At 42.2% G+C, this 142,612-nt stretch overlaps 9 protein-coding genes, 4 long non-coding RNA genes and 5 other non-coding genes across 32 annotated transcripts in view; 4 read left to right on the forward strand and 14 right to left on the reverse strand.

The window, feature by feature from the left end:
- The first annotated feature begins 3,892 nt into the window (after nt 1–3,892).
- Nucleotides 3,893–8,809, forward strand: badb (BCL2 associated agonist of cell death b). Its single transcript, XM_034557222.1, has 4 exons — nt 3,893–4,072; nt 4,869–5,021; nt 5,642–5,853; nt 5,964–8,809. Exons 2-4 carry the CDS (start codon nt 4,877–4,879, stop codon nt 6,099–6,101), a joined length of 495 nt encoding a protein of 164 aa, XP_034413113.1. The 5' UTR covers nt 3,893–4,072; nt 4,869–4,876; the 3' UTR covers nt 6,102–8,809.
- Nucleotides 8,810–8,864: 55 nt separating this feature from the next.
- On the reverse strand, nt 8,865–12,667 carry LOC117747963 (uncharacterized oxidoreductase YtbE-like). 2 transcript variants are annotated; one of them, XM_034557509.1, is made up of 6 exons: nt 12,245–12,667; nt 11,543–11,825; nt 11,086–11,231; nt 10,814–10,953; nt 10,115–10,273; nt 8,865–9,651 (listed from the first exon to the last, which is right to left on the reverse strand). In XM_034557509.1, exons 2-6 carry the CDS (start codon nt 11,791–11,793, stop codon nt 9,472–9,474), a joined length of 876 nt encoding a protein of 291 aa, XP_034413400.1. In that variant the 5' UTR covers nt 11,794–11,825; nt 12,245–12,667; the 3' UTR covers nt 8,865–9,471. The 2 variants fall into 2 exon arrangements, with proteins under 2 accessions (XP_034413400.1, XP_034413401.1); XM_034557510.1 differs by having other exon boundaries at nt 12,240–12,667.
- Nucleotides 12,668–12,786: 119 nt separating this feature from the next.
- LOC117747964 (glyoxal reductase-like) lies at nt 12,787–15,524 on the reverse strand. The gene is made up of 5 exons (XM_034557511.1): nt 15,123–15,524; nt 14,700–14,845; nt 14,318–14,457; nt 13,591–13,749; nt 12,787–13,477 (listed from the first exon to the last, which is right to left on the reverse strand). Exons 1-5 carry the CDS (start codon nt 15,419–15,421, stop codon nt 13,298–13,300), a joined length of 924 nt encoding a protein of 307 aa, XP_034413402.1. The 5' UTR covers nt 15,422–15,524; the 3' UTR covers nt 12,787–13,297.
- Nucleotides 15,525–15,638: 114 nt separating this feature from the next.
- On the forward strand, nt 15,639–23,127 carry LOC117748001 (membrane-anchored junction protein). Of its 13 annotated transcripts, XM_034557576.1 has the most exons (10): nt 15,639–15,776; nt 15,931–16,038; nt 17,131–17,176; nt 17,289–17,364; nt 17,449–17,559; nt 17,968–18,002; nt 18,244–18,380; nt 19,822–19,888; nt 21,145–21,332; nt 22,434–23,127. In XM_034557576.1, exons 2-10 carry the CDS (start codon nt 15,938–15,940, stop codon nt 22,471–22,473), a joined length of 801 nt encoding a protein of 266 aa, XP_034413467.1. In that variant the 5' UTR covers nt 15,639–15,776; nt 15,931–15,937; the 3' UTR covers nt 22,474–23,127. The 13 variants fall into 13 exon arrangements, 10 of the variants coding, with proteins under 10 accessions (XP_034413467.1, XP_034413463.1, XP_034413464.1 ...); XM_034557572.1 differs by lacking the exon at nt 22,434–23,127 and having other exon boundaries at nt 18,241–18,380; nt 20,014–21,263; XR_004611517.1 differs by lacking the exons at nt 15,639–15,776; nt 22,434–23,127 and adding an exon at nt 20,014–20,457 and having other exon boundaries at nt 15,790–16,038; nt 18,241–18,380; nt 21,145–21,251.
- A 5,337-nt stretch (nt 23,128–28,464) lies between these two features.
- gpha2 (glycoprotein hormone subunit alpha 2) lies at nt 28,465–30,846 on the forward strand. Its single transcript, XM_034557790.1, has 4 exons — nt 28,465–28,555; nt 29,270–29,425; nt 29,546–29,730; nt 29,831–30,846. Exons 1-4 carry the CDS (start codon nt 28,465–28,467, stop codon nt 29,933–29,935), a joined length of 537 nt encoding a protein of 178 aa, XP_034413681.1. The 3' UTR covers nt 29,936–30,846.
- A 1,085-nt stretch (nt 30,847–31,931) lies between these two features.
- On the reverse strand, nt 31,932–34,084 carry LOC117747694 (glycoprotein hormone beta-5-like). The gene is made up of 3 exons (XM_034557090.1): nt 34,037–34,084; nt 32,876–33,083; nt 31,932–32,120 (listed from the first exon to the last, which is right to left on the reverse strand). The coding sequence occupies exons 2-3, from the start codon at nt 33,080–33,082 to the stop codon at nt 31,932–31,934; spliced, it is 396 nt and encodes a 131-aa protein (XP_034412981.1). The 5' UTR covers nt 33,083; nt 34,037–34,084.
- A 4,374-nt stretch (nt 34,085–38,458) lies between these two features.
- ppp2r5b (protein phosphatase 2, regulatory subunit B', beta) lies at nt 38,459–66,652 on the reverse strand. Its single transcript, XM_034557089.1, has 13 exons — nt 66,460–66,652; nt 51,897–52,093; nt 50,884–50,985; nt 49,949–50,041; nt 49,318–49,448; nt 48,045–48,104; nt 45,458–45,566; nt 42,125–42,178; nt 41,445–41,495; nt 41,160–41,279; nt 40,758–40,885; nt 40,538–40,639; nt 38,459–40,056 (listed from the first exon to the last, which is right to left on the reverse strand). The coding sequence occupies exons 1-13, from the start codon at nt 66,650–66,652 to the stop codon at nt 39,819–39,821; spliced, it is 1,578 nt and encodes a 525-aa protein (XP_034412980.1). The 3' UTR covers nt 38,459–39,818.
- Nucleotides 66,653–71,350: 4,698 nt separating this feature from the next.
- Nucleotides 71,351–77,471, reverse strand: batf2 (basic leucine zipper ATF-like transcription factor 2). Its single transcript, XM_034557386.1, has 3 exons — nt 77,184–77,471; nt 75,589–75,708; nt 71,351–73,876 (listed from the first exon to the last, which is right to left on the reverse strand). Exons 1-3 carry the CDS (start codon nt 77,403–77,405, stop codon nt 72,866–72,868), a joined length of 1,353 nt encoding a protein of 450 aa, XP_034413277.1. The 5' UTR covers nt 77,406–77,471; the 3' UTR covers nt 71,351–72,865.
- A 1,765-nt stretch (nt 77,472–79,236) lies between these two features.
- On the forward strand, nt 79,237–81,045 carry arl2 (ADP-ribosylation factor-like 2). Its single transcript, XM_034557387.1, has 5 exons — nt 79,237–79,446; nt 79,733–79,843; nt 80,165–80,327; nt 80,437–80,517; nt 80,632–81,045. Exons 1-5 carry the CDS (start codon nt 79,382–79,384, stop codon nt 80,764–80,766), a joined length of 555 nt encoding a protein of 184 aa, XP_034413278.1. The 5' UTR covers nt 79,237–79,381; the 3' UTR covers nt 80,767–81,045.
- Nucleotides 81,046–81,715: 670 nt separating this feature from the next.
- On the reverse strand, nt 81,716–81,787 carry LOC117748241. The gene has a single exon (XR_004611566.1). It is a non-coding gene; the product is annotated as a small nucleolar RNA SNORD31 (small nucleolar RNA).
- Nucleotides 81,788–82,596: 809 nt separating this feature from the next.
- LOC117748242 lies at nt 82,597–82,670 on the reverse strand. Its single transcript, XR_004611567.1, has one exon. It is a non-coding gene; the product is annotated as a small nucleolar RNA SNORD31 (small nucleolar RNA).
- A 563-nt stretch (nt 82,671–83,233) lies between these two features.
- LOC117748243 lies at nt 83,234–83,359 on the reverse strand. Its single transcript, XR_004611568.1, has one exon. It is a non-coding gene; the product is annotated as a small nucleolar RNA SNORD22 (small nucleolar RNA).
- A 196-nt stretch (nt 83,360–83,555) lies between these two features.
- On the reverse strand, nt 83,556–83,625 carry LOC117748229. Its single transcript, XR_004611554.1, has one exon. It is a non-coding gene; the product is annotated as a small nucleolar RNA SNORD30 (small nucleolar RNA).
- Nucleotides 83,626–83,876: 251 nt separating this feature from the next.
- Nucleotides 83,877–83,938, reverse strand: LOC117748221. The gene has a single exon (XR_004611547.1). It is a non-coding gene; the product is annotated as a small nucleolar RNA SNORD29 (small nucleolar RNA).
- A 6,576-nt stretch (nt 83,939–90,514) lies between these two features.
- LOC117747895 lies at nt 90,515–94,453 on the reverse strand. Its single transcript, XR_004611496.1, has 3 exons — nt 94,381–94,453; nt 91,593–91,768; nt 90,515–90,562 (listed from the first exon to the last, which is right to left on the reverse strand). It is a non-coding gene; the product is annotated as an uncharacterized LOC117747895 (long non-coding RNA).
- Nucleotides 94,454–106,879: 12,426 nt separating this feature from the next.
- LOC117747900 lies at nt 106,880–110,841 on the reverse strand. Of its 2 annotated transcripts, XR_004611499.1 has the most exons (3): nt 110,733–110,841; nt 107,945–108,120; nt 106,880–106,917 (listed from the first exon to the last, which is right to left on the reverse strand). It is a non-coding gene; the product is annotated as an uncharacterized LOC117747900 (long non-coding RNA). The 2 variants fall into 2 exon arrangements; XR_004611498.1 differs by lacking the exon at nt 106,880–106,917 and having other exon boundaries at nt 107,410–108,120.
- A 12,171-nt stretch (nt 110,842–123,012) lies between these two features.
- Nucleotides 123,013–126,987, reverse strand: LOC117747884. The gene is made up of 3 exons (XR_004611492.1): nt 126,879–126,987; nt 124,091–124,266; nt 123,013–123,060 (listed from the first exon to the last, which is right to left on the reverse strand). It is a non-coding gene; the product is annotated as an uncharacterized LOC117747884 (long non-coding RNA).
- Nucleotides 126,988–139,094: 12,107 nt separating this feature from the next.
- Nucleotides 139,095–142,612, reverse strand: part of LOC117747881 — a 3,975-nt gene continuing 457 nt past the window's right edge. Inside the window, exons 2-3 of the long non-coding RNA XR_004611491.1 lie at nt 140,173–140,348; nt 139,095–139,142 (exon numbers count right to left, since the gene is read on the reverse strand). This is a non-coding gene — a long non-coding RNA (uncharacterized LOC117747881). The remainder of the gene's footprint in view (nt 139,143–140,172; nt 140,349–142,612) is intronic.

A 142,612-nucleotide genomic window follows, 5' to 3' on the forward strand; every position in this document is an offset into this window, starting at 1 on the left:
GCAGATGTTAATTACAGTCTTTAACCTTCAGCCAAGCCAGGACTTGGAAGACAGACTATTTCAAATATAGGCCTTCGGTTGCTTCTTGTGGGGAAGAGTGTACTTTCAACTTTATAATGTTACATGTGTCTGTGGTTTAACAATTTGGGAAGCATGCGTACTCGTCCTCTTGTCAGTAGTTTGAGACCACTCTCAAGATTGAAATGCAAAAACACCAACATTATGGTTGTGCAGGTGGTTATGAGGCAAACTAGCAGTGACTTCCCTGTAACGCCTAGGATAGATCAAGCCGTTTCCCGTCTTTATGCTAAGCTAGGCTAACCGCCGCTAACAGTAGCTTCATATCTAGCACCCAGACAGTGAGACAGGCGTGATATTGGCCAACAGCACATTTCACAAAACTGCCAAACTATTTCTTTAACATTTGGAGATATCCAAGAGACGAGAGCTTCTTAACACATCTCAGTTTGCACTTGGGAACGGAACGTTTCCTCAACCCGATGACGGATTTCTCACTCGTCGAAAGAGGAGAAATATTTCCACGGCAGTCCTCGATCAAATGTCTCGTTGAGCTCAGCCTTTTTTCTTTTCTTTTTTTTTATCCACTGGGGACAAAGTCTGCAACCCATTTCCAGTCCCAAACTTTAGTTTAAGAAGAGCCGGGAGACAAGGCGGCAAGCTGCACCAGGGTGGAACTAGAAAGCTGCCATATGTCGGTCCTGTGATCACAGAGTGACTTAGTTATACAGCGAGGGAGCGGCCCGGAGATAATGAGCATGTTCTGACAGAAACCACGAAAGGGCTCGAGGTGAATGAGTGGGCCGGAGGGGAGCCTTCACTCTGATGTAGGTTAAGATTGCTCTTTCCCTGTTCCTGTCTCTTACACATGTGCCATTCCTTTAATTTGTGTCTATTACACTCTTCTTTATTCTATAGTAGGCTTCCAAAACTCTCACATTTACTGCCACCACTTCTGCTCTCCTATAACCTTAATTCCCTCTCCGCACTCTCAGACACCTCTCTCATGTCTTGGTCTGTCCTTCCTTGTGATCCTTCATCTGTTGCTCTTGCAGTTACTTTCCTCCCTCCATGTCTGGCACACACTGTCTGTGTTTGGGGTCTGCTTCTCATCTTTTTTTAGGAATTGTAAATTACCCTTTTTTTTACCATCTTTCTTTTCTTCTCTCCAAGATCTCCCACTTCAGATAATTCAAAACCTGCTCTGCATCTTGCTCGGCTCCAACATAGACTGAACTGAGGCCTGCCGAGAGGGGAGCATGCTTAAAAGGACAGTGATTGAAGCAGCAGCGGGAGACAGGCAGGCAGGCAGGCAGACATGCAGGCAGACAGACAGAAAGACAGGCAGGCAGGCAGGCAGACAGACAGACAACCATGCAGGCAGCCAGGCAGGCAGACAGACAGACAGGCAGACAGGCAGACAGACAGACAGACAGGCAGACAGACAGAGAGGCAGGCAGCCAGTGTCATTAAATGCAATACATTTGAAGGCCTGTTTTGCGAGCCGCTTGGAAGCGCTGCTGCGTTTGCTCTCAAACTGCCACACACACACACACACACACACACACTGAGTGGTGGTTTAGAGACAGTGTGGGAGTGCACACGCCTCCGTTTCTCAAAATAACCGCCAGATGAGGGGCAGGGAGGCAGGGCGAGGTTGGTACACCAAGATATAAATGGATGCTAATTGTATGGCTCGTTCAGATTACACTGAAATCCAGCAGACTTAAACACAAACACACACAGACACACACACACACGCACTCTTTCCGGGTATGTGTGTTAAAAAGGATCCTGCTTGTGAGAGAAACTGTGTAAGAACAGTCTTTCTCACTCACACACTCTTATGGATGGCAGCTTTATGGCGTTAAAATGCTACAAACGTAAGTGTGCACATGGCTTTGCTCACACACACACACACACACACACACACGGCACATACAGATTAAAATGGATAATAATTATATGGTCCTCAAATGGCCCTCCCGAGTCCAACCAAAGAAAGAACTCCCATGTATTATTTCTATAATCCCTCCAAAAATAGAGTTCAAAAGAGGCGAGTCTCAACAGCCATTTTCTGGAGCTGCTCTATCCTCGCCCAGAAAGCTGACTGTGCGGACTCTCGCCTGTTTGTCGAAGCTTAGAAACTCACATTAGTTCTATTTGGATACACTGAATTAGAAGAAGATGCATCACATCCCCTCGGATCCCGTCACAGTTTCCACAGAGATAGTTTACTCCTCCTACTCAAGTGTCACTTACTGACTTTGCAAAATAGACTCATTTAGTTCCTAATCTCACAAGAGGCTCCGAATGCATGAGAGGGGAGTGAGAGGAATGATGTCGAGGAGGAGAGGAGGAATAGAGGAAGCAGATATAAATGGGAGATAATTACATGGTTGACTCTTCTGCGTTGATGTGAGGAAAGTGCCAGAGGGCACAGTGCCACACCATTGTGACGGTTTTTGTTCAAACCTTAGGAGACGGAGGGCTTGTTTTTCACATAAGCAGCACTGTCAAAAGCATTACTTCTGCAGTGCCAGCTTTTCAGGAAATGAGAAAACTGTATTTCCCACTCATGAAACATTTCCCACATGTTGCAAAAGATGTTATTACACCAATCAGGGGAAATGTAGCACGAGCATATGTGGTGTTTTTCTTTCTCGCAGGAAACCACATGACCTGTGATAGGAGATGAAGCAGTGTCACGATAGAAGAAGACAGATCGGTGAGCTTGAGAAAAGATCAGTTTGTAGGCTTGCGTCGCCACCTGCTGCTCATTCAGGTTATGACAACAAGCTGATCAGGTTCTTCTCCTGAAGAGAGGGGGAAAGAACACCAGATGCAACGGGATGACCTTCCACCTCTCTGCTATCAGTTTAGTTTATGCCTAATACGTCCTACTACAAATATAGATCGATTAAAATTACTTTAGAGGATGATTATTGTTGTCATGTTCAGTATGAGGCAGTACAATCTGCGTCACACTTGCATGTACTGGCTCTTGCCTCACCCTCTCCTTATCATCCTCAACATCTGACGAAAGCAAATCTCACATAACTGTTGTGTAACATGGGTTCTGCCCTACCTGTCTTTTTCCTTTCACCTTTAGCCTCACTTCTTTATGATGTCTGTCTCCTTATCAGAGAGAAAGCAAATGAGAGTCCCAAGGAAGGCACACATGTCTGTTGGTCCATATAAAAGTCCATTAAAGTGTTTTGTCAACTTCGCTTTCTGAGGTCAAGTAGGCTTTAACTCAATCTGTTGAGGAAAGGCTTTGTAATATGATCACACACAATTACAGTACAATTACAACTCAAGAGATACTTATAGTCTACTTGAGTATTTCCATTGTATGCTACGTTCTACTTCACTATATTTAATAGGCAAATGTTGTACTAACTGTATCTTTTTTTATTCTTATCTTTATTTAAAAGGGACCATGTACAGTTAAAACATAAACGTCACCATTTGATGCACTGTACCAGATTGTAGCTACAGCTCATTTGCAGTACAGTATATACTAAGTAGGTAATATTAGCTCCACCTCGACCAGCTATCATCAACATGTTGTTTACATATTCATACATCAGTAATTACATTGCAATGATACAATAAATGATATACCGCTTGTGTTACATATTAAGTCTAAGTAATTACTTGTATTTGTAATAGAGTAGCCTATTACAAAAATGGTCGTGTATTGTTACTTTTATTTAAGTCTCGGATCTGAATACCAACACTGACACGTGTGAACATAGGTGGATATATAAATAATAACGTCCAGGTGAAATCCCGGTGCGCCTCTACACCGAGCGCTCCGGTAAACCGGGAGCACAAACAAAGCCCCAGCCCAGTCCTAGCTCGCAACAGTGACGTCAGCGCGCCGCGGCGGTGCAGTGACGCCCGGCCATTGGGTGAGCGAGGAGCGAGACGGTATTGTACGGGGGGGAAAAAGGACAAGACGCCGATAACAAAAACAACAGCTGCGGGCCACATGAGGCCGACTAAGGATACACTCGCACTGTTCGGGCTCTAGCTACAAAGACTTCGGGTAAGGAAACATGTCCGTGCTTCTGTTTCTACACACCGCTTTAGCTCATTTAGCCTCTCAGCGGCTTCCGCCCTGAAGGAAGTTTCTTTTGTCCTCTTCAGTCAACAACAACAAAACAAGCGAGTCAGCGCGTGGACCCCTCGGGGGAAGAAGGTGGAACGGCTTGTTTTAATAAACCGTGGAACAGCGAGTCGGTATAGGCGTTAAAATGTGGCTCCGCGTTGTCGAAAGCAGTCGGTTATCTCCCGGGTTGTCGTGCCGGTAATACCTTTGGACCGGGCTCGTACCGGGGACGGCGGAGCGGACAGATAGGCTGCTGGGTGTGTTAGACCGGGCAGCAGCATCAGTGGTACAATGGGTTATGATGCCATTTTATGAGTCCTGAATAATTAGCCAATGTGCTGCTTGACAGTAAAATGGGAGCTGTACAAAGAGCTGTCTTTGTACTTTGCTCTTTTGTAATCTTTATTATAATAGGGATGAATGTTGTTTTTAGTCATTTTAGAGCAATACGGAGATGTGATTCCAGTTATCAGACGGGTCAAGTTCAGGGCAACACGAACATTAGCCAGCTGTGGTCTTAATAACATCGTATTCATATATTCTTGGAGATAAGTCCTTCAGCATGAAATAAAGCAGAACAAATTACTGATTGACTAAATAAATCTTAGTCGATTTAAGTACAAAAAAACAACAGTTGACTGGTCTACTCATATGCATTGTTATGCAATATACATAACTCTTTTTGTTTGAATGCATCCCTGTTTCTAATTGTTCCTGAATCTCACTTCTTCAGATGTCCTGATGGCTGCACACTTCACTATTTCTGACAGTGAGTCAGAGCCATCGGAGGAGGTAGAGGAAGGAGAAAATAACCAATTATCCTCTATGGTAGAGCAGCAGCTTCGTCAACGCCACTCCCTCACCCTACCTCAGCTCAGATTGCCAGGTAGGAATAAAAAAAAAAAAAGGTGGAGCTTTTTAAAACTAGGAATTCAAAAAAAAAAAAAAAACACACGCACACAGAGCAGGACATTTTGTCAGCATACCACAACCGTATGGTGAAATTCACCAGGGCAGTAATGTGTAGTTCAAACCTAAACCCACGACTGCTCTTCTGCTTATTTATGATTGTTGCAGTTATTGTAGTAAAAGAAAGCAATAAAGTGATCTGTTCCAATCTACTTTTCTGCAACAGCTGCTGCAATGCCGATCCTGTTCTTGAGCAAAGAAAGGGAGAAAAAAATATATTTGATGTCGGTGCATCAAACCACTCATCACAACATCACTGTCTGTTTATCCTCCTATTGTGTACTTCCATTTCTTGGCTTTGTCTCTTGTCTCTTTGGCCTAATTTTGAAGACATTATAATGTAGAATAGGTCGAACTCTATTCAAAGGAGGGAAGGGAGAAGTTATTTTTATTTTACCCCTCCTAGTTTGACACATTTGAACACGGTGATGAATATACCTCGGTTGTTATGTTATTTCCTTATTGCTCCCCCGTATGTTGATCTGTTCCCGCTCCTGTGAGGCATTACGAACCCCTCTCATCTTTTGTCTCCCTTAGCGACCGGTCGAATCAGGCTGAACTCAGAGTCCCACGCTTCCACCGTCTCCAGAGACGAGGAGCTCTGGACCGACGAGGCCGGTACGCCCACCGACGGAGCTCCGTTCAGAGTACGGTCCAAGTCGGCTCCCCCCGCTTTGTGGGCAGCAAAGAAATACGGCCGGCAGCTCCGAAGGATGAGCGACGAGTTCGACATCCTGCTCGACAAAGGGGTGAGAACGAGGGGTCAGAGGATGGAAGGACGGTCTACGTTTTTTTGTTTTTCTGACTAAAACCAATAGAGTCTATTTCTAACTTAATACCGCGTCTCTATCCCACGCAGGAAATGAGGAGGGTGAAGAGTGCCGGGACGGCCAAACAGATGCACCACTCTAAAAGCTGGTGGAGCTACCTCTTTAGTCACCAGGAGATAGAGGGAGAGAACAACCACCATGAAAACCACACTCACCGCACTGAATAGGCACCGGGAGGGTGGTGGTGGTGGGGGGTGGTGGGGAGGGGATAAGAGTGACGCAGGGTTTTGGAGGAATCGCCGGGAATGAGAGGAAAGCAGCGGGGGAGCCAAGACAACAATTGTGACGAGAACAAAAACGACCTGCATAGAGAACGGACGGATGGAAGGTTGGTGACTACAAAAAGAGGAAAAAAATCCAAAACACGAAAGGCATGGCTACGTGCCATTTTTATACGTCGCTGGTAACTACAATAAAATAAACTTGGTTGTTGGTTGTGATGGTAACAGCCCACTGTGAAATGCATAGACTGTTGGCTGTCTGAACCCCAAAGAGTGGATACCATGATGGGCCGAGAGAGGATCTCTCGAACGCAACGAAAAGATATAAGTGGATTTGAGCGGTGACCACTTCCCACTTCAGTTGTCCCTCCCATCGACACTATGCGATGTACTGTAGATGGAGCGACGCATGCACTGAAATCAAAACGCCGGACTTTTAGCGGCCACCTTGAACGCTGTTAGAATTTCCTTCCTTCGCCGTCGTCGTTGTCTCGAGGAAATCGGCAACGGCGATGTGTTACTGATTCTTGTTTTGCTTTGCTCCACATGTTTTTGCTTAAATCCGAGCTAATGGAGACCACTGCAACCGTGTGCCAAAACAACCAGCAGGCAACACAGGAAAAGAGTATAAAGGGAAGGATTTTTAAAGTATTCAACTCAGGGGAGAGGGGGGGGGGGCACTATCCAACTTTCTGTTCTACTACCTGCTAGCCAGTACAATTTTAAAACGGCTGTACTTGACTATCATTAACTGCTTTATATCTCAAATTTATCAAAAGAAGAACAATCTTGTACAAGGACAATCTCTAATGATGAAAACTATCTTTTGTAAAACTTCAGGGTTAGATTATATCTGGATAAAAATGACATTAAACATACATATGAAAAGCACAAACCGATATGAATCTATCTTTTTAAAGCCTTGGCTGAGCAAAGAAAAAAAAAAAAAACTTTGAAACTTTTATGTGTAAATATGTTGTAAATATTTTATCAAATTCCAGGAGCTGGGGGGGATATGAGCGACGTGGTTTAGCCAGAAACTTACTTGACAAGTTCCTATTTTAGAAGGAGACCGTTCTCTTTAATAAGTTTGGCCAACCTAGCAATAGGCAGTGTACAATCCAGCTGTTGTGATACATGTTATGTGCATATTTAAAGATGTGGGTGGGATGAGCTAACTGCTTTAATTCAGTACCTGTTTATTCAGTACCCAGTGTATAAAGAAAATGGATTTAAAGAGTCTGAAGTCACACTGAAGCACGGATGGAGGAGATGTACACTTGGCTTTTCCAAACTATTTGTGGAGTTTGTCGAATCAGTTGCCAGTCCGGTTGGCTTTTTAGAACGATTTAAATGCAGGTTGTTCTCTCTGATCTGCATTGGGATGTGAATACAATGGGATCTCAATCTATCAAGCCGTAGGAGTGCTGATCTGAGGCTTTTGAGGACTACTCTGCACATACTACACACAATATGGCATTTGTGGGCCTGACTATTATTCCTTTTTTAATGATTATAAACCGCGATCTGCACTTCTACACGGCTTGGTAAATCTGATGAGGCTGTTTGTGACTTGTTTATGGATATGTGATTATTGAACATGGTAATAGGTTTGTTCTACTTGTGTCTTGCTCTCTTCCTCTCGACTTGTAGGGTTGAGTTGTGAAGTGCTCGGGTGTGCAGGCTAAGGGGGCTACATTTGTATTGTCTTTTCAAACTTTTCTCCATCCTTTTTTCTATTTTTTTTTAATAACCTTTTTCCTAAACTTGGCTACGGACCATTTTTTTGAATCGGAGGATTCTAGACAATCTGAATGGCACCACCGCTTTTTAAGATTCATCCAAGTCCACCGACATGTTTGGTATCTTTCAGCCCTGACTGTGTAAGACGTATTCACTGAAACATTTTGGTGACCCTTTTATAAGTATGACGCTCCCAACTCAATTAATACAGTTAGACTAGGCTGTTACATTTAAGAAGAAAAAAAGATATGATATATCTCACACACACTTAACCGGGAAATTAGTAATGAGTATTTAGGTATTTATGCCCTGTATGGAATAGTGTTTTACACTAAGATCTGTAGCTGTACTTGACACAAGCAGCACAGTTGAATCAGCTGGCAGAGAATATGTACATGGTGTCAAGGGCTTGGGGCCAGATATGAATATGAAATTTAAGAGTTTAATATTGTCATGAACTGCCTTGAACACGCTGTGACCTGTGATGTGAAGCCGCATAACCGGCCTTGTCTGTTTACCCAATTACCGCCTTAAACTTTACAGCTCGCTGTCACCTATTGCGCTCAACAACAAAACAAAAAGCACAATGACGTGGCGGTGCGTTCGCTGTCACAACTGCGAGGGGGAAAAACAAAAAATTATAGTGGCCAAATGCCAGAAAAACTATTTCAAAAGAAGTGATGTTTATAAACATTTGTGGCAGTGAACACACCCCAGAGGGCACCTGGAGTTTTGCAACCATCCTTGGTATTACTTGAATCTACAGCTGTGTGTGTGTGGAGAAATTTGCATTGTAATATTTCATTATTCTTTTTCTTTTTTTGTTATGACTTTTGTAAATTTTCTCTACCGCTTTTGAAAACTTCTGGTATATGCTGTCCCGAATAAACAATTTTAAGAGTGATTTTAAAGTGAGTGTCTTGTGTAATTTTCTGTAAAACTCTAACCAGTAAAACGGACACGATGAAAATGCCATATTTCTTTTATTGCACATTTTGAGTAATTCATTGACAATTGAAATGTTGCTAGAACACAAAAGAACATAGTATTTCTATAAATGTGGGATTTGACCAAAAATGAAGACCCATTGATAGATGTGTTAACAGAAAATCATTTTGGGGTCAGGAAGCAACACATTTACTGCCTGACATGAATCAGTGTTTCATGGCATTTGGGTCAAAACCAACACAACTTACTGGCCAATGTTATCTAAAATCTTACTTGTACCATATCTCAGTACATGCATGAACTAAATACTTAATACATTCGCCCAAAAAAAACAGTTTTCCAGTGCGAGAAATTGGTTTGACTTTTGATTACACATTGGTTTGGCTATTTTTTTTATTGCACCCTACAGGCCTACCTATTTCAAACTGCTCAGATTAAGTCTTGGAAATAGAGGAAAGTATTATGGAATAGTTTTAAAATTCACTGGGGATAATGCTTTATTTTCAGTGTTATTTCCCCTGTTTTTAAGTTCCTCAATGTCTCTCTTCCTTTATTGTAAAGCACCTTGTCCTATATAAAGAGTGCTCTACCATAGAATTATTATTATTGTTTCACTAATGGTTTATCAAGCCACCAGTGCTGCATCCCGACAGTATTTGCGCCCACAGTCCAAAGCTGACAGTCTGTCCATGTCTGTGTCACTCAGTGTGAAGTCAAAAAGCCTGGCGTTGTCTTTTATTCGGTCTGGATTTGAAGATTTCGGGATCACTGGGACGCCCTGCTGCACAGCCCAGCGCAGGAGGACCTGAGGGGGAACAAAAGAACTCAATGTTTTCCAAGTGTTTGTGCTAAGAAATAAGAACAAAATAAATAAAGACTTTATTGAACAATGTATCAATAAGGCTGGCCCAAAAATAATTAGATTAGATACCCTTTATTCATCCCGAGGGAAATTTCTTTGTTGCAGCAGCAAGCATATTTACAATATAATATAACATAGCAGGGCATATTACATTTAAGTTAAATTTAAATAATAAAAACAAATTGAAAAGTGTATACAGTTTATATAAAGTGTTATTGATGTTCAATTTGAGGAGGATCTGGCCAGAGGTGATTTATTGTACAGTCTAATTGCAGTTGGCACGAATGTTCTCCTGTATCAGGAATATTCAATCAAGATTTGTGTGTTTGTGTGTGTGTGTGTGTGTGTGTGTGTGTGTGTGTGTCTGTGTGTGTGTGTGTGTGTGTGTCTGTGTGTGTGTGTGTACCTGTCCAGGTGTGCGTTCACAGTTCTTTGCCACCTCCAAGACCACAGGGTCAGTGACCAGCTCTCCTTTCCCTAAGGAGGAGTACGCTTGGAAACACACTCCATACTCCTCACACACTTTCCTCAGCTCTGTCTGGCACAGCCTGGGGTGAAACTCTACCTGAAGAAGCAACAACGACAAAAATACTTTCTGCATTCAACTTTTATATTCACTTTTTATTTGCTTTTGTGTCCCATCCATCCATCCATTATCACCCGCTTATCCGGGGTCGGGTCGCGGTGGCAGCAGGTTCAGCAGGCCGATCCAGGCTTCCCTCTCACCCGCAACACTTTCCAGCTCATTCTGGGGGATCCCGAGGCGTTCCAAGGCCAGCCGGGAGATATAATCCCTCCAGCGTGTCCTCGGTCTTCCCCGGGGCCTCCTACCAGTTGGACGTGCCCGGAAAACCTCTAATGGGAGGCGTCCAGGAGGCATCCTAACTAGATGCCCGAACCACCTCAGCTGACTCCTTTCGACACGAAGGAGCAGCGACTCGACTCCAAGCTCCCCCCTGATGTCCGAGCTCCTTACCCTATCTTTTAAGGCTGAGCCCGGCCACCCTACGGAGGAAGCTCATTTCGGCCGCTTGTATCCGCTTTTGTGTCCCATTATGTATATTAAAATGTTATCTATTCTCCTTTCCCTTCTCATGCATTCTACCTGTAGCACTGCAGGATGGACTTTGCAGCTCTGCATCAGTTCTCTCATGTGTGCTGGTGTGTAGTTTGACACTCCAATGGCCTTCAGCTTCCCCCGGGCATGCAGCTCCTCCAGTGCGACCCAACTCTGAGCTCGATGACCTGGAATGAAATATTAATTAGGAACTCATCATCAGTGTAACTCAAGTACAACTATGTTGTGATGGAGGAAAGAGAGAGGACAGCTTGAATCTGATCTCTTAGTAAGCGGAACATCTATACTGGACTGTTTACCTGGGTTGCGTTGGTCAGCCACATCCAGACCCTGTGTGCCAGGCCAGTGGATCAGGTAGAGGTCAATGTAACCCAAGTCCAGCTGAGACAGGCTGCGCAGGGCTCCTTCCATGGCTTTCTCGCCCTGATCACTGGAGTCCAGCTTACTGCAGGGAGAAAGAGAGGGGTTCATCAGAATTGTAGATTTTGCCTCTGAGTCAAACTTCCCTGAGCTTCAGTGCCTCCAGAAGATCTCTGATAAGAAAAGCATATAATCTGGGAATTATACCAAAGCCAGTATGCCAGTATAGGCATGCATTCCTCATTTTACTCAGCATCAATAGTGAATATAGTAAATATTCAAGATGACGGGCATGTTTATGAAATTGCTGCAACAAAAGATTCTGCCTTATGCACTATAATGCAACAAAAGGTCACTTATCCGCTGACATGCTCTTTAGGAAGGCCTATACCTCACCTGGTTATGAATACATCCTCTCTGGTTAAGCCGTGTTTGGGCAGGAGCTCCTTCAAGGCTCGGCCCAGCTCCGCTTCATTCCGGTAGACAGCTGCGCTGTCAAAGGCCCGATAACCAGCAACCAGCGCCGCATCCACAGCCCGGTGCACGTCTTCCAGAACCACCAACTTGTAAGTCCCTAGACCCAGGAGGGGCATCTGAAGCCCCGTATTCAGGAGGACAAGAGGGATGCTGGAGGCGGGGGAAGACATCTGATCTGAGAGGAACTTATTGTCTTTGTACCCTGTTTGGAGAGAGAGAGAGAGAGAGAGAGAGAGAAAGAAAGAGAGAGAGAGAGAATTATATAGTGGACAATAAACACTATATAAGGTGGTTGTTTCAGCACTGGGCACTACACTGGGTGGAGACAGGTTACACTGGGTTCTACTGCCCTCCCATTGCCCTTCACCACCAGTTGTGTGACAGAGCACGTGCACAGCGTTGTAATGTAGCACGTGAGACAACGTTGCATTGTCAGATGTCAATAAACGTGCAGCGTACACACCCGTTGGGGTGTCGCGTGAGTACAACCCGTGACCCCGGAGTATAAATAAGCATCGGGGTGAAAGGCACTCCGAGATGACATCAGCACGGTTAGCTGTGCAAAGCGCTGACGTCAGCAACGCCACAGTGACGCTGTCGGTTCATATATTCTCACCTCACCTCGCGGGGACTTTCGGATGAATTATTTTTGAACCACACGGCGCATAAATCCGACAATAAGAGACCTCTTCTCACTTTACACGTGTTTACGACTCGGCATACGCTTTCCGGCAAACACGTGGTACACTGACAGTCATGTGACAGCAACCGGTGTGTGTGTGTGTGGGGGGGGGGGAGAGAGAGAGAGAAGAAGAGATTTATGAGTTTATGTAAATTATAGCGGCTGTAGCTGATATGAGGCAGTATACACTACTGATATTTGTCCTGACTAGCTAGCTAAACAATGTCAGTTATGTTGATATGGAGGTATATCCTGTATTGTTGTTGCCCTCTGAACCCACCAATTTATCGATTTTGTAAATCAATCTGGTTATTTTCTGATTTTGTTGTCCAAACCATACATAAGCCATTTCGATGAAACTCGATTCTTCAAAGCAGGTTCATTATTATTATTTTTAAAGGCAAGATGAATTTTCACTACAGCTGTGAAACATCTGGTATGCTCTGTCCTCAATGAATGATAAGAAAGATTTTACAGTGAGTCTCTTGTGTAAATCTTCTGTAATTCTCCAGTACAAAAGGACACTTTGAAAATTGCATATTCTCCCCCCCCCCAAATATGTGGCAATACATCAACTCAACACAAAAGCCACAGTAGTGTTTGTCAGAGTATGATTAAAGAACAGCGTGAGAATAAAAGAATATGGAAGTAGTCTTAAAAATGTTGGCACATTGAATATGTTTGTGTTCAGTATGCATCTACTGCCTCAACAGGCTCAGTGTTTTATGGCACATGGATCACAATAAACAGGAAAACGTACCCACCAATGTTCAAAATAATGCATGAGCTATGATATATCTCATACATTTGATCTAAATTAATACATTCTCCCAGTGCATTTGTTAAGTAACTGCACTTTCTCGGTCTTAACTCCATTCCCCACTTGTTCTGGTGGTGGTTTCCCAGCACAGCATCACTGCCAGTCAGAGCTAAGGGACAGGAGCATTTAAAAGGGCATCATGGAAGACAATGCGTGTTCCAATTGTTGTTTATCAAGCAACTTCTGATGGATCCCAACAATACTTTTGCCCACAGTCCAAAGCTGACAGTCTGTCCATGTCTGTGTCACTCAGTGTGAAGTCAAAAAGCCTGGCGTTGTCTTTTATTCGGTCTGGATTTGACGACTTGGGGAGCACTGGGACGCCCTGCTGCACAGCCCAGCGCAAGAGGACCTGAGGGGGAACAAAAGACCTTAATGTTTTTTTTAATGTCTTGAACACGGAGAAGGTAGTAGTCATAGAATGACCCAAAAAGGCCGTTAATCCAGATGCGTGTGTGTGTGTACCTGTCCAGGTGTGCGTTCACAGTTCTTTGCCACCTCCAAGACCACAGGGTCAGTGACCAGCTCTCCTTTCCCTAAGGAGGAGTACGCTTGGAAACACACTCCATACTCCTCACACACTTTCCTCAGCTCTGTCTGGCACAGCCTGGGGTGAAACTCTACCTGAAGAAGCAACAACGACAAAAAAAAATACTTTCTGCATTGGCTCTTTCAAAAACGAAGTGCATTCAACTTTTATATTCACTTTTTATTTGCTTTTGTGTCCCATCCATCCATCCATTATCACCCGCTTATCCGGGGTCGGGTCGCGGTGGCAGCAAGTTCAGCAGGCCGACCCAGGCCTCCCTCTCACCCGCAACACTTTCCAGCTCATTCTGGGGGATCCCGAGGCGTTCCAAGGCCAGCCGGGAGATATAATCCCTCCAGCGTGTCCTCGGTCTTCCCCGGGGCCTCCTACCAGTTGGACGTGCCCGGAAAACCTCTAATGGGAGGCGTCCAGGAGGCATCCTGACTAGATGCCCGAACCACCTCAGCTGACTCCTTTCGACACGAAGGAGCAGCGACTCGACTCCAAGCTCCCCCCTGATGTCCGAGCTCCTTACCCTATCTCTAAGACTGAGCCCGGCCACCCTACGGAGGAAGCTCATTTCGGCCGCTTGTATCCGCTTTTGTGTCCCATTATGTATATTAAAATGTTATCTATTCTCCTTTCACTTCTCATGCATTCTACCTGTAGCACTGCAGGATGGACTTTGCAGCTCTGCATCAGTTCTCTCATGTGTGCTGGTGTGTAGTTTGACACTCCAATGGCCTTCAGCTTCCCCCGAGCATGCAGCTCCTCCAGTGCGGCCCAACTCTGAGCTCGATGGCCTGGAATGAAATATTAATTAGGAACTCAAGTAAAACTATGTTGTGATGGAGGAAAGAGAGAGGACAGCTTGAATCTGATCTCTTAGTAAGCGGAGCATTTATTCATAAAACATTTGATACAGCTGGCTAAAGCAAAAAGTTGGTTTGAATTGATTTAACATTATTTTGTTTCCATAATTGTATATACACAGTTATTATCCAGTGATATGTTGGTACATGAAGGAAAACATTGCCTCTTTAACCTGGGTTGCGTTGGTCAGCCACATCCAGACCCTGTGTGCCAGGCCAGTGGATCAGGTAGAGGTCCAGGTAACCCAAGTCCAGCTGAGACAGGCTGCGTAGGGCTCCTTCCATGGCTTTCTCGCCCTGATCCTTGGGGCCCAGCTTACTGCAGGGAGAAAGAAAGGGGTCGTTCAGAATTTGAGGGCCAAACTTAACTGAGCTTCAGTGCCTCCATAAGATCTCTGAGAAGGAAATGCTAAGATATGTGTATCAGAATCAGAAACGGTTTATTGCCAAGTACAGCATGTTACACATACAAGGAATTTTGAAAACTAAACATAGTAAAAGACATGCGTATGATACCCAAACCAGAGAGTTTTTTTCAGTTTAAGCAACTTCAAAAATTGCATTCAATCATCGTGGATGGAGCTCATACACCTCACCTGGTTATGAATACATCCTCTCTGGTTAAGCCGTGTTTGGGCAGGAGCTCCTTCAAGGCTCGGCCCAGGTCAGCTTCATTCCGGTAGACAGCTGCGCTGTCAAAGGCCCGATAACCAGCAACCAGCGCCGCATCCACAGCCCGGTGCACGTCTTCAGGACCCACCAACTTGTAAGTCCCTAGACCCAGGAGGGGCATCTGAAGCCCCGTATTCAGGAGGACAAGAGGTGTAGAAGACATCTGATCCGAGAGGCACAATGTGCGCAAATAAGCGACTTCTTCTTCACGGAGCCAAGTCATGAGTTAGAAAAGGCAAACACTTCACTCTCTCTCTCTCTCTCTCTCTCACTGAGGAGTCTTTACAACCACAACTTCCTGCTTCGCGTGGTCAGCTGACAGTCATGTGATATTTTGGGCGTTTTTTTTTCTCCGTCACCATAGTGACACCTGCTCGGACGCCGCTGATTGGAAGAAGAGCCAGCTAATCATTGAAGGCCGAGCGACCGGAAGACGGGAATTTACTCCCGGTGCAGCGAATCTCGAGCGGAGGCAGACATTTGATTGACAAGTGTGGTATTAACTGTTAATGCCCTGTCGGAGGGGGAAGTTAGCTTACTGGAAGACATACCAATTTCACGGTGGCCATTTCCTCTAGGTATTACGGTATTTTTAGGACAGAGTGAGAGAGCCAAACATGTCTGAGCCTTTATAGTTGTAGCATACTGGTGCTAGCTACCTAGCTAAACCACTTCAACGTGTCCAGTGATGTTGACGTGTATTCTGTGTTTTGGATGCCCTAAACATTGTAGGTCAGTCATGCCACTGCAGGCCTTCTCCTTCCCTTTCCCCGAAACTCGGTTCTTCAAAGCTGGTAGTTTCATCTTCAAGTTCAAGATCAGAGGAGGCAGCAGCTTCAGGCAAGACCAATATTGTTCTCATCATCCTCACAGCCTTGTCTTTATACTTGAGAGCAAGAAGTTTAGCACAACAACAAAGACTGCTGACAAATCCCAAGACAGCACAGTCTAGCTGTTTAACCCAAGGCTTAGTCTGAAGGGGAGCCGAAACAAAGAGGAGGCCATGACAGAATAGATAGGGTGCCATCCCAGAACCCAGCTTGAGATAGGATTTAGTAGTGGAAGTACATTTTCATCAAGCAGCTTTAGTTGCACATCTGTGATTATTCTCCCAAATTAAGATGAGCATTCTTCAACGTATCACTGGAAATTAGTTTATTACCAGAAATGGAATAATTCCATGTTTACGTTTGGCCTAACTGTAGTACAAATCCTTCAAGAGCTAAAGTAGCTTGAGGAAATGGTAAAATACTAAGACCAGAGGAAAGGCTCTGGATTAGAGCAACTACAGACTTTTTCTTCCTATACTTATTGAAAGCAAAGCAAAACAGCACTAGCTCAGAATACCAGCAAGAGAAGTATTATTGATTAATGTCAGACCCACTCCGCTCCTTCCATGCTTCCCTTTCCTTTTTCTCCTCAAGATTAAATTCCGCAAAGCACTGCACAAAGTAATCTCTAAAGCTGGGGTGTCGGGGGAGATGACTGAGCTTCAGGCAAACGAGAAAGCATTGATCTTTTCCCCCCATTTTCTATAATGCCTACTGTTACATGTTCTGATGTGTGTTACCTACGTTTGTGACACTTTGTTTCATCTCAGAACAAAAGAGGTTCTAAAGCCCCACTGGATGGGCCGGCCTTTATTCAGGGTTAACATAGAATAGGAGCCCCAACCGATCCTGGAATTTCTTAAAGCCGAAGAAGACCAATTTCATTTCAACTACACCTAATAGTGCTGACACTCAAGGATTTGGGCTTCAACAATTGAAGCCTTAATAGATTTATAAAAGGCCTTATACTGCGATGAACTTCACAGTGTTTGAAAAAGAAAGTTACCAAAACTTAAACTGCTATATATTGTATAACAACCTCAATTCAGATACAACATGTTTTGTGAACATATTATAATGTGTGTAATGTATATTTCATCAGTGGAGAGGAGGTTATGGAAGAAATCTGCTTCTATCAGGAACTAGAGGTAATTATAGATACTGTTTCTTGTGCTTAGTCAGCATTCATGGTCGTTGTGTTGACTCACTGTATTAAATCCTCTGAAACTTGTTCTCTCCCTTTCTCTTCTCCGTCGTCAGGACATTCTCAGAACAGTTCTTGGCAACTTGGACAGCCTCCAACCCTTCTCTAGTGCCCACTTCAATGTCTTCCCTTGTATCCTCGAACACAGCTCCTGATCCTCCATGATGATGCTCATTGACTAGCACTGTACTGCATTTCCTTAACTGTAACTGCCAGATAAGAAGCTGTGGAAGGGGGCGTCAAAGTTGATGTGCAAACATGGCGAGGGGAGGCTGAGAGCGTACCCGTTTAGTCTTATCCTCTACCTGGAGAAAAACACACAGAATGGTGAGGATGAACACATGTGAGCAAAAAACTCATGGCTTACTCGGTTGCATTCATAAAACACATTCTGCACTGCATTACATGTTATCAGTACAAAATGCTCTGAGCTTTATAGGCTGTAAAAGTCCAACAGCTCGTTTGATTCTAACAGGCACAAATCGAGGAAGTGGCCACAAAGGTTTATCCTTGACCTCGTATATCTGGGGCCAGTGTTCACAGAAAAGAATAAAGGCCCTCCTTGGTTAGCTGCAGCATGCACATGCAGGTTTTCAGTCTGTTTTTGGTCCAGCGTAAGCATTCCTGTTAGCGAGCACAGGCTGTGTGATAAAGGACAGACAATCTCAGCACGCTATTGTACAAATGCGGATCCAAAAGATGCCATTCAGACATGTTGATGTATTTATCTTGCAGAGGGAGCAAAGCAAGCAGCGGAGAAGTTGAGTCCAGTGAGTTGTTGTTCTGTTATTCTAATAAAAGAAAAGTAATTCAGGCTGGAGTAGTCAACAACAGCCCAGATAGCAGTGGCAGACATTACCATGTCCACACCTCTCTGATGGTAACAAAAAGAATTAAACATTAGAAAACTTCACAAAGGTACAGGGTTGTTATATTAGATGGTTTTATATTAAACGATCCAGTGTCCAACTCCGCGTCATGTATCATGTACCACTGCATGTTTTCTAGCAGAAAGCCGTTGCACAGCAGCTCCCCTCGGTGTCTGAGCCCCAGTCAAAGCGCCGTAGAAGAGATTCACCACTAGAGGAGGCCATCCTAAAGGACTTACATGGGGACATGGAGGCTGAAAGCACAGTTTCTGTGGTTCGGTGAGCGCTCTCTCTACTACAGTCGGCTACGAAGCATTAGTTAAATATGAGTAAACACTTAATTCATCATTTATAAAGCATGGTTCACCATTTGTAAATGAAGTATTAACTAATGTGTCGTAGTGTGCGGTTAATATAAAGTGTTACCATTTGGGGTAACACTTTAAATTCACCGCACGCTTTGAAGCATTAGTTAATACTTCATTTACAAATGGTGAATCCATCATTTATAAAGTGTGTAACAATGCTTTATAAATGATGAATTAGGTGTTTACTCATACTTAACTAATGCTTCATAGCGTAGTTATTATAAGGTGTTACTCTAATTGTTTAGAAAATCTCTGTAAAGTAAAGGTGTGACCTATGCTGTGGTCCCAAAAATGATCATATGTGAATTAACTTTGTGATTCTGTGTTTTCGAAGTGAATGAATGTGTGACAATATAATATATTTATAAGATGAAAATAAGTTTTCTTATTCTTACTATCACTAACACATCCATTCTGACAACTGCACTGTTGCACACACACACACACACACGCTCCAGTGATTCTTGCAGTTATGCAACAGACAGGAGGCCGACGGGCGCCACCTCAATCTCACTGACAGCCAGATCAGTGGAGTGAAAATTATGATTTTAAAATGCACACACACCAGCTTATATAAACAGAATTGTCTCATAGTTTTGAACTTGAGGAACACACACTCAAATGCACAAACTGTGTAAACATCCTGTGAGCAGCAATGCCCCAAGCTGCATCATCATCATCATCATCATCAGTTCACAGGAAATCAAGTTGCATTAAATAATTCTCATTGAATTATTGAATTATATTCACTACATTGGCCATTACACGTACATGTCCTCAGAAAGGTACAAAACAAGTGTAGAACACATTACAGTTTCAGAGGTTTCCTACACACACTGCTTCATCACTGATGGTGTGTGCGTGTCCGCGTGTGTGTCCGCGTGTGTGTCCGCGTGTGTGTGCGCGTGCATGCGCACGCTTGTGTGTGTGTGTGTGTGTGTCTACATGATGCCCTGCAGCAACAGATGGTTTGTTTTTGGGTTAAAGCTGCTTAAAAAAAGGGAACACAAAAGAGTGTGTTTCTTTTTTTAATGAGTCGACGAGCATTCACACTTGCATCTAACAGACATTGTTGGTTGGCTTCCAAAAAAAGCATTTTAATTCACTAACATGAAATTAAAGGCCTTTGGAGGCCATGCACTGTGAATCATGACACTCACCAATTAAATATAAAACACTAAGATTCCCACTCAAGCATTGGTTGTCATTGTTTGGCATACCTTAATTCAATAGACCCTATTCCTACACATACAATTATATTTTATAATATTGAAGTAAAAAGAAAAGTTCCTTCCTTTGGCAATCTTTTTTCTGTTAATGTAAGAATAAACTCGGTTGTGTCCCACTTTCAGGAGGCGTTCTCTGCATTGTCCACATGCACAGAGAGAGGTCCAAGAGGATCGAGGACATGTCGACACGGTGATTTAATTCCATTTATTGGATCAGTTCACACTTTTCACTCATCACCGCTCAACTGATTTGTCAGTCATTTGAGCGCACAGTTTAGATTTAACTGATTCCAACAATTCTTCTTCCATTTGCAGCCTCGTAACATCCTTTCGTTTCCTCTCTCCCGCATATATAAACTGACAAGCTCGGAGCATCTTTGTCTGTGCTGCAGCCCCAGGCTAGCATTAGCGCAGACAGGTAGGATAACAAGTGTGATTAAGGTTAATAATAGCATTACATCAGACACTGTTTGTGTGTGTGTGTGTGTGAGTGAGAGAGAGAGTGTGTGTGTGTTTCTGCTGATGTGCTTCAGATTGATTAGCAGCAAAGTCTCAAAATTACGCTCCGCTCCCTTCTCATCCAAGGCCTTTCATCTCATCTGATCCTGTTTTTTTTTTTTACACTTGTCCACTCTTTTTCCCCTCTCGTTTGTTTCAAGTGGAAAAAATGATTTAAACTAATCATGTCAGCCTATTGAGTTACTTGTTTTGCCAATACAGGTCTGCACGCTTTGGGAAGGATTGAGTCGAACAATGAAGGTGGTGATTATGTTCTGATGGCACAAACAAATTCAAGAGAAGTGTAGTCATAAGACCAAGGCAAATATTGGGTAATCAAATGTGCATTTTGGTAGATTAATTAAAAGTTCAAGCTCATGAAAACACTTTGACACTGAGGCAAATGGAAGAATCCAATTGGCCCTTACCGTAGCTCCACGACTTATAGTTAGCGTTGCTATGCTAAACTTTCCCTTCACAGAAGTAGTCAAAAAGAGGCCAGCAAACATCATCATAAAGTGGTTGAGTTGAGTCTTTAATGTTTTTTGATCATTCGTATGAATATGGCATAACAACTAGCGAACGAGTCTTAGATATTCTTCCGCTGGCTGTATACATAATAGTCATGCTAACTCAACGCTGTATAATAATGCAGAAAAGACTTGCTACGGTTAAAGCAGATGAACATTGTTTTCCTTATACTTGGACTCAAGACATGACCATAAACTCTTTTTGTATGGATTATGGCTCTTACTACAGCCCCATGCACACCGCTTCAACACGTGGAGAAATCCAGAGCTGCAAAGGCGTAAAAGAACAATCTATTTGGTGGGAGGGGGAAGCGAATGGTCAATTTCATTAAATTTCTCGCACTGTTAAAAAAAAAAAATCATATTCCGTTTCTATTTGCAATAAAATATTTAAATATCTTCTCATCATCTCCCACAGAAAGGTTCAAAGGGGTTCGACGAACCCCGGCAGAAATCCAGTGTTAACACAGTCCGAGGAAGTGGGGCTCCAGGTGAAGTGCATTCTGGGTCAATACAGCACATAGGAGAGGAGGAGCGTGACGAGGAGGAGATAGACTCTGCCTCTGGGACACCTGCGAGGCCAGGGATGTTGAGGCGACTGGCCAGGTTGGTACGGCTTCAGATCAGACACGCCAACAGCATGTGTTACAGGTTCCAGGATTGGTACCAAGTAGCCAGATGATGTAACAGGACACACAAATGACACCAAGCACATTCACGTCTGGTCATTGCGCCTCGCTCCACAGAATCCCATTTATTTTCCAAAAGTGCAAAACATATTGTAAACCACATTTTAAACAATCTTCCCATATATAACATTATTACACATTAAATGTTTACTGAGCCAATAATACTCTCGACGGGCGTGATGGTGCGGTGCCATTTTAGCTAGCGCGGCATACCGGATAATCAAAACTAGACATCCACACCAACACTTATATATTATATATACATTTACAGACATCCATCTCCTAGCTCCCTAGCTGCTAAAACAGTAACTGCATCAAAATAAACGTATTCACTTCTCATTCTTTCCTCACCCACCTACAGGACACACAGATGACACCAAGCATATTCACGTCTGGTCATCGCGCCTCCACGAGCGACCTGCTCGTAAATCGTTCTACTGTCGTAAAGCCTGCATAAGGCAAAGTAGAGCGGGTATAAATAGGGTGGAATGTACCGTCAATACAAAACTAAAGCATTTCAGTACTTTATAAACGTATAATCTACCTAGCTAATATACTGTTCACTTTGAAACATATTGTTTGTCAATGGAAACAAAACACATTGTGCAAACACATTGGTGGGCGTCACACATGCCACAAGCAAAAGATGCCACTGTAGACCCGATTGACTTTTGCACCCACGGGAGAAGCGAGGGCTGATTGGTACTGTTCATCTGAAGGAATACAAGTTGACAAAGATTCAAACGGATTGGGGAAATCCAGCTATTATAAGCACGGAAATTACAATATCCCCGTGAAATGTCTGTTGAGACAAGCGGAGATGCCAGAGGCGCATAAAAGACTGACAAAAGTATCGCCACGTTGGCACGGCACGCCGAGCAATCTTACAAACGTGCTCTCTTTATGGTGATAATGACATTGCAGCAGCCTCGTGGGGTGAGCCCACAGTTGCATTAATCACAAGCATGTCGATGTTTGTTTTTTGACTTTCTCGCTCTCTCTCTCTCGCTCTTTGCAGCCATATCTTCCCCTTCTCCCTGCTCTTCAGAGACCCCTGAAGGTTCCATGGCGGAGAGACAGGAGGTGGTACTGGTTCCAGTAGTGGAAGCTCACTGGGGTTTGTTTGGTTAAAGTTTGGGATATCTTTGTTGTTGTTTTTTGTCAAGAATAGTATTGCGTATACCTCCTCATTGATTTCCTTCCTCCTCCATTGATCATCTTTTATACTGGTGTCATTGTTTTCATTTTGCTGAGATGTCACCTGTTGTTCTCTCATCATTGGAGGCTCTATTTACATAGAGCTCTTTGTTGATACCGTCAGTTCATTTGTTTCCATTGGTTGTTTTTGTGATATTGTTTTGTTCCATTATGGATGGAGACCTTGCTGTTACCTTTGAGCTATAACCTGCAGTAACTTTCTTTTTGTGTGCATAGTTCTCTTCTCACCACCTAATCAGTGACTTCATAGATATTATTTCTTCTGGATTTACTTTCATGAGCTCCCCCCCGCCCCCTCCAAATAACACAAACTAAACAACAGTGTGTCTTTTATGTCTTAAACTCTGCTACATTTAACTTTCCTTTCATGATCTTTGACCCCCATCTGCATTTGATTTCTTTTCTTAAAGTTTGTTTCCAGTTGAGAGAGAGCTCCTTTTCTTTGTCTACACGTATCTCCACACATGGAGAATAATAAAAGATTGTTTATTGTTCATGTTGGTTCCTCCATTTCAATGCCTTTTGGGGGATTTCTTATGTGAAATGTCAAAAAGCAGGCAACTGTTTAATCCATCTTTCCTCAGTATGCAGACTGTCGAATAAGGTGACAACACTGTCTCTTTCTTAATATTTCCACTACTGTGTGTGTACCCGTAAGTGCACACCTTGAGCTTCAGTGAGTATCACCTTGTGGTAATTCCACTTTCTACCTGTCAATCTAAATTAGCAAGTGTGTGTGTGTGTGTGTGTGGTGTGGTGTGGGGGGGGGGGGGGGGGGGAAATGGGTCAAACTGGACAGAAACATTGTCTTAGAAACAGGAAAACGTTGCCTAATCCTCTCCTTAGACTGTCATAGAGCCCCAAATAACACACACATAATCTTACACTCACATCTACTTGACCACACACTCCTGTCAGACATAATCATGCGGACACATATACCACTTGAAATAACAGACACACACACACATACACACTGAGATTAAAATAACAGGGCAGAAGTGGAAGCGGACACATTAATGATATTATAGTTATTCAAGACGCCACGGTTTCCACGGCAGCCGAGAGCGACGGGACCACAAAGCGATACAAACATCGGTCACCCCACTGAGTCACACTAGAGCAGTGTGTGTGTGTGTGTGTGTGTTTGTGTGTGTGTGTGTGTGACTACAGTTTCATTCACGTATCATTCTCTCCTGATGAGGTGCTGGAGGCCACTCAGATCTATAGTCTCTCTCCCCCTCTCTCTCTCTCTCTCTCTCTCTCTCTCTCTCTCTCTGGTTGGCATGGAATCAGAAGAAACACACTGCAACTTACAGTCAACACACTAATCGTTTTCTGTGTAGGTTGGGGGGGGTTAAGTGACGATGTCACACATTCCGTTTTCCATGGACATAACTAGATTGGGAATGTTTGGGATCGAGGGGCCATAAGATGATAATTGTGTTTTCCTTAGAAGGTGTGTCTGGGTGAGTGTGTGAGAGCGAGAATGGGAGCCGCAGCATCTCTCCTGGACCATTAAAGGAGCACTGCAACCTGTTCTTTCTGAAATGGTATCAAGAGATTTTAACTTTTTGTTCTAGAAAACTCGTGGCTGCTAGCAAGTAAAAGCTAAACGTAACTACAAGACGTCACCGCGTTAGCTTTCTACTCTTGCCGGTTGCATTCACACATTGAACATTATAAAAGTGGTGTTCATTCCTGATGATTATCCAGCTGAAAAAGATGTTTAAGGATCATAAACTTGTGTTTGTTGCAATGATCAAAAAATCCAATGGAACCTCTGTGATGCTAACTTCCAGGGTTGGCCCTGGAAGTTAGCATCACAGGAAGTTAGGGCCAACCCTGGAGACCCTTTTCTCTTTTTTTTAAGAAATGCTGGATTTGCCGGGAACTATTTTCAGCGGTGGATTGATTCACATTCGGTGCTCCGGTCAGTATTTACAGTTCAACAGTGTATATTGACTATAGTTGAACTACAGTGAGTGTGTGTGTTCATGGTCATGAAGGAACACACTACCCAGTGCACCAGTGTGGCTCATTGAGGTGCTATGTTACAGGAATAAGATAGAAATAGATCAGGTTTTGTCTGAATATAGGCAATATCATTAAGTGGGAGGAATTCATTGTTTGTTTGGGATTTGTTGACAATATGTCTGTAAATGTCTTTGGGTCCTTTTGGGTGGCGATTTAGGCTGTGTAAAACCTTACAATAAACATGAGCAAATATATTAATGTTATAGATCAAATTAAACAAGAGAACTTGGGCTACAAGAATCAGTAAGCCATTTCCAACACCAACTGAAAGAATTATGAAAATATCATAATCATCATTTTGTCAGGAGTTAGCCCACTCAGCACGTTTCCGGAACTAGCAACCCGTAGCTCAGTGCTATCAGAAAAAGCAGGAGGACTCCACACAGATTCTAAATATCTTTTCACAATCCTTCTGCACCAAAGCATCATCGAGATATGATCCAAAGAACACAGCAACATGAATCGCTTTAGCGCTTAGTCACAAATGTTGCTTATCTTTGGCTTTTTAAAAAAAAAAAATCATTTTTCTTCTTCTAATCAACAACGACTGCTATATTTGGATGCATTGAACACCATAAGTAATATACAAGTGAAATATATGGTTTAGTACATGAGAAAATTCAAATTGCACAAATGCCCATTTCGCCTAATTTATCTGTACAAAAACCTCTAACTTTGTTCTGCTTTACTTTTTCAAAGTCAAACTTTGCAGAGAGACTGTTCACATATTGTGTTATGTTCTCTGTGGTTTTTAACCTTTGCTCTGCATCCTTCCAAGAGATAATCATCCTTTTTTCTAGGCGAACCTGGAAATTCAACTTTTGCTTGTCTTTCATCTTTATTTACTCTTAACCAGTAACACATATAATAATATTTACACATCTGAACAAAAGCACACCTAGAACCTAGAAAATAGCTTGGGGTTTAAAAGGTTAAGTTTGTTTTTTGGTTTGGTTTTCTTAAAACAAGTGAAGCATTTTGCCACCACAATTGTAATAATCCAACCTTCATCCGAAGAAAATCCACTCAAATCACGTAGATGTCTAGTGCGGTGACCTTATTCTCATTATTCTCACTCATTTCTAGAAGGAAAAAAAATGGAAGAAAATGAGGTTTTAGGATTTATTTTTTGCAGTGGGAAAATAATCCTAAAGGCGTCAGAACCTATCGTTACCTGGATGAGTTACTTATTAGTGTTTTTCTTCCGGCAAATGTTTGGTGGGTTCAGCTTTTGTCAGTTCAGTTGATCAAAGGTCACAACGAGCATCTGCAGTTTGTATTTCTGGAGGAAAAGCCTCCAGCTGTGCTGTGATGACCTGTTGAGTCTGGTTCAGGATACCAGACAGATGTGGAGCTGCTGTTGTCGCTGAAAACACGATGAAACATGATGAATTACTGCTGGGATCCAACCAAAGTAACTTCAAAATAAATGCGCAGGTTCACCTCCCGCTACTGTTTTGCGACTGATTTAATGATATGGTGTGGTCCTTGACTTCCTGAATCAGTCCTCCTGGAACTTCATCAAGCTCAGTCAGACCAAAGATTGTTTATTTTTATGGCCCAATATCATTAATTTCTCAGTGGGCTTTAAAGGATTCCCCACCCAGCCCAAATTCTCTTGGGACACATGGCAAAACTCATTGAAAAACCCAAAACATCGATGTAACCTCAGGAGATAGCAGTTCCAGTAAGTAAGACATGTGTTCCTTTAACCCTGAAACCCAGTTTTCTTGTGGATACTCACCACACGAGAACAAAGGACACCCTTTTGAAAGTCATCTGTGGTGTTTGTGACCTTTGTGACAAAACGGGTCACCAAAGGGTCAAGAAACGGCTGCAAATGTCCAACGAATCCTCCCAAGAGTCTATTAAAAGGATGTCTTTACCCGCTGTAGTTTGGACACGGTGGTTGCTAAGCTGGCTTCCTCTGCGCAAGTCAAGAAAGACGAGAAGCAGAGCCAGGCGTTCCCCAAATTGTACCCATGTGCCACACACACACACACACACACACACACACACAAAGTTGACCCAAACCCACAATATCTTCTGACCTGACCTTGTCCTTCCTCCTGCAGCCACAAATGGAAAACCCAGGCAGACATCGTGTGTGTGAGGTCTCCCATTCGGGGCATTTATTAGTTCACTGTATCAACTGGCAGCTGAGGCCCGGAATATAATAATTTTTTGGTGTGTGTGATTTTGCGCGCATGCATGCAAGGTATCCCACACGTGCGTCTTAATGCATTTGTGTGTGTGTGTGTTCTGACTATTGTGGTGGTGCGTTGATGGAAAACCTATCTAGTTTTTCCTCTGTGTCACAGCAGCAGTCCCCCTAAAGGTTGAAAAACAGAGAGCGGGGCGGGGGAGGGTGGAGGGGACGGAGAGACGGTAACACACTCCAGGAGAAAGACGTTAAAGAGAGAAGGGAGGCTTTTTTTGAGCATCATTTTGTCAATAATTTCACTTTTTCTTTCGGTGCAGGTAGAAGTCAGAGGGATCTGTCGAAAAAGGAAGGGGGGTGGGGGGGAGATGAACGCACTCTCAGCTCTCTAATTGTGGGCGTGTCCAGAGCTATAAGTGCCTTCGCTCTTACCTGTGTTGCTTATATCCACGCATGAGGCTCAGAGCAGACACACTCACACACACCTGTCAGTCGCCACAAGCCAGAAGCTGCACTCTCCACTTTACGTCTTCAGGTAAGAATGATATTTACACCTGGAATGAAGCTCAGTGCATCCTTCTACATGTTGGTGGAATAGACCTTTAAATGCTGGTTCTGGGACATTTAGGCTGTGGTCTTCAGATTGCTGCTTTCTTATAGAATTGAGTTTTTGTAGAGAATTATGTTCCTCAATTTGGGGGAAATTCACCTTTTAACCCTTTTATTTCTCCTTGTGTTCTCATTCTGCTTACATGTATGTTTATTTTAATAATAATATTACCACATTCTGCTAATGTGTAAAGTCCATATTCAGAATATGGACTTTACACACAAAACACAGCACTATTGTTATTTAGATGGGGACTATATGTATAATTTCTTAATAGATACCAGACAGTGATAGAAGAGACAAAATGTGTCTCCTTTGAGTCTGTATATTTTAGGATGTATTTTTCTTGTCATTAAGGCTGTAATAACACTGATTACACCTGTGTGTAATGATGCAGATGGTCCAAATTGCATCTTTTTATAATTTATATTTAAAATAAGATCTTCTACTGCAACTTGTTGGTCAGTATCTGATCTATGAACAAAATTATTAAAACAATGTAAGCTAAATTTGAGAGAATAGAGGATATTTTGGGTGATTTACATTGAAGAAACTTCACAATGTCAAAATGATTTGTCACACTAGTTCCTTTGAGCAGCAATCAGTGTGCAGTTTTAAAGACACATTGCTTAGTGTTTTGTGAGTAGTACGTTCCATCTACGCACACTTTTTAAATTATCTTTTAAGGCAGCACTGACTGATCAAACTGGATTTTGATAAGGTTTTTGTGTGCATGGAATACTTTTCCAAGCACTTTAAGTGACTTTTCTGAGGAAGATATTACTTCGGCTATATTGGTGGTCTTGAACACCGGCCCTCCCTCTAGCGGGGTGCAGCGTATGACAACCCACTTTCCTCTAAGACAAACCGAACCATCAGACGGGGAAACCCCACATAAGAGGTCAAATGGCCAGGCATTTCCCCCGGCCCCACCAGCTGACACAGGGTTAATGGCCTCACACACTCACACACTCACACACACACAGTCCTGCCCCCTTAATTTGTTCGTACCAGTTAGCGTTAATGGCGTCCCCGGGGCCGTTCCACCATCACCACATAGGCCAGTCGCGGGGGAAGCGGAGCTGGAAAGAGCTGCAATTTCAGAGGGCAAGGGGTCAGGATCACCAAATTCCCAGGAAAACATGACTTTATTGTTGACGCACGTGTTGGAGTGTGTGTGTGTGTGTGTGTGTGAGACGGGTGGGAGGGGTGAGCACGTGCATGCATGGACACCCACTCAAGATCATGCATGCGTGCGTGCACATACAATATATGCACTGTATGCATTCATGCTTGTGACGGGAAAAGACACAGATGCACAAAAAGATCCTTCGGCCTTTTTTTTTTTTAATGTATCCTAAAGAATTTATTGATGTGTGGTTTGTGATGATGTTGCTGTGCAGTTCTCCGTGTGCGTAAAGACCGTATTGTTTTTATTCACATTAATGCTGTTGCTCAACCGAGTGACAGACAGGCAGAGGTGCAGGATGGGAAATCACCTTAGTAGGTAAGGGAGGGGCTCCGGGCAACGCTTTGATTCAGGAGTTCAGCAGCAGGGGATCGGATCGCCAATGAGTGATAGAGAACTCTGTGGCGGCTTCTTCAGTTTCTTCAGCTCAGATATCATATTTAGATAAGATCTTTTCAGCCGCCCGGATCATTTTATAACCAAACAGTGCCTCCTCACAGCCTCGTCACAAGTTAAAGATGTCGATCATTTTTGCAGTTCTTCAGATATTTAAATAGTCTGAAGAGCAAAGATTTGAAAAAAGTTGAAGTCGGCATAAAACACGTGTAAAGATTTCCTCTCGGTCACAGTAACGTATAACACACTTTGATCTGATCCTCCAGGCTGCCATCCAGATGTCGCCGTGCATGACCTCACACTTCTGTCTGCTGGTCCTACCAGTGATGTCACTGCTCGTGCTCTTCTCTCCTATTGGCTGGAGCTACGACGGCCTCACCCCAGGGTGTCACCTACACCGTGAGGAACACACGGGTTTTAAAATGCTTTCCCATTCTCTCGAAGAACAGCGAAAGTCCTTTCCGCTGGTTCACATCAACGTATCACATTAGATTTGACATCTTCTCTCCACCTCTCCAGCCTTCAACGTGACCATCCGCAGTGACCGCCGCGGCACATGTAAAGGCACCCACCTCGTCTACGCCTGCGTGGGCTACTGCGAGTCCAGCGCCTTCCCATCCAGATACTCGGTGCTGGTGGCCTCCAACTTCACCCACAACATCACCTCCGCTTCACGATGCTGCACCATCAGCAGGGATGCTAAGGTGGGAGGAAAGGATAAGGAAATGGGGGAGGAGGGGGTTGAATACTGTCGTTGATAATTTTTACCGGTTGTTCATTGTCCTCTGGCTTGACTTCACTCAGGTCAAAGTTCGCCTGGACTGCCCTCGAGGTCGTCACCATGACGAAATAGAGATCCTGACGGCGAAGGCGTGCCGCTGTGACATGTGCCGCAAGTCCCGCTACTGACTCATCGAGACAGGATACCTGCATACCGAATGTACCCCAGGATTAGAGCCACGTGTTGTCAGTTAAACGCTACAAACTCTGGTAAATTATTGAAATACAACCCTTTTTCTATCTATTTCGACTTGTTTTTAATGTTGAAGAAAATCCACTTTAACTTATTGAACTGAAAAGGAATCAGTTCTCTATGGTTTCCTCCATTTGTGTTCTCAAAGAATCTGCAGTAAATCCACTAAAACCAAGTGAAATTCATTCAGGCGGAGTCACACCTGCTGTGGATCAGTCACTAACTTAAGAATAAGATCAAAATCCAAAATTCACACTTTTTGAGGTCTGTGAGTGTGGTGTTTTTGTGTGCTTTTGTAAAATGTGACGTATGGGAGGTTTTTCTATAAATCTTGATTGATGCACATGTGATAAAAGGCTTTATGAACCATTATGTCAGTCACACTTCAAACAAACTGAACCTTTTTATACATGTTAGCTTTGAAGCTTGGCAGACTCGTGACTTTGTAAGCAGTTAGAAATAAGAATCACACCACCATTCGTACTTTGAGTAGTGACTAAGTACACAGAGACTCCAGGATTATAATCAAAAAGACTGGGTTTACCTCACTTTCACATTTTAAATTATGACTAAAATGAATGAGAACATTACATTGCAGTAAAGGGAGTCATCCCATTGACTCGGTTAACCAACAAAACAGTAAATATACAGTCAAACTTTAGAATCAACATTAAAGATCATGTGTACAAGTAGTTTCATTCTTTGCAATAACCACTAAACACGGACAAGAGACCAAAGAATGTAAAAACTTATATTTATATTTATGAATTTGAACTAAAGGACATTTTGTAAATAGTATCTATTTGATGAAACCAAATAATGTTGGAAATGTCAACGAAATGAAAAGAGAAAGAATGCACTGTATGGTTTGTGATGAAATTGTATTTCAATAAATTTCTATTCTGCAACTGTGAAGTCATTTGGTCTTCTCACTTTACACACACGCACACACACATGAACCTGGTTCCCTTAAAGGGACAGTACACTAACCTAGCTGGTGACCTTAAACATGCAACCCCAGCCTTGAATTGAATGATATACGTTGTGGGGACTTGCTTTGTAAATAAAAGCACAATATCGAGTTATAATCGATAATATAGAACGGTCGTCTCCTTCATAAGAAAAGCATAATATCGAGTTATAATCGTCTGATGTGTGTAGACTGTATGGTTGAACTGTAGCAACCTGGTGTGGGTTACTGAAGGTAAACACAGTGAAGGCCTAAAGGCTCTGTGTGCCCTGCTGCCTTCAGGTGCTGTAGGGATTTCCCCTCCTGAAGGAGAAACTTTTCATACAACATAAACCAGCTGTGGACAGCAGATACTGTAAGAATGTACCTTTCATAGATCAATGCAGATTGATTTACTGACAGATATTATATAGTAATATAACACGTAACATAATTAAGTAAGGCTTATATGTCAAGTCAAATCATTTAATTTTCAAAGGAGTACATGAAAAGTAATTATTATACTTCCTAACCTCGACCATCTCGCGAGAGTTTCGCAAAGTTTTTGCCCAAGCGGCAAAATATGATGAGTAGCTCCGAGTTGGTGGTTGGTCTCTCTTTATAATGTGTATGTATCATGTCACCATCATGAAAACAAATTAAACTGTTCCATACAGAAAAATTAATACAAATGCAATATAAACCTAAATAATGAAGATATTGAGAAGTTATTATTCTCAAACTTTTTTTTTTCACCTCGAGATTTCAGTCTTGCTAATAACATTGAACTCACAGAACTCTTATTTTGAAATGTAATGCTTACATCTCCTGTATAAGTACACACACACACATCTTCAGTCTGACTCATTTCCAGCTCATTAGATGTCAAGTATCACACAAACTGAAAAGTCTTGATTTCATGATTTTATTCGGAGTCATTCATATCAGTAAAACTGTCGCTAAACATCGCGGCGTCCTGCCCGTCAGAAGGTCTCACACTCCATGTCCTGTGTGGAGCACACGGCACAGTGGCAGTGCAGAGCCATGGGGTAGTGGTAGAGAGGGGAGATGTTGGGCTGGCAGCCCGGCAGGCGGGCGGTCATGTGACGGATACGACTGTACGTACACACACGGTGGTGTCGGTGGATGTAGGGGGGATCCGGCACAGGTTTCTGCAGGGTACACACACACACACACACACACACACACAGGTGGAACACAGGTTACTTTTGCTCTCCATGTGCTCTTTGACTCAACCCTGTTTCCCCATATACGAAGAGAGAATATTGACAGTGAATGCCACACGTTTTGGAGATCTCTACACGTTGTCCGCACGTGTTGGAGACACAATGACTACATTGGTTCATTCTTGAGCTTGGATTGGAACAAAAAAGTGTTAACCAAAAGGTCCACTTTCTAGCTCTTCCCTGAGCATTCAACTACATCTCACAGTCTTTTTTGGAAGGAAGTATAATGATGCAGTCAAAAAAGTCCACTCACGGGACATCATCAGTTTACATTTTTATTGTCAAATTAGTAACCTGCCGAGGAGGACCACGAGACGCTGTTGAAAGTCCTGGAAAAAGCTAGGAAGTGGACTTTAAACTGCCACTTTAAATGAACTTCTGGCATGTGCCTGAGTCAGCTCTGTTATTGCTGATTCAGAGCTCTTTCTCCTCCAGAGGCTTTGAGTCCCACTGAAGTTTCCCCGAAGCTTTTTCTCTCAATCCCTGCAAACTAGAATGAGTTCATTAAAAGTTCAGTAACCCTCCCTCGGAGGGATTTAAGCTCGTCTTACAACAATGACATATGGCTCTGGGCCGGGAATTGGTCATTGGCCCTTTCTGGGTTTGGGTTGAGTCCTGTGTGTGTGTGTGTGTGTGTGTGTGTGTGTGTGCGTCTGTGTGTCTGTGTGTCTGTACGTTACCTCCCAGGTGTGACAACGTCCCCAGCAAGCCTCTGTGCTGATGTGCAGTCCCTTGCAGCCCGGCTTCTGGGCCACAAAGGAGAACTCTCGCACGGCGCAGCCTCGGAAACCGTGAAGTGTGGTTGTCAGGGCAACGCACACCTCCGCTGCCCCGGCAACCAGGAGGAGGAGGAGCAGGCAAGAGGGGGACAGAGGATGGAGATGCATGCTGGGAAAGAAGAAAAAGAGTAACGTATCTTTGATGGAGGCAATACTATTTTAAAAAAAAATTATGGATCCATTATACCTCAGCTATGGCTACAGGTGACCTTCTCTACCTGGGTGGAAAACGGCTCACCTTAAAATGAAGGTCTTTGCCGTTTTTACAAAATAAAATATTCAGTTTGGATAATCAATCGCTGAAGGTTTTATTGTCAATATTTTACATCTACAGGGGAAGAAGATCCCAAAAAGCTGAAAGGAGAATTTCAGAGCAGTACATTCACCTTGACTCACAACTTCCTCTAGTGTTTATTATGGCTACTGCAGCCAATGCAGCGATCTACACACTGGAGTAAAAAATAAAAATATAAAGTAAAAAGTCAAGTAAAAAATCTAATAAAAGTACTTATTATAATGGCTAATTATTAACTTAAACTAAACTAAACTTTCCCACAAAAAATAAACAACCACAAAAAAGCATTGACATTCTGCGGGACAAACCTGAGTCATTTCACTTACACGCATAAAAAGCTTTTCTTTTTTTAAATTAGAATCAATGGTCATTTTCTTAATGTTTCTGGAGACATCTGCTTAATTACTCTTCAAGCAAACCACTTAAACTGCACTAAAACAACTGGAATCACCTCAACTCAGCCAGACTGTAGAGTGCTTATTAAGAAATATAACACCGACATAAAAATACTTTCTGCATGAACGGAATGATGTGAATACTTTTATAGGTAATGAGACACTAACCCCACACTGTGTTCCCTGTGAGTACAATAACTCCACATGAGCTATGGAACGCTTACTGTGGAGTAAAATAGTCTGCTAACATAATCATGTACACTTTTTGTCCCACAAGCAGTTCAAAGTATCTTAAATATGATTAATGGTCAAAGGAATGTTACCTGCCCTACATTACTTAATGGATGTTAAAACAAAAAAATCACTTCTCACCTTTTTAGCTGAAGTTCTTGCAGAGATTTGAGCAGCTGGACTCCGGTGTCTCTGCTCGGACAACAAGCAGTGAATGGAACCAATCTCTCCTTATTGTTGTTTTTAGAAGACCATTAGGGCGGACGGACACTCTGACATCATAGCAATTACAATGAAATACCATGAGGGACCCCAAAGCCAGAAATAATGGAGACTCCCTGGAAAAAACTAATGCTTGTCTATGTTTTCTTAGCCTCAGCCTGTATCTGTGTGTGTGTGTGTGTGTGTGTGTGTGTGTGTGTGTGTGTGTGTGTGTGTGTGTGTGTGTTTTATCCAACTTTGTTCTACTCTGTGATGTACTTTTCAGTACTCATTTTGACAAAGGATTGGTATTATGACAACAAAGAATGGAACTTTTAAACTTTTACTGCATGGGTCATTTAAAACTTTGGAAACCAGACAAAACGTACATTGGCTATGACTTTCAAAAGTCCTGTCGATTTCAAATGTAATGGATTAAACAGGATAATACGACCTCGTCGGTGCTGTCACGTGGACCTTTTTGTTCCTAAAGTTCAAAACCATTTCACTGTTTTTGCGTGTTTTAGCCCATTTACTATAACGTACCCATTTATGCTGCTTTAGATTTGTGGGTGCATTTCTCCAAAGTTCCATAGCCGTTGGTTTCAATACATTTTCCGTCATAATGCCATGAAATAATTCTGAAGCTTTTTTTCTGATTTTACGTTAATTATGATGATTTACTCAACTCAAGCAAGTTTTCCAAAGTCAGCTAATTGATTTGACCACAATTGTAAAAAACAGTTGCATGAAACAGTTGGAAAATACATCAAAACTACACTTCAGCAGAACTTTTTTGCAAAATAACATTGACGGTATCACGTAAGACGAATGTTAGTCTAGTATTAAATCTCCTTCTCGCACTCCTGAGGTAAATATTTGGCTATGTAACTGTTCCACTAGCTAAGTGCTAACCTTTCCTGCCGTTAGATGCTAGGCCGGTAGTGTACAGTGGGTTTATAAGAGCTGTCACCCTGAGACAGGAAATAGAGATTATTGGCCAAAAATCAAAACAATATGCTGAAAGACACATTGTCTCTATAGGAATATAAACTAGTTCAGATGTATGTAACATGCATTGTGCCTGTTGATCAAAGTATCAATAAAAGTGGAATTAATATTATTGGAGAGACAAAAGAGGTGACACAAAAACAGCAGACTCCCAGAGTGTTTTCTCAAAGTGAAGTTTCATTTTTAGCACATAGTTTTTTAGCCCCCCCCCCCTGTAATGTTACGAACAGTAGTAAGCTTCTCTACATTCAACCCCCCTCCCCCCACCCACCCCCACCGCTGTGTTGGTCCCCAAAATATACATCTTCTTCTTCCCTCTGCATCATCTCAATCATCTTCTCTAAGCTCTTTTCTTCAACACAACAAACACAGACCATTGGGCAGACAGTGCAAATCTAAAAATTCAGTGAAATTGCTACGTAATGCAGTTGTAGGTTTCGGTAACATCATATTCTCACTCTGTTACTGTTGCTCTGACTTATTGCCATTCTATCGTGTCTAACTCTACATCTTTTCTTTCCTCTGTCTTTCTCCTCCTCTGTTTTCTTCTTTTGCTTTCATTCGAATGCGTTCACACCGCCCCTCTGGTTTAAAGCGTGTGCTTCAACTGGGCCACATGGAAGCGGCCGCAGAGAGGAAACGTGACAGCGGATGAAACCAGCGTTTGATGGGCCGTCTGCGAGGCGATAAGCTCTCCACGAACACTCTCTCTTCTCTTCTCTCTCTCTTCCGGAGCAGTTCTAGAATGTACGACATCATTCTCCAAAGAAGAATATTACTATTGATCATTAAGTGAGAATTCTAGAACAGTGGGAGCTGGGGATCAGCTGACCGACTGACAATAACAATCAAGAGGGTTTGTGAGTGAGCCAGCCAAAACTAAAAATCATAAGGAGAGCTGAGTTTTACGACAGTAAGGTCAAGTTTGGTCTCTTTTGTTTTTTGAGTGCTTTTTGCCTGAATCAAAAACAATGCTTGAAATCCAACGACATGTGAGGCTGTTTTTCTTTGGGGGGGGGGGGGGGGGGGGGGGGTTGCCCACAGTGCCAACCAGCTGTTGTTTGCAGGTGCAGGTTTTGAGGTGTTTACTGGTATTAGGCTGCTATAACACCTAATCCATCAGTGCTTTTTCTGTGGCCCAATGCAAATGTGTGCACGCAAAGTGAGGAAAACATAAATCTGCCAGAAAAGACTAAATCTATACAGCATCGTGGTAGTTAGAGAAAAAAGGCTTATGTCAATGGTTCCCAACGTGGGGGTTGGGGCCCCTTCAGGGGTCATGAGATAGATCTGAAGGATCAAGTCATTTAAAAAGACAATGCATTTAATTACATTTAAAAAAATGTTTTCACAAAACTATTTTATTGTCCAGGTCTTCCGAAATTTCTTTTTGCTCTTTTGTATTTGTACTGATTGTACTTATGAGGTTGAGCACCCGATTGGATCACACACTTGATTTTATCTTCACTTTTCCTGCGAAATAATGGATATTTGTAAAAAAACCACTGAAGAAGAAGACAAAACACTGTTTGGTTGAAACGTTCGCAAAGCAGGACCACATGAAGGCCAGAGTTTCGACCTAAAAGGGTTCTATTTGTAGCTTTTCCCGGAGCTTTCTCACATCGTTATCATCAGCAGGTGGAGATTGCTCAGGTACCATCGTGCGATAATAAGTTGGCCATTCATTCACAATTTGGACAATATTTGGTCTGACATGTCGGAAGCTAAAACCTAAAAACCTGGAAGCGTGAACACTGGAAAGCTCTTTTTTATGTAAAGAAGCGACGGCAGATTAGATGTGAATGCAGCCTCGAAGCATCAGAACAACCCAACTCAAACTTAAAGCATCCAGAAAAAGTCCAAATGCTAAATCAGCTCAATAAAACTTGAAATGCCAATCCGAGAGCTGTCAAATGGATTTCAAGACCTTGTTGACTCAGGCATGATTTGAAGTCAGCGTTTAAAAAAAAAATAGAAGACGTTTTTTTTGAATGTTTGGTTATGAAGCAGCCGACAGGTAGCTCTGCGTCTCAAGCGTCAAAAAAAACAATCAATCGATTGGTTGTACGATACATTCGGATTCAAACCCCGTCCCTCAGGAAGGAGAGAAGGAGAGCGAGAGAACACTTTTCTCTCATTCTCGATCACTCTGTCTACGCACATCTCCTGCTCACTGATTCACTCACTGGACACACACCGACGCGCACACGCACGCGCGCACACACACGCACACACACTCACGCACACACAACCTGACCATCGTCATCAAATAGAAAATAAATAGCATCAGTATCAGTTTTTTCACAAAATGAACAAGATCATACAAAAACCAAGAGGAAAAAACAACATAATTACAAAGCAAAGTCATTTTTTCATCAAATAAATTTACACAAAAAGTACCTTTAAGACAATGTGAATATCAAGGACGCAACAGGAGTAAAAACAAGAGTGGGAGGGTAAACTTTTGAGTGTGGCACCCACTTCCTGTTTAACCCCCTAAGAACACACATATTATCCTGAAAGAATGAAAATATTGCTAAAATAATTTTTTTAATTTTTTTTTTCCCCCTCCTCTCGTTATCCCACCACTCACGTCAAATGATCAGACAAGAATAAACAGATTTTTCTTGGTTCACACCGAAAAAATGGTTATCATCGCCATGGTCGCCATCTAGCAGCGTCAGGTCTGCTGAGCCTAAAGGAACAGACGCTCCGGGTTCAGAAATCCAACTGGATCACTGTGTTTTTCTTTTGGTCTGAAACACTTGTGGTGCGCTTTATTTGTCCTCCAGTAACCTCTGTGATAGGTGGGGTTTACTAGTCTGCTTGGATTAATTTTTGGTTAGAAATTGTGGGGGGGGGGATTCTGAAGTTCGACTTTGTAAAACGTAACCTAGGCAAATGAGTAAATTTGTAAATCCTTTAACCAACAAAAATCATCCCTGTGTGCCAAAATGAAAGGTAACCTGTGGAGTTTTTGACCACTAGTAATAGAGTAATGTGTTTATGAGCGGGTCCCCATTGTGTTCGTATTGCATCGGCAGTTAATGGGCAACGAAACTTGGCAATATGCCAACAACGGCAGGGAAGAAGGAGATTGCTAGCAAGTAAAGATGTATGTAAACAATGCAAGTTAAAATATGTCGTTTTTAAAAAATCTACTTTATAGATGTTTTATGAGAAAGGAAGTGCATCCAACACATGTGTCAAGCCTCAAAGATACACACAGTGTGTTTTTGGTGAGTAACACTGAATGTAAACATAACTTTGTTTGTTTACAAGAAAGCTCCACAGGGCACCTTTAAACAAACAGGATAAACACGTCGTCTTTTAAACATGGAATGTTTTTGGATTTTATTTTAGAAATACCCCTTTAAAATACACCCATCGCACCACAAACATCCCAAATTTAAAAAGAAAAGAAAAACAGCCACCGCCAATCCAGTTCATTCTTCCCCGCTTTAAGGTCTGTTAAAGGGGAATTCCGCTGAATTTCAGCACTCACATTATGGCCTCATACAGGTAACATGTGATGTAAATTCAAAATTCGAGCCGGCCTTCCCCTTTATGGTATCTGCTACACTAGTGTTTCTCCCATAATACACTACGGAAATATCCAGAGACATATGTATATATATAAAAACATTATCATCGTCATCATCATCATCATCATCATCATCATCATCAGTAGTACTTAAAGTAGAGTAGAGTAGTAGTAGTAGAGTAACAAGTAAGAAGAAGGAACAGTATTGTACTTTATATCATTATCATCATCTTCATCAGTGGTTATTTAACCTTGAGAGACTTTCGGCTCGTCCTTTGGTGCGACCCCGACAGAATGGGAGAGAAGTTAGCGCCAGAACCAGCTCTGTGTGTGTGTGTGTGTGTGTGTGTGTGTGTGTGTTAGTGTGCGTGTGTCTTTGGGCCTGTAAACCTGTATGAAATATTGTGGTGCGTCAATCAAGTGTTTTTGCGTGAGATTTGTTTGACCTGGATACTCCTCTCTGTAGCTCTGTTGTCTCATATATACAGTAAATATGTACCTGCGTCTCTGTGTGTGTGTGTGTGTGTGTGTGTGTGTGTGTGTGTGTCTCTCTCTGTGTGTGTGTGTGTGTCTCTCTGGTCTGTGCAGCAATAGTTTTGGGACATTTGTGTGAAATTGCTTCTTTTGTTTATTAATGCATTGTGCTATCCACGCATGAAATAAGCATCTCGGACCAAAAGATAAATACGTAGCCACAGTACAGACTCTGACTCGGTCGGTTGAATATCAAGTTAGACCCATGTTCAACGTGGTTAGTGTTGCACCAAAAGAGACATTTCATCTCTTGTTTTGAGGCTGATTTGAAGCAGGCCAGCTACCAATTTTGGATACTGACCTGCAGTTTAATAAACCAGCCACTTATTAAAACTACTGTCTGCACTTTCGGACAATATTCATCTTCTGATCTGCAACGTAATGTGTGTACAGCAACAAAAAAAAAATGAACCAGTTTCACACAAGTCTGTCGGGAAAAAAAAGGTGCGCCGTTTACCTCGGATCACTGAGTGTGCGCGCTTCTTCACAAGAAGCCACGCTCTCGATGATACAAGATAAAAAGAACATTTGGATTTGTTTTGCACCTTTTCTCTCCCAACACTTTCACCATCAACCTCATGTCTTCTCCCTGTCCCCTAACCCCCGTGCTATCCAATCTCTGCAGAGCAGCACCTAGGTGGCGCTCTCCCCGCCTCCAGAGGAGGAAGAGGAGGCCCCGCTGGGCTTGAGCTCGGGCTGGTCGGAGTGAGACGTCTGCGGGGACGAAGGGCTCGGTGGGTCCCCTCTCTCGCCTCGCTCCTGGAGGTTGCGCTGGTTCCTGGCCGCCTCGGTGAGCATCTGCATCCGGCGGTCCTGGTGCTCCTCCAGGCCTCGCCAGAGATCTGCACGCTCCCTGTCTCGCTTCAGCTCCCTGCGGAGGCAGGTTGAAGGGGGGGGGGGGGGGGGGGGGAGAGAAAGAGAGGGGTGGAGAGGGATGGAGAGAGAAAGAAACAAGAAATGAGCTTTTGGGAAATGACTCCAACTCCATACTGAACTCACAGACATTGAGGTTGACGTTGATGATCACGACCTTCTCATCTCGGAAAGATGTTGAACTACTCCTTTAAGTTGTGTTCCCCCCCAAAGTATCCACCTCCTTGAGTTTGAAACATGGCACGAAGTGTAATCTTGATACCATCCATGTTGAAAAAAGGACCGAAGCAACACATACTTACGTGACAACGTGAAATATGATGTGATGGATAATGGAACAAATAGCAACTAAAACATGACTGAAGAGACTTCTGGTTGTATGCAGTGACACTAATACACACGTGCGCACACGCGCACACACACACACACACACACACACACACACACACACACACACACACAGAGTGAGTCATACTCACTTCTGTTTCTCCACTTTGTAGGAGGCAGTGAGGTCATCAAACAACTTGCTGTTCATCTCCATGAAGGTCTTCAGCACGTTGTAGATCAGAGACACGATGGTCCTGTGGAGACGGAGCAAGAGGATAATGAGGATAATCAGTCCCGTGGCATCGTGGGTCAGGAGAGTGTGTGTGTGTGTGTGTGTGTGTGTGTGTGTGTGTGTGTCTGTGAGCCACTGACTGGTTCCAGTGCTCCTTGGAGACTCTGTAGAGGGTGGCGAACACCAGCGGCAGGATGACTTGACAGTTCTCCTCTATCAGACTGAGGATGTATTCGTTGTTCCAGAAGTAAAGAGCCCGCTCCGCTACCTAAAACAAACACGGGGACAGAGGAGTCGACTTTCATTCATCAAAGTTGTAGCAGGATATTCTTTTCTATCAGACTGGTGTTGTGCCCACAGAGTTTTTTAAGCTATCCAAGTGGTTTGTTTCTATCGTGATATAATAAATCTGTAGGCAATTAGGGTACTGGATTCACGCTTATTACTCCAGTTTTTATTATCTATTGTGTCCACTAATTTGTGCAAAGTTGTGCAAAAGACATATCCCAGGATGGTGTGAATGGAGGAGTCGTTGCGTTTACCTGGAAGTGAGGGCTGGAGATGCAGGCTGCGATCTGTTTGAAGAGCGGCTCCTGGACCCGGATGAACTGAGACGGCTCGATCACATCCAGGATCTCCTCAATCTCCCCCAGGAACATCACCTGAATACGCAGACACGCCGACAAACACATTTATAATCGATACATAAAGGACAGAACCGACATTCGTGTGAACCAAAGTACGACAAGACGCTTCAGGGAATACCTTGTTGCGATACAAGAATCCTACAAGAAACATCCGCGTGGTTTTATTATCTGTTGTCTCACCTCTTTCTGCGTGCAGGTTTTTGGCCAGTACTTGAGCAGCCCTCTGATGATCTGCAGAGAAACCACAAAGCACATTAATATGAATAAACACGGCAGGCATTGGCTCAGCGGGGCAGCTGGCTGGCGCCCATCTGTGCCATCTCCATTCACTCATATTCATACTCTGAAGAAATATGTCATTAACTTTGACTGATGTCGGTGAGTGAAGAAGTAGGTTACAGCAAATGCTCTAATTCAACCTCCGAGCAGTTTAGTTTACATTGAACAAATGAATGTTACGGACTAACATTGATTACAATGTGTGATGGTTACTTCAGTTTATTGCTTCTTGAGTCATATTTCTGAGTTTTGTCCATAATTTCTATCAATTATAACATCAAACACAATAAAGTAAATGCTGGAATATAAATGCCAGCAAACCGTTGCTTACTTGCTTTACACGGAGCAACACTAACATTCATTAGGAGTCATGTTTCAGGCTATCTAGTCGATCGTTCACTCTCCTTTTAGCTCTGATGTGACACCTTACACATTACATGTATCAATTTAACCCCTTTTTTTAACACAATAAATATGAATGAGTGCAGCGACATTTTTTTTCTTTCAACGTTTGTTCAATTTTCACAGCAATTAACAATATGTTGTCGTAAGTATATGAATGTAATGAAACACAGTCTTACATATTCAGTCACTGTAGCGTCTTTCTCCATAAACTGCACCACACAGTAGGCCAGCTGTAAGGACAGAGGAGATGTGGTTAGAACACACACACACACACACACACATTTCCTGATTCTGTCAAGGAGACAAGGGGGATCTTAGCACTTATCCCTCAGGATTACACACTGCTAAAGATCGGAAAGACACGTTTTCCAAGGGGAGATGTGTCACAAGTGTGTGTGTGTGTCTACTTCTACATCAGCTCCTCTCTCCTCCTTTACGTTCTGTAATCATTTCCTATTATTCAGTGGGCCTGTGCATACGTGTGTGTGTGCGAGTGCGAGTGCATGCGCGTGTGTGTGTTTTGTGGTTGCTCCCTCAACCCCGGCCTGTTGCCGTGGCGAGTGGGCACCGTGGCGACGGAAACTGTGTGTGCGTGTGTTTACTTCGGAAGGAGTGATGTCACACACACAAAGTCTCTTAAGGGCAATGTGAGATAGAGTTTAGACCTCTTGTCTCTGGCTTTCTGTCTTTCCACTTCTGTGCTATTTATACATTTGCTTTGTTCCAATGATGTAAATGCACCGGTTTATTTTATGACTTTTAGATAAGTAAGTAAGTTCAAGAGGATATAAAGATATACACAACCTCTACTATGTATACTTGTACAGTTACAGACAGTAGAGGTTGAATACTGTCAGAGTATTGATGGCTGTTCTCTATCTTTTTGTAGGACGATCACATTTTACTTTCTTTCTTTCTTCTTTTCGTTGATGTTTTCTGTATTTGTCTCATTCCTGACCTGTAGCTCTATTGTCTGTCTCTCTGCCTGTCTGGCTTTTACATCTTCCACAGCTTTCATCTTCTAATCCCTTTTCCTTCTCACGGTGCACCTTTCTTCTCTTCCCGCTCCATCCTTAACTTTCCTGTCCCTCACCCTCGCAGTGCAACGTGGTTGGAGAAGCAGGAAGAGGGAGTGGAGGCTGAGGAAAGGGGGCTGGTGAAAGCATGGGATGTCAAGTTTGTAATAAAAAGAAAAGCAGGAAAAAGAGGCGGATTAAAGTGAAGGTGCCGGTCGGTCAAAGTATTTAAAGTATTAACGAGACATTAGAGATACTGCTTGGGGTAAATATGATGTTGGATTATGTTGTCAGGCCAGAACACGTGGGTGCAGGAGGCCACTATTAGGCTAAGGATTATGGACATTGTCGTCCTTTTAAGGCAGAGATTTTACCGATATTGATCTGTCACAATGACAGTTCAAATCAGGGTCTATTTCTGGGGATGAAGTCATTCTAGACAGCTATGATGTTGGCTTTTTGTCTGCAAATTTGTTACAACCTGCACATCAAAAAGGCCTTTCCATGCTTTTAGCAATACTTTAAATTACCCTGTCAAACATAAACATGAATCAGCATGATCAGCACGTCACTTAAGTCGAACCGATATTGGAATTGTCCTACATTTTTGTGTGAGGCGAGTTATTCAAATTTTCATACAAAGTTGTTTTCAAAAACACCGCATGAGCTTCTGGCTGGTGGTCGTCTGCCATGGCAGCGGCATATGAGTGCGTCATAGCCCTGTATAGCTTACGAAGATTGATACAAGGCATTGTTTTTCCCTTTTTAATGACATCGCTTTTCAATCCTCAGATGTGTAGGACATCTGTGTCGCTTTACAACATTCAACACGCGGGAGGACACATAGTGCTGTTTGTATTCCAGGTGAAAGCTTTCACTCGTTCAGTTGAAGCTAACCAGCTAAGCTAACTGTTGTTTGTACTCATTCCCAATAGAAGTCATTTGTGGCTCTTGTTATTTCATTCGGCAGCATCAGCTTGTGTTTGTTTCACATTATACCAAGATGGGGGGGCAGTCAGCGTTGGGCCAGTGGACCAGACGGTCAAAGCTCAAAGCAGCCAGTAACCTGTAACCTCACGATGAGGGTAGCATGGGCATGTCTAACAACGTCAGACCACAGCTGTTTACCTGTCAGTGTGTCTGTGGGAACTGACGTAATATCACAAAACTTTTTTTTCTCTCCGCCCATACGGATATTGCACCAATCCAATTATGAGTTCCGGCTTTGGACAAAAAATGTACGTACGCTGGGCAAGTCAAACCGATTTTTTTATTTCAGTTCCAATTTAAAAGCAGAAGAGTCTGATCTGAGCTTAGAAAATGAAACATTATGTGTAACCATGTTGTGGCTTCAAAATTGAGCTCTAACAGCTGTTACTAATAATTTAAAAGAGAAAACCCTTCATACGCTACTGTAAGGATGATTCAAATGTATGTCACGCTAGTGAGGAACATTTAAGATGATTAAACGTAATGTGATATATATATATAGTATATATATATATATATATTTATATATATTTAGATCCGTATCTGGGTCACTCTCGCGAAGCCACACTAAGCACAAAACCTCTGTCCACCTGCATGCATCCCTTGTGACCCTGTCAAACCAAGTGTGTATTTGAGCGTGTGAATAATGTATGTGTGTGAACCACAGGGAGGAGAAATGTAGGGCACTGTGATGCTGAAACCCAGAATACACACATATACCTCTGTACAAACTGCACTTTCTGCATAATCAAATGTGTGGCACAAACAAAATTCCCACAAACACACACACACAAACGAACACACACAATAGACTGGCTGCCATCTGTGTCTTCAAATATTACGATTACACGCACACACCAAAGAAACCAAACACACACACAAACACACAATGAGTGTAATTCAACAGCGAGCGCATTGCTCTGCAGTATTATATGCGACCCAACTCTGCCTCCTAGTGGTACATTTCACACATTGCAGGAATCACGACTAGCATTTGAGAGACATTCATGTATGGCTGATTTGTCAAGGTGAGAAAAATAACTGGATCTCTTCTTAGTAGAGAAACCAGAAGATTAATCCAGTTTGACTATATGATAGCTGGAGGAGTGGAGTCTCTCAAACCTACAATAAAGCATGCCTCAGAACTGCAAAACCACCACATATTTTAAATAACGTAGTAATGTTTTGAGTTTTTTTGCTTGTATTATTGAGAAAACTGGTACAAAATATGAGCAGAACAGAGTCAGTGTGGGCCTTCAAAAATCATATGAACACACATTGAAAAACACTCGTAGGTACAACAGACTGTTAAATAAACACCGTCGCCTGCATGTGGCTGTTGACATGGCGTCAAACTTTGGTATTGTGTAATGCATTGGTGGTGTTACATAAAGCATGTATGTTTTTTTTAACACTTTAAAGAATCAAAAGGAGCTGTAATATTAGAGTAATATGCAACTAAAGAACTTTAAATACTGGAGCATGCAGACAAATGTCACTGACCTGTGCGTGGAAGATGGAAAGGGACTTCGCCGTGTGTAGCGGGATGAGGACCCGAACCAGGAACTGCTTGTGTTCAGCCTTCAGGGGCAGGGCGAAGCCATTTATGATGCTGGAGGAAAGGACAGTTACAGGTAAATACTTTCACTCTACACACACACTTACTTGCTTTTTACTGGCTAAAACTACACAGGGATGTTTTTTTTGGTATTTTAACTCTATAGACAGGAGCAATTGATGAATATGTATTCACAGAAAGTCACTACATATGCATGTGCTGTGCATGTGTCTGTGTGGTGGAGTCTATTCTGGTGCTGTGTCCATTTCCAAGTGACTGGATAAATGCGTGGTCGGCTCTGTTCACCGCTACACTGACTGACATAGTTCAGCCTCCAGAGGGACGAAGAGTCGGAACTAAAATTGGCAAATATGAGTCTTTGTATGAGAGTTTGTCTGTTTGTCTGCCTGTCTGTCTAATAGCATCTTTGTTTAATGGAACATTTCTTTAATAATATCTTAATCCTGCTCTTCCTCTAATCTTTTTTTCTGCCTCCTGTCTTCCTCTTCTCTCTCTCTCTTTCTGTACAATGAATCCTCCCTCCATCTCTCTCTCTCTCGCTCTCTCTCTCTCCTTCTCTCTGTGTGTGGGAGGAGCTATAAATACTGCTGTTACCACCAACATGAATACAAACCTCTCTCTCCTCTCCTGTTCTCGCTCCTCCTTCCTCCTCTTCTGACTCACTGTTCACTCACTCATCCTCTCTCCATCCCTCACCCCTCCATCCTTTCTCACCTTTAATTCAGCCTCTCCTCTCCTCTTCCTCTCTCTCTGTTCTCTGCATTAATCTCTCTGTTCTCTGCATTAATCCGTCAAAAAGTTTTTTAATTTGCTTGTTTGATCAGGTGGTCATGGGTTTGAAGAAATGTTTCAGATGAACCTCTTTATCCTTTATGTTGGAAAAAACTGAGGAAAAAGACGTGTTGCTAAATGTTCGAGCACTTCTTTCTTATTAGTGTGTGAAAAGTGTGCACAAGCTAGATTCCAGGGCAGACTGCACTTGAGAGAAATTCATATTTATTGACTCCATGTTTGTTTGCTTATTGATTTCTCTCTTTCGTTGCCTTTTATGTACTCCCCGTCTCCTTCCATTTCTCCAATCTTTTCAAGAGAGAAACCATAGCCACCGTCTCCTTTGAAGCACGTCGGCATAACAAGGCCACTTCCTACCTCGCTGGCTGGTTTTGTTGTCATAGCTTGAACTGTCACGCAGCATCAAAGTGAAAAGCTAACAGCAGCTAGCTCGCTGGCAGAGTTAGCAAATAGATTGTGTGGTCACGCTAACGTTAGCTAACGTTCTTCCCTTAGCCCCCTTGTTAAATCTCTTACACTACTTCTACGTGACGTCAGTAAGAAATATTTAACGATAGTGTTGAATAATAGAGGACAGATAAATGCAAGACACAGCAACCTCTCATACATTTAGCTTAACAAGGCCCCATGCTACCTACCTAGCCAGATAACTTTGTTTATTGTTATAGTCTATATTCTACTGTGTGATACTATTCGATATTCAATGCAATTCTTTGTGACTGTACTATACTAGATTTTTTATTACGTGACATTGTACACTATGTTTGACAGTACAATGTCATACTATACAATAGGCCTACTATATTATTAATACTACACTTCTACACCTTGTCTCATTTTCAATATTACATCATAATGTACCATATTATACTATATTATCTTAATATGTTAATATGCTATTCCCCCTTCTTCCAGTCTTTATGCTAAGATAAGCTAGCCCTGACTCCAGTTTATTAAAGCAGACATGAGGTTAATATTTGTATCTGTGTTTCGCCCAAAATGTTGAACTATTCCTTTAACAACATTCTGCTTTCGGAGGGAGTGAGACTGTAAACAGACTAGATAATATCCCATATCTTGTTTGTGTGCATCCTCTATTTTCTCTCTCCCTTTATTTCTCTTTATTACTGTCATCCCTTCGTTCTTGCTCCCATTCATTTGCGTACGAGTACAGGCAGAGAGCAAGACATGTTTGTTTACCAGTTTGGCTTCCTCCCTTCCTCATATTTCTCTTACTGGCCTCAGAGACAAAGCAACAAACTATACAAACCTCTGAGTCATTTCTCATTCATGTTATTTTTACTCGTTCTTGTTTCTGACTCTCCTTCCTGCCACCGCCCACCTTTACTCATTCACCCACCACCCCTTTCCTCTGCCTTTTAACTAATTTCATACTCCTTCGGTCTTTGCAGCCACAGTTGTGTGTTTGTCTGATAAGAACGAGGTTACGGTAATAAATCTAAAATAAATGCAGAATAAATAGTTTTTTTGTGTTTAGCAGTTGCAGAAGTGGTTTCGCTTCATCACCATCTTTCATAGTTGCTTAAATCAGCGGGTTACCAGCTGTCTCTTGAATATGAGCAGCTGGACAAGTACAGTCTGTGTCTGTGTGTTCACGCTCAACTCCAAATGCATTCATTAAGCCGTGACATACTACAAAGCATGCTTTCCTCCAGCTATGTTTCCCCCCAAAGTGTGTCTGCGTGATTTAATACAAACCTGCCGAGGATTTCCAGAAGCTCCGCTACACCGTTGAAGTGCTCAGTTTCATATATGAACCTGAAGATCAGATACAACAGACACACATAAAGTGACTTGTAATGAAGCATCAGCAGAATAAGCAAAAGCAAAAAGGGACTAAAATAAGGACTGCAATTCTTCTAAATAGTAAAACATAATCTGTTAACATAAATTACAAATGCATATAATTCCCTGGCTGGCATTCCTGACTTTTCTAAGGAATTGATAATAAACATGATTTCTGGAATACCTCTGCGATTATGTGATAGAGAAAGGGATTACAATATCAGTAAAGCACCTTTATGCTTATTCCGCATCTTTTAGCTGTCAAAATGAACAAACACTGACACTGAAACCAGTTATCTGAGACAGAAATAGAGTGCGTTGCCGCATCGCTGTTCTCCTGTGCTTGAATTACATTGCAAACACAACAATACAGCCACACTTGGTGAAGGGCAATGATGAAACATAATTGTACATCACAGCGCTCTTGTTAGTCAGAGCTGTTTAACCAATTATTTGAGAAAACTTGAGTCACCACACGACGATTTAACTCTCAGGATAGATGCAGGATGGGGATGCATAAGGCAAGTAGTGAGTGCAGATGTGCACACTCATGCAACGCGCCTGTTTGTGTGCATGTGTGGTAGAACACTAGTTTATCTGAAATGACTGCGTGTATCAAACATTTAGATGGCATGTCTCTTAAACCCTCTCCCATCGTTCTCTTGGTCGGTGCTTCAGTCCACACAGTAATCACGAGCAGCTGTGTGCGAAAAACTGTTAACGTCAGCAAACTAGGTGAAGTTCAGAGTCAGCAAAAGAACTACGGAAGTATCGACAAATTGGTGATCAAATGGGTGCAAAGCCATCCCCACTGAGAGATAGTAAGAAAAAGTAGTAGTATTGAGTATTAACAGAACCACTTACACTAAATATGTAGCACAAATGTACTAATTCAGCCATGTGTCTCATGTGACTTCAACTCCAGCAAAGAGGGCAACCAAACAAAGTGTGATGTTATTACGCTCTTCCTATATTGGTAACTCTGTAAAAATATTTCCTGTTTAGTATTTTAAAATCATTACGCACCAAGTTAAATCAAAGCATTACAGAGGGCATAAACATAGCTTTCACCCCTGCTGATGGTCTTTGTTGGCGGATGTTTATTATTATTTATTGATGTTAAAATGCTATAAATTGCAAGCACCCTTAAATCCTATGCAGTGGACTTGTGGGAGGCCGCCTATACCTGAGGAAGATGTTGTTGATCTGTTTGCGGATGTAGGCTCGGAGGCCCAGTAGTTTTCCATAGACGCGGTGCAGGATGGTCTTTAGGTACTCCCTTTCCCGGGGGTCCTCGCTGTCAAACAGCTCCAGGAGCTACACACACGTGATAATTACACACACAAATACAGTAGGTTCGTTTTATGGTTCTTGTGGGGACGTTTTCTGAGAGCATTCATTCTCTAACCTCCTCACTCCAGCACCCAAACCCTAACCATAACGTCATATGACTTTAATACAAAAATAATCCCTAATCTTACAACAGGAGGCAAAAAACATCTTTCAAGAATATTTGTTATATTTCTGTTTAAAAACATTTCATGGTGTTTTTTTTACCATCTGCTGAGCAAAAGTATTATTACATGAACATAAAATAAAATAAAGCAGGATATTAAACCCAAAAGTTCTACAACAAGAGTCTTTTTAGTCTATTTTCTTTATATGTGCCCCAACTTAGATCATGAAATTGAAGAGCACTCCAGAATATTACTTGGTTCTGCAATGCCTGCTGTTTCAAGGAAAAGCTTCATTTATTTATAGCTTTCCATTTATCGTGATTTTAGAAACATCTTGAAAGCTTGGAGAGAGAGGATTACCTGCAGGACAAACTTCTGGTCAACGTAGCGTTTGGCCATGGAGGGCTGGAAGTCCGGGCTCTCCAGGAAACGCAGAAAGAACTCGTACACCAGCTAATGGAGGCACAAACAGTATGCGTTTAGTGTTAATGGAGTGTGTGTGTTTTTGTCCTAAAGTCAGAGTTTGATATTTTGGGAATTATCAATTTGGCAACACTTTGATGAGGACATTGATACCGTGTACACTAAGGCAAGAAGCCGGTTACCTTAGTTTAGTGAAAAAATACTGCTTTTTTTAACCTTTAGACAGAGCCAGGTTAGCTCTTTCCCCTGTTTCTAGTCGTAATGCTAAGCTAAGCTAACAGGCTGCAGAGTGTAGCTTCACATTGACCGGACAGATATAAGAGCAGTATCAATCTTTTCATCTAACTCTCTGCAAGAAGTCGAAAGTCTATTTTTATTTCAAAATGGCAAACAAAGTTTTTTTTAAAGCGGCTCTAGGAAACAAAACAACAAAAATTCTTTAATATAATATAATAAAACCCCAGGAGTCTAATAAAGAGGATGTGATGTTCTCCTTTGCTAGAGCTCCAGTTTGTGATTGCAACAATATTTTTGCTTTAAACAGGAGATTTAACTGATTTAAAGGATCTCAGGTACGGGATGTGTATGTGCAGATAAATGCTGAACGCTGCGTTAAAAGCAAGACCTGGTGGGTGTTGTCTACGTTATGGCAATTACTGAGACATGCATTGTGTTCCCCTTTAACTTTAAAAACAACGCAAAAGCATCGCAACAATTCCCAAACTGTTTAAAGCAAGAAAGAAAAAGCCAACGTCAACATATTTTGTTGAACATATCTTTAACAAGGGAAACGGCCCTTTACCTCTAGGGTGTAAAATAAATGATATTATGTTAATCGTCATTTTTACCGTGGCAGGATTGTAAGTATGTACCTGCAGATGCGGCCAGGAGGCTTCGAGTGTTGGCTCATCTTCCTCAGGGTCAAACTCTGGATTCTCGCTTGGTGGGAGAGTACGGAAGATATTTACCGAGATCTGGAAAACGGCAAAAACAAAGAACGAGGAAGGAAGGAGGGTTATGGAAACAGGTGGAAGAGTGTGAGGAAGCAAATGGGAAGAGGGAATGAGGAAAATGGATGAGCGGTAAGGAGGGAGGGATGTGGAAAGAGGAAAGGGGATGATGGGAGATGCAGGAAAAGCAGGTCAGAGGGAAAAGGGACGATTAGAAAGAGACAGTATACATTCCTGTTAATGTTATAGATATCATTAACATGAAAACAAAGTGATGTAATAGTTGTATTTTCCAAAAAAGTAGGTCTATGAGTATTGGTACATGACCATGTGAAACTCACTTGGATTAAAAAAAGGTTAAAACTATAATTTATAATGTTGCATTACACTTGGAGTCTAGCCTATGCACTTATTAGAAACTTTGTTTGAAATATTTATTTAATACTTTCACATTAAAGCCCTTGCCTACTTTCCTCTCATTCCATTCCGTCCTATCAGCATTTTCATATCCTCTGGGTACCGTGACTCCATAACATAAGCTATATCCTCTGCTCGCTTTACCTTCTTTCCTCAATCCCTTTTTCCTTTCCTCCTTCTTCTATCATCTGGGACCTCTGGATCCTTGTGTTGGTGTCCACACTCTTTCCTACTCTGCGATTTAGCCCCCTTTGCAAATGTTCTATCTCTCCTTTTCTTTCTTCCCTTTATCTATCTGCCTCTCACTTCCTTTCTTCTTTCCTCCTGTCTGTGTATAGCCTCTGGTGACCTGTTTAAGTTTTTTCTGGCTTCATATATTTCATTCATATATATACATTGATGATTGTTTGTCACTGTATGTGCCCAAAATGTTCCTTTTTTTCATTTCTATTATGTCATCCATCCCTTATAGTCCATTGTTTCCACCTCTAACCTTCCCTCACTTCCTCCCCTCCTACCATCTTTATAGCCTCTGGGTACAAAGGCTCTATGAGGACTCCTCTGCTCGTGGCCACGCTCTCCACCAGCTCGTTGAGCGCCGCACGTTTGATCTCCTTCCCCTTCAGGTCGGCCACGCAGTCCAGGAAATCAAACAGCACGCAGCACTGCTGCAGCTTCTTACAGAACAGGTCGTGTAACTCTGCCACCGGGGCGTCTGGGGGATTGAGAGGTAGGAAGTAGGAAGGAGGAAAGAGAGCGAGAGAGAAAGAGACATGTTAGACAAAGAGGTTAAAGGACATTACGAAATAAAAAAGGCCGACGCAGCTCCGCCATGCCGTTCCTGAAAGGCGCTTTGTGTTTAGTAGTGAATAGTTTGAGAAAGTGGGAGTGTTGGAGTACACAGATAGATATATTCTGCAGGCTAGATCTTCTCTGCAACGTAATGAGGGAAGGAGAGCAGACTATTACTCTACAAACCCATTTGTACACACACTTGTCCACACACACCTTCCTCCATGGGCTGTGTTGCATCTCAGTCCTATTACCTGTCAGGTTCGTTCTCCAGACCCGTTCGTCACAATGAAACGACCTGCTGCCGGCCGTCACATTAAAACCTCGCACTTCCAAAAGGAAAAACACCACTTTTCTCAGATGTAGAGAAAGTGGATGATATAGCCCATGGATTACTGAACAAACGCAGCGAGTTTTAAATTAATTCCACGGGCCTGAAGGGGTGTGAGAACCGAGCAGCTCTGCCTGTAAAGCATCATGCAAAAAGTTTTTAAAAAAAGAAAAAAAAAAGAAAGAGGTAGAGAGTCGCAGGCTGCGGCAGCAACCAAATGGGAATGCTTGGTTCTTTTTCTGAGTATGCAGATGATTGATGACTCAATAGCTAAAATAGCATGGAGTGAAATATCGAAAGTTTAGATTCCTATGAGTGAGATGGATGTGAGGTTTGGCCGGAACAGTAATATATTACGTTTGCATTAGACGAAATATAAATGAGTGTCACGAATGTTCCAGGCTGTATGTAGATTCATGTCTATGAGCAATAATTTGATTTTTACGTCCAGCTGAGCCTTACGAATATTACATTACATTACATTACATGTCATTTAGCTGACGCTTTTATCCAAAGCGACTTACAATAAGTGCATTCAACCATGAGTCCAAACTCAAAACAACAAGAATCGAGAAAGTACAATTTCTTCAATAAAGTTAAACTACAAAGTGCTATCAGTAAGAGACATTTAAGTGCTACTAAAGTGTTAAACTAAAAAGTGCTATCAGTAAGAGACATTTAAGTGCTACTAAAGTTTTAAACTACAAAGTGCTATCAGTAAGAGCCATTTAAGTGCTACTAAAGTGCTACTACGGCGCTACCTTCCCTATTCAAGGTATAGTCGAAAAAGATGTGTGAAAAGCTGTGAATACAGCCAGAATACGAGTCAGGGAGTGGACAGTGGAGGTTGTATTCAAAGGTTTAAGGACTAAGCAACGCTCTGTCACTACGTGATTAGATACACCTGCCACTTTTAAATCAATTCAAAACAACCACTAACTTCGCCCGCATGAGGACTGGAGGGTAAGACGACCATGGACTCCTTTCTGAGAAAGAAACTCAACTCAAGTGGCGTTTTGGATAGTTGGTTACTCATTGTACTCTTGAACAATAATCTCCCTGTAGGAGGAAAAGAATACAGCATTACCGATGACTGGGAAGCAGTCTAGACTATCTGAGGATGATCCAATACTCACACTCACACACATACAGCAGGAGCAGATTAGATTTAACCCTTCTTAACCCCCCATATTGGAAACTCAGGAGGGGTAAGGAGGGGGGGGGCAGACAGCCCCAGACCCCCGCACCTCTTGTGGGCACACCATGACCATCTGCTCCCTTTGGCACAAAGCTGTACAACAATAGACGAGCACTGCCCTGTGCTTGATGTGTCGGGGCACAAGGCACATTCTTCGGATTGAAAGTGGCGTTTCTTCTATCAATTGTGACCAACGATGCCTTCCATACTTTAGATGGGGTCGAGTATCTTTACCTGAACAGGATTTATTTTAAGTTTAATACATAACCAATCTACTAAATTGCTGTTTGATGAAGTCCCAGGTTGGTGATATGGAAACTCCTACAAAAAATAAAGACAAGATTACGATGCAAATGTTCTTACTTGCAACTTTATGCATTACAGATTGTCCTCCATTCAGGCAAGTTCTCTGAACTTTTCCTTATTTATATGCAGACGGTTGTGTGTTGTTTGTGTATATAGGCTCAGAATAGCAGGACTGGCCTTTATTTTAACCTTCATTTTTTCCCATTTGACATCTCGTGTGAACATCTCTGCTCTTTTCTCAGTGACTGGACAAACGTGTAACAGACAAGTTCACACAATGTTCTGACTATTGGTCACGACAAAGAAGTGTGAAAAGTTTAAGAGGAAGAAGTATTTATTCTGACTCTTGCTTCCATAACAAATGGAGTTTAAATCTGTGCATGTCGCTCTTGGCTGAATCGAGGTAGCTGCTGCTTCGGTCTTTTCATCCTCCCGACTCTTCATCGCTCCTCCTCCTCCCTCCGTTTCGCCACTTCTCTTTTCTCTTATATCCCCCTTCCTAATCTTTCTATCGGTTCATCCTTCTCTCCTGATTTCTCATAGCCCCCGCTTTTAATGTCCACTCCCCCCCCCCCCCCCCCCCCCCCCCCCCCCCCCCCCCCCCCCCCCCCCCCCCCCCCCCCCCCCCCCCCCCCCCCCCGTAGACAGACTGTGAAGGTGAAATCTAATCCATTTTTAATGGAGTGTAATTGTATGAAGATGTGCCGTACTGGGACTAAGTAAAACGTACAGAGTTAGGTGAAAAGACGGAGGGAAAGAAAAACCGTGCATAGACCGAGAGTGAGATAGGAGGTGAGAAAGAGACACTGTGGGTCATGTGAGAGTGGGAGAGAGAAAAGGAAAATAAGCAAATGGGCCAAAACAATATTTTGTACTGGCCACCCCAATGACGACGATCATGTTTAGCACGGGTAGAAAATGCTTATATTTGGCAGAAATAAAATCAGAAAACAAACTCGGTGCACAATGATGCAGCGCAGAAACCAAACTGAGGAAATACTGAGTGAGGTGGATTTGAGTTTTCCTCTTTGCTGTGCTATTATTAGGTCAACGCAGGTCGCTCCAGACCCATTTATTCAAGGCAGCTTTTAATATCACGCCAGTGCAGTGATTAGAGTTCTAACTAAGATCTTAATCACCGCAAGTGAGTCATTCACAAGCAATATTCATGTTTCTGAATGTCTTTTTGAATGGGTAACAAGCCTAGCTGTGAATTTACAATCCAAAACATTTAATGCATGTCGTCTTCTTTTTCTATTTCATCCTTATTAACTCAAAAGGTCCATTGAGATTAAAACACAGATCATCAACATGGCACACTATTATTAAAGTTACATTACCATAATTATAAAAGCAATTACACTCTTTCTGTTTCTTTTCTATTTTAGAGTAAGCTTTCAGTGCTAATGCAAAGTGCCTTTTCTATTACTCCTCTTTTATGTCTGTTATTCTTCATGCTAAACAGATAAAGGATCTTTTCAAAAATCCAGATGCACAAATAATTTAGCAGTTGTTGTCTTATATTCCCCTCTTCCCTACGTTTTTAAATGGAAAAATAATAATGTCTTACTGAAACAATTTGTTGTGTCGGTGTTGATTCTTGTGAGGCGTACTGAAAAAATGTACCAAACGGTGTTTCGATTACTGAAGGTCAAAGAACTCAAATTGTTCTTAGCTGTCAGGAAAAGTTTATTTGTATAGATTTCCTCTCCACGGATGGCTGGGGGTGCAACAGAAGCCGTTGGTGAAAAAAAAAAGCAATTATAAAAAATGAAAAGACTGTTGTAACAATAACAGAAATACAGCGATCAACAGTCCAAATTCACACATACTACAAGACAAAAAAAAATTGAAAAAGTAAAATAGCACTTTTTCACATTGTTCCAAATCCAAGAGCAGACAGACAGGTAGTCAGCTCACATACTGTATGCAGTCTAGAAAGTTACTTAGATCACTATTATTACTTTACTATTATTAACTATCTCATATTATACTTCACGGAACAACTCGGCCCAAAGCCCATTGGTTCCTGGAGAAATTAAGTTGTTATTTTAAGTGTAATTAATTTCCAATAAAAGCTATGTAGTTTTGTAGAGGAGTAAATAAATCATTTGTTGGAACTATTTTAAGTGGCAGGATTAAAACACATTTGGTACACAGCAGCTGGACAGTGTGTGGTATTTAGTCGAAATAAACTTATGAATAAGCTACAGTGCCCACGTTAATTATAATAAATTCACATGGCGCCCAGTGACACAGTGGCTCACATGTGCCCTACTTGTTTGTGGGATCAATTAATTGCTGGTTTTGGTCTTTTTTTTTTGCCTATGTTGACAAGAAGGAAATAGAAGCATATCTCCAGACTCTTAAATAAACAAAGGACGAAGATGCCGATAACATTATTTTAAATGAAATAAAAAAAACGTCAGTGTGATGCGCGGAGAAGGCAAAGATAGCATGTGACGTAGAAAAAGATGGCGAGGGCAGGAAGAGGGGTGGGTTGGCTCGGTGAAAGGAGCACATATATAAGAATGAGCAGCCAAGGGCCCTGCAACAGCATCAAAACACACACACACACACACACACACACACACACACACAGCAGCACATATCTAAATATAGTCCTGCTGGAGAGGGAGAGGAGAGGAGAGGAGGAAGAATCTGGGGAGGAACCAGGAGGGAGCAAAGAGGAGAGTGGAGAGAGGAAAGAGGAGAGAGGAGAGAGGTGCGGTACAGGGTTAAAAGATGACATCATCCCCCTCGTCCTCCTCCTGCTTCTCCCTCTCTGCTTCTCCCTCTCTCGTCTTTCCATCACTATGGGTGACTCCCTTCTTTTCCTCTCTTTCTCTGCACTCCCTCCATCTTTCCCTTCATATACTCCACCCATCAATCTCTCCAAGGCTTTTTCTTTCTTTTTTTCATCAAATGAGCAAGTACAGCTCAGTTCTTTAAACAACAGTTATTATGTGTGCGCGCGTGTGTGTGTGTGTGTGTGTGTGTGTGTGTGTGTGTGTGTGTGTTTGAGAGAGAGAGAGAGAAAGAGAGGAAGACATCTTCTGTTTTAGCTACCATCCAAGCCGCCTCTGCACCGCTGTCATTAAGCACTCACACACACACAGCAGACACACTCATGCTCAATGCACACAGTGACGCAGAGAGGAAGAGAGGGAGGGAGGGGGCGAGATAGAAGGGGATAGAGGCAGGTAAAGAAGGAGAGCAAGTGAAAGACACAGGGATAGTAGAAGGGAGCTACAGCCGCTATATGTGGAAGTCAGGGCAGTATAAATATCACCTTAATGGGTTTAAGTGACGCTTAAAGTCCATCTCTAAGTGATCTAATCCTCCTTATAACACATTCACTTCATCACAAACTGTCTAGGAAACATGTACAACACATCATCCTGCTTATTAAAAAAAAGCCTTATTAGAAAGAGGAGGGATGGTATCATGTGACATTGGCTATCCCCTTGCCCCCCCCCTCCCCTACACACACACACACACACAGCACCCCATTCTGATTTTCAAGAACACCGAAGAGTAAACAGCAATTTACATGCCCAGAAAGAACAGGACAAATCATCCCGCTGCTTTAAATTAGAGCAGGAAATACTTGGAAGTCGTCACTCGGCGATGGTACTGGGAATAGGTAATGAATAGCAACTCTATTTACATGAACTGTTAGCATAATACATGTAAATAGAGTTGCACATCTACAGTCTGTTGATGGTAATCATCGGACCTGCTGACAGAACTATAAAGAATGAGCACATCTTTTGACATGTTTGTGTTCTTTGCTGAGGAAGTTTTATTCCTCTCACTGACATCGCACCAAATTATGAGCAGACTTTCACGCCATTTGGTGGGAACAATTCATCCCGTTACGAACTTTATCTAGATCTGTCTCAATCTCACCTAGAATGACAATGCCGGTGTTTTTGTTGTCCCGTTGTGTGTGTTACGACCTTCAACGTTGTCTCACAAAGTCAGTATATATGACTGATTACACTACAGACTGAAACGGACTCCAATTCGTTCATGAGAACTATGGGATGTGGCTGGAAGCGGAGGAACGTTAATCTTGAGCTGCGTTGACTGGAAGATGAATGCTTACGAATGCTGCAAAATCAATTTCTGCTCAAATTAAAAGAACGATGTCCTTGGATTCAGTGACGATGGAAAGTTTGTGCTCGTTAAGAAATCATCTTTTATTTCTATTGTTTAAGCTGAAGCACTTCGATGACATTCTGAGTATAAAATAAGACGCAATCATAATGATAGAATGTGTTATGCTTCCTGTGAAGGAGAATCACAAATTTAATTTTATTCCAAATGACCTTCTGAAAAACATGAATGATTGAAGTGAAACTCATTACTGATTAACTGCCACCGTACCTGGAGACTTTTGCTTAGAAACAGCATTGTATATTAATTTTAATGGCAGTGGACAATACAACATGGTCTTTATATGGAGCTCATATACAGAAAAGTCACATTCTCTCTTTAACAAAGGCAGTGAGAGAAAGATTAAGTGGTGCACTAAGCCTATCTTTAAATAATCCAATGACACTAATAACACACGTTCCCACCACGCAGCATAAACACCAACTGTGTGTTACGTGCTGTGGTTCATATGTGTACGCTCTGTTGTCTGTAATTTGTGACGCTTACTCATCATATAATCACCTGACTCACTAACAATAAACACATTTCAGTTAGAATCATCCCAAGCAAACCTTTTTTTCCCAGGTCTTTGGGCTACTGGGCCTCTTTTGTCTAAAAGTGCAAATTGTCCTTGAGTCCGGAGTGACTTGGCGATATTGAAAGCAATATTTGCCGTGCGAAATGCAAACACAAATTGGAGACAGTTAGCAAACAAATATGGCAGACGGTTATCCCGGCAGGAGGCTTCTTCAACATTTGATTATCAGCTTTGCAACCCCTCACTTGTTGAATAATAATGTGTTGTCGGTGCAGCGTGTACATCTGCGCTGGTGCTTTCCACACTGCTGCGACAAAAAGAAAAAGATCACACTATGTTGTCCTTTAAATAAGTCTGAGTGTGCTTTCTTTAAAGCTGGTTGGGATGCATTGCTAATCCTCTTCTATAATTTCCTTTAATACGGATTTATTTTCTTTGTTGACTTAACTGGGCACTGCCTCAGAACCGCAAAAGCATATTTAATAGGTAACGCCCACCACGGTGGAACTTGTGGTTATTCAATCAGAGCGCTTATTTGCCCGAGCATCAGCGTATTCCTTTAAGAATCCACTCTTTCTGTTGTGGTTATTGCATCGCTGGCCGTTTCATTACATCCTCTCCTCTTGCAATATCCTCTGCTTTCCTTTTCTTTTTTATCTCGCCGTCTCTCCTCCTCCTCCCACTATTCCTCCTCCACCTGTCAACTTAATGTTCACTCATTTCCTCTTTGCTCGTCCACTCCATTTCTTTCATCACCCCCCTCACTTTCGCCCTCACTCTCCCTCTTAATTGATCTCTGACCATCCATAGAGCAAAAACTACTCCATACCTTCTGTAACCCAATACCAGGCCCATCCAGCTGGCCTCTCCCTTACACACACACACACACACATACACACACACACACACAGAGTCATTCAATCTCCCACATACAATCTGTGTTAGAAGTGGAATGTTTTACAGTAAACAGCACATTTAAAACAGAGCCTGCTGTATAGTCATTATTACAATGTGGACCAACACACATGCTGGACAAACAAAAAGGAAAACACGCATACATACATATCCTCCCATGCAGGTTAATGTGTGACCTAAATCATGTGAGGTCATGGTACATGTTGCATAGGCAATATGTCATTTTTGACAAGTACGATATCACCTGAAGAAACAACAGAAGTTACAATTTATGCAGGGGAATAAGCCTGAAAGATGCTCCTGGGCTAATAATCAGAGGCAGCCACTGGAGTCACCCGTGCCTTATGGGGCTGGTACAGCATATCTTCAAAATGATACTCTTCCCTGTTATATTTTATGAGATGGTGCTGAAGATTTCATAACGGCATGTCTGACGTTTCCCTTCTAATCCCTTCATTGTTAGCAGTGAAAATGGCCCATTTTTCAGTCGATTATGAAACAGGCAGTTTATTTTTGTTTCTCTCGCAGACAGCAGTGGGAGCATTTTAAATGCATTTCCCTTCCTTCCATAGAAACAGAAGGCTTGCGAAAGCACATTTTGACCTGTTAAACAGCATCCAGTGGGCTGATAGCGTCGTCACACAAATGTGTATATGCAAAAAGATCGAATACTTGCTGGTCAGCAGTGGGGGTCATTCTTTCTGCTTGTAACAGGGGAGGGGGGGGCGTGTTAGCACACAAACTGCTGCTTCACATTACAACTTTACCTCAAATGTCAATCTTCCTGTTATCTCACTCTGGTTCAACTCCCCGTCTGTTGCTCTGTGCAACAAAGCCTGATCCAATGACGTTGCGCGTAGTGCTCGTCTTATATCTGCAGGGTGTTTTGTGGCTTTTAGAGATGCTTTCATGGAGGTACGGGGGATTTAACACCTTCTAAGCTCACACAACATCCCTGTAGGCCTCACATCGACATTTGAAGCCACTTCTGCTGTCACCCGCTAAACGGGAACCTCGAGATTAGAAACCAACATGGATATTTCTTTTGCATGGTTAAAATAGCGATTAGAAAATGCTGGTCTTAGTTTGGACGTTTAACGGTGTCTGCATTAACATCTATCTTTCTATCAATTACTTGATGCGAGTGCTTTCCTATTTTGGAAACAACACTTAAACAGGAGCTGAGCATGTTGATTAGGCCTGGAGTGTGGGAGATAATAATAAACAACTATAGGTATGCATTTTTTATAACACACAGTTCACTGGGAAAAAAAAGCATCTGTGGTAAAAGAATGTTGACTATTCATATTTTTATTTGAGGCAAGGCTGGAAGGGGGTGGGGGGGTGGGGGGGTGGGGGTGGGGGGGGGGGGGGGGCGGCATCTTCTGCCGATTTCCTGATCAGATGATGTGCCTGACAAATTATATATTTTTAACTTTAAAAAAAACGAGAGCCTCTCGTGACAGTTTACAGGAATAGTTTCATCTTGTGACTTCCGAACACAAATGCGCTAATACCCTCGTTTTTTTTAAATTAGTTGTAAGTAGTGTTTGTAGAACGTCCGTAACGTACTGTGTCTTCTCTCACGTGAGCTTTGACCCACACCATTCACCGTGGCCTTAAACGCAACGAGCGCTCAGTAAAACTGTTCAGCAGCGAATACCGGCCGCCGCCGGGGCCGAGACCAGCAGACAGTCTGTTTTGTGCTTTCTCTCTGAGCTCCTGCTGGGGAATCTGCTGGCAGCAACTCTGTTGCCCAAGATCTGAAGATGGACCAGAAAGTGTCCCATGATCACCCTGCAAACATGCAAGCTGTGTACACCATCACAACCACACAGTCGGGCCTTAACAAATACTTTGTACGACTGTGTCCTCACCCGGCTCAGATTAGAAGCATTGACCTGCTGCGACCACAAACGTCAGACCTTTTCCGGACCTAAAGGATTATCGTGGCAATTTTGCTGTACAGATCACATTTCTTTGAGTAATTACATTTCTGTGCACGGCGATTATATTTCTACTGGCGGTGACTGTGTGTTCACTCCCAGCGGCGACGTTTCTATTCGCAGTGACGTAAATACTTTTCTGCTTACTATTTCTAGACGCGGTCGTCATGCTTCCACTATGAAGTTTCTACGGGGCGATGTTTCGTGTGCGTTTCTGCCCCGTGGTGACGATGCCTCTGTCCGTGCCGATGACGCGGTTTGTCCCTGATGTGGATGGCTCTTTCACAGGCACACTGCATACAGTGTATGTTCACCTGGATGACTCATACTTACTGTAAGTCAAATCAAAATGCAAGCCCAGTGGTCGAGCAAAGAAGATCCCATTCTGATTGTGGTGCATACCGAGTGGCTACGTAACGTGAGTTTTGTTCATTACCCAGATAAGATTCGTATGTAGTTTGCATTTTAACACACAGTGTGTGCAGAGGGCATCAAAAGGGAGAGGGGGGGGGGAAAGTCTACACATTAACTACAGAGGGATTTAGGAACCAAGTGTGCAGTATCTCAAGGTCAAAACCTGCTGCCTTGTTGGTTGCAGAGAGAGACAGTTGGATTAATCTGTGTTTAAATAAAGAAAAGCATCCACGCAAATGGTGCGAATTGTCTTCAGTGGACTAACAAGACGTACTTCTTAATCATAAGTTTGCTTATGTGCTGAGTGGATGTTGGGTAGCAGTGACCTTTGTCTGGTTAGCCTGCCAGCGACAGCACAACATCCGTGACCGGGAAGCCTGACTGTGACGCCCGTTTGTGGCCCCGGGGAAGAGCCTCACAGCTGGGGAGGAGCACTGAGCTCACAGCCCGTCCTCTGGTTAGACAGAGAGCTGCAGTGTAACTGAAGCGGCTGCCGGGATATTATCGGCTGACATTTTTTCGTACTAGCTTTTGTTCCTATTTGGTTTCCCAGAAAGATAAGATGACTGTATTTTTTATATAAAAGTACGAAGAAATTGTATAGAACGAAAAATAGGTTTCCATATATTGTTAAAGAGGTGCACAATATGACCGGTAATGTGATCTCAAAGGGTAAAAGGGGCATTTTTGGTTTCATCTTGACTTTAATTGGACAATTAGGCTTTCTGCATAACTGTGTGATAGCAGATATTAAATATTTTTTTTAATTTGCCCTGGTCCCCAAAAAAAACAGTAAGTTTGTAGAGTCTTGGGGCCTCTTTGTGACTTAATCATCATCTCATTTGGGGATCTGTCTGAAAATGTTCAGCAGGACATTAACGCTGCATTTGGACAGTGGGTACAAAAATAAAATTATAATAATTTAAACGGAGCGACGGCTGGTAGCGGCAAAGGAAGTGATCGATTTCTTGAGAATAAACGACACGTGCCGAGTCATGAATGACGAGGAGGTGTAGGGTGGGCTTTTACATACACCGTTAAGTCAAAACTCACCGTGTTTAAAACAAGTATATGCTGGTAAATGCAACAACGAGCACTGGTCCAAGAACACAGTGTAAAGAAAGGAAGGAAATGCCGGTGTTGGCTGCAGGCCTGTGGACAAACATGAATACACTATAACATGGATTAAAGGGACCCTGTCTCCTTCACCTTACATCTGTGGATTGTATGGCTGCCTTGACCATCACTGCTGCTCTGTTATTGGTTGGTTCATTGTAACAACTGCATTTAGCTGGGCAATCGACCAATGAATTGACTTGTGTTTGTTCCTCCAAACTTCTATAAGCCTGCCTCGTGTGCTCGTCCTCCAAATATGTCTCCCGTGCCTTGTCTCGCCGTTTCAAAACGTTATTTTTAAAAGGCCGATCTTTTTCACACACGACTGATGACAGATCTGAAAAATAAGATGCAAGCTGCGACTGCATTGCATTCTCATCGATTGAGGCTTGTAATCAGTATGTCTGCCTCTTCTTTGATGGATTTAGTCCCGTTTCTTTTTGAATTTGTCCTAAATATTAAATTCCTTGCCCTTTTTTAAACTAATATCTTAAACTCGATGTTCCCTGTTGGTAGTTTTAAACGTTCCCTGCTGTCAAACCTTTGTAGCTGTGCTGGAAATGTACTTGTTATGGTAGTTGTCTATAATACAACATCAAACAACAAAAATAATAATCCAAGAGTAGGCAATGTGAGCATGGATTTAGTAGCTTTTTTCTTGTGTCCCATCTTCATTGTCAAATGCCTTTTATATGTCTTCCTATGTGTCTATTATGTTTCACATTTAGCCTGAAAACTGCGAGCGAGAATGAAGCTTTGCTCGGGGCTTAAAGTGAAAGAGACGTGGCGTTTGTTAACAGCAGGAGTAGTTCAAATTAACAATGGGAATGTGATTCCCTTGAGGGAGAAACACCCACAAGTCTGTCTACACTTGGCCTACATGCTGCCCGTTACAGACTTCACCACACCAGGCGTTTCTCCTGCGCCGGTGCTGCAGGATCCTACTATCGGTTCCTTCTGGGGATCCACAAACAATGCCGCAGCGGTGCAGCAGCCATGTGATAACTGACTTCAGTCTGTGAAGGCCACGGCCCCCATGCACGACGACGTCTGAACCGAAGGTGTTGTAAAAGTGCAACAAAAAACCCTGCCGTCATCATGCCGCACACACCCACAGCTCACGGGCCTGAGAAGAAGTCGCAGATGGTGAAACGAGGTGTAAAAACACCGACACACAGCCCTCTAAAAGCAGAAAGGTCTGCTCTTCGTCGAGGGTTAATGGGAGGAGATTGCAGGCTACATGAAAGGTGGAGTCACCTGATAAAGAGGGGTCAGATGCGTAGATGAAGACTTACAATGCGCACAAGGTGGCCAAGAAGGAGACGGGAGACACGCAAGGTGAGGACGAGGGGGAGATCAATACAACGAGATAGAGCACTGCTATTTCAAAAAGTGGAAGTCGTGTGAAGGGATAGGTTTTGTTTACTGTGTGAACCATGGGAAAAGGGACAGAAATATGGGTATGACATCTCTGATATGTATTCACCGTCTAATCACAAAGTCTTGCAAAGCAACTGTGCGGTACGGAACAGTGGCACAAGGGAAGAGCTCTTGGATACACAACATCAAGTTTGCTGAAATTAGCTAACGTTTAGCCACTAAATGCTTCTGGGCAGCAAAGCCTCTCTAGATGTATAAAGGGTGTAGTTGTCAGGAATTAAACTTTTCATTTGTACGAGGAACAGGGTGTAATTTCTTCATTCAGAAATCAAATAGTGTGGCTTTAAAATATGAGCACCGTTTCTTGGCATGTGCCTGTCCTTTTTTGCCCACTACACGACTCTCGGGTTGCAGCTAACTATCATAGCGAATATGGATTCATGTGTCATACCCTGAGTACCCTGAGTTTGAGGTGACAACATGTTTTGTTTTGTTGAAACCCTTCAGATATTCAACCTAAAGCTGAGACAACTGGAAAATCTTCACATTTAGGAAGCTGGAACCAGAACATTCTTTTTGGTTTTTGTGCTTAACAAATTGCCACAGGTCGATTAGAAAAGGTTTCTGCTGAATACGACCTCCTTTCATCATCTTTTTCTTACTACATCACACCGAAACCCACCCTGACCTGTCTGCAGGTCGAGCGGGTGGGCCTATAGGAAACAGCACTATATTGAAAAGGAAAGCAAATGGGCTCCATTGCTTTCCAGTCTCCTGCCTTTACTGTGAGAGGTTATTGAACGAGCTCCCATAGATCAAAGTGGTCTCTGTGTGGTAACAGCAGCTCTGGGATTAGAGCTACGGCAACAACAGACCTGCAAATAGTGCACCTCGGACTGCCTTTATGAGGGATGTCAAGATCTGTACGTACACAAAGCCACAAAGTCCACAAGTATGTTGTGTCCTCTTTGTGTTTTTGTTTGAGGTTGATCTAATGAGGCGATTAAGACAGGCAGTGGTCTGACAAGGAGAAAGGCCCCATAATGGAGCGATGCTCTTCCCATTTTCCAATCACGGAGGCCAGCTGATGTCTGTGGTCCACATCGAGCTCAGTGACGATGCATTTGTGCATTTGAACTTGAACATTTTGTCAAACTCTCCCATAGCCCCAGTTGAAAGCATATTTTCTTTTAAAAAACACAATAACTTTGTCAACCCTTCTACGATGTCATTTTGTATGTATATTGCCTCAGCAATAACCAAATCTCAATAGTACCCAAATATTAGAGGGTGCAGAATATATATATCATTTCATTCATGGATTAGTCGAGTGACAGAAGATTTATATGAAAGTTTTGATAATCAATTAACCATCCACTGATTTCAGCTTATAAGGATTGGCTGGATTTCTCTGTTTTGAATTGAAAACTGAATTTATTTTGGGTTCAGCCTGCAAAACAAAACTGAAGACTTCATCTTGGACTCTGGGAAACTTGGATGGACATGTTTTCCCCTTTTCTGTAATTTCATTGACAAATGTTTAATTACTCATCAAACTTAAAGGCTTACAAAAAATATATATATATATATATATATATATATATATATATATATATATATATATATATACTGTATATATGTATTCCAACAACAAGCCTTTAAAAGAATCCTAAACCAGACCGGCTCCTATTAGACAATGAATCAAAGCCTTTGCAATCACCTCTGTCAGTTAGAAAGGACAAGGACAGAGGACAATATGTACTGGATGCCTCTCAATAGAAAATACAATAACCTTCCCCAGAGTGCTGATCAACTGGTGTCTTGTGTAAAGTCAGGGGGTGGCCTTCACTTTTATCTGGAGGTGTTTAAACAATGAAGGCATATAAAGTGAGAACAGTGAGTTGATGGTGACCTTGTTGGACTCTTTATCCCCTGTGATAGGCCCTTCCCTGTAATACATTGGCCCGTGGCTGCAGTGTCTCACCTTTGAGCAGGGGCAGTGGGGTGAGCTCCACCTGGGAGCTCTGGTAGCGGAACTGGGACGAGCTGTGGGACCTCCTCTGCCGGGCTCTGCGCATCGACCTCCGCGGGAAGCCGTCCACCTTCTCCGCGGACGGCACCGAGAAGCTGGTCGTCGGCGAGGACGGGCTGGTCGGAGGCAGCTTGGTCGTCTCCATGATGACTGTAGATGGCGGTGCGGTGGTGTTGGTGGTGGTGGTGCGTGCCTTTGCGCGTGTGAGTGCGTAAAAGGCGCTTGGTGAATGGAGATCCGGATGAAGGAGTGGGTGTTTTTTTCTGAATCACAGACGTATTATCAATTGATCAGAATGAATAGAAGCTTCGGGGTGGAAGAGGAAGAGCAGGTGGGAGGTGGGGTGGGGTGGGGTGGGGTGGGGTGGGGTGGGGGGGAGACGGTGCAGAGGCGGAGGAGAGGTGAGAAGAGAGATTGTCTGGATGTCCAGTCCCGTGCTGTACTGTGCGCCTCGCTGTCTCTATCAGAGCCGGACAGGAAATGGCAGAGGCAGCATCAGCATCATCATCCCCGATTCTTCTGTTTATTTCACGCACAAGATGAAAAATCGCGCGTGTATCATCCCCGTGGAGGAGTAGCCTGTGCAGCTACCATATGATGCTCAGACAGGCGCGTCTCTCTCTCTCTCACACACACACACACACACACACACACACACACACACACACACAGACACACACACACACGTCTCTCTGCTGCTGTATTGGCGTCACACACAGACTAAGTCGTCGGCCTGAATTTGGAAATGTATTTCTAGAACGGAGCTCCTCGCGTAAAGAAACCGCTGTAGTCAAACACAGATTAACCTCCTCCTGATTATCCAGCTCAAAAAAAAAACAGCAACAAAAACGGATCCCAGGTCAGTTTATAGCGTATTCTCCTCGAAGATGCTCCTTATCAATACAATCAGTGATCGGTCCTGGCGGTGGATGATGATATCATAAAATCATCAATCTGGGCCCACCTCGGCTGCCGCATCACTGTTGTCCTTCTCGCTGTTTTTGAACGGATCCTCTTTCGACCCTTCAAACGGCCGCACCTGCTTATTTTTTATTTTCTTCTCTCTCAAAGGTGGAAAATGTTGTTTTCGTCGCGCTTTAAACCCCTCCGAACAATCTCCTCCTCCCCCTGTTGCCGTCCTCCAACCGTATCAGGGCGGGGAAACAAGCGGTCCCTCACCGCGCAGACATGTGCAGGTCCTCCGCCAGCGGCCGATGCAACACCGAGCCCCCGCTGCAGCGCTCCGTCTCCACCTCCGCGGTGAGAGAGAAAGAAAACAGAACAATAACCGGAGAGCAGCCGCTCCTCCTGCAAAGCCTGGAGTGATGGGGAAAGACTGAAGGCCCGTGTTATACAATAGCACCCCGTCTATGTCTGTCAGACTGACGCGTTTTGCTCCTGTCCCCCTTCTCGGTTCCCGTTATCCGGCCGTCCTACAGCGCCTCACCGAGCTGCGTCAAGAGGCACGCAGTGAGTCAGGAATACACCGGAAATTGGGGAGCAGTACTTTCAAAATAAAAAGGAGCGCTCAAGAAAACTAAAGCGTGTTGGTTTCAAGAAATTGGGTCAGAATGGACATTTCTCACTGTGTCCGGTGAGACCTATTGCAGTTATTGGATTCAACACAATATGCACAATTCCAGCAGAGATGAAATGATAAAGGTATTTTAAAACATGGCCTCAAATGGCAGTTCATGTTTTTCTGTGGTAGGTTAACTCCAAGAGGCCTATTCTCAAAGAAAGTTAAAACTAATAAACCTATCGCTATTGGGAATTTGAGGCATTTTGGTGTCCAGCTGGGAGTCACTTGGACCGTTGCCCATTGCCCATATAATCCTGCATTGAATGGGCTTCATAAAAAGGAAAGAGACAAGAAAAAAAGAGTCTTTAAATATGATTCACAGAGATCATCTTTCACATTAACATATGCTATATGTACAAATACAACTCAAGTCTTGTTAACTTCTTTCCACCAACAGCCAATGTGAATGTAGTAACTCTGTAATGTTGTTCATCTGTCCACATAACATCTATTGCTTCTGTCCATCCAGGGGGAGGGATCCTCCTCTGTTGCTCTCCTGAAGGTTTCTTCCCTTTTTTCCCTGTGAAAGGGTTTTTTCTGTTTGTTGGGGAGTTGTTCCTGATGTGAGGTCCTGGGACAGGGATGTCGTATGTGTACAGATTGTAAAGACCTCTGAAGCAAATTTGTAATTTGTGATTTTGGGCTATACAAAATAATAATACAGAATTAAATGTGTAAACATTTTTAAAGGCACAACACATAATAGGCAAACAACAGTAAGTGAGCATTGGAAGCTGAACTATCCCCGGGGGGGGGGGGGGGGGGGGGGGGGGGGGGGAACTAGGGCCAGCAGTGAGACTTCTGACATTTCTAAAGAACTGAAAAAACACACACATTGTTTTTTAAGTAAGAAGCTGGTTTGCAGATTGACATACAGAAAATGAAGGTGCAAAGTGACGCTCTCAAAACTCCAATCTTTTTATTCAGGATGCCAAAGGCCGCAGTTTCTGCAGCAAAAGACGTGGATGTATCAAAATGCTGGTAAATGAACAGATTGCACTGGAGTTCCTCAAGGCAGATTCCACATTTATATTATTCAATCATTCAACTGCAATACACCTTATACACTTTAATTTGTATTCCATTTTTACAGTTTCATTTCCTTTATTACTTACATTCTTAAATGTAATACGTCCCGCCCTGCTATTTTATTTTATTTTATTGTATTGTATATATGTAAACATGTGTGCTGCTGCTTCAAGAAATTTCCCCCTGGGGATGAATAAAGTAAAATCTTATCTTATCTTATACAGGATAATAACCTGTATATTTAAAGGGTCAAGTGAGAGAAATATATGCTTTGTTATCTTAGCTATAGAACATTAAGACTTAACCGTGAACCGCTCCCTTAGTCAATGCTGAGGGAGTATTGACTGAGAAGGGGTCACAATCATCTGTACCACGGGATCAGTGGACAGATGGTTTCCATATGAGGAATTTGCAATCAACATTTTCTCTCTATACTTTGTGATTCTTGGACATTGCAGCCTCCGCTTATAGAACATATAATTTTAGAGCAGTTACTCTTTATATTCAACATATACTCATCTCCATCACCCAGCATTTCTCCTGGTATTATCCCCAGATGAATATAGCCCAGAAATATTCCAACCCTGCGCATGACCAGAGACCGTTACAGATAATGTTTTCTCCTCAGTCCTGATCAATTTACATTAGAACACCCTGGTGAGTATTTAACATACTAAAGTGAAGAAATAACCCACCAGGATCTTCAATGCACATCATAGTCTATTCAGAAGGTTTGATCAGTGCCATACAGATTAAAAATGTCTTTGAAGCACCTTAATAAAGGTTTTATTTTGAAAGCAGTGACCGGATGCTAACTGGTTTCAGTCCGACAGTCTTGCCGCTGGTTCCTCAGCCTAAAGGTGGTGCAAGGAGAGAGAGCAATGAGGCTCCTCAATGCGGATGACGCTATAGGATGGGTTTATTTATTTATTTGCCTTTATTCATGTGGCCTGGCTGCGCTCTTAAACCCGGTTAATGTTGAACAGATGCGTCATTAATGCCGCGCGCTCCTCTGCATCACCTCTGGCTGCGGTCTCATCCGGTTATGAAACGAACCCCCCTTCTATCCTCCAGCAGCGCATCGGTCTCCGACTCCCCCATTCCTCCCCCCTCCATTGCCTCGCTTCCTATTTGAGGTGAGCGTGCGCGCGCGCGCGTGTGTGTGCGTGTTGATTGCGCGTGTGCGCGGGGTTGTAGTTGGCTTATGAGGATCAAGTCCCCCATCCATTGTTCCTGTCTTCGCTAAGCCACTTGTTCTCTCCCTCACACGCGCGCACACGCACGCACTCAAAAGCGCAATTATCCACGCGCGTGCATCTCCCTCTCAAAGTCACACCTTGGCTGGCCGCGGACGGGTTTTTGCGTGTGCGTGTGTGTGTGTGTGTGTTCGCGCTGGCAGCCTTGTGCCCTATATCAATAGTGCTCTTCTCACCATGAACACCCTCCAGCCTTATAATCTTATATTCAGTACAAGGGCGTGCGTAATACCGCGCCCCCGCGCCCCATTCTCCTCCCCCTCCCCCTCCCCCTCCTCCTCCTCCTCCTCCTCTGTGTTGTGTCGCAGATGAGCTCAGCCGGTTGCCTCCTGGGAAACATCCCGGGGGGACCGGCAGTCCGGTAAGTGTCTGCTCGTCGTTACCAGAGGCTGTGAATACTGACATGGAGACACGAGTCCATAACAACTGTGAGATAATCCATCAAACATCTTCTCGAGTCCATATTCAATCTGGGAACATGTGTCTGCATTCTAATAATAGACATGTATAATCTATTAACAAGACTAACTCTGTGAGGCTGCACATGGTGCTGTGAGAGGAACATGTTGGCACACATGCTCACAATGACCCTCTGTAGCTTTGCATGTTGTTGTTCCTATTAACATTAAACACAGCTGAGGCTGATGGGAGGATGTGTATAGCTTTAAAACCAGCTTCATCACCCACAAAGTATTGGACAAATTCACAAATTCGATAAAGTTATTTCAATAATGTGAATGTTTGCACCAAATGTCATGGCAACCCAGTCAGCGACAGTGTCAGTTACAGTTTAACATAAGCCATCAGCAACCGGTCATAGACCTGATAAGCCACCAGCAGTTTGACTTTAATTGTAGTTGCATATAATATTAGAACATTGAAATAGTTTAGAGAACATCATTGTAAATTGAGCAAAAGTGAAATGAAATGTTAAAATGTTTTTTATTTGTAATTACATTTTCTATTCAAACCAGTATCACAGCATAAATATATTAATCTTACGTGTTAAATAAAAAATAGTCCCAACACTACACAAGTAAGTAAGTAAGTCATCGCTCTCATTTGTCTCACTTGAAATGAACACGATAAGGGAATTATGAATGACACAACTTTTTGTTTGGACTATACACCCAAATGAGTTCTAGCGTGCCACTGTGGGCCACTAGTTGTCACATACATTGTCCTTGTCATCATGGGGGGATTAACTCCTAGGGGGGCCCAGGGAAACAAACAAAAAGCACTTTTTAACCCTCTGTTTAGCACACATTTATTTGTAATATTAACTTTGATAGCGGTAGACACATAAATAATAGATAGCCAAACTATTTGCAATTATTCAAATTCAAATTCAATCTGGGGACTCTGGGCCCCTGAGGGTCGCTGGGACCAGTTACCCACTTTGTCTGGTGGGTGATCCACCCTTGAAAGCAAAGCTGGTAAAATACCGAAATTAATAATGAATCATATAGTTTGTATAATTAGTAGAAATAATACAATTGTATTACTTGAAGTGAGGAAGGAACTAGATAAAACTATATATTCATAATTATAAAAAGATAAATTATTGTAGCTTTAAAAAAACAAAAGAATAACCATTAGCAAATTGAGTGACGTAAAGGATCAAATAGCAAGAGAATATGTGAGACTGTGTCTGAATTTAAAAAGAGGAAAGAATACAAAAAAACAGAATAAAGTTTTCTGGTGTTGAATCACAACAATAATCTTCAACTTTTGCCCTTTGTGTGTAACACAAAGGGCAAACACATGCACTTCCAGTCACAAAGGATGATTTCTCCTCATGACAGTTCCTTAAAGTGGCAAGGAAGTGAGTACTCTGCCCAATCTAACATTACAAGCCCAAGTTTCAAATTGTTTTGGGGCGTTTGGTCTCTGGATTAAAGAAGGGCTACCTACCTGATACGATTTGAAACTGAAAAAACTGCACAATGATGTATTTTATAACATAGTTGGTTAAAGTTTCATCTCCAGTGGCTTGTATACTATGGACTCACAAATAGCTCAGTAATTGTACACTTTTGAGCCCGTTATCCACCTGACTCCAGTCTCTAAAACCTCCGCAATGACAGAATGACAGACATGGCCATTTTCACGCAGCTAACTAAACGATGCTATAGGTTGCACTGTGGGAAGTCCACAATACCGTGTTTTTAGAGCTTGACCCACACCAATCCCTAAAAGCTGCATATCTCTGCTTGTGCTGTATTGGCTTGGACCCTTTTGTCTTTAATTCGGCTCTTGTGGGACCACCGACTTTGTGGAAGCTCAATACTAACTCACGAGTGTCCCTTTAAGAAGCTGGAACCTATTAAGAGCTACATATGGTTCCTACACATCTCAACAGATGTATAAATCAGTCAGGTTGCATCTTTCAGTTGGCGCTGTAGCTGCTCAGCAGAGTTGGAGTAAACTGCTCAAAATATAGAAATATGTACAAGGAAACTCATCTTCCTTTGATTTGCGACATGTCGTGCTACTGGTGATCCGTCCCACTTAGTATCCAATCGTTGCCCTCCAGGAGCTTACAGAGGGAGACATCTCTTAAAGGATCCCTCAACAGTGGAGGTGAGGGTGGGGGTTGAGGGACTGGTTCATCAAAGCTGCCGGAGGTAGTCTGAGACACATTCGGGGGACTCGGGACGCTGAGCATGGAAAGCAGAGACGAACGATTGAGCGTGACTTGTTGACTATAAGTTGGCTTTAAGGCAAAAGCAGGGGCAGGATACGACATTGAGAGGGACTCGGGACAAGGATCCTGAAGAGCAGGCGGTAAAAGAGAACGCGGCAGACTCACGGGACAATCGAGACCTGCGTTTTCAGCCACCAAATGGGAGTTAAAGGGAACTACATTGGACGAAACAGGAATAAAAGAAGCTTGTGTCATTAGAAATTCATCCAGCACGCCAGGGTGAAGAGCAGAGAAGTGAGCGTTCGCTGACGCGGAAGAGTTTCCGCGGACGGCGCCCGACCTCGAGGGCGCCGAGTGCGAAACGAGGCCGGTGCAGACGGGAGGAACATTTGTCGGCCTCAATGCGATTAGCGAAGGGGAATCTGCGCTAAACAGAGAGCAAGGAGTCGGGACTGCGGAGAAAGAGACGGGAGCTGTCACCGAGCTGGAGGAGGTGAAGAGGTCAGCAGACGAGCCGCGAGGCAAGTCTGCTGACGTGGTTGCCAGAGGAGTTAAAGATGAGAAATGGGTGCTTTTAAGACAGTCACCGGGTTGAAGACCCAGGCTGGAGGTTAAGGAGGTAGAGAGCGAAGGGGCAGCAGGGAAAGCGGAGCGTGAGGCCCCGGGACGGTCTCTGGGGGGGGCGGCCGAGGAGGAAACCGAGAGGCGGCTTGTCGAGCTGGACGCGGTGGAGTCTTTGAGGCGGCAGGAAGGCTCGTGGCGCTCCAGAGCTGCCGTGTAGAAGTGGAGGTCTTTTTTCAATGCGGCGATCTCCTTTTTGATAGCCAAGTTGGATCGCTCCAGACACTGGAGCTCCTAATGAGGAGAGGGTGGCGGGGAAGGAGGAAGAAGAAAAAAAGGAACAAGTTAATGTCCGTTTAGTCATGTCTATTTTTATTATCCCTAAGAGTGGCACTCATAAGCAATAAAGAAAATGATTACAGACATACATCAAAAGACATCCCACACACTACAGCCGAGCAAGCCTCACCACGGACCCCCCCACCCCCCTTTAAGACTCTTCTTGAGCGCTGTAATAGAAAGCACAACAGCCGTAGAGTTGATGCTCCAAAGTCAAAACTGAAATACTGCTCTCATGTGACAATACTGCAAGTTCAGCACGACAGGAGAGAGTAGGTGGTGGGGAGAGCCAAAGAAATTAGGTGATTCTCTGCTGATCGCTGCGGTGTTAGTGAGATTTAATGTGGCTGGAAACACGGAAAAAATTATTTACAGTTTCTAGAATTGTTTCCTCCTGCTTTATCAATCAACTAAACTCTCGCTTTTATGGCCTCATTAAGCTTCAGTGCAACCTGAAAACACTTATCCTCCAAAGCAGCCGGTATTCATCTCCATTGAGTCCCAATGACTGCAAGTACAGACTTGAATAGCAGAAGAAGAACAGTGTCTCCCTTCAAAGAGACCACATTTCTACTATATTCCCCCAAGGTCACAGAGGTCACAGTCAAAGGCGATAGTGCTGTGCGTCCTGTGCGCTGACCCCTTAAACCATCAACTGCTGACACCGACCCCGTATTTTTCACCACTCGCTCGTGGCAGCGATGCTTCTTCAAAATGAGCCCGAAGGACAAGAACTGAAAGAGAAGCAAGAGAGAGAAAGCAAAAGTCTGGGCTCCTTCAGCACAAAAGACAAACGCCCATTCATAAATGTAGAAAACACATACCGATCCAACCAGTTACAGCAGGTAAGTGCTGTTCTGGGAACGTAAGACCAACTGTTATCAGTGAGAAACAGAAACGTACCCAAACAGGAGATGAACTGAACTATATTCAATTCAATTCAGTTTATTTTGTATAGCCCAATATCACAAATTACAAATTTGCCTCAGAGGGCTTTACAATCTGTACACATACGACATCCCTGTCCCAGGACCTCACATCGGATCAGGAAAAACTCCCCAAAAAATAACCTTTGACAGGGAAAAAAGGGAAGAAACCTTCAGGAGAGCAACAGAGGAGGATCCCTCTCCCCGGATGGACAGATGCAATAGATGTCATGTGTACAGAAACTACAGGTTTGATTTTCATATCATCATCATCAGGAGAGATATAACACATTTTATGGGTTTGTGTATCATGTGTGTGTGTTTGTGTGTGTGGGTTTGTGTGTGTGTGTGTGTGTGTGTGTGTGTGTGTGTGTTTGTGTGTGTGTGTGTGTGTGTGTGTGTATGTGTGTGTCAATGTGTAATGCAACCTGTGGAATTTGTCCCTCTGTGTGTGAGAGTGTGTGTATGTGTGTTAATGTGTGTGCGTGTGTGTGTGTGTGTGTGTGTGTTTAGGAGAGGGAGGGCCAATGAGGAGGGCATAGCAGAGGGAGTGAAAGCACTTCTCCTAAAGCAGAGTATTTACAAGAAACGGCTGTGAGCATTTTGTCAGATTGCACAACACCCACACGCTGCCTTTGGGAAAGGGAGACACACTGAGTGAACGGGTGACGGTGGAAGGAAGGAAGGAAGGAAGGAAGGAAGGAAAGGGGAGAGGAGACACAGGGAGTGAATATTTCGAACCTCGTGAAGTTCGTCGGCTCTCTCCGTTTGTTTCCTGCGGCTCTTCCTCGCAGCGTTCTTGTTCCTCTCTTGTTTTATTCTCCCTCTGCGTCCCGTGTGTTCTCCCCCGTCTTCTCTCTCCTGGACAGACACAGAGAACACACACTCATGGAGGACTCGTTGCTGTATGCACTCAGTCAGTTTTTGGGTGCTTTCAAGTGCCTGCTTCTCCCTCACTGCCTTTTAAGGAATCTTTTTTTCACGGCAGACATTTAGAACTTTTTGAAACTGCATGATTTGTAGAAGAGATTGTCATAATCCATGAGGTCATGAGACAAATCTATCACATGGAATGACATGTGGTCTCTTAATTAAAGCGGAAAGTTGTTGTTTTGTGGCGGCTGATGTTGGATTGAGGAGGAGAGCAAAACAACATTGAGCTCACGAAGCTTTGGAAGCTGCACCCCAAAGGCCACGTCTATATGAAAAGTTTCTCAAGTCACCTGTTCTGAAAACAAGATGGCATTACATTTATTTTGTATGTGAGACGTTTGTCCAAAATGACTCAGAGTAAGTTGCAAACTCAACAGGAGCTGGATGTCAAATTGGAGTTGCATCCCTCTCAGCTAAACAACTAAAAGTCTAATAATTACAACAGGACAGAAAAAATCAGATTTTAGTACATTTCAAGAATGCAGAAATAGTAATGCAGGCTGAAGCCTAGTGGCAATCATTATCTCCACAACATAATAATAATAATCCATCCATCCATCCATTTTCAATACCGCATTAGGGTCGCGGGGGCGCTGGAGCCTATCCCAGCTGACATAGGGCGAAGGCAGGGGACACCCTGGACAGGCCGCCAGTCCATCGAGGGCACATGTAGGGACATACAACCATTCACTCTCACATTCACACCTATGGGACATTTAGAGATCAATTAACCTGCAGCATGTCTTTGGACTGTGGGAGGAAGCCGGAGAGCCCGGAGAGAACCCACGCTGCCACGGGGAGAACATGCAAACTCCACACAGAAGGACCGTTCCGACCGGGAATTGAACCCGCGGCCCTCTTGCTGTGAGGCGACAGTGCTAGCCACTACACCACCGTGCAGCCCCCATAATAATAATAATTATTATTATTATTATTATTATTTACTATTATTAACTATTTATTGAACTGGGGACCTGGCAATCACAGCATATGATAAGCCTCTTGAACCACAAGACCAACAGAACACCCCATGGTGATCGATATTCTTAAAATAACTAATAATTCCTAGAATATCATTAATAGTCCTATTATACTGAATCTAAGGTGCACCAATGGTGTTTTTTTATTATTTTTTGTAAATTGATCATAATAATAATTTTTTTATAGATGTTTTCAAAAAAATAAATAAAATACCATGTGCTTTGAAAAATACAAAAACAGACTTAAAATTAGTTGAATAGTTAGTTTGGGTAACTCCTTTCTTCCCGTCGTATTGCAGGCTAATATTTCTACAATAGTGACATGGGATATGCAGCTCTGCACTACATATGTTTTAGCTCAGATATGAAGTGGTTATTGTCTGTCATTGACCGACTGACGCGGAGAACGAGGAGGCCACTTACCCATCCAGCGGTGTTGCTCTCCTCAGCGGACACCGAGCCGGGGCTGTTGAGCTCACACCCGGTGTCCATGAATAACGGGGACATCGCTCGCGCCCCTCTGCAGCAAGACTGGCGAGCATGTGCCTCCGCGGCTCCCGGTGAACGTTCAAAGACCGCCCTGTCAACGTGCACACCGGCGGCGTGTCGGGTGTCTTCTGAGTCACGGAGTTTGGCGTCAGGCATCCCGATGATGCAACGTGACGCCGCCACTGCTTTCGGTTTCTCTTTATTTTGAACTGACCAGTTGGGAGGCGAGGACTGCGTTGGGATCTGCGCTGCATTCAGGTGTGGCCCGTTGGTTTCGGTGTCCGAGTCTTTAAGTTTAAAAGTTGACCCGGTGATGAATGTCTCTTCTTCAAATGTCTGCTGTTTTTGTGTGTGTGTGTGTGTGTGTGTGTGTGTGTGTGTGTGTGTGTGTGTGTGTGTGTGTGTGCGCGCGTGTGCGTGCGTGTTGTGTGTGTGTGTTTATGAAGAGGAGAACTAAAAGCAAGCATCATTAAACAAACAAATTATGGATATTGTGTCAAATCTCCCCATAAAAGTAGGCAACATTTTCCCATTAGTATCAGAGTTCAGCTCAAGTGTCTTAATATTTTCGCTAGATCATGAACGCACCATGAAAAATAGCTGGGGGCACAGGAAGAGCTCTGGGCTTAATGACCATATTATGAATAAGGCTGTGCACGTGCGTGGGGATTTCTCAAGCGCCTTTGCCGGTACATGAACGGCCAAGCCTCCCGACAGCAGCCACAGGTTGGACCGCTTCTCTGCAGGATGTGATGTAACTCAAAGGGCTATTGACTGTATGGCTTCATCTCTTCTCAACCAAGTTAAATAAATAAATATCGCCCACACTAAAAGGTTTTACAAAAATATTTATCGGTTTTACTCAGTGTGTTGACATTGAGTAAATTATTTAACCGGAGAAAAATGAGTGAATCAGTGCACTATATTATCAATGTCAGGGGTGAGAAATATGATTAACTTGATTAGATTATCAACAACAACAACAACAACAACAACATGTATATCACGTATCTGAATCGTCAAAATATCTATCCAGCAAAAAATGTAATGCATACATTGTTATATTTTCTTGCTAATTATAAAAGATAACGGTTGTGTGTTTTGGTGAAACTACTTCAATAAACTGAATAAGGTACATTTATAAAATGTTTCCTAATGATTCATTATATTATGTATAAGATTACTTTCCAAAGTGTTAACACTGTTTTAGGATACTGTGAGTAAGTACAACTGATATTGTTTATGAGGAAACACTGTGACAAAATAACTTTTTATTTGATGAGGAAAAGGATAGTAGGATGTTGGTGCACTGTTTTGTTCTTGACGAAGCGAACAGATATTCGTATAAAGTCAATGCCCTGTTGCATAACTATTGCGCAAGTTATCTGCCATTCCTCCAAAAAAAGATTGCAAGCAACTTAATTATGAAGCATGTTTATCTTATCCACCGATTCATTCACACCCAGTCTTGCTGCACTCTGTAACTTAAATGTACCTCAATAAATTGCCTAATTAATCCAAATATTAATTTTTTTTTTGCAATTGAAAGCTCTGGCCTGGAGTTGATATTGTTTTTCAAACTACTATTTCCATTAGCAAGAGATGCTGAACAACGTGTAGTGGTTGCCCCTCAATGTCGCACGCACACATACATGCATACACATAGTATAACTTGATATTTAATAGAAATTAGAAAAGAAAAGAAGGGTTAGGGATTAGTATGACAAGGAATACATAGTACATGTTCATGTGTTTGTTCTGTATATTTTGTGTTTGTTCCGTATATTGCAAAAACGTTTTGACAAGCAGAAAATTCCGAGATTGCCTGAGTCAAATATGTAATTCCCACAACAGACACACGGGGGCACCAAACGAATACAAACGCGCAGTGTCACACCTTAAAGACAACAAACCAATAAACCAGCTAGGAAAGTCTCCATCGACCAATCAGCGTTCGCTCCTTACAAAACGGTCCAATCGGGGGCTGCCTGGGGCGGGATGAGTATTGCAGCCTCTTCCTGGTACGCCATGCTCTTTGTTGATGCTAAATATCTTTCATACACAATAATACATCAGTCAAAGTCGCCGTTCTATCATCTATTGAAACCGCAGGTCAGCGCTGCACCGCCGCGATGGGTTTGCTGACGATTTTAAAGAAGATGAAGCAGAAGGAGCGCGAGATGCGGCTGCTGATGTTGTATCCTGTTGGTAACGGCTACTAGCTCAGCTGGAAACAAAGTAGTATTCATGTGCCAACGTTACTTAAACTTCGTCTGCGTAACGTGAATATAGTATATTTATATATATATATCTCGGTAGTGTACTGGTGAGGTTTGTTTTGCGCGTCGTGTGCTGTATCATGTCACGTTTCCTCAGTAGCTCTGACGCCCTTTTAATTGGATGAGACACAATAACGTCTTAATTAAGTGAACAGGGACGTTTAAAGGCGTGTGCGTGTTCCTTCTTTAACCTGGCTCGTGCAGAGGTCTGGACAACGCGGGGAAGACGACCATCCTGAAGAAGTTTAATGGAGAAGACGTCAGCACCATCTCCCCGACGCTGGGCTTCAACATCAAAACACTGGAGCACAGAGGGTAACACACATACACACACACACACACACCTAAAATAACATAGAAAATGACACTTTATTTCTTCCACAGACTTTGTGAAAAAAAGGCTGTAGCTTGAATAGATGTGTTCCGTGTTGGCCTTCATTCACTCAAAACATAGAACTTATGAGTCAGAATAGATACGTGACCTACACACAGCATCCATCTCTAAAGTCAAATATGCCCGACAGCCAACTCAATCAAACCTCAAAGAGCAAGCCCGGAGCCATGATCAGGATGTGGTATCCCAGTCTTCCTCCACACCCCTCATGTCCTCTTCTCTCTCTCTCTCGTGTTTTCTAGGTTCAAATTGAATATTTGGGATGTAGGAGGTCAGAAGTCACTGCGCTCCTACTGGAGGAACTACTTTGAGAGCACAGACGGGCTGGTGTGGGTGGTGGACAGCGCAGACAGACTCAGACTGGAGGACTGCAGACAGGAGCTCAGTGCACTGTTAATGGAGGAGGTACACACACTAAAATTCTGGCGTAGTTTGAGGCAGAAATCCATGATGCTGTTTACTTATTTGATTCCTACATCAATCTCTAGTTGAGTTTGCCCTTTGCTCCATGCAGAGGTTAGCTGGCGCAACGCTGCTGGTGTTTGCCAACAAACAGGATTTGCCAGGAGCCCTGTCGAAAGAGGCCATACGAGAGGTACGGTTCACCCCGTTACAGGGATATTACTTTACGTAGTGATTACTCATCACTGTTGCTGCTATAAATGTGTCAGATTATGAAGAAATTGCACATCAATGTGTTTTCTTGCAGGCGCTGGCCCTGAATGAGATCAAAAGTCATCACTGGTGCATCATCGGCTGCAGCGCAGTCACAGGAGACAACTTGTTAGCTGGAGTGGACTGGCTGTTGGATGATATCGCTGCAAGGATCTTCACCACCGACTGACATTCAGCCTCTTTGTTGGACCACGCTGATCGAAATAGAGCTCAAATGTCTTTGTTCCATCAGCGGTTTGTCACCAGACAAGGGTCCAACCTGGTTTATATATATACACACACACACACACACACACACACACACATTTGTATTATATATTGACAGTTGAATGATGTAGATAGGAAACTGAACACACTGAAACCTAAATTAAGTTTGTTTAGTCTGCAATGCCAGACATTAACCTTGTTCTTACACATTTAATGCTGATTGAATAAAAAGTGAAAGCTGCAGTGAATGGGCTAATTTCTAGAGTACATCCACGAATGTGTTAACTCATGAAAATAAGTTTAGCCCAGTCAGATTTGTTTAGGGGACATCTTTAGCTGGTCCATTTCATCCCGTGTCACGAGTTCTAAAACGCTTTTTCAGATTTACAGCACCTTTTATGGCAACTGCCAAACTCAAATCACATGGTTGCACAAATCTCACATCAGTCCTGTATCAGATATGTACTATTAATGTCAACGTTGGTTTAGGTCATCTTTGAAAATGCAGTTAGATGAAATATTCCAGTGTGGAGCATTTACTTCATAGCTCCAGATTTTATTTAAAGGATTATGCTTTGCTGCAAGAAAGTTACTATAAACAGACCATAAATACAGGTCATAGAGTTTTAGATTGTCACAACCATTTTATAACTTTACACTTGGATCTTGTTTTGGATTAACAAATCACACATGCTGTATTGAGCAAACTTTTATTTGACATTTTTTCCCCAGTTACTGCAAAATATACATCCAAGTAAAGGAAGCATAAAACAAATTAACCAAACTATTCAACGCACAAACAAAATCACGTCTCCTGCAGCAGGCGTCAAAGTTCTGTCCGGACAACTGCAAAGGAGGACAACATGTTAGAAACAAGCCGCATAAACTTAAACCACAACCGTAAAGTCATATTTTGATCAGAGAGGTACCAATCAGTCATGAATTTTCAGACTGGGGCGGTAATAAGAAACATCACTTCTAGATGAAAATATTAAAGCTCAAGTATTAATTTCTTACCATATCAGTTGCAGTAGATCCATCTGGAGTCTGATGAGAACATAAACACAAGACACTTCTTAAAATGGGCACGCAACACAAAAGCATTTAGTCTTGCGAGCATGGCGGATACCAGTCACATTTTAAAAAGTCACTTTCATTTAAATGATTTGATCATTATTCAGAAATTAGTTCAATGCAGCGTTACTTGGCCACCAACATCTCTGGAAATTAGATCTACAATAAGAGTACATGGACTACTCAATCACAACAAATACACTTCCAACCTCAATACTTGAACCACATTATGACTGTTATACAAAAGACAGAATCGTAAGATTTAGCTTCTGGGATTAGATCAGAAGATATTATCAGTCATGTCCTCACAGCCAGCACTCCATCAGAACACCAGCAGGTCACTTTACACCTTAAGGGTTATCAGTGCCGTACAGGGTCAACAGGAGGGGCGGCTGACAGGATGAAGCACATTCATCATGTCCACAATCCCAGAAACTCTAGTTAGTTAATCCAGGTCCAATAATAATGTGAGACAACTTCTTATTTCTAGTTGGATCAGCGGGTAACCAGTCATAAATTATCAGACTGGGGTGGTAATAAAGTAACTCATCACTACTCATGTTTAACATATTTGAAACTTCAAGATCTCAAAATTAAACCACATTTACCTGCAGTGTCCTGTTCCCCACACTGAAGAGGTCGGCACCAAACCTGTAACCAGTGAAAAGGGTGAGTCAATACAGTTTGATTTATGTGAACGACTACATTACTACATCTAGTGAGATCAGAGGTGTACCAATCAGTCATGAATTCTCAGACTGGGGCAGTAATAAATAACTCATCACTTCTAGAGACGGAGCAGCGTGTAAGAGAGATTGTAGCTGACTGTACTCTCCGAAGAGTACCAGGTAAAAAGAGTCAAGATATGAAAAAGACCCATCCACTACTAATGTGAAAGGTGTATTTCAATTTACAAGTCAAAGTCATCCCGATGACCTCGTACTCTGTTCCGGCTAGAGGTTGACGTCTAAGAAAAAATAAATTTGTCATTAAGTTCACCTTCCTGTTGGAGCACAGAAGTTAGGAACGGGATCATCTCATGTTCTGTCATAAACCCAGATAACAAACAAGCCAAATATTCAGAACTCTTCAGGGATCCGGAGATTAATAGTTGAGTCCTTGTGGTGGTCTAGAGTCAAACATACCGTGGCCATCTTGCATCCAGAGCGATGCTCGTCAGGCAGCTCCGTCCTAACGGCTGAAGACAAGGAAATGTTTAGGCCACCTTACAGATTTCTTTAAGCGTCATCTAAAGAGATTCATTTAGATTTTTAATTAAAGCGCGCAGGTCAGACACGTTTGTTCATATTCTAAACATTAAAAACACATTTATTTTAGTCAGTTTAAGTTAAGCTTCCTTTCAGACTGTTGGCAACCCCAACGTTTTTCCCCTTATCGCCAAGGTAACACCAGTGGGTTCACCTTTTCAGGTTCTGGCATTGAACCAAGGCGTAAGACGTGTGTGGATGTCATCATGAAGGACACTTAGTGATAGTTCTAGTTTTAAAGCAGATGGTGTCATCAGCACTGATCACCAAGTAAACACCTGAAGGCCTCACTCACCTGGACAAAGACCTTTGTTGTTAAGATGGCAGCATCTTCCAAAGCCAGGCACCTGCAACAGACTACAGTCAGATCCGAGCACTAAAGACAAAACTATCCACGGTTGACCTTCTCTGATGTCAGTTATTCGATTTCTCAACATTAGTTCAGACGAACGAGATTCCAAATATATCTCATCATTTTCAGCAGGTCAGGGAATAAAGACCATTGGCCTCTAACGTGCATTTATATATCTTACCTTCAACGAGAGCCGCCACAATCATGCCAAAGCAGTCAATGAATCATCTGTTGGCAAAGGATGAAAGTAATTTACTGCACAAGAGCTATAACTACATATACTATTATTGAGTGGTATGGATGAGAAAAATAATCCGATGCGACAACTCAAAAAACAGTCAAGTTAAGGCGTTAAACTGGCATTAGCATTAAAACGCAGTTTCTCAGAAGTTCGTGTCGTTTCACATTGGTTCAAAGTGAGCTAAGATTCATCATTGAAACTGCATTATGACGACACGTACATGTTATGTTAGTGAGAGGGGGGGGCAATACTTACCATGACTCAGTGAATTTCTTCAAGGCTCTGCAAGAGAAATAAGCACTTCAGCAGAGTCCAACAATAACTACATATATAATAATCATGTTGTGGTTCTAATGTTTGATCAGTGCTTTGGTGACAAACTGCCATGTGACATTAGTCGTCCAGTGGTTTGATGGGTTTTACCCCATTTCATCCTTTCAAACACTCAGAAACAGCCTTCCCTTTACTGATAATGACGTTGCACTCAAAACATTTATGCTCTGCACAAAAGGCATTTCATCATTTGACTTACATGATGGCTTCCAGGTGACGTCCTTCCTCAGACAATGGTAAAACACCCACCTACCAAAGAACCATCGTGGTGTAAGTCACATGCTTAGCAAAGAACAACGTTATCAATTCAACAAGGAGTAATCAGATTGAAGGCTGACATCACTATCATCAGGCATATGCTTGTCTTCAATTGTAATCATCACATTTATCCCCCAACACTAGGCAACTCAACAAAGCCCATGTTTTACTCACCATTGTTCACTTTGCAGGTTGCAGTGCAGAACACCCTGAAGAGAAAGATCCCAGTTAGCCTTAAACTAAGACGTAAAGCTGAGCCTCTGCATCGTCATGGCTGGATCAGATTCATAACCTAGCATCACAAAAATCAGGCATATGCTTGTCTTATAAATCAATTATGGTCTGTATAATTTGACAGTTCATTCTCAGTCTCGCACCTGCCAAAGTCCTTCATTCCGCCTCATTGTCTTTGATCAGCCATGAGCACCTGGAGGACAACAGGTCAGAGTTGGACTTAACAAAATGTCATTGTTTGCCATGTTGTACGAAAACAGGTTCTCAGAATCTGGTAAAGGTGTTTCTTCAAAAGCTGATTCAGTAACTTCAAAGATTCATCACTGCAGCACTCGTGCGCCTGACAGCCAGAGTCAGTGGATACGGAGCTAAAACATTAGAGACTTTACAAAAAAAACTTTAATTACCTCGTGTAGAGGTCACCACATTATTCTCACACCTCAAGGGGAGACAAACGATGTGCATGAGTTTTAAGACGACTTCACACGTGCACACTAATACGATTCGTTGCACACTACTCAGAATTTGAGATGAAGTTTCCACAAATATTTTCAGTGAGAGAGTTCAAATAGCACATCACTGTAGCACGAGGCGCTTGGTTGTGTCGAGCCAGTTAAAACACACACACACACACACACACACACACACACACACACATCATGTCCGAACGAGCCACGTGCTGAAGATAAATTACCTTTGCAGCGAGCGGTTTCTGGAGGTCTCGACCTCATCTGAGAACCAAAGAGTACATTGCTTCAGCATGGCGACACGTTAGCTAGGGGGCTAACTTCCTCTGGTCGGCTAACACGTGACACGAGCCCGGAGGAAAGAATTATATAAATATCGAGTGTCTCACATCAGAATAATTAAGTGCAGCCACAGTCACTCAGTTCAGGTTCGTTCGAGATGAGCCAGTCCAGCGAAGACTCGATTGGCGCGCAATGCATGCCGGTTAGATTTCTGTCCAATTTGATACGCTCATTAACATTTGAACAATGTTGAGAGTTATTGTGAACACGTTTAATAAAGTTTGACTGACTGACTGTTTTGTTTCGCTTAATAGAGGACTGCATTGGTCCGGAATATTCAGACCAAATGTCAGATATTTGATTGATTAATATTTAGCTCTTATAGCTTCATAATTAATGAACTGAGCCGAAATTCTCACCTTGTATTATGGTACAAAGGATGTTAACATGTTGAGTGCATTGAGATGGGGGAAATTATACTGACTGACCAATGGCACAATCCTCACAGGACTTATAATTAACTTTAAAATGAATTAGCTTACATTTTAATTCAAGTTTTACATAAGAACAGGGAGATGACTCGCTTTATTTTGAATACATTGGTGCTTTAAGTATCTGTTGAAGATAAAACCAAAAGATATTGTCCCAAGCCTTTTTATGATCCTTTCATTCATCCGAAAATAGTTTAATGTGGAAAAAAACAACCAAGGTCAACACTATAAAGGGGTCAGAATGACTACGAGCCGGCCTGAGGTGTGACATATCTTGCTCTACTTGCTATGGTGGTCAATCTGCCACTGGACCAGAGTTCTTGCATAGCTACTGGATAATAACATTACTATTCTGGAAGAGCCAGGCCTTCAATATCCAGAGGCTTGTAAATGTGTCGTTTTGCAATACAATCTACTTTCAAGGAAAAGAAATGGAAGGCAGCAAACTGATTGATTGACAACATTTATTTCTGCAAACAGACTAACATTTTACCACCACAGTGTCTTCATCAGAGTCAAACAGGAAGTGTACTTTGAATAGCCAGATTAAGGAAGCAAGTGAATTTACGGCACTCATTTAAAACCACACACTACCAGGTCTTTTTGCATTAGCTGCTGTTCATTGTTGCTGTTCATTGACATTTAAATAAAGATGCCCTGGAATTAAAAGATGACAGCGACAAGCCTGGTGGCAATTAGCAGCTGGCTGAGTTCAAATGCTTTGAGATTCTTGATCTGGGAAGTGGAGATGCGCTCCACACTTTTTGGGTGGTGTTACAACTCCGGGGGTGAAGCCTTCTCTTGGACACAGCTCTGTTCTCAACATTTACTTCGGGGGTGGCTTGAAATTCCTCTCTTTGCTTTTGGCAAATGTATAAACACACCAAAAGAGATCAGGGAACGTTGACATCAGATCAACTTTGGCCGTGTCCTCGGCACTGCAAACAGAAAGATACAATTGTATGACAAAAATCCCTGAAAGTCATCCACAATCTAATCATTGAGTTCCAACATTTTGACTTGTGACCCCTTGAACAAATGTAATGTTAACCTGTAATGTTATGAGTCTTATTGTGTTTACAGGAAGAAGTTGTTTGAGATAAGAAGTATGGTTATGCATTTACAGAGTTCAGGAGGACAGCGAAGGTCTCATGACCTGTGTAGCTGTAACACCTGTCAATCATCCTAGCTGCCTATGGGGGTGGGGGCAGCATGAGCGTACTTGTGATTGGCAGAGCGAGTGAGGTGGGCTGTTGTCTCGTAGCTTTGCTCACCAAGGGTCGCTACAGGAAGAACCAACTCTAACGTCACTTCATCTTTTATCAGCACTGTCTGCACCATGCAGGGAGCGCAGAGGAGAGACCGAACTACCGACACTTGTGGTCAGTGGAGAATACCGACAACTACCGCGTTACAGAAATGCAGATAAGAGCAATACTCTTCTAATAGCGTGCATATATCACCACTTACGATATGTTTTCATTAATTGATGGTGTATTCCATATTGACAGATGCAGCATACCCTATCAAACTTCCTTTGTTTTTTAAATGAATGGTGGATGCCACTGATTGTCGCGAGCATTACAGTCAGTACGAATAACACGTACGAGCAGCTGATCTGGTCCAAGAGCCCCTAAAATCCTTGATCTCTCCTTAAAGAGTAAGTGTCTTCACCGAAAACGTTGCCAATTGAGCTTTTATGACATTAATGATCTGCTGCGGTATAAATAACAAGTGTTTACACACTGAAAACACTGATGAATTACAGGGAGAACATTATTAGATTCAACAACATTGCATGAAAACAAAGCGTGTTTAATTTTCCATCCAGTTTGTCTTTCTGTGTTCAACAGAGCGGTCCCCTTATAAAACACATGAATGTAAAAACTATTTAGTTTTTACCCGAAACTATCTCATTTGTATCCTTAGCATGAGTATGGCAGATTATGTCATGTTTACAACAACACTGACATGTATGATAAAAAGTAATAGTACTAATAAAATAAAATATATATTGGACAAATATGAGAAAATAATTAAAACGTCTCTCTTTGCGTCTTACGTGACTAAGCACGTGACCAGGCCCTTCAGTAATTGCCATAGCAACGACCCGCCGAGGCTATAAAAATAGTCGAACGTTGATATTCGTCCCTTTTGCATTTTGACTTCGACACGAGCTTAAACCCTCTTGTTGACCCAAACTGTAAAGCTAACCCTTTGATATTTTGACTGCTAGCTAAAAGCTACTCTTGAATCTCTTTGGATAACAACTACTGACTTCCCTCTATCGCGGACCCCCGACAAGCCGGAGAATGGACGACAACTGGCTGCTGCAACAGCTGCTGCACAACCTTCGGGGTAAGTTTTATATTTATTTTAGCATTTTTCTTATTGATTCATCCCTTAAAACCGTTTAAAGCGTTCTCAGTTGAGAAATTGGTGAAACCTTTTGAGTTTAAAGTGCACTATGTTTGATATTACTGTTAAACGGTGAAGCCTCTTGTGTGTTGGTGCCTTCGTGGCACTAAGCTAGCTAGCTAGTTATTACTAGTTAGCTACATTATTTGAGTGCCGGAATGTCTTAAAAGTCGCGGGATATCTGTGGTATGCGTTAACAATTACTGTAGAGGTTTAAAAACACTGTTATTGTATTTAGAGGTCATCAAATATGACATATTTGACCTTGAAATGTCTAAAAAAAGATGGCGCCTGAGCGGCTTGTCATTGAGTTCTAATTCTTAATTCTGAAATATAATCATGCGACAAGTGACGTCATCGCACCAGGTGTGTTAGAGTCGCACATAATTGCGAAAATGATTTGATTTGTTTTGACTGTTGAAACGTGACTTATTGAACAAACATCTGCTCCTTTTACTTCATTTTATTCCATAAACTATTTCTTTAACATGTAACCTTTGCTAACAGAGGCAAAGCTGCACTATGTTTGATATTACTGTTAAACGGTGAAGCCTCTTGGTGCCTTCGTGACACATGTAGTCCTAGTTAGTTTATAGATATGCTGTCGTTTTTAAAATGTAACCTTTGATTATTGCTCAATGTAATCCAGAAATATATCATGTCATGAGGAGTCCTGTTTAAATGTTTCCCTGCAGCTATCGGCGACTTCCCTGGAGGTCCTCAGGACGGCCCCCCTGAACCCATCCGAATCGACTACGGAGGTAAAATCAGAGCAAGGCACAATTAAAGGTTTATATAGGGGGACAGTGAGAAGATATGAAACATTGTTTAGTCTGGAAGGTGTGGCTCACCAGTCTAAACAGTTGGTTAATTGAGCTGATAACTGATTGATTAGCAGCTGGAATCTGAATCCATTTGTGCTCAATGTAATCCAGAAATATTTCATGTCATGAGGAATCCTGTTTAAATGTTTCCCTGCAGGTGGCGACTTCGCTGGAGTTCCTCAGCGCGGCCCCCCTGAACCCATACGAATCGACTACGGAGGTAAAATCAGAGCAAGGCACAATTAAAGGTTTATATAGGGGGACAGTGAGAAGATATGAAACATTGTTTAGTCTGGAAGGTGTGGCTCACGAGTCTAAACAGTTGGTTAGTTGAGCTGCTAACTGATTGATTAGCAGCTGGAATCTGAATCCATTATTGCTCAATGTAATCCAGAAATATTTCATGTCATGAGGAATCCTTAAATGTTTCCCTGCAGGTGGCGACTTCGCTGGAGTTCCTGCACAGCTTGGCCCCCATGACGCCATCAGGTATGTCCCTGAAGGTAATGTCATGCAAGATGAGTTACACAATGCGCTTTTGGGTTTGTTTTTTTCCTTGCCTAACTTTGATTCAGATTTGGACGACCGCCTCCGACTCGCCCGACTCCGACTGGCCCGGTCCCGTGTCCGAATCGCCCGACTCCGACTCATCCGACTCCCTCGACTGAGGCTGGCCAGCTTCCAACGGGCCCGACTGCGAACGCTCCGCAGGTAAGTAATCAGGTAAGTTATACAGTTGTCATTTTAAACTTACACTTACATTACTGTTTAAAGTACTGTTTTCCGTTTGTCTTTATTTTATATTGTATATTCTACTGTAAATGTAATGTTTTAATTCTTGCACTGTGTTGATTGTTGTTGATTGTTTAATGTTATTGTCCAATGTTGCACCACCCACCATGACAAATTCCTGTAGTTATCAGTAGATGGATAGATAGATAGATAGTTAGATACTTTATTCATCCACAGGGGGACATTTAGTTGTAGAAGCAGCAAGCAAGGTTACAGAGTAAACATAAAATATTAATATCAAGTATGAAAAAATGCACACTATATACAATACAATGCAAGGTTTATTGATGTTCAATTTGAGGAGGATCTGGCCAGAGGTGATTATATTATAAAGTCTTATAGAAGTTGGCAGGAATATTCTCCTGTATCTGTCCTTGCTTTTTCCTTTCCTGCTGGCCATCCTCCCTTTTGGTGTGGAACGTCCTGTAGAAGCTCCAGTCCCTCAGAAACCAGAAGAGTACCAGGAGGAGCAGGGAAGAGGACTCCTCGCCCGACTCCCCCGACTGCCTTCCCTTGCGTCTGGCGGGGTTGGCTGGTCGGAGTGGTTATTACTAACGTTAAGAAAAGTCTCCAAGTCTTTTATTCAGGTATCGATTGCTGTGACACAAGAAGCAACATCCAGGATCTCCTTGACGACGACGAAGATGACGAGGAGGGAGGACCACAGGACCAGATGAGACGGATGGAGGACTACAGGACCAGATGGAGAGCGGCGGTTGCCTTTCTGTTAGTGGGCGGAGTAAGTAATCCTTCACTATGACTACAGAAGTATCATTAATACGATTCCATCATTGGAGGCCAGATTCAACACACTAATGTAAATGTTGTGTAGTTCAGTTCAAAATAATTAATCTCTTGTGTTTGTGACAGGACCCCCTTGCCCGTCCACCCAAACCCCGACACCACCCGCCCCGCCCGCCAGCCGAGAGGACGAGGGGCGTCCCGTTCCCACCGGCACAGAGGACGTAGTTTGTCTCCGTCTGCTTCTTCTGTGCTGGTGGGTTCAGGAAGCTCCTCACACACACAGGAAGCAGCTGTTTGCATCTGCTCACAAATCCAGAAGAAGATGGAAGCTTCAGGCTGAACAAGATTCATAATTATTCTCAAAGCTTTAAAGTATTTAATTTGTCACATATAATACTGTATCTTCATGTAAACTGTGTACAGTATTTATAATGTTATCTCCTGAAGAGTTGAATGAATAAATGTACCACAAAATCTCAATATGTCTTTTTATTATTAAAAACTACTGGGTCAGCAAACACCACGTTATGATCCTTCATATTGGGTTATAAATCAGAACTTTAATGGTTGATTCTTTTATACACTACAATGTTATAGTTTTTATATTTCCCTTTTGGGTAGTTGATTCATAATAATTAGCGTTAGTTTTTACGCCAGTGCTCTCATTTTTCATCTTCATAACGAGTAAACAATTCCACCAAAAATTATTTTTCTGTTTTGTGTTTTGGCAAAAAGTTGTAGCTTTTTTAAATTGCCACAAAGATATTTTGTCGTACAAAACATGAAACAAATCAAAAACGGCATCAAGTCAACGTGTCATGTCCGTTGGCCACCAGCAATAACAAATACCAACATATATCTTCACTCTAAATAATATATTTATATTATACGTGGATATATATTATATATGTATATGAAAATTATGCTTTTACTACCAAACTCCTCACTGGATGGAGAACATTGAAACCAAACCAATGAACAGACAGCATGGAGGAGGACGTGTCCACGACCTTTGGAGCTCCAGCAGCATGAAAGATGTCCTCTGGAGTCTGAGGACAGGAGACTCTGAGCCGGCATCTCGTCCACCAGCTCCTGAAGAGACGTCTGGAAGCTGCTCGTCTCCCACAGCAGGACAACGGGCTCAGCCTTCTGGACTCTGTAGATAACGTGGCATGTTGGTTCCAACCTGTAGAATGAATCAAATGGAGACTTTAAACGTCCCGTTCATCTTCGGGCCGACGGGCTTTCTGCACAAACAACTCCTGTCTCACATCAAAAAAACAAAAATAAACCGGAGCATGATGACTACAATAATAATGTATTTGACATGAACACTGATTCTGCTGTTGTTGCGCTCGAGGCTTTGACTAGAAACACAATGATCAGAGATGAACATGTGACGTCTTGTTTCTAAATGTGTCAGGTGACCAGGAACCAGGAAGGTTCCACGTTGTCATCACATGACTGACTCTTGAGCTACAAGAGTCAGAAGCATGAAGAGATCCGATCAGTCGTCAAAGAGCAGAAACTAACGGCAACATGAGTCAGTTAAAGACCGCGTAGCAGCTAAAAGGGACGGATCACTTCCTGTAGCTCCTCTTGGATTGATCGACTGATTGATCAATTGTTAATATTACAAACTGTGGAGAGTGTCCTGTGTGTTTCAGAGTTTTGTATGTTTTATAAACTACTGTCTTAACTTCCCTCTGATAATTAAAGTATTAACTGTATACAGTATATACTTATCTTTATAACATATGTTTTTTGCTGCTAGTTTACAGAAAATGATTTAATACTTGGATGATGGATGTCAATCTAAATATATTTTTAGGATGCTAAATTTAGCATTTTATGCATTTAACTGTAAAGACGTTCTTATACAGTATGACCTTTATTTAACCAGGTAAAATCAAGTGAGAACCAATTCTCATTTACAATGATGACCTGGCCAAGAGGCAGTAGCACATTCCACACAAGTGACACAAACAGCACAGATACAATACAGTATGACAAACACATGAGAAAATGGATACAAACAACATAGGTAAATTAATAAACACCATGTACAAAATAAAAAGGCGGATTACTGGATGCTCTTTGTAAAAATAGAAGAGAGAGAGAGAAGTGAGGGGTGGTCAGCAATTAAAATGAATGAAAGGCGTTATGACCAAACACAGTACGGACTTTTGGAATGATGAGCCTGATGAAGTCACTGGATCTTAAACAGCGATCGCTGTCAGAAATGTGTAGAAGATTTGAGAGGTAGCGAGGGGTCATTCCCAAAATGGATTTGTAGACCACGAGCAGCCAGTGTTGTAGCCGCCTGGTATGAAGGGAGGGCCAATCCACCAATCTGTACAGATCACAGTGGTGGGTGGTGGAGGGTGCTGTGAAGGAGGCCATGTTTCGATACAGGAAACCCAGTCTAGCTTTGACTTTAGCCAGAAGGCTATTGATGTGTATGTTAAAGATTTAAGTCAATGAAGTGTATTAGTTGTTTATGTACCAGTTTCTCTATGACTTTGGCCAGACAGGGCAAGATGGAAATCGGCCTGTAGCAGTTTGGGTCAGAGCCAGAGCCTCCTTTAAAGAGGGGGAGAATTGTAGCCGATTTCCAGTCAAGGGGGAAAACAGATCAATGAAATGACAGGTTAAACAGTCTTGTAATAGGGGAAGCAATAATATGGAGCAGTTTTATTTTGGCCTTCACGAAGATGAGGTGGACAAGGAAGTCCTTTATGAAAGTTGTATCTGATCTCACTGAAGAACGGATTATGAATATTAGCCTCCTTGAGACTTTGATGTAACAGCTTTGTACATGTCGATCATTCAAGTGTTTAAGGAGGCCCTCCGTGTTTTGTAAATGTCATTTTGAACCTTATTTGTTGTCAGTACCTGAAAGAAGTGGACAGATGCGGCTCCACTGACCGTGAGCGTCTTTCAGTCACATTTACAAATATATGAACCCAATAGAGTAGCTGAAATCACCATTCAATTGGCAGCTTGCACATTGACTGCAGGTTGTTTTTCATATTTAATGTTAGCATTCTTTACACACACACACACACACACAGGTGTGATGTTCACGGTGAGAATGGCGCCACCTAGCGAGCATAGATATGCATGACACAGGCGAGTAAGCAGACAGCATATAAGGGATACATGTGTGGAAGCGGGCGGAGAATGAAGGCTCGGGAACCTACACCAAGTTGTCGTTCATCTGGTGTTTAACCAGAAACAGAAACACTACAATAGGTAAGGTAGATATATGATTCTACCGATGTATAGCAGCTTGGAGAAAGAGCGCATTTCCTCTTCACCCCCCGTGTGCTTTTCATTTGCCATCGCAATTCATCCCGGGACGGGCCCTGCTTATAACACCGTACAAATGCGGCGTTTACAGCTATTTGTCCCTGTGTTCCTGAACGTGTCACAGGAACGTGGGTGTGGCCAATTACTGGATGCAGAGCACCTGTTCCTGGAGCACCTGGGGGATAAAAGCCCTACTCCAGGATGGCGCTCCCCTCGCTTTGTTCGGCTCATACCTGGTTAGGGCTTTATTGGTTTACACCCCGCACTTCATCATGCTCACGCATTCACATTACAGATGTTACTGACTAACACACTTCACAATTGTACTCTTTCCTTTACTTAACTATATTAAACACCTTTACTTGACTATCATTCACTGTGTCCTTTCCCATATTTGTCATTGCCTCAGAGCCGGTTGTGACAATACTCATTCAATACAAATACAAATAGCCCCTATATACTACTGCAGTGTGTGCATGGCCCTACCTTTACTTGTAAATGAAGTCCATTCGTCTATCCGCCTGAACAAACATCTCCGTGCACTTTGTCCTCCTAATCTTCTTTTAGTTTTAAAAGTGTAGAAGAAGAGCAATGGCAGAACAAGCGTAACCCGTGGGCTCTCACACGCCCCCTTCCTTGAGGAAGAGGTACTGTTAGCCTGCCCTCTGCTTTTTCACTGCGGTTTTGTGTCAATCAGCACGGCTAAATAGGTTCTACACATACGTGACATATACTTAACATGGATAGATATATTCTATGGAAAGAAAGGACTGTGATAAAAATACAAATATTACAGTTGTGACAAACAATGAGAAAGCAAAAGGCATGCGCCTAACCCAGTTTATGAGGGATTGCACAATCTGAGATGAATAGATTAATTGATGTTAACTATGTACTTTTTTGTACAAAACATTGTTTCCTAGAAATTAAGACGTTTCCTTGCAGGCTTAAGTTGGAATAAATAGTTGTACCAACAGGTTTTTCTATTATTACCATAAAGGTGTGTAGAAAATTCAAAAGGAACAGCTGTATTATGTGTTTTAGTCTGTAAAATTGGGAATGGTAAGAAGCCTGATACATTTTAATGTAACATTCAAATAGTAATAGTTGTGAAGACAAAATAGTCCAACTTTTCTTTAAGTAATCAAGTTAAAACAGTAATTGAGAGGGGAGAATTGACCTTCAACTAAGGTTGTGCTATAATCACAAACATCATGAAAACATCTCACAATTTTACACATTTATTTTGATACCCTTACTCACAGCACATGTTGAGACACATTCAATCTGCTTAAAACAAAACCATGTCAGCATGTTATAAAGCTTGCATGTTCCATTATGTTTTCATTTATTTGCAATAACATTTACCTAATGAGCAGACACACTTTTAGACTTCTGAGTTTGTTCAGTTTAAAAATTTAAAAAGGTGGCAAATGACAAAACAAATGTTATAGGATGTGCAAAGACTAGTTTAGGTTGTTGTGGGGCAAACAAGTAGTGGCATTGTAGGCCATGCTTTATGTATCTAAACAAAGAATAACATATAGAAGTAGGTATGTGTTTTGTCATGATTCTTTCAGTGTGTATAAACCTTAATTTGTAAATTAACTAGCAACTACAACTATCTGAATATGTAACAAAATCAAAGTAAAATAGCTCCTTAGAAGGAGAATGGTCAACTAAAATATGTAATATATCATAATATAAAAAGAAAAGGTCCCTTAAAAAAACAACTTCACAACTATTAGGAATCTATTTTAACGTGGTAACGTGACATGATCGTCATGGTAACGTGACATGATCGTCATGGTAACGTGACATGATCGTCATGACAACGTCACATGATCGCCACGGTAACGTGACACGATCGCCATGGTAACGTGACACGATTGTCATGGTAACGTAACGTGACATGATCGTCATGTAACCTGACATGATCGTCATGGTAACGTGATGTGACATGATCGCCACGGTAACGTGACACGATCGCCATGGTAACGTGACACGATCGTCATGGTAACGTGACGTGATCGTCATGGTAACTCCACCAGGAGGCGCCTGAACTTCTCAGCGTCACGGTTGGTGAGCACGAACACATTGTTGGTAACAACATGATCGTCATGGTAACGTGACATGATCGTCATGGTAATGTGACATGATCGTCATGGTAACGTGACATGATCGTCATGTAACCTGACATGACCGTCATGCAACCTGACATGATAGTCATGACAACGTGACATGATCGTCATGGTAACGTGACATGATCGTCATGTTAACGTGACATGTTTGTCATGGTAACGTGACATGATCGTCATGGTAATGTGACATGATCGTCATGGTAACGTGACATGATCGTCATGGTAACGTGACATGATCGTCATGTAACCTGACATGACCGTCGTGCAACCTGACATGATAGTCATGACAACGTGACATGATCGTCATGACAACGTGACATGATCGTCATATAACGTGACATGATTGTCATGGTAACGTGACATGATTGTCATGGTAACGTGACATGATCGTCATGACAACATGACATGATAGGCATGACAACGTGACATGATCGTCATGACAACCTGACATGATTGTCGAGTTTCAAAGTGAGCCGAACATTTTGTGTTTTCACCTTGTTTGGCTCCGGTGCTGCGGTTTGATTTCACATATGCTACCCTTTTGATACCCTTACTCACAGCACAGGTTGAGACACATTCAATCTGCTTAAAACAAAACCTTGTCAGCATGTTATAAAGCTCGCATGTTCCATTATGTTTTCATTTATTTGCAAAAACATTCACTGAAAAGACACACTTTTAGACTTCTGAGTTTGTTAAGTTTAAACATTTAAAAAGGTGGCAAATGACAAAACAAATGTTATAGGATGTGCAAAGACTAGTTTAGGTTGTTGTGGGGCAAACATGTAGTGGCATTGCAGGCCATGCTTTATGTATCTAAACAAAGAATAACATATAGATGTAGGTATGTGTTTTGTCATGATTCTTTCAGTGTGTATAAACCTTAATTTGTAAATTAACTAGCAACTACAACTATCTGAATATGTAACAAAATCAAAGTAAAATAGTTCCTTAGAAGGAGAATGGTCAACTCAAATTTATAACATAATATAAAAAGAAAAGGTCCCTTAAAAAAACAACTTCACAACTATTAGGAATTTATTTTAACGTGGTAACGTGACATGATCGTCATGGTAACGTGACATGATCGTCATGACAACGTGACATGATCGTCATGGTAACATGACATGACTTGATCGTCATGTAACCTGACGTGATTGTCATGGTAACGTAACGTGACATGATCGTCATGTAACCTGACATGATCGTCATGGAAACGTGACATGATCGTCATGGTAACGTGACATGATTGTCATGGTAACGTGACATGATCGTCATGGTAACGTGACATGATCGTCATGGTAACGTGACATGATTGTCATGTAAATGTGACATGATCGTCATGACAACATGACATGATCGTCATGTAAACGTGACATGATCGTCATGGTAACGTGACATGATCGTCATGGTAACATGACATGACTTGATCGTCATGTAACCTGACGTGATTGTCATGGTAACGTAACGTGACATGATCGTCATGTAACCTGACATGATCGTCATGGAAACGTGACATGATCGTCATGGTAACGTGATGTGACATGATCGCCACGGTAACGTGACACGATCGCCATGGTAACGTGACATGATCGTCATGTAACCTGACATGACCGTCATGCAACCTGACATGACAGTCATGACAACGTGACATGATCGTCATGACAACGTGACATGATCGTCATGTAACGTGACATGATCGTCATGGTAACGTGACATGATTGTCATGGTAACGTGACATGATCGTCATGGTAACGTGACATGATTGTCATGTAAATGTGACATGATCGTCATGACAACATGACATGATAGTCATGACAACGTGACATGATCGTCATGACAACCTGACATGATTGTCGAGTTTCAAAGTGAGCCGAACATTTTGTGTTTTCACCTTGTTTGGCTCCGGTGCTGCGGTTTGATTTCACATATGCGCTGGAGTTTTTCGCCCTCTCAAGAGACGTCTGCGGGGAGGGGGACATCAAGATAATGAAGCTCAACCACGTCACATTTGATGAACAATTCAAATTAAAGTTTGGCTTTTAGTGCATGCGCAAGGGAATACAAATTTAGTGAAGTCAAATGAATTGTTCGAGATTCATAAAGCCCCAAAATCAGAGGCATCGCATCGGCACCTTGTACTTCATGAGGTTGGATTTCAGCATGTTCACCTCCTCTTGTAGTTGGCTGAAACGGTCATACAAATACCTACAGTAACAACGATTAAAATAATAAAGCAGGAGAGCCAAAGCACATAGAACAAGGTTGATGAAGCGCAGATTATATGCAAGACATACCAGACTCTAATGATTTTTACTTGAAGACAATCATACATATATATATATATATATATATATATATATATATATATATATATATATATATATATATAGTGAAAATGTATTTATAGTAAAAGAATTTACACAATGTTATACTATCAGTGTAAACCACCCCCCATGATCATCTTGAATAATAGTCAATCTACATTTTGGGGTTATTGGTTTACTTACTTACTTCTATGTCTTGACTTGTGTTTTATACTTATATTTTCTACTTTAACCAGATCATTTTTTTAGACTATATTCCCCCATAAGTATGACTTTTCATCAAAGATGTGTTTACAATCAGTAAAGTATCAGAAAGAGGAAATTGCTGAGTGCAGACACTCTTTTCAGCAATTTAGGAGCACCGCACTGTGCAACCACGTCTACTGTTTTGTGGGCGGCTCCACCAAAGCAGATAGACGTCAGATGCCTTGCTTGGGAATACCTCAGCAAAGTATTGTTTCATCAAATAATAATATCTAATAGAACACCACCAGGTTTTGAAAAAAATAAATAAAACTACTGTATTTTCCACACTATAAGGCGCACTTAAAAGCCTTTAATTTTCTCAAAAAACGAGAGTGTGCCTTATAATCTGGAGCGCCTTATATATGAATTAATTCTGGTTGTGCTTACTGACCTCGAAACGATTTTGTGTGGTACACGGCGCTCTGTCCAAATGTTTTAGTACGACTTTGGTAAACTACAAAGCCGCACCGCTTGCAGCATTATGGTGCGTTCACACAAACGGCTTTATAACTCGCGTCAGTTTATTCTGAGCCCAAAAATAAACTGTGTATGTGTTTAAAAAATCTGAAAAATCACCTGGGATCATATGCCTTTCTAAATGCACTGTACATGTTGGAATATGAATTAAAAAAGTAAAAGGTGTCCACCTGTAGCCCGGCTGTCTCAAGCTGGTGAACTAGATCCTCATGTTCATGGGTGGGGAAATGGTGCGCCCCCACCTCCTCATCCCCAAGCCCCTGTCGAGTAATGTTTTAGTACGACTTTGGTAAACTACAAAGCCGCACCGCTTGCAGCATTATGGTGCGTTCACACCAAACGGCTTTATAACTCGCGTGGCTTATCTCCGTAGCTTGTCTCGGTAAAAACAGTTATAATTTCCTCCATCCACCACGGTCGAAATAACCACTAGTTCTGCTTTATACTTGTTGTGGACATCCCATAAACGTCGGAACATCTAACGCCCTCATGTCTGGGTTCATAACATCACCCGTAGGCTCACACAGCTCGGGGAGTTTCATTGACTCCGCCTCGATAACTTCCATTTCCAGCGCTACCAGAGCAGCAGCAGCCCAACGGGCGGAGCATCTCAACGCTGATTGGCTACTAGCAGAGCAGCAGCAGCCCAACGGGCGGAGCATCTTAACGCTGATTGGCTGCTAACAGAGCAGCAGCAGCCCAACGGGCGGAGCATCTCAACTCTGATTGGCTGCTACCAGAGCAGCAGCAGCCCAACGGGCGATGCATCTCAACGCTGATTGGCTGGCGAGTTGCGAAACTTTTGCAACTCACCTTGGAAGTTTAAATATTTCAACTCTGGGATAAATTGTGCAACGCGCGAAACACGTCTATTGCAACATCCGGCGAATTTCAACCAAACGCGTCTGTGCGTTGACTTTACATGGGATCCAGACGCGCTAAAAATTCGCAACGCGTTTGGTGTAACACCCCTTTACGGCTACCGTAGTCAGGAGCGTCGCGGAGTAATACATACTGTACTTCGCCATAATATTACAGTGTGTGTGTATAAGGACCCCACAATGGTACCTGTCAAGAGACACTTACGACGCAGACTTCAAACTCAAGGCTATCAGTCACGCAGTAGAACATGGGAATAGAGCCGCTGCGAGAGAATTCAACATTAATGAATCAATGGTACGGAAGTGGAGGAAGCAAGAAGATGACCTGCGCCAAGTAAAGAAGACCACACAGAGTTACGCTAACGTTTGATTTAGCGGTATCAGACTGTTTTTTTTACGTGTTACAACTGAACAAGGTTGGGAGTTATTGTGAATACGCTCATTAACGTTTGAACAATGTTGAGAGTTATTGTGAACACGTTTAATAAAGTTTGACTGACTGACTGTTTTGTTTCGCTTAATGCGCCTTATAGGCGGGTGCGCTTTATATATGAAAAAAGATCGAAAATAGACCATTCATTGACAGTGCGCCTTATAATCCAATGCTCCCTATAGTGCGGAAAATACGGTATGTGAACAGGAACTGCACCTGAACTAAAATGCAACTATGTGGAATTGTTTTCCTTGGTCCAGAACAAATTAATAACATGTTTCTACAATAGTTCCCGGACCGCTGAAAAAGTCCCTGTGGGTCCCTCAGGCGAATTGTTGGATGTAGAACAAAGTGGCACGTTTAGGTGAAGCCCTTCGTCATTGTTTCTGACAGGCTGAGCCCAAAAATAAACGGAGGCCTCGGTGTGGATACAGCTCACCGTCACTCCTCTAGCTCTGGGTTGACTCCAGGGGCCGCAGGTCTCCCCTCCATATCCATCTATCATCTGTTCTTGATGGTCACATGACTTAACTGATACCCCAGTTCCCTACGAGGTGGAAACACACACACACACTGGAGCCAAGTGTTTAACGTGTAGATAAGACGCGCAGAGGGAACGGCGTAGACCCTGATAGCTCTCACACTACCAAATGACATCGCAGAGCTGCGCATGTGCAGAGGTAACGTGGAGTCAGGCGTGTAGTCCGGTGTGTGGCTCCACCCGTACCTCATTCCTTATGTAGAGCTACAACTAATGACGAAAGAACCAGACGGTTATTTTCTCACTGAAACGATTGTTTGTTTGGTCTCTGCTCCTCACTCCAGAATCACAATATATGCAGTTTACCTTCACAAAGCAGCACTAGTTTTGTTGACACGTAGAGGGAAATGTGTATGTGGCGCGTGTGTGTGTGTGTGTGTGGGCTGTCTGCCTGACAGAAAAACGCGAGCTCAATATCAATCCGCAGCGCATTTAGCGAGAGAGACTCGTAACGTAAAGCGGCTTCTGTGTGTCGTGCAACAGCCCATCGGGTCTATTGAGCCACGACACCGCAGCTCGCTCCTTATGGACCGGGAGCGACCTGTAGATCAGTCCGTCTCTGCAACAGCTGTTCGCGGTGTTCTTCATCCACGTACCTCGCTGACCAGCCCCTGCCAGTCACTCTCACTCCCTTAATAGAGGACTGCATTGGTCCGGAATATTCAGACCAAATGTCAGACATTTGATTGATTAATATTTAGCTCTTATAGCTTCATAATTAATGAACTGAGCCTAAATTATCACCTTGTATTATGGTACAAAGGATGTTAACATGTTGAGTGCATTGAGATGGGGGGAATTATACTGACTGACCAATGGCACAAACATGACAAGACACATCTTACAACAGTGTATTACTAATATATGATATGAACAATATTAACAAATTTATTGGAATAGGCCTACTCACGTTTTATTTTGCACTATATTCTGAGAATATTAAATATGCCAAATAATTAAAAAAGTAATAAGATGATCCGTATTTCGTAAAGCTGACATATTCTATTATGTTTAGCAGAATTGCAATACCATTCACTTTTTTAAAAATAAAATGTTTACGTTTTTTACTTTTGATGGCCAACCTAAGATTGCAATTTCTGTACCTGGGTTGAACCATATTATGTACATCCGAGAACCATTGACTGAGACACCTCTACCAGAACATTTGGAGTTTAGGTCCAAGTTTGTGATCTAGGGGATCCTCACAGGACTTATAATTAACTTTAAAATGAATTAGCTTACATTTTAATTCAAGTTTTACATAAGAACAGGGAGATGACTCGCTTTATTTTGAGTACATTGGTGCTTTAAGTATCTGTTGAAGATAAAACCAAAAGATATTGTCACAAGCCTTTTTAATATCCTTTCATTCATCCGAAAATAGTTTAATGTGGAAAAAAACATCCAAGGTCAACACTATAAAGGGGTCAGAATAACTACGACCCGGCCTGAGGTGTGACATATCTTGCTCTACTTGCAGGGTCTCTCATGGTGGTCAATCTGCCACTGGACCAGAGTTCTTGCATAGCTACTGGATAATAACATTACTATTCTGGAAGAGCCAGGCCTTCAATATCCAGAGGCTTGTAAATGTGTCGTTTTGCAATACAATCTACTTTCAAGGAAAAGAAATGGAAGGCAGCAAACTGATTGATTGACAACATTTATTTCTGCAAACAGACTAACATTTTACCACCACAGTGTCTTCATCAGAGTCAAACAGGAAGTGTACTTTGAATAGCCAGATTAAGGAAGCAAGTGAATTTACGGCACTCATTTAAAACCACACACTACCAGGTCTTTTTGCATTAGCTGCTGTTCATTGTTGCTGTTCATTGACATTTAAATAAAGATGCCCTGGAATTGAAAGATGGTAGCGACAAGCCTGGTGGCAATTAGCAGCTGGCTGAGTTCAAATGCTTTGAGATTCTTGATCTGGGAAGTGGAGATGCACTCCACACTTTTTGGGTGGTGTTACAACTGCGGGGGTGAAGCCTTCTCTTGGACACAGCTCTGTTCTCAACATTTCCTTCAGGGGTGGCTTGAAATTCCTCTCTTTGCTTTTGGCAAATGTATAAACACACCAAAAGAGATCAGGGAACGTTGACATCAGATCAACTTTGGCCGTGTCCTCGGCACTGCAAACAGAAAGATACAATTGTATGACAAAAATCCCTGAAAGTCATCCACAATCTAATCATTGAGTTCCAACATTTTGACTTGTGACCCCTTGAACAAATGTAGTGTTAACCTGTAATGTTATGAGTCTTATTGTGTTTACAGGATGAAGTTGTTTGAGATAAGAAGTATGGTTATGCATTTACAGAGTTCAGGAGGACAGCGAAGGTCTCATGACCTGTGTAGCTGTAACACCTGTCAATCATCCTAGCTGCCTATGGGGGTGGGGGCAGCATGAGCGTACTTGTGATTGGCAGAGCGAGTGAGGTGGGCTGTTGTCTCGTAGCTTTGCTCACCAAGGGTCGCTACAGGAAGAACCAACTCCAACGTCACTTCATCTTTTATCAGCACTGTCTGCACCATGCAGGGAGCGCAGAGGAGAGACCGAACTACCGACACTTGTGGTCAGTGGAGAATACCGACAACTACAGCGTTACAGAAATGCAGATAAAAGCAATACTCTTCTAATAGCGTGCATATATCACCACTTACGATATGTTTTCATTAATTGATGGTGTATTCCATATTGACAGATGCAGCATACCCTATCAAACTTCCTTTGTTTTTTAAATGAATGGTGGATGCCACTGATTGTCGCGAGCATTACAGTCAGTACGAATAACACGTACGAGCAGCTGATCTGGTCCAAGAGCCCCTAAAATCCTTGATCTCTCCTTAAAGAGTAAGTGTCTTCACCGAAAACGTTGCCAATTGAGCTTTTATGACATTAATGATCTGCTGCGGTATAAATAACAAGTGTTTACACACTGAAAACACTGATGAATTACAGGGAGAACATTATTAGATTCAACAACATTGCATGAAAACAAAGCGTGTTTAATTTTCCATCCAGTTTGTCTTTCTGTGTTCAACAGAGCGGTCCCCTTATAAAACACATGAATGTAAAAACTATTTAGTTTTTACCCGAAACTATCTCATTTGTATCCTTAGCATGAGTATGGCAGATTATGTCATGTTTACAACAACACTGACATGTATGATAAAAAGTAATAGTACTAATAAAATAAAATATATATTGGACAAATATGAGAAAATAATTAAAACGTCTCTCTTTGCGTCTTACGTGACTAAGCACGTGACCAGGCCCTTCAGTAATTGCCATAGCAACGACCCGCCGAGGCTATAAAAATAGTCGAACGTTGATATTCGTCCCTTTTGCATTTTGACTTCGACACGAGCTTAAACCCTCTTGTTGACCCAAACTGTAAAGCTAACCCTTTGATATTTTGACTGCTAGCTAAAAGCTACTCTTGAATCTCTTTGGATAACAACTACTGACTTCCCTCTATCGCGGACCCCCGACAAGCCGGAGAATGGACGACAACTGGCTGCTGCAACAGCTGCTGCACAACCTTCGGGGTAAGTTTTATATTTATTTTAGCATTTTTCTTATTGATTCATCCCTTAAAACCGTTTAAAGCGTTCTCAGTTGAGAAATTGGTGAAACCTTTTGAGTTTAAAGTGCACTATGTTTGATATTACTGTTAAACGGTGAAGCCTCTTGTGTGTTGGTGCCTTCGTGGCACTAAGCTAGCTAGCTAGTTATTACTAGTTAGCTACATTATTTGAGTGCCGGAATGTCTTAAAAGTCGCGGGATATCTGTGGTATGCGTTAACAATTACTGTAGAGGTTTAAAAACACTGTTATGGTATTTAGAGGGCATCAAATATGACATATTTGACCTTGAAATGTCTAAAAAAAGATGGCGCCTGAAGGGCTTGTCATTGAGTTCTAATTCTTAATTCTGAAATATAATCATGCGACAAGTGACGTCATCGCACCAGGTGTGTTAGAGTCGCACATAATTGCGAACATGATTTGATTTGTTTTGACTGTTGAAACGTGACTTATTGAACAAACATCTGCTCCTTTTACTTCATTTTATTCCATAAACTATTTCTTTAACATGTAACCTTTGCTAACAGAGGCAAAGCTGCACTATGTTTGATATTACTGTTAAACGGTGAAGCCTCTTGTGTGTTGGTGCCTTCGTGACACATGTAGTCCTAGTTAGTTTATAGATATGCTGTCGTTTTTAAAATGTAACCTTTGATTATTGCTCAATGTAATCCAGAAATATATCATGTCATGAGGAATCCTGTTTAAATGTTTCCCTGCAGCTATTGGCGACTTCCCTGGAGGTCCTCAGGACGGCCCCCCTGAACCCATCCGAATCGACTACGGAGGTAAAATCAGAGCAAGGCACAATTAAAGGTTTATATAGGGGGACAGTGAGAAGATATGAAACATTGTTTAGTCTGGAAGGTGTGGCTCACCAGTCTAAACAGTTGGTTAATTGAGCTGATAACTGATTGATTAGCAGCTGGAATCTGAATCCATTTGTGCTCAATGTAATCCAGAAATATTTCATGTCATGAGGAATCCTGTTTAAATGTTTCCCTGCAGGTGGCGACTTCGCTGGAGTTCCTCAGCGCGGCCCCCCTGAACCCATCCGAATCGACTACGGAGGTAAAATCAGAGCAAGGCACAATTAAAGGTTTATATAGGGGGACAGTGAGAAGATATGAAACATTGTTTAGTCTGGAAGGTGTGGCTCACGAGTCTAAACAGTTGGTTAGTTGAGCTGCTAACTGATTGATTAGCAGCTGGAATCTGAATCCATTATTGCTCAATGTAATCCAGAAATATTTCATGTCATGAGGAATCCTTAAATGTTTCCCTGCAGGTGGAGACTTCGCTGGAGTTCCTGCACAGCTTGGCCCCCATGACGCCATCAGGTATGTCCCTGAAGGTAATGTCATGCAAGATGAGTTACACAATGCGCTTTTGGGTTTGTTTTTTTCCTTGCCTAACTTTGATTCAGATTTGGACGACCGCCTCCGACTCGCCCGACTCCGACTGGCCCGGTCCCGTGTCCGAATCGCCCGACTCCGACTCATCCGACTCCCTCGACTGAGGCTGGCCAGCTTCCAACGGGCCCGACTGCGAACGCTCCGCAGGTAAGTAATCAGGTAAGTAATCAGGTAAGTTATACAGTTGTCATTTTAAACTTACACTTACATTACTGTTTAAAGTACTGTTTTCCGTTTGTCTTTATTTTATATTGTATATTCTACTGTAAATGTAATGTTTTAATTCTTGCACTGTGTTGATTGTTGTTGATTGTTTAATGTTATTGTCCAATGTTGCACCACCCACCTTGACAAATTCCTGTAGTTATCAGTAGATGGATAGATAGATAGATAGTTAGATACTTTATTCATCCACAGGGGGACATTTAGTTGTAGAAGCAGCAAGCAAGGTTACAGAGTAAACATAAAATATTAATATCAAGTATGAAAAAATGCACACTATATACAATACAATGCAAGGTTTATTGATGTTCAATTTGAGGAGGATCTGGCCAGAGGTGATTATATTATAAAGTCTTATAGAAGTTGGCAGGAATATTCTCCTGTATCTGTCCTTGCTTTTTCCTTTCCTGCTGGCCATCCTCCCTTTTGGTGTGGAACGTCCTGTAGAAGCTCCAGTCCCTCAGAAACCAGAAGAGTACCAGGAGGAGCAGGGAAGAGGACTCCTCGCCCGACTCCCCCGACTGCCTTCCCTTGCGTCTGGCGGGGTTGGCTGGTCGGAGTGGTTATTACTAACGTTAAGAAAAGTCTCCAAGTCTTTTATTCAGGTATCAATTGCTGTGACACAAGAAGCAACATCCAGGATCTCCTTGACGACGACGAAGATGACGAGGAGGGAGGACCACAGGACCAGATGAGATGGATGGAGGACTACAGGACCAGATGGAGAGCGGCGGTTGCCTTTCTGTTAGTGGGCGGAGTAAGTAATCCTTCACTATGACTACAGAAGTATCATTAATACGATTCCATCATTGGAGGCCAGATTCAACACACTAATGTAAATGTTGTGTAGTTCAGTTCAAAATAATTAATCTCTTGTGTTTGTGACAGGACCCCCTTGCCCGTCCACCCAAACCCCGACACCACCCGCCCCGCCCGCCAGCTGAGAGGACGAGGGGCGTCCCGTTCCCACCGGCACAGAGGACGTAGTTTGTCCCCGTCTGCTTCTTGTGCTGGTGGGTTCGGGAAGCTCCTCACACACGCAGGAAGCAGCTGTTTGCATCTGCTCACCAATCCAGAAGGAGACGGAAGCTTCAGGCTGAACAAGATTCATAATTATTCTCAAAGCTTTAAAGTATTTAATTTGTCACATATAATACTGTATCTTCATGTAAACTGTGTACAGTATTTATAATGTTATCTCCTGAAGAGTTGAATGAATAAATGTACCACAAAATCTCAATATGTCTTTTTATTATTAAAAACTACTGGGTCAGCAAACACCACGTTATGATATTCATATTGGGTTATAAATCAGAACTTTAATGGTTGATTCTTTTATACACTACAATGTTATAGTTTTTATATTTCCCTTTTGGGTAGTTGATTCATAATAATTAGCGTAAGTTTTTACGCCAGTGCTCTCATTTTTCATCTTCATAACGAGTAAACAATTCCACCAAAAATTATTTTTCTGTTTTGTGTTTTGGCAAAAAGTTGTAGCTTTTTTAAATTGCCACAAAGATATTTTGTCGTACAAAACATGAAACAAATCAAAAACGGCATCAAGTCAACGTGTCATGTCCGTTGACCACCAGCAATAACAAATACCAACATATATCTTCACTCTAAATAATATATTTATATTATACGTGGATATATATTATATATGTATATGAAAATGATGCTTTTACTACCAAACTCCTCACTGGATGGAGAACATTGAAACCAAACCAATGAACAGACAGCATGGAGGAGGACGTGTCCACGACCTTTGGAGCTCCAGCAGCATGAAAGATGTCCTCTGGAGTCTGAGGACAGGAGACTCTGAGCCGGCATCTCGTCCACCAGCTCCTGAAGAGACGTCTGGAAGCTGCTCGTCTCCCACAGCAGGACAACGGGCTCAGCCTTCTGGACTCTGTAGATAACGTGGCATGTTGGTTCCAACCTGTAGAATGAATCAAATGGAGACTTTAAACGTCCCGTTCATCTTCGGGCCGACGGGCTTTCTGCACAAACAACTCCTGTATCACATCAAAAAAACAAAAATAAACCGGAGCATGATGACTACAATAATAATGTATTTGACATGAACACTGATTCTGCTGTTGTTGCGCTCGAGGCTTTGACTAGAAACACAATGATCAGAGATGAACATGTGACGTCTTGTTTCTAAATGTGTCAGGTGACCAGGAACCAGGAAGGTTCCACGTTGTCATCACATGACTGACTCTTGAGCTACAAGAGTCAGAAGCATGAAGAGATCCGATCAGTCGTCAAAGAGCAGAAACTAACGGCAACATGAGTCAGTTAAAGACCGCGTAGCAGCTAAAAGGGACGGATCACTTCCTGTAGCTCCTCTTGGATTGATCGACTGATTGATCAATTGTTAATATTACAAACTGTGGAGAGTGTCCTGTGTGTTTCAGAGTTTTGTATGTTTTATAAACTACTGTCTTAACTTCCCTCTGATAATTAAAGTATTAACTGTATACAGTATATACTTATCTTTATAACATATGTTTTTTGCTGCTAGTTTACAGAAAATGATTTAATACTTGGATGATGGATGTCAATCTAAATATATTTTTAGGATGCTAAATTTAGCATTTTATGCATTTAACTGTAAAGACGTTCTTATACAGTATGACCTTTATTTAACCAGGTAAAATCAAGTGAGAACCAATTCTCATTTACAATGATGACCTGGCCAAGAGGCAGTAGCACATTCCACACAAGTGACACAAACAGCACAGATACAATACAGTATGACAAACACATGAGAAAATGGATACAAACAACATAGGTAAATTAATAAACACCATGTACAAAATAAAAAGGCGGATTACTGGATGCTCTTTGTAAAAATAGAAGAGAGAGAGAGAAGTGAGGGGTGGTCAGCAATTAAAATGAATGAAAGGCGTTATGACCAAACACAGTACGGACTTTTGGAATGATGAGCCTGATGAAGTCACTGGATCTTAAACAGCGATCGCTGTCAGAAATGTGTAGAAGATTTGAGAGGTAGCGAGGGGTCATTCCCAAAATGGATTTGTAGACCACGAGCAGCCAGTGTTGTAGCCGCCTGGTATGAAGGGAGGGCCAATCCACCAATCTGTACAGATCACAGTGGTGGGTGGTGGAGGGTGCTGTGAAGGAGGCCATGTTTCGATACAGGAAACCCAGTCTAGCTTTGACTTTAGCCAGAAGGCTATTGATGTGTATGTTAAAGATTTAAGTCAATGAAGTGTATTAGTTGTTTATGTACCAGTTTCTCTATGACTTTGGCCAGACAGGGCAAGATGGAAATCGGCCTGTAGCAGTTTGGGTCAGAGCCAGAGCCTCCTTTAAAGAGGGGGAGAATTGTAGCCGATTTCCAGTCAAGGGGGAAAACAGATCAATGAAATGACAGGTTAAACAGTCTTGTAATAGGGGAAGCAATAATATGGAGCAGTTTTATTTTGGCCTTCACGAAGATGAGGTGGACAAGGAAGTCCTTTATGAAAGTTGTATCTGATCTCACTGAAGAACGGATTATGAATATTAGCCTCCTTGAGACTTTGATGTAACAGCTTTGTACATGTCGATCATTCAAGTGTTTAAGGAGGCCCTCCGTGTTTTGTAAATGTCATTTTGAACCTTATTTGTTGTCAGTACCTGAAAGAAGTGGACAGATGCGGCTCCACTGACCGTGAGCGTCTTTCAGTCACATTTACAAATATATGAACCCAATAGAGTAGCTGAAATCACCATTCAATTGGCAGCTTGCACATTGACTGCAGGTTGTTTTTCATATTTAATGTTAGCATTCTTTACACACACACACACACACACAGGTGTGATGTTCACGGTGAGAATGGCGCCACCTAGCGAGCATAGATATGCATGACACAGGCGAGTAAGCAGACAGCATATAAGGGATACATGTGTGGAAGCGGGCGGAGAATGAAGGCTCGGGAACCTACACCAAGTTGTCGTTCATCTGGTGTTTAACCAGAAACAGAAACACTACAATAGGTAAGGTAGATATATGATTCTACCGATGTATAGCAGCTTGGAGAAAGAGCGCATTTCCTCTTCACCCCCCGTGTGCTTTTCATTTGCCATCGCAATTCATCCCGGGACGGGCCCTGCTTATAACACCGTACAAATGCGGCGTTTACAGCTATTTGTCCCTGTGTTCCTGAACGTGTCACAGGAACGTGGGTGTGGCCAATTACTGGATGCAGAGCACCTGTTCCTGGAGCACCTGGGGGATAAAAGCCCTACTCCAGGATGGCGCTCCCCTCGCTTTGTTCGGCTCATACCTGGTTAGGGCTTTATTGGTTTACACCCCGCACTTCATCATGCTCACGCATTCACATTACAGATGTTACTGACTAACACACTTCACAATTGTACTCTTTCCTTTACTTAACTATATTAAACACCTTTACTTGACTATCATTCACTGTGTCCTTTCCCATATTTGTCATTGCCTCAGAGCCGGTTGTGACAATACTCATTCAATACAAATACAAATAGCCCCTATATACTACTGCAGTGTGTGCATGGCCCTACCTTTACTTGTAAATGAAGTCCATTCGTCTATCCGCCTGAACAAACATCTCCGTGCACTTTGTCCTCCTTATCTTCTTTTAGTTTTAAAAGTGTAGAAGAAGAGCAATGGCAGAACAAGCGTAACCCGTGGGCTCTCACACGCCCCCTTCCTTGAGGAAGAGGTACTGTTAGCCTGCCCTCTGCTTTTTCACTGCGGTTTTGTGTCAATCAGCACGGCTAAATAGGTTCTACACATACGTGACATATACTACACATGGATAGATATATTCTATGGAAAGAAAGGACTGTGATAAAAATACAAATATTACAGTTGTGACAAACAATGAGAAAGCAAAAGGCATGCACCTAACCCAGTTTATGAGGGATTGCACAATCTGAGATGAATAGTTTAATTTATGTTAACTATGTACTTTTTTGTACAAGACATTGTTTCCTAGAAATTAAGACGTTTCATTGCAGGCTTAAATTTGAATAAATAGTTGTACCAACAGGTTTTTCTATTATTACCATAAAGGTGTGTAGAAAATTCAAAAGGAACAGCTGTATTATGTGTTTTAGTCTGCAAAATTGGGAACGGTAAGAAGCCTGATACATTTTAAAGTAACATTCAAATAGTAATACTTGTGAAGACAAAATAGTCCAACTTTCCTTTAAGTAATCAAGTTAAAACAGTAATTGAGAGGGGAGAATTGACCTTCAACTAAGGTTGTGCTATAATCACAAACATCATGAAAACATCTCACAATTTTACACATTTATTTTGATACCCTTACTCACAGCACATGTTGAGACACATTCAATCTGCTAAAAACAAAACCATGTCAGCATGTTATAAAGCTCGCATGTTCCATTATGTTTTCATTTATTTGCAATAACATTCACCTAATGAGCAGACACACTTTTAGACTTCTGAGTTTGTTCAGTTTAAAAATTTAAAAAGGTGGCAAATGACAAAACAAATGTTATAGGATGTGCAAAGACTAGTTTAGGTTGTTGTGGGGCAAACATGTAGTGGCATTGCAGGCCATGCTTTATGTATCTAAACAAAGAATAACATATAGAAGTAGGTATGTGTTTTGTCATGATTCTTTCGGTGTGTATAAACCTTAATTTGTAAATTAACTAGCAACTACAACTATCTGAATATGTAACAAAATCAAAGTAAAATAGTTCCTTAGAAGGAGAATGGTCAACTCAAATATATAATATATCATAATATAAAAAGAAAAGGTCCCTTAAAAAAACAACTTCACAACTATTAGGAATCTATTTTAACGTGGTAACGTGACATGATCGTCATGGTAACGTGACATGATCGTCATGGTAACGTGACATGATCGTCATGACAACGTCACATGATCGCCACGGTAACGTGACACGATCGCCATGGTAACGTGACACGATTGTCATGGTAACGTAACGTGACATGATCGTCATGTAACCTGACATGATCGTCATGGTAACGTGATGTGACATGATCGCCACGGTAACGTGACACGATCGCCATGGTAACGTGACACGATCGTCATGGTAACGTGACGTGATCGTCATGGTAACTCCACCAGGAGGCGCCTGAACTTCTCAGCGTCACGGTTGGTGAGCACGAACACATTGTTGGTAACAACATGATCGTCATGGTAACGTGACATGATCGTCATGGTAATGTGACATGATCGTCATGGTAACGTGACATGATCGTCATGTAACCTGACATGACCGTCATGCAACCTGACATGATAGTCATGACAACGTGACATGATCGTCATGGTAACGTGACATGATCGTCATGTAAACGTGACATGATTGTCATGGTAACGTGACATGATCGTCATGGTAATGTGACATGATCGTCATGGTAACGTGACATGATCGTCATGGTAACGTGACATGATCGTCATGTAACCTGACATGACCGTCGTGCAACCTGACATGATAGTCATGACAACGTGACATGATCGTCATGACAACGTGACATGATCGTCATATAACGTGACATGATTGTCATGGTAACGTGACATGATTGTCATGGTAACGTGACATGATCGTCATGACAACATGACATGATAGGCATGACAACGTGACATGATCGTCATGACAACCTGACATGATTGTCGAGTTTCAAAGTGAGCCGAACATTTTGTGTTTTCACCTTGTTTGGCTCCGGTGCTGCGGTTTGATTTCACATATGCTACCCTTTTGATACCCTTACTCACAGCACAGGTTGAGACACATTCAATCTGCTTAAAACAAAACCTTGTCAGCATGTTATAAAGCTTGCATGTTCCATTATGTTTTCATTTATTTGCAAAAACATTCACTGAAAAGACACACTTTTAGACTTCTGAGTTTGTTAAGTTTAAACATTTAAAAAGGTGGCAAATGACAAAACAAATGTTATAGGATGTGCAAAGACTAGTTTAGGTTGTTGTGGGGCAAACATGTAGTGGCATTGCAGGCCATGCTTTATGTATCTAAACAAAGAATAACATATAGAAGTAGGTATGTGTTTTGTCATGATTCTTTCAGTGTGTATAAACCTTAATTTGTAAATTAACTAGCAACTACAACTATCTGAATATGTAACAAAATCAAAGTAAAATAGTTCCTTAGAAGGAGAATGGTCAACTCAAATTTATAACATAATATAAAAAGAAAAGGTCCCTTAAAAAAACAACTTCACAACTATTAGGAATTTATTTTAACGTGGTAACGTGACATGATCGTCATGGTAACGTGACATGATCGTCATGACAACGTGACATGATCGTCATGGTAACATGACATGACTTGATCGTCATGTAACCTGACGTGATTGTCATGGTAACGTAACGTGACATGATCGTCATGTAACCTGACATGATCGTCATGGAAACGTGACATGATCGTCATGGTAACGTGATGTGACATGATCGCCACGGTAACGTGACACGATCGCCATGGTAACGTGACACGATCGTCATGGTAACGTGACATGATCGTCATGGTAACGTGACATGATCGTCATGTAACGTGACATGATCGTCATGTAACGTGACATGATCGTCATGTAAACGTGACATGATCGTCATGGTAACGTGACATGATCGTCATGGTAACATGACATGACTTGATCGTCATGTAACCTGACGTGATTGTCATGGTAACGTAACGTGACATGATCGTCATGTAACCTGACATGATCGTCATGGAAACGTGACATGATCGTCATGGTAACGTGATGTGACATGATCGCCACGGTAACGTGACACGATCACCATGGTAACGTGACATGATCGTCATGTAACCTGACATGACCGTCATGCAACCTGACATGACGGTCATGACAACGTGACATGATCGTCATGACAACGTGACATGATCGTCATGTAACGTGACATGATCGTCATGGTAACGTGACATGATTGTCATGGTAACGTGACATGATCGTCATGGTAACGTGACATGATCGTCATGGTAACGTGACATGATTGTCATGTAAATGTGACATGATCGTCATGACAACATGACATGATAGTCATGACAACGTGACATGATCGTCATGACAACCTGACATGATTGTCGAGTTTCAAAGTGAGCCGAACATTTTGTGTTTTCACCTTGTTTGGCTCCGGTGCTGCGGTTTGATTTCACATATGCGCTGGAGTTTTTCGCCCTCTCAAGAGACGTCTGCGGGGAGGGGGACATCAAGATAATGAAGCTCAACCACGTCACATTTGATGAACAATTCAAATTAAAGTTTGGCTTTTAGTGCATGCGCAAGGGAATACAAATTTAGTGAAGTCAAATGAATTGTTCGAGATTCATAAAGCCCCAAAATCAGAGGCATCGCATCGGCACCTTGTACTTCATGAGGTTGGATTTCAGCATGTTCACCTCCTCTTGTAGTTGGCTGAAACGGTCATACAAATACCTACAGTAACAACGATTAAAATAATAAAGCAGGAGAGCCAAAGCACATAGAACAAGGTTGATGAAGCGCAGATTATATGCAAGACATACCAGACTCTAATGATTTTTACTTGAAGACAATCATACATATATATATATATATATATATATATATAGTGAAAATGTATTTATAGTAAAAGAATTTACACAATGTTATACTATCAGTGTAAACCACCCCCCATGATCATCTTGAATAATAGTCAATCTACATTTTGGGGTTATTGGTTTACTTACTTACTTCTATGTCTTGACTTGTGTTTTATACTTATATTTTCTACTTTAACCAGATCATTTTTTTAGACTATATTCCCCCATAAGTATGACTTTTCATCAAAGATGTGTTTACAATCAGTAAAGTATCAGAAAGAGGAAATTGCTGAGTGCAGACACTCTTTTCAGCAATTTAGGAGCACCGCACTGTGCAACCACGTCTACTGTTTTGTGGGCGGCTCCACCAAAGCAGATAGACGTCAGATGCCTTGCTTGGGAATACCTCAGCAAAGTATTGTTTCATCAAATAATAATATCTAATAGAACACCACCAGGTTTTGAAAAAAATAAATAAAACTACTGTATTTTCCACACTATAAGGCGCACTTAAAAGCCTTTAATTTTCTCAAAAAACGAGAGTGTGCCTTATAATCTGGAGCGCCTTATATATGAATTAATTCTGGTTGTGCTTACTGACCTCGAAACGATTTTGTGTGGTACACGGCGCTCTGTCCAAATGTTTTAGTACGACTTTGGTAAACTACAAAGCCGCACCGCTTGCAGCATTATGGTGCGTTCACACCAAACGGCTTTATAACTCGCGTGGCTTATCTCCGTAGCTTGTCTCGGTAAAAACAGTTATAATTTCCTCCATCCACCACGGTCGAAATAACCACTAGTTCTGCTTTATACTTGTTGTGGACATCCCATAAACGTCGGAACATCTAACGCCCTCATGTCTGGGTTCATAACATCACCCGTAGGCTCACACAGCTCGGGGAGTTTCATTGACTCCGCCTCGATAACTTCCATTTCCAGCGCTACCAGAGCAGCAGCAGCCCAACGGGCGGAGCATCTCAACGCTGATTGGCTACTAGCAGAGCAGCAGCAGCCCAACGGGCGGAGCATCTTAACGCTGATTGGCTGCTAACAGAGCAGCAGCAGCCCAACGGGCGGAGCATCTCAACTCTGATTGGCTGCTACCAGAGCAGCAGCAGCCCAACGGGCGGAGCATCTCAACTCTGATTGGCTGCTACCAGAGCAGCAGCAGCCCAACGGGCGATGCATCTCAACGCTGATTGGCTGGCGAGTTGCGAAACTTTTGCAACTCACCTTGGAAGTTTAAATATTTCAACTCTGGGATAAATTGTGCAACGCGCGAAACACGTCTATTGCAACATCCGGCGAATTTCAACCAAACGCGTCTGTGCGTTGACTTTACATGGGATCCAGACGCGCTAAAAATTCGCAACGCGTTTGGTGTAACACCCCTTTACGGCTACCGTAGTCAGGAGCGTCGCGGAGTAATACATACTGTACTTCGCCATAATATTACAGTGTGTGTGTATAAGGACCCCACAATGGTACCTGTCAAGAGACACTTACGACGCAGACTTCAAACTCAAGGCTATCAGTCACGCAGTAGAACATGGGAATAGAGCCGCTGCGAGAGAATTCAACATTAATGAATCAATGGTACGGAAGTGGAGGAAGCAAGAAGATGACCTGCGCCAAGTAAAGAAGACCACACAGAGTTACGCTAACGTTTGATTTAGCGGTATCAGACTGTTTTTTTTACGTGTTACAACTGAACAAGGTTGGGAGTTATTGTGAATACGCTCATTAACGTTTGAACAATGTTGAGAGTTATTGTGAACACGTTTAATAAAGTTTGACTGACTGACTGTTTTGTTTCGCTTAATGCGCCTTATAGGCGGGTGCGCTTTATATATGAAAAAAGATCGAAAATAGACCATTCATTGACAGTGCGCCTTATAATCCAATGCTCCCTATAGTGCGGAAAATACGGTATGTGAACAGGAACTGCACCTGAACTAAAATGCAACTATGTGGAATTGTTTTCCTTGGTCCAGAACAAATTAATAACATGTTTCTACAATAGTTCCCGGACCGCTGAAAAAGTCCCTGTGGGTCCCTCAGGCGAATTGTTGGATGTAGAACAAAGTGGCACGTTTAGGTGAAGCCCTTCGTCATTGTTTCTGACAGGCTGAGCCCAAAAATAAACGGAGGCCTCGGTGTGGATACAGCTCACCGTCACTCCTCTAGCTCTGGGTTGACTCCAGGGGCCGCAGGTCTCCCCTCCATATCCATCTATCATCTGTTCTTGATGGTCACATGACTTAACTGATACCCCAGTTCCCTACGAGGTGGAAACACACACACACACTGGAGCCAAGTGTTTAACGTGTAGATAAGACGCGCAGAGGGAACGGCGTAGACCCTGATAGCTCTCACACTACCAAATGACATCGCAGAGCTGCGCATGTGCAGAGGTAACGTGGAGTCAGGCGTGTAGTCCGGTGTGTGGCTCCACCCGTACCTCATTCCTTATGTAGAGCTACAACTAATGACGAAAGAACCAGACGGTTATTTTCTCACTGAAACGATTGTTTGTTTGGTCTCTGCTCCTCACTCCAGAATCACAATATATGCAGTTTACCTTCACAAAGCAGCACTAGTTTTGTTGACACGTAGAGGGAAATGTGTATGTGGCGCGTGTGTGTGTGTGTGTGTGGGCTGTCTGCCTGACAGAAAAACGCGAGCTCAATATCAATCCGCAGCGCATTTAGCGAGAGAGACTCGTAACGTAAAGCGGCTTCTGTGTGTCGTGCAACAGCCCATCGGGTCTATTGAGCCACGACACCGCAGCTCGCTCCTTATGGACCGGGAGCGACCTGTAGATCAGTCCGTCTCTGCAACAGCTGTTCGCGGTGTTCTTCATCCACGTACCTCGCTGACCAGCCCCTGCCAGTCACTCTCACTCCCTTAATAGAGGACTGCATTGGTCCGGAATATTCAGACCAAATGTCAGACATTTGATTGATTAATATTTAGCTCTTATAGCTTCATAATTAATGAACTGAGCCTCAATTCTCACCTTGTATTATGGTACAAAGGATGTTAACATGTTGAGTGCATTGAGATGGGGGAAATTATAATGACTGACCAATGGCACAAACATGACAAGACACATCTTACAACAGTGTATTACTAATATATGATATGAAAAATATTAACAAATTTATTGGAATAGGCCTACTCAAGTTTTATTTTGCACTATATTCTGAGAATATTAAATATGCCAAATAATTAAAAAAGTAATAAGATGATCCGTATTTCGTAAAGCTGACATATTCTATTATGTTTAGCAGAATTGCAATACCATTCACTTTTTTAAAAATAAAATGTTTACGTTTTTTACTTTTGATGGCCAACCTAAGATTGCAATTTCTGTACCTGGGTTGAACCATATTATGTACATCCGAGAACCATTGACTGAGACACCTCTACCAGAACATTTGGAGTTTAGGTCCAAGTTTGTGATCTAGGGGATCCTCACAGGATTTATAATTAACTTTAAAATGAATTAGCTTACATTTTAATTCAAGTTTTACATAAGAACAGGGAGATGACTCGCTTTATTTTGAGTACATTGGTGCTTTAAGTATCTGTTGAAGATAAAACCAAAAGATATTGTCACAAGCCTTTTTAATATCCTTTCATTCATCCGAAAATAGTTTAATGTGGAAAAAAACATCCAAGGTCAACACTATAAAGGGGTCAGAATAACTACGACCCGGCCTGAGGTGTGACATATCTTGCTCTACTTGCAGGGTCTCTCATGGTGGTCAATCTGCCACTGGACCAGAGTTCTTGTATAGCTACTGGATAATAACATTACTATTCTGGAAGAGCCAGGCCTTCAATATCCAGAGGCTTGTAAATGTGTCGTTTTGCAATACAATCTACTTTCAAGGAAAAGAAATGGAAGGCAGCAAACTGATTGATTGACAACATTTATTTCTGCAAACAGACTAACATTTTACCACCACAGTGTCTTCATCAGAGTCAAACAGGAAGTGTACTTTGAATAGCCAGATTAAGGAAGCAAGTGAATTTACGGCACTCATTTAAAACCACACACTACCAGGTCTTTTTGCATTAGCTGCTGTTCATTGTTGCTGTTCATTGACATTTAAATAAAGATGCCCTGGAATTGAAAGATGGTAGCGACAAGCCTGGTGGCAATTAGCAGCTGGCTGAGTTCAAATGCTTTGAGATTCTTGATCTGGGAAGTGGAGATGCACTCCACACTTTTTGGGTGGTGTTACAACTGCGGGGGTGAAGCCTTCTCTTGGACACAGCTCTGTTCTCAACATTTCCTTCAGGGGTGGCTTGAAATTCCTCTCTTTGCTTTTGGCAAATGTATAAACACACCAAAAGAGATCAGGGAACGTTGACATCAGATCAACTTTGGCCGTGTCCTCGGCACTGCAAACAGAAAGATACAATTGTATGACAAAGAAAATCCCTGAAAGTCATCCACAATCTAACCATTGAGTTCCAACATTTTGACTTGTGACCCCTTGAACAAATGTAATGTTAACCTGTAATGTTATGAGTCTTATTGTGTTTACAGGATGAAGTTGTTTGAGATAAGAAGTATGGCTTTTGCATTTACAGAGTTCAGGAGGTCAGCGAAGGTCTCATGACCTGTGTAGCTGTAACACCTGTCAATCATCCTAGCTGCCTATGGGGGTGGGGGCAGCATGAGCGTACTTGTGATTGGCAGAGCGAGTGAGGTGGGCTGTTGTCTCGTAGCTTTGCTCACCAAGGGTCGCTACAGGAAGAACCAACTCTAACGTCACTTCATCTTTTATCAGCACTGTCTGCACCATGCAGGGAGCGCAGAGGAGAGACCGAACTACCGACACTTGTGGTCAGTGGAGAATACCGACAACTACCGCGTTACAGAAATGCAGATAAGAGCAATACTCTTCTAATAGCGTGCATATATCACCACTTACGATATGTTTTCATTAATTTATGGTGTATTCCATATTGACAGATGCAGCATACCCTATCAAACTTCCTTTGTTTTTTAAATGAATGGTGGTTGCCACTGATTGTCGCGAGCATTACAGTCAGTACGAATAACATGTACGAGCAGCTGATCTGGTCCAAGAGCCCCTAAAATCCTTGATCTCTCCTTAAAGAGTAAGTGTCTTCACCGAAAACGTTGCCAATTGAGCTTTTATGACATTAATGATCTGCTGCGGTATAAATAACAAGTGTTTACACACTGAAAACACTGATGAATTACAGGGAGAACATTATTAGATTCAACAACATTGCATGAAAACAAAGCGTGTTTAATTTTCCATCCAGTTTGTCTTTCTGTGTTCAAAAGAGCGGTCCCCTTATAAAACACATGAATGTAAAAACTATTTAGTTTTTACCCGAAACTATCTCATTTGTATCCTTAGCATGAGTATTGCAGATTATGTCATGTTTACAACAACACTGACATGTATGATAAAAAGTAATAGTACTAATAAAATAAAATATATGTTGGACAAATATGAGAAAATAATTAAAACGTCTCTCTTTGCGTCTTACGTGACTAAGCACGTGACCAGGCCCTTCAGTAATTGCCATAGCAACGACCCGCCGAGGCTATAAAAATAGTCGAACGTTGACATTCGTCCCTTTTGCATTTTGACTTCGACACGAGCTTAAACCCTCTTGTTGACCCAAACTGTAAAGCTAACCCTTTGATCTTTTGACTGCTAGCTAAAAGCTACTCTTGAATCTCTTTGGATAACAACTACTGACTTCCCTCTATCGCGGACCCCGACAAGCCGGAGAATGGACGACAACTGGCTGCTGCAACAGCTGCTGCACAACCTTCGGGGTAAGTTTTATATTTATTTTAGCATTTTTCTCATTGATTCATCCCTTAAAACCGTTTAAAGCGTTCTCAGTTGAGAAATTGGTGAAACCTTTTGAGTTTAAAGTGCACTATGTTTGATATTACTGTTAAACGGTGAAGCCTCTTGTGTGTTGGTGCCTTCGTGGCACTAAGCTAGCTACGTAGTTATTACTAGTTAGCTACATTATTTGAGTGCCGGAATGTCTTAAAAGTCGCGGGATATCTGTGATATGTGTTAACAATTACTGTAGAGGTTTAAAAACACTGTTATTGTATTTAGAGGGCATCAAATATGACATATTTGACCTTGAAATGTCTAAATAAAGATGGCGCCTGAGGGGCTTGTCATTGAGTTCTAATTCTTAATTCTGAAATATAATCATGCGACATGTGACGTCATCGCACCAGGTGTGTTAGAATCGCACATGATTGCGACAATGAGTTGATTTGTTTTGACTGTTGAAACGTGACTTATTGAACAAACATCTGCTCCTTTTACTTCATAATATTCCATAAACTATTTCTTTAACATGTAACCTTTGCTTTTATCATTATTATTGTTGTTGTTCTGTCATGTGTTCTCTGTTCAAACTAACAGGCAAAGCTGCACTATGTTTGATATTACTGTTAAACGGTGAAGCCTCTTGTGTGTTGGTGCCTTCGTGACACATGTAGTCCTAGTTAGTTTATAGATATGCTGTCGTTTTTAAAATGTAACCTTTGATTATTGCTCAATGTAATCCAGAAATATTTCATGTCATGAGGAGTCCTGTTTAAATGTTTCCCTGCAGCTATCGGCGACTTCCCTGGAGGTCCTCAGGACGGCCCCCCTGAACCCATCCGAATCGACTACGGAGGTAAAATCAGAGCAAGGCACAATTAAAGGTTTATATAGGGGGACAGTGAGAAGATATGAAACATTGTTTAGTCTGGAAGGTGTGGCTCACGAATCTAAACAGTTGGTTAATTGAGCTGCTAACTGATTGATTAGCAGCTGGAATCTGAATCCATTATTGCTCAATGTAATCCAGAAATATTTCATGTCATGAGGAATCCTGTTTAAATGTTTCCCTGCAGGTGGCGACTTCGCTGGAGTTCCTCAGCGCGGCCCCCCTGAACCCATCCGAATCGACTACGGAGGTAAAATCAGAGCAAGGCACAATTAAAGGTTTATATAGGGGGACAGTGAGAAGATATGAAACATTGTTTAGTCTGGAAGGTGTGGCTCACGAGTCTAAACAATTGGTTAATTGAGCTGCTAACTGATTGATTAGCAGCTGGAATCTGAATCCATTATTGCTCAATGTAATCCAGAAATATTTCATGTCATGAGGAATCCTGTTTAAATGTTTCCCTGCAGGTGGCGACTTCGCTGGAGTTCCTGCACAGCTTGGCCCCCATGACGCCATCAGGTATGTCCCTGAAGGTAATGTCATGCAAGATGAGTTACACAATGCGCTTTTGGGTTTGTTTTTTTCCTTGCCTAACTTTGATTCAGATTTGGACGACCGCCTCCGACTCGCCCGACTCCAACTGGCCCGGTCCCGTGTCCGAATCGCCCGACTCCGACTCATCCGACTCCCCCGACTGAGGCTGGCCAGCTTCCAACGGGCCCGACTGCGAACGCTCCGCAGGTAAGTATTCAGGTAAGTAATCAGGTAAGTTATACAGTTGTCACTTTAAACTTACACTTACATTACTGTTTAAAGTACTGTTTTCCGTTTGTCTTTATGTTATATTGTATATTCTACTGCACTGTGTTGATGGTTGTTGATTGTTTAATATTATTGTCCAATGTTGCACCACCCACCATGACAAATTTTTGTAGTTATCAGTAGATGGATAGATAGATAGATAGATAGATAGTTAGATACTTTATTCATCCACAGGGGGACATTTAGTTGTAGAAGCAGCAAGCAAGGTTACAGAGTAAACATAAAATATTAATATCAAGTATGAAAAAATGCACACTATATACAATACAATGCAAGGTTTATTGATGTTCAATTTGAGGAGGATCTGGCCAGAGGTGATTATATTATAAAGTCTTATAGAAGTTGGCAGGAATATTCTCCTGTATCTGTCCTTGCTTTTTCCTTTCCTGCTGGCCATCCTCCCTTTTGGTGTGGAACGTCCTGTAGAAGCTCCAGTCCCTCAGAAACCAGAAGAGTACCAGGAGGAGCAGGGAAGAGGACTCCTCGCCCGACTCCCCCGACTGCCTTCCCTTGCGTCTGGCGGGGTTGGCTGGTCGGAGTGGTTATTACTAACGTTAAGAAAAGTCTCCAAGTCTTTTATTCAGGTATCGATTGCTGTGACACAAGAAGCAACATCCAGGATCTCCTTGACGACGAAGAAGATGACGAGGAGGGAGGACCACAGGACCAGATGAGACGGATGGAGGACTACAGGACCAGATGGAGAGCGGCGGTTGCCTTTCTGTTAGTGGGCGGAGTAAGTAATCCTTCACTATGACTACAGAAGTATCATTAATACGATTCCATCATTGGAGGCCAGATTCAACACACTAATGTAAAGGTTGTGTAGTTCAGTTCAAAATAATTAATCTCTTGTGTTTGTGACAGGACCCCCTTGCCCGTCCACCCAAACCCCGACACCACCCGCCCCGCCCGCCAGCCGAGAGGACGAGGGGCGTCCCGTTCCCACCGGCACAGAGGACGTAGTTTGTCTCCGTCTGCTTCTTCTGTGCTGGTGGGTTCAGGAAGCTCCTCACACACGCAGGAAGCAGCTGTTTGCATCTGCTCACCAATCCAGAAGGAGACGGAAGCTTCAGGCTGAACAAGATTCATAATTATTCTAAAAGCTTTAAAGTATTTAATTTGTCACATATAATACTGTATCTTCATGTAAACTGTGTACAGTATTTATAATGTTATCTCCTGAAGAGTTGAATGAATAAATGTACCACAAAATCTCAATATGTCTTTTTATTATTAAAAACTACTGGGTCAGCAAACACCACGTTATGATCCTTCATATTGGGTTATAAATCAGAACTTTAATGGTTGATTCTTTTATACACTACAATGTTATAGTTTTTATATTTCCCTTTTGGGTAGTTGATTCATAATAATTAGCGTTAGTTTTTACGCCAGTGCTCTCATTTTTCATCTTCATAACGAGTAAACAATTCCACCAAAAATTATTTTTCTGTTTTGTGTTTTGGCAAAAAGTTGTAGCTTTTTTAAATTGCCACAAAGATATTTTGTCGTACAAAACATGAAACAAATCAAAAACGGCATCAAGTCAACGTGTCATGTCCGTTGGCCACCAGCAATAACAAATACCAACATATATCTTCACTCTAAATAATATATTTATATTATACGTGGATATATATTATATATGTATATGAAAATTATGCTTTTACTACCAAACTCCTCACTGGATGGAGAACATTGAAACCAAACCAATGAACAGACAGCATGGAGGAGGACGTGTCCACGACCTTTGGAGCTCCAGCAGCATGAAAGATGTCCTCTGGAGTCTGAGGACAGGAGACTCTGAGCCGGCATCTCGTCCACCAGCTCCTGAAGAGACGTCTGGAAGCTGCTCGTCTCCCACAGCAGGACAACGGGCTCAGCCTTCTGGACTCTGTAGATAACGTGGCATGTTGGTTCCAACCTGTAGAATGAATCAAATGGAGACTTTAAACGTCCCGTTCATCTTCGGGCCGACGGGCTTTCTGCACAAACAACTCCTGTCTCACATCAAAAAAACAAAAATAAACCGGAGCATGATGACTACAATAATAATGTATTTGACATGAACACTGATTCTGCTGTTGTTGCGCTCGAGGCTTTGACTAGAAACACAATGATCAGAGATGAACATGTGACGTCTTGTTTCTAAATGTGTCAGGTGACCAGGAACCAGGAAGGTTCCACGTTGTCATCACATGACTGACTCTTGAGCTACAAGAGTCAGAAGCATGAAGAGATCCGATCAGTCGTCAAAGAGCAGAAACTAACGGCAACATGAGTCAGTTAAAGACCGCGTAGCAGCTAAAAGGGACGGATCACTTCCTGTAGCTCCTCTTGGATTGATCGACTGATTGATCAATTGTTAATATTACAAACTGTGGAGAGTGTCCTGTGTGTTTCAGAGTTTTGTATGTTTTATAAACTACTGTCTTAACTTCCCTCTGATAATTAAAGTATTAACTGTATACAGTATATACTTATCTTTATAACATATGTTTTTTGCTGCTAGTTTACAGAAAATGATTTAATACTTGGATGATGGATGTCAATCTAAATATATTTTTAGGATGCTAAATTTAGCATTTTATGCATTTAACTGTAAAGACGTTCTTATACAGTATGACCTTTATTTAACCAGGTAAAATCAAGTGAGAACCAATTCTCATTTACAATGATGACCTGGCCAAGAGGCAGTAGCACATTCCACACAAGTGACACAAACAGCACAGATACAATACAGTATGACAAACACATGAGAAAATGGATACAAACAACATAGGTAAATTAATAAACACCATGTACAAAATAAAAAGGCGGATTACTGGATGCTCTTTGTAAAAATAGAAGAGAGAGAGAGAAGTGAGGGGTGGTCAGCAATTAAAATGAATGAAAGGCGTTATGACCAAACACAGTACGGACTTTTGGAATGATGAGCCTGATGAAGTCACTGGATCTTAAACAGCGATCGCTGTCAGAAATGTGTAGAAGATTTGAGAGGTAGCGAGGGGTCATTCCCAAAATGGATTTGTAGACCACGAGCAGCCAGTGTTGTAGCCGCCTGGTATGAAGGGAGGGCCAATCCACCAATCTGTACAGATCACAGTGGTGGGTGGTGGAGGGTGCTGTGAAGGAGGCCATGTTTCGATACAGGAAACCCAGTCTAGCTTTGACTTTAGCCAGAAGGCTATTGATGTGTATGTTAAAGATTTAAGTCAATGAAGTGTATTAGTTGTTTATGTACCAGTTTCTCTATGACTTTGGCCAGACAGGGCAAGATGGAAATCGGCCTGTAGCAGTTTGGGTCAGAGCCAGAGCCTCCTTTAAAGAGGGGGAGAATTGTAGCCGATTTCCAGTCAAGGGGGAAAACAGATCAATGAAATGACAGGTTAAACAGTCTTGTAATAGGGGAAGCAATAATATGGAGCAATTTTATTTTGGCCTTCACGAAGATGAGGTGGACAAGGAAGTCCTTTATGAAAGTTGTATCTGATCTCACTGAAGAACGGATTATGAATATTAGCCTCCTTGAGACTTTGATGTAACAGCTTTGTACATGTCGATCATTCAAGTGTTTAAGGAGGCCCTCCGTGTTTTGTAAATGTCATTTTGAACCTTATTTGTTGTCAGTACCTGAAAGAAGTGGACAGATGCGGCTCCACTGACCGTGAGCGTCTTTCAGTCACATTTACAAATATATGAACCCAATAGAGTAGCTGAAATCACCATTCAATTGGCAGCTTGCACATTGACTGCAGGTTGTTTTTCATATTTAATGTTAGCATTCTTTACACACACACACACACACACAGGTGTGATGTTCACGGTGAGAATGGCGCCACCTAGCGAGCATAGATATGCATGACACAGGCGAGTAAGCAGACAGCATATAAGGGATACATGTGTGGAAGCGGGCGGAGAATGAAGGCTCGGGAACCTACACCAAGTTGTCGTTCATCTGGTGTTTAACCAGAAACAGAAACACTACAATAGGTAAGGTAGATATATGATTCTACCGATGTATAGCAGCTTGGAGAAAGAGCGCATTTCCTCTTCACCCCCCGTGTGCTTTTCATTTGCCATCGCAATTCATCCCGGGACGGGCCCTGCTTATAACACCGTACAAATGCGGCGTTTACAGCTATTTGTCCCTGTGTTCCTGAACGTGTCACAGGAACGTGGGTGTGGCCAATTACTGGATGCAGAGCACCTGTTCCTGGAGCACCTGGGGGATAAAAGCCCTACTCCAGGATGGCGCTCCCCTCGCTTTGTTCGGCTCATACCTGGTTAGGGCTTTATTGGTTTACACCCCGCACTTCATCATGCTCACGCATTCACATTACAGATGTTACTGACTAACACACTTCACAATTGTACTCTTTCCTTTACTTAACTATATTAAACACCTTTACTTGACTATCATTCACTGTGTCCTTTCCCATATTTGTCATTGCCTCAGAGCCGGTTGTGACAATACTCATTCAATACAAATACAAATAGCCCCTATATACTACTGCAGTGTGTGCATGGCCCTACCTTTACTTGTAAATGAAGTCCATTCGTCTATCCGCCTGAACAAACATCTCCGTGCACTTTGTCCTCCTTATCTTCTTTTAGTTTTAAAAGTGTAGAAGAAGAGCAATGGCAGAACAAGCGTAACCCGTGGGCTCTCACACGCCCCCTTCCTTGAGGAAGAGGTACTGTTAGCCTGCCCTCTGCTTTTTCACTGCGGTTTTGTGTCAATCAGCACGGCTAAATAGGTTCTACACATACGTGACATATACTACACATGGATAGATATATTCTATGGAAAGAAAGGACTGTGATAAAAATACAAATATTACAGTTGTGACAAACAATGAGAAAGCAAAAGGCATGCACCTAACCCAGTTTATGAGGGATTGCACAATCTGAGATGAATAGTTTAATTTATGTTAACTATGTACTTTTTTGTACAAGACATTGTTTCCTAGAAATTAAGACGTTTCATTGCAGGCTTAAATTTGAATAAATAGTTGTACCAACAGGTTTTTCTATTATTACCATAAAGGTGTGTAGAAAATTCAAAAGGAACAGCTGTATTATGTGTTTTAGTCTGCAAAATTGGGAACGGTAAGAAGCCTGATACATTTTAAAGTAACATTCAAATAGTAATACTTGTGAAGACAAAATAGTCCAACTTTCCTTTAAGTAATCAAGTTAAAACAGTAATTGAGAGGGGAGAATTGACCTTCAACTAAGGTTGTGCTATAATCACAAACATCATGAAAACATCTCACAATTTTACACATTTATTTTGATACCCTTACTCACAGCACATGTTGAGACACATTCAATCTGCTAAAAACAAAACCATGTCAGCATGTTATAAAGCTCGCATGTTCCATTATGTTTTCATTTATTTGCAATAACATTCACCTAATGAGCAGACACACTTTTAGACTTCTGAGTTTGTTCAGTTTAAAAATTTAAAAAGGTGGCAAATGACAAAACAAATGTTATAGGATGTGCAAAGACTAGTTTAGGTTGTTGTGGGGCAAACATGTAGTGGCATTGCAGGCCATGCTTTATGTATCTAAACAAAGAATAACATATAGAAGTAGGTATGTGTTTTGTCATGATTCTTTCGGTGTGTATAAACCTTAATTTGTAAATTAACTAGCAACTACAACTATCTGAATATGTAACAAAATCAAAGTAAAATAGTTCCTTAGAAGGAGAATGGTCAACTCAAATATATAATATATCATAATATAAAAAGAAAAGGTCCCTTAAAAAAACAACTTCACAACTATTAGGAATCTATTTTAACGTGGTAACGTGACATGATCGTCATGGTAACGTGACATGATCGTCATGGTAACGTGACATGATCGTCATGACAACGTCACATGATCGCCACGGTAACGTGACACGATCGCCATGGTAACGTGACACGATTGTCATGGTAACGTAACGTGACATGATCGTCATGTAACCTGACATGATCGTCATGGTAACGTGATGTGACATGATCGCCACGGTAACGTGACACGATCGCCATGGTAACGTGACACGATCGTCATGGTAACGTGACGTGATCGTCATGGTAACTCCACCAGGAGGCGCCTGAACTTCTCAGCGTCACGGTTGGTGAGCACGAACACATTGTTGGTAACAACATGATCGTCATGGTAACGTGACATGATCGTCATGGTAATGTGACATGATCGTCATGGTAACGTGACATGATCGTCATGTAACCTGACATGACCGTCATGCAACCTGACATGATAGTCATGACAACGTGACATGATCGTCATGGTAAACGTGACATGATCGTCATGTAAACGTGACATGATTGTCATGGTAACGTGACATGATCGTCATGGTAATGTGACATGATCGTCATGGTAACGTGACATGATCGTCATGGTAACGTGACATGATCGTCATGTAACCTGACATGACCGTCGTGCAACCTGACATGATAGTCATGACAACGTGACATGATCGTCATGACAACGTGACATGATCGTCATATAACGTGACATGATTGTCATGGTAACGTGACATGATTGTCATGGTAACGTGACATGATCGTCATGACAACATGACAAGTAGGTATGTGTTTTGTCATGATTCTTTCAGTGTGTATAAACCTTAATTTGTAAATTAACTAGCAACTACAACTATCTGAATATGTAACAAAATCAAAGTAAAATAGTTCCTTAGAAGGAGAATGGTCAACTCAAATTTATAACATAATATAAAAAGAAAAGGTCCCTTAAAAAAACAACTTCACAACTATTAGGAATTTATTTTAACGTGGTAACGTGACATGATCGTCATGGTAACGTGACATGATCGTCATGACAACGTGACATGATCGTCATGGTAACATGACATGACTTGATCGTCATGTAACCTGACGTGATTGTCATGGTAACGTAACGTGACATGATCGTCATGTAACCTGACATGATCGTCATGGAAACGTGACATGATCGTCATGGTAACGTGATGTGACATGATCGCCACGGTAACGTGACACGATCGCCATGGTAACGTGACACGATCGTCATGGTAACGTGACATGATCGTCATGGTAACGTGACATGATCGTCATGTAACGTGACATGATCGTCATGTAACGTGACATGATCGTCATGTAAACGTGACATGATCGTCATGGTAACGTGACATGATCGTCATGGTAACATGACATGACTTGATCGTCATGTAACCTGACGTGATTGTCATGGTAACGTAACGTGACATGATCGTCATGTAACCTGACATGATCGTCATGGAAACGTGACATGATCGTCATGGTAACGTGATGTGACATGATCGCCACGGTAACGTGACACGATCGCCATGGTAACGTGACATGATCGTCATGTAACCTGACATGACCGTCATGCAACCTGACATGACAGTCATGACAACGTGACATGATCGTCATGACAACGTGACATGATCGTCATGTAACGTGACATGATCGTCATGGTAACGTGACATGATTGTCATGGTAACGTGACATGATCGTCATGGTAACGTGACATGATCGTCATGGTAACGTGACATGATTGTCATGTAAATGTGACATGATCGTCATGACAACATGACATGATAGTCATGACAACGTGACATGATCGTCATGACAACCTGACATGATTGTCGAGTTTCAAAGTGAGCCGAACATTTTGTGTTTTCACCTTGTTTGGCTCCGGTGCTGCGGTTTGATTTCACATATGCGCTGGAGTTTTTCGCCCTCTCAAGAGACGTCTGCGGGGAGGGGGACATCAAGATAATGAAGCTCAACCACGTCACATTTGATGAACAATTCAAATTAAAGTTTGGCTTTTAGTGCATGCGCAAGGGAATACAAATTTAGTGAAGTCAAATGAATTGTTCGAGATTCATAAAGCCCCAAAATCAGAGGCATCGCATCGGCACCTTGTACTTCATGAGGTTGGATTTCAGCATGTTCACCTCCTCTTGTAGTTGGCTGAAACGGTCATACAAATACCTACAGTAACAACGATTAAAATAATAAAGCAGGAGAGCCAAAGCACATAGAACAAGGTTGATGAAGCGCAGATTATATGCAAGACATACCAGACTCTAATGATTTTTACTTGAAGACAATCATACATATATATATATATATATATATATATATATATATATATATATATATATATATATATATATATATATATATATATAGTGAAAATGTATTTATAGTAAAAGAATTTACACAATGTTATACTATCAGTGTAAACCACCCCCCATGATCATCTTGAATAATAGTCAATCTACATTTTGGGGTTATTGGTTTACTTACTTACTTCTATGTCTTGACTTGTGTTTTATACTTATATTTTCTACTTTAACCAGATCATTTTTTTAGACTATATTCCCCCATAAGTATGACTTTTCATCAAAGATGTGTTTACAATCAGTAAAGTATCAGAAAGAGGAAATTGCTGAGTGCAGACACTCTTTTCAGCAATTTAGGAGCACCGCACTGTGCAACCACGTCTACTGTTTTGTGGGCGGCTCCACCAAAGCAGATAGACGTCAGATGCCTTGCTTGGGAATACCTCAGCAAAGTATTGTTTCATCAAATAATAATATCTAATAGAACACCACCAGGTTTTGAAAAAAATAAATAAAACTACTGTATTTTCCACACTATAAGGCGCACTTAAAAGCCTTTAATTTTCTCAAAAAACGAGAGTGTGCCTTATAATCTGGAGCGCCTTATATATGAATTAATTCTGGTTGTGCTTACTGACCTCGAAACGATTTTGTGTGGTACACGGCGCTCTGTCCAAATGTTTTAGTACGACTTTGGTAAACTACAAAGCCGCACCGCTTGCAGCATTATGGTGCGTTCACACAAACGGCTTTATAACTCGCGTCAGTTTATTCTGAGCCCAAAAATAAACTGTGTATGTGTTTAAAAAATCTGAAAAATCACCTGGGATCATATGCCTTTCTAAATGCACTGTACATGTTGGAATATGAATTAAAAAAGTAAAAGGTGTCCACCTGTAGCCCGGCTGTCTCAAGCTGGTGAACTAGATCCTCATGTTCATGGGTGGGGAAATGGTGCGCCCCCACCTCCTCATCCCCAAGCCCCTGTCGAGTAATGTTTTAGTACGACTTTGGTAAACTACAAAGCCGCACCGCTTGCAGCATTATGGTGCGTTCACACCAAACGGCTTTATAACTCGCGTGGCTTATCTCCGTAGCTTGTCTCGGTAAAAACAGTTATAATTTCCTCCATCCACCACGGTCGAAATAACCACTAGTTCTGCTTTATACTTGTTGTGGACATCCCATAAACGTCGGAACATCTAACGCCCTCATGTCTGGGTTCATAACATCACCCGTAGGCTCACACAGCTCGGGGAGTTTCATTGACTCCGCCTCGATAACTTCCATTTCCAGCGCTACCAGAGCAGCAGCAGCCCAACGGGCGGAGCATCTCAACGCTGATTGGCTACTAGCAGAGCAGCAGCAGCCCAACGGGCGGAGCATCTTAACGCTGATTGGCTGCTAACAGAGCAGCAGCAGCCCAACGGGCGGAGCATCTCAACTCTGATTGGCTGCTACCAGAGCAGCAGCAGCCCAACGGGCGATGCATCTCAACGCTGATTGGCTGGCGAGTTGCGAAACTTTTGCAACTCACCTTGGAAGTTTAAATATTTCAACTCTGGGATAAATTGTGCAACGCGCGAAACACGTCTATTGCAACATCCGGCGAATTTCAACCAAACGCGTCTGTGCGTTGACTTTACATGGGATCCAGACGCGCTAAAAATTCGCAACGCGTTTGGTGTAACACCCCTTTACGGCTACCGTAGTCAGGAGCGTCGCGGAGTAATACATACTGTACTTCGCCATAATATTACAGTGTGTGTGTATAAGGACCCCACAATGGTACCTGTCAAGAGACACTTACGACGCAGACTTCAAACTCAAGGCTATCAGTCACGCAGTAGAACATGGGAATAGAGCCGCTGCGAGAGAATTCAACATTAATGAATCAATGGTACGGAAGTGGAGGAAGCAAGAAGATGACCTGCGCCAAGTAAAGAAGACCACACAGAGTTACGCTAACGTTTGATTTAGCGGTATCAGACTGTTTTTTTTACGTGTTACAACTGAACAAGGTTGGGAGTTATTGTGAATACGCTCATTAACGTTTGAACAATGTTGAGAGTTATTGTAAACACGTTTAATAAAGTTTGACTGACTGACTGTTTTGTTTCGCTTAATGCGCCTTATAGGCGGGTGCGCTTTATATATGAAAAAAGATCGAAAATAGACCATTCATTGACAGTGCGCCTTATAATCCAATGCTCCCTATAGTGCGGAAAATACGGTATGTGAACAGGAACTGCACCTGAACTAAAATGCAACTATGTGGAATTGTTTTCCTTGGTCCAGAACAAATTAATAACATGTTTCTACAATAGTTCCCGGACCGCTGAAAAAGTCCCTGTGGGTCCCTCAGGCGAATTGTTGGATGTAGAACAAAGTGGCACGTTTAGGTGAAGCCCTTCGTCATTGTTTCTGACAGGCTGAGCCCAAAAATAAACGGAGGCCTCGGTGTGGATACAGCTCACCGTCACTCCTCTAGCTCTGGGTTGACTCCAGGGGCCGCAGGTCTCCCCTCCATATCCATCTATCATCTGTTCTTGATGGTCACATGACTTAACTGATACCCCAGTTCCCTACGAGGTGGAAACACACACACACACTGGAGCCAAGTGTTTAACGTGTAGATAAGACGCGCAGAGGGAACGGCGTAGACCCTGATAGCTCTCACACTACCAAATGACATCGCAGAGCTGCGCATGTGCAGAGGTAACGTGGAGTCAGGCGTGTAGTCCGGTGTGTGGCTCCACCCGTACCTCATTCCTTATGTAGAGCTACAACTAATGACGAAAGAACCAGACGGTTATTTTCTCACTGAAACGATTGTTTGTTTGGTCTCTGCTCCTCACTCCAGAATCACAATATATGCAGTTTACCTTCACAAAGCAGCACTAGTTTTGTTGACACGTAAAGGGAAATGCAGTCACACAAGTGTATGTGTCTGGTCTAACACGCACACAAAACACACACACACACACACACATACGCGGCGCGTGTGATGCTGTCGGCCTGACAGAAAAACGCCAGCTCAATATCAATCCGCAGCGCATTTGGCGAGAGACTCGTAACATAAAGCGGCTTCTGTGTGTCGTGCAACAGCCCATCGGGTCTATTGAGCCACGACACCGCAGCTCGCTCCTTATGGACCGGGAGCGACCTGTAGATCAGTCCGTCTCTGCAACAGCTGTTCGCGGTGTTCTTCATCCACGTACCTCGCTGACCAGCCCCTGCCAGTCACTCTCACTCCCTTAATAGAGGACTGCATTGGTCCGGAATATTCAGACCAAATGTCGGACATTTGATTGATTAATATTTAGCTCTTATAGCTTCATAATTAATGAACTGAGCCTAAATTATCACCTTGTATTATGGTACAAAGGATGTTAACATGTTGAGTGCATTGAGATGGGGGAAATTATAATGACTGACCAATGGCACAAACATGACAAGACACATCTTACAACAGTGTATTACTAATATATGATATGAACAATATTAACAAATTTATTGGAATAGGCCTACTCAAGTTTTATTTTGCACTATATTCTGAGAATATTAAATATGCCAAATAATTAAAAAAGTAATAAGATGATCCGTATTTCGTAAAGCTGACATATTCTATTATGTTTAGCAGAATTGCAATACCATTCACTTTTTTAAAAATAAAATGTTTACGTTTTTTACTTTTGATGGCCAACCTAAGATTGCAATTTCTGTACCTGGGTTGAACCATATTATGTACATCCGAGAACCATTGACTGAGACACCTCTACCAGAACATTTGGAGTTTAGGTCCAAGTTTGTGATCTAGGGGATCCTCACAGGACTTATAATTAACTTTAAAATGAATTAGCTTACATTTTAATTCAAGTTTTACATAAGAACAGGGAGATGACTCGCTTTATTTTGAGTACATTGGTGCTTTAAGTATCTGTTGAAGATAAAACCAAAAGATATTGTCACAAGCCTTTTTAATATCCTTTCATTCATCCGAAAATAGTTTAATGTGGAAAAAAACATCCAAGGTCAACACTATAAAGGGGTCAGAATAACTACGACCCGGCCTGAGGTGTGACATATCTTGCTCTACTTGCAGGGTCTCTCATGGTGGTCAATCTGCCACTGGACCAGAGTTCTTGCATAGCTACTGGATAATAACATTACTATTCTGGAAGAGCCAGGCCTTCAATATCCAGAGGCTTGTAAATGTGTCGTTTTGCAATACAATCTACTTTCAAGGAAAAGAAATGGAAGGCAGCAAACTGATTGATTGACAACATTTATTTCTGCAAACAGACTAACATTTTACCACCACAGTGTCTTCATCAGAGTCAAACAGGAAGTGTACTTTGAATAGCCAGATTAAGGAAGCAAGTGAATTTACGGCACTCATTTAAAACCACACACTACCAGGTCTTTTTGCATTAGCTGCTGTTCATTGTTGCTGTTCATTGACATTTAAATAAAGATGCCCTGGAATTGAAAGATGGTAGCGACAAGCCTGGTGGCAATTAGCAGCTGGCTGAGTTCAAATGCTTTGAGATTCTTGATCTGGGAAGTGGAGATGCACTCCACACTTTTTGGGTGGTGTTACAACTGCGGGGGTGAAGCCTTCTCTTGGACACAGCTCTGTTCTCAACATTTCCTTCAGGGGTGGCTTGAAATTCCTCTCTTTGCTTTTGGCAAATGTATAAACACACCAAAAGAGATCAGGGAACGTTGACATCAGATCAACTTTGGCCGTGTCCTCGGCACTGCAAACAGAAAGATACAATTGTATGACAAAGAAAATCCCTGAAAGTCATCCACAATCTAACCATTGAGTTCCAACATTTTGACTTGTGACCCCTTGAACAAATGTAATGTTAACCTGTAATGTTATGAGTCTTATTGTGTTTACAGGATGAAGTTGTTTGAGATAAGAAGTATGGCTTTTGCATTTACAGAGTTCAGGAGGTCAGCGAAGGTCTCATGACCTGTGTAGCTGTAACACCTGTCAATCATCCTAGCTGCCTATGGGGGTGGGGGCAGCATGAGCGTACTTGTGATTGGCAGAGCGAGTGAGGTGGGCTGTTGTCTCGTAGCTTTGCTCACCAAGGGTCGCTACAGGAAGAACCAACTCTAACGTCACTTCATCTTTTATCAGCACTGTCTGCACCATGCAGGGAGCGCAGAGGAGAGACCGAACTACCGACACTTGTGGTCAGTGGAGAATACCGACAACTACCGCGTTACAGAAATGCAGATAAGAGCAATACTCTTCTAATAGCGTGCATATATCACCACTTACGATATGTTTTCATTAATTTATGGTGTATTCCATATTGACAGATGCAGCATACCCTATCAAACTTCCTTTGTTTTTTAAATGAATGGTGGTTGCCACTGATTGTCGCGAGCATTACAGTCAGTACGAATAACATGTACGAGCAGCTGATCTGGTCCAAGAGCCCCTAAAATCCTTGATCTCTCCTTAAAGAGTAAGTGTCTTCACCGAAAACGTTGCCAATTGAGCTTTTATGACATTAATGATCTGCTGCGGTATAAATAACAAGTGTTTACACACTGAAAACACTGATGAATTACAGGGAGAACATTATTAGATTCAACAACATTGCATGAAAACAAAGCGTGTTTAATTTTCCATCCAGTTTGTCTTTCTGTGTTCAAAAGAGCGGTCCCCTTATAAAACACATGAATGTAAAAACTATTTAGTTTTTACCCGAAACTATCTCATTTGTATCCTTAGCATGAGTATTGCAGATTATGTCATGTTTACAACAACACTGACATGTATGATAAAAAGTAATAGTACTAATAAAATAAAATATATGTTGGACAAATATGAGAAAATAATTAAAACGTCTCTCTTTGCGTCTTACGTGACTAAGCACGTGACCAGGCCCTTCAGTAATTGCCATAGCAACGACCCGCCGAGGCTATAAAAATAGTCGAACGTTGACATTCGTCCCTTTTGCATTTTGACTTCGACACGAGCTTAAACCCTCTTGTTGACCCAAACTGTAAAGCTAACCCTTTGATCTTTTGACTGCTAGCTAAAAGCTACTCTTGAATCTCTTTGGATAACAACTACTGACTTCCCTCTATCGCGGACCCCGACAAGCCGGAGAATGGACGACAACTGGCTGCTGCAACAGCTGCTGCACAACCTTCGGGGTAAGTTTTATATTTATTTTAGCATTTTTCTCATTGATTCATCCCTTAAAACCGTTTAAAACGTTCTCAGTTGAGAAATTGGTGAAACCTTTTGAGTTTAAAGTGCACTATGTTTGATATTACTGTTAAACGGTGAAGCCTCTTGTGTGTTGGTGCCTTCGTGGCACTAAGCTAGCTACGTAGTTATTACTAGTTAGCTACATTATTTGAGTGCCGGAATGTCTTAAAAGTCGCGGGATATCTGTGATATGTGTTAACAATTACTGTAGAGGTTTAAAAACACTGTTATTGTATTTAGAGGGCATCAAATATGACATATTTGACCTTGAAATGTCTAAATAAAGATGGCGCCTGAGGGGCTTGTCATTGAGTTCTAATTCTTAATTCTGAAATATAATCATGCGACATGTGACGTCATCGCACCAGGTGTGTTAGAATCGCACATGATTGCGACAATGAGTTGATTTGTTTTGACTGTTGAAACGTGACTTATTGAACAAACATCTGCTCCTTTTACTTCATAATATTCCATAAACTATTTCTTTAACATGTAACCTTTGCTTTTATCATTATTATTGTTGTTGTTCTGTCATGTGTTCTCTGTTCAAACTAACAGGCAAAGCTGCACTATGTTTGATATTACTGTTAAACGGTGAAGCCTCTTGTGTGTTGGTGCCTTCGTGACACATGTAGTCCTAGTTAGTTTATAGATATGCTGTCGTTTTTAAAATGTAACCTTTGATTATTGCTCAATGTAATCCAGAAATATTTCATGTCATGAGGAGTCCTGTTTAAATGTTTCCCTGCAGCTATCGGCGACTTCCCTGGAGGTCCTCAGGACGGCCCCCCTGAACCCATCCGAATCGACTACGGAGGTAAAATCAGAGCAAGGCACAATTAAAGGTTTATATAGGGGGACAGTGAGAAGATATGAAACATTGTTTAGTCTGGAAGGTGTGGCTCACGAATCTAAACAGTTGGTTAATTGAGCTGCTAACTGATTGATTAGCAGCTGGAATCTGAATCCATTATTGCTCAATGTAATCCAGAAATATTTCATGTCATGAGGAATCCTGTTTAAATGTTTCCCTGCAGGTGGCGACTTCGCTGGAGTTCCTCAGCGCGGCCCCCCTGAACCCATCCGAATCGACTACGGAGGTAAAATCAGAGCAAGGCACAATTAAAGGTTTATATAGGGGGACAGTGAGAAGATATGAAACATTGTTTAGTCTGGAAGGTGTGGCTCACGAGTCTAAACAATTGGTTAATTGAGCTGCTAACTGATTGATTAGCAGCTGGAATCTGAATCCATTATTGCTCAATGTAATCCAGAAATATTTCATGTCATGAGGAATCCTGTTTAAATGTTTCCCTGCAGGTGGCGACTTCGCTGGAGTTCCTGCACAGCTTGGCCCCCATGACGCCATCAGGTATGTCCCTGAAGGTAATGTCATGCAAGATGAGTTACACAATGCGCTTTTGGGTTTGTTTTTTTCCTTGCCTAACTTTGATTCAGATTTGGACGACCGCCTCCGACTCGCCCGACTCCGACTGTCCCGGTCCCGTGTCCGAATCGCCCGACTCCGACTCATCCGACTCCCCCGACTGAGGCTGGCCAGCTTCCAACGGGCCCGACTGCGAACGCTCCGCAGGTAAGTATTCAGGTAAGTATTCAGGTAAGTAATCAGGTAAGTTATACAGTTGTCACTTTAAACTTACACTTACATTACTGTTTAAAGTACTGTTTTCCGTTTGTCTTTATGTTATATTGTATATTCTACTGCACTGTGTTGATGGTTGTTGATTGTTTAATATTATTGTCCAATGTTGCACCACCCACCATGACAAATTTTTGTAGTTATCAGTAGATGGATAGATAGATAGATAGATAGATAGTTAGATACTTTATTCATCCACAGGGGGACATTTAGTTGTAGAAGCAGCAAGCAAGGTTACAGAGTAAACATAAAATATTAATATCAAGTATGAAAAAATGCACACTATATACAATACAATGCAAGGTTTATTGATGTTCAATTTGAGGAGGATCTGGCCAGAGGTGATTATATTATAAAGTCTTATAGAAGTTGGCAGGAATATTCTCCTGTATCTGTCCTTGCTTTTTCCTTTCCTGCTGGCCATCCTCCCTTTTGGTGTGGAACGTCCTGTAGAAGCTCCAGTCCCTCAGAAACCAGAAGAGTACCAGGAGGAGCAGGGAAGAGGACTCCTCGCCCGACTCCCCCGACTGCCTTCCCTTGCGTCTGGCGGGGTTGGCTGGTCGGAGTGGTTATTACTAACGTTAAGAAAAGTCTCCAAGTCTTTTATTCAGGTATCGATTGCTGTGACACAAGAAGCAACATCCAGGATCTCCTTGACGACGAAGAAGATGACGAGGAGGGAGGACCACAGGACCAGATGAGACGGATGGAGGACTACAGGACCAGATGGAGAGCGGCGGTTGCCTTTCTGTTAGTGGGCGGAGTAAGTAATCCTTCACTATGACTACAGAAGTATCATTAATACGATTCCATCATTGGAGGCCAGATTCAACACACTAATGTAAAGGTTGTGTAGTTCAGTTCAAAATAATTAATCTCTTGTGTTTGTGACAGGACCCCCTTGCCCGTCCACCCAAACCCCGACACCACCCGCCCCGCCCGCCAGCCGAGAGGACGAGGGGCGTCCCGTTCCCACCGGCACAGAGGACGTAGTTTGTCTCCGTCTGCTTCTTCTGTGCTGGTGGGTTCAGGAAGCTCCTCACACACGCAGGAAGCAGCTGTTTGCATCTGCTCACCAATCCAGAAGGAGACGGAAGCTTCAGGCTGAACAAGATTCATAATTATTCTCAAAGCTTTAAAGTATTTAATTTGTCACATATAATACTGTATCTTCATGTAAACTGTGTACAGTATTTATAATGTTATCTCCTGAAGAGTTGAATGAATAAATGTACCACAAAATCTCAATATGTCTTTTTATTATTAAAAACTACTGGGTCAGCAAACACCACGTTATGATCCTTCATATTGGGTTATAAATCAGAACTTTAATGGTTGATTCTTTTATACACTACAATGTTATAGTTTTTATATTTCCCTTTTGGGTAGTTGATTCATAATAATTAGCGTTAGTTTTTACGCCAGTGCTCTCATTTTTCATCTTCATAACGAGTAAACAATTCCACCAAAAATTATTTTTCTGTTTTGTGTTTTGGCAAAAAGTTGTAGCTTTTTTAAATTGCCACAAAGATATTTTGTCGTACAAAACATGAAACAAATCAAAAACGGCATCAAGTCAACGTGTCATGTCCGTTGGCCACCAGCAATAACAAATACCAACATATATCTTCACTCTAAATAATATATTTATATTATACGTGGATATATATTATATATGTATATGAAAATTATGCTTTTACTACCAAACTCCTCACTGGATGGAGAACATTGAAACCAAACCAATGAACAGACAGCATGGAGGAGGACGTGTCCACGACCTTTGGAGCTCCAGCAGCATGAAAGATGTCCTCTGGAGTCTGAGGACAGGAGACTCTGAGCCGGCATCTCGTCCACCAGCTCCTGAAGAGACGTCTGGAAGCTGCTCGTCTCCCACAGCAGGACAACGGGCTCAGCCTTCTGGACTCTGTAGATAACGTGGCATGTTGGTTCCAACCTGTAGAATGAATCAAATGGAGACTTTAAACGTCCCGTTCATCTTCGGGCCGACGGGCTTTCTGCACAAACAACTCCTGTCTCACATCAAAAAAACAAAAATAAACCGGAGCATGATGACTACAATAATAATGTATTTGACATGAACACTGATTCTGCTGTTGTTGCGCTCGAGGCTTTGACTAGAAACACAATGATCAGAGATGAACATGTGACGTCTTGTTTCTAAATGTGTCAGGTGACCAGGAACCAGGAAGGTTCCACGTTGTCATCACATGACTGACTCTTGAGCTACAAGAGTCAGAAGCATGAAGAGATCCGATCAGTCGTCAAAGAGCAGAAACTAACGGCAACATGAGTCAGTTAAAGACCGCGTAGCAGCTAAAAGGGACGGATCACTTCCTGTAGCTCCTCTTGGATTGATCGACTGATTGATCAATTGTTAATATTACAAACTGTGGAGAGTGTCCTGTGTGTTTCAGAGTTTTGTATGTTTTATAAACTACTGTCTTAACTTCCCTCTGATAATTAAAGTATTAACTGTATACAGTATATACTTATCTTTATAACATATGTTTTTTGCTGCTAGTTTACAGAAAATGATTTAATACTTGGATGATGGATGTCAATCTAAATATATTTTTAGGATGCTAAATTTAGCATTTTATGCATTTAACTGTAAAGACGTTCTTATACAGTATGACCTTTATTTAACCAGGTAAAATCAAGTGAGAACCAATTCTCATTTACAATGATGACCTGGCCAAGAGGCAGTAGCACATTCCACACAAGTGACACAAACAGCACAGATACAATACAGTATGACAAACACATGAGAAAATGGATACAAACAACATAGGTAAATTAATAAACACCATGTACAAAATAAAAAGGCGGATTACTGGATGCTCTTTGTAAAAATAGAAGAGAGAGAGAGAAGTGAGGGGTGGTCAGCAATTAAAATGAATGAAAGGCGTTATGACCAAACACAGTACGGACTTTTGGAATGATGAGCCTGATGAAGTCACTGGATCTTAAACAGCGATCGCTGTCAGAAATGTGTAGAAGATTTGAGAGGTAGCGAGGGGTCATTCCCAAAATGGATTTGTAGACCACGAGCAGCCAGTGTTGTAGCCGCCTGGTATGAAGGGAGGGCCAATCCACCAATCTGTACAGATCACAGTGGTGGGTGGTGGAGGGTGCTGTGAAGGAGGCCATGTTTCGATACAGGAAACCCAGTCTAGCTTTGACTTTAGCCAGAAGGCTATTGATGTGTATGTTAAAGATTTAAGTCAATGAAGTGTATTAGTTGTTTATGTACCAGTTTCTCTATGACTTTGGCCAGACAGGGCAAGATGGAAATCGGCCTGTAGCAGTTTGGGTCAGAGCCAGAGCCTCCTTTAAAGAGGGGGAGAATTGTAGCCGATTTCCAGTCAAGGGGGAAAACAGATCAATGAAATGACAGGTTAAACAGTCTTGTAATAGGGGAAGCAATAATATGGAGCAATTTTATTTTGGCCTTCACGAAGATGAGGTGGACAAGGAAGTCCTTTATGAAAGTTGTATCTGATCTCACTGAAGAACGGATTATGAATATTAGCCTCCTTGAGACTTTGATGTAACAGCTTTGTACATGTCGATCATTCAAGTGTTTAAGGAGGCCCTCCGTGTTTTGTAAATGTCATTTTGAACCTTATTTGTTGTCAGTACCTGAAAGAAGTGGACAGATGCGGCTCCACTGACCGTGAGCGTCTTTCAGTCACATTTACAAATATATGAACCCAATAGAGTAGCTGAAATCACCATTCAATTGGCAGCTTGCACATTGACTGCAGGTTGTTTTTCATATTTAATGTTAGCATTCTTTACACACACACACACACACACAGGTGTGATGTTCACGGTGAGAATGGCGCCACCTAGCGAGCATAGATATGCATGACACAGGCGAGTAAGCAGACAGCATATAAGGGATACATGTGTGGAAGCGGGCGGAGAATGAAGGCTCGGGAACCTACACCAAGTTGTCGTTCATCTGGTGTTTAACCAGAAACAGAAACACTACAATAGGTAAGGTAGATATATGATTCTACCGATGTATAGCAGCTTGGAGAAAGAGCGCATTTCCTCTTCACCCCCCGTGTGCTTTTCATTTGCCATCGCAATTCATCCCGGGACGGGCCCTGCTTATAACACCGTACAAATGCGGCGTTTACAGCTATTTGTCCCTGTGTTCCTGAACGTGTCACAGGAACGTGGGTGTGG

The sequence above is a fragment of the Cyclopterus lumpus genome, chromosome 18 (genome assembly GCF_009769545.1).
Source record: "Cyclopterus lumpus isolate fCycLum1 chromosome 18, fCycLum1.pri, whole genome shotgun sequence".
In the NCBI taxonomy this organism is placed as follows: domain Eukaryota; kingdom Metazoa; phylum Chordata; class Actinopteri; order Perciformes; family Cyclopteridae; genus Cyclopterus; species Cyclopterus lumpus.

Coding starts and splice junctions, on each gene's coding strand:
- gpha2 (XM_034557790.1), top strand. CDS start 28,465: ATGGCGTCCCCGGGGCCGTTCCACCATCACCACATAGGCCAGTCGCGG. Junction 29,426..29,545: donor CCCAGGGTGTCACCTACACC/GTGAGGAACACA, acceptor CCACCTCTCCAG/CCTTCAACGTGACCATCCGC. Junction 29,731..29,830: donor CCATCAGCAGGGATGCTAAG/GTGGGAGGAAAG, acceptor GACTTCACTCAG/GTCAAAGTTCGCCTGGACTG.
- badb (XM_034557222.1), top strand. CDS start 4,877: ATGGCTGCACACTTCACTATTTCTGACAGTGAGTCAGAGCCATCGGAG. Junction 5,022..5,641: donor ACCTCAGCTCAGATTGCCAG/GTAGGAATAAAA, acceptor TGTCTCCCTTAG/CGACCGGTCGAATCAGGCTG. Junction 5,854..5,963: donor ACATCCTGCTCGACAAAGGG/GTGAGAACGAGG, acceptor TATCCCACGCAG/GAAATGAGGAGGGTGAAGAG.
- arl2 (XM_034557387.1), top strand. CDS start 79,382: ATGGGTTTGCTGACGATTTTAAAGAAGATGAAGCAGAAGGAGCGCGAG. Junction 79,844..80,164: donor AAAACACTGGAGCACAGAGG/GTAACACACATA, acceptor CGTGTTTTCTAG/GTTCAAATTGAATATTTGGG. Junction 80,518..80,631: donor CGAAAGAGGCCATACGAGAG/GTACGGTTCACC, acceptor GTTTTCTTGCAG/GCGCTGGCCCTGAATGAGAT.
- LOC117747694 (XM_034557090.1), bottom strand. CDS start 33,082: ATGCATCTCCATCCTCTGTCCCCCTCTTGCCTGCTCCTCCTCCTCCTG. Junction 32,121..32,875: donor GACGTTGTCACACCTGGGAG/GTAACGTACAGA, acceptor TGTACCCTGCAG/AAACCTGTGCCGGATCCCCC.
- LOC117747964 (XM_034557511.1), bottom strand. CDS start 15,421: ATGACTTGGCTCCGTGAAGAAGAAGTCGCTTATTTGCGCACATTGTGC. Junction 14,846..15,122: donor GAGGATGTATTCATAACCAG/GTGAGGTGTATG, acceptor TTCTCCCTGCAG/TAAGCTGGGCCCCAAGGATC. Junction 13,750..14,317: donor TCCATCCTGCAGTGCTACAG/GTAGAATGCATG, acceptor TTGCTTCTTCAG/GTAGAGTTTCACCCCAGGCT.
- LOC117748001 (XM_034557568.1), top strand. CDS start 15,887: ATGTTGACGTGTATTCTGTGTTTTGGATGCCCTAAACATTGTAGGTCA. Junction 17,365..17,448: donor CCACTTCAATGTCTTCCCTT/GTATCCTCGAAC, acceptor TGTAACTGCCAG/ATAAGAAGCTGTGGAAGGGG. Junction 19,889..20,013: donor ATCGAGGACATGTCGACACG/GTGATTTAATTC, acceptor TTCCATTTGCAG/CCTCGTAACATCCTTTCGTT.
- batf2 (XM_034557386.1), bottom strand. CDS start 77,405: ATGCCTGACGCCAAACTCCGTGACTCAGAAGACACCCGACACGCCGCC. Junction 75,709..77,183: donor AGAGCAACACCGCTGGATGG/GTAAGTGGCCTC, acceptor GTGTCTGTCCAG/GAGAGAGAAGACGGGGGAGA. Junction 73,877..75,588: donor GAGCCGACGAACTTCACGAG/GTTCGAAATATT, acceptor TCTCCTCATTAG/GAGCTCCAGTGTCTGGAGCG.
- ppp2r5b (XM_034557089.1), bottom strand. CDS start 66,652: ATGGAGACGACCAAGCTGCCTCCGACCAGCCCGTCCTCGCCGACGACC. Junction 42,179..45,457: donor TTTCCATCTTCCACGCACAG/GTCAGTGACATT, acceptor CTGTCCTTACAG/CTGGCCTACTGTGTGGTGCA. Junction 40,886..41,159: donor TCTCCAGCCCTCACTTCCAG/GTAAACGCAACG, acceptor TGTTTGTTTTAG/GTAGCGGAGCGGGCTCTTTA.
- LOC117747963 (XM_034557509.1), bottom strand. CDS start 11,793: ATGTCTTCCCCCGCCTCCAGCATCCCTCTTGTCCTCCTGAATACGGGG. Junction 11,232..11,542: donor GAGGATGTATTCATAACCAG/GTGAGGTATAGG, acceptor TTCTCCCTGCAG/TAAGCTGGACTCCAGTGATC. Junction 10,954..11,085: donor GGCTGACCAACGCAACCCAG/GTAAACAGTCCA, acceptor ATTTCATTCCAG/GTCATCGAGCTCAGAGTTGG.